Source organism: Phyllobates terribilis, unplaced genomic scaffold (assembly GCF_046119375.1).
Source record: "Phyllobates terribilis strain yellow unplaced genomic scaffold, ASM4611937v1 Scaffold_2__4_contigs__length_985480577, whole genome shotgun sequence".
Lineage (NCBI taxonomy): Eukaryota > Metazoa > Chordata > Amphibia > Anura > Dendrobatidae > Phyllobates > Phyllobates terribilis.
Genome location: NW_027362762.1, coordinates 708,583,774 through 708,727,952, shown reverse-complemented (window position 1 = coordinate 708,727,952; position 144,179 = coordinate 708,583,774). Strand labels below are relative to the sequence as shown.

At 44.0% G+C, this 144,179-nt stretch overlaps 2 protein-coding genes across 6 annotated transcripts; one reads left to right on the top strand and one right to left on the bottom strand.

Annotated features, from left to right (window-relative positions):
• Window positions 1–38,241: 38,241 nt before the first annotated feature.
• On the bottom strand, window positions 38,242–82,072 carry AP4B1 (adaptor related protein complex 4 subunit beta 1). 4 transcript variants are annotated; one of them, XM_073667158.1, is made up of 11 exons: window positions 81,974–82,062; window positions 73,334–73,471; window positions 70,063–70,287; window positions 68,800–68,930; window positions 61,860–62,007; window positions 55,124–55,620; window positions 51,194–51,277; window positions 42,089–42,192; window positions 41,740–41,947; window positions 39,985–40,266; window positions 38,242–39,182 (listed from the first exon to the last, which is right to left on the bottom strand). In XM_073667158.1, the coding sequence occupies exons 2-11, from the start codon at window positions 73,444–73,446 to the stop codon at window positions 38,758–38,760; spliced, it is 2,217 nt and encodes a 738-aa protein (XP_073523259.1). In that variant the 5' UTR covers window positions 73,447–73,471; window positions 81,974–82,062; the 3' UTR covers window positions 38,242–38,757. The 4 variants fall into 4 exon arrangements, with proteins under 4 accessions (XP_073523259.1, XP_073523258.1, XP_073523256.1 ...); XM_073667157.1 differs by lacking the exon at window positions 81,974–82,062 and adding an exon at window positions 81,869–81,953 and having other exon boundaries at window positions 73,334–73,506; XM_073667155.1 differs by lacking the exon at window positions 81,974–82,062 and adding an exon at window positions 81,722–81,831 and having other exon boundaries at window positions 73,334–73,506.
• On the top strand, window positions 81,925–116,988 carry DCLRE1B (DNA cross-link repair 1B). 2 transcript variants are annotated; one of them, XM_073667160.1, is made up of 6 exons: window positions 81,925–82,210; window positions 93,872–93,926; window positions 103,693–103,909; window positions 108,028–108,193; window positions 111,728–111,907; window positions 114,430–116,988. In XM_073667160.1, exons 3-6 carry the CDS (start codon window positions 103,721–103,723, stop codon window positions 115,422–115,424), a joined length of 1,530 nt encoding a protein of 509 aa, XP_073523261.1. In that variant the 5' UTR covers window positions 81,925–82,210; window positions 93,872–93,926; window positions 103,693–103,720; the 3' UTR covers window positions 115,425–116,988. The 2 variants fall into 2 exon arrangements, with proteins under 2 accessions (XP_073523261.1, XP_073523260.1); XM_073667159.1 differs by lacking the exon at window positions 93,872–93,926.
• Window positions 116,989–144,179: the final 27,191 nt, after the last annotated feature.

The following is a 144,179-nucleotide window of genomic DNA, read 5'->3' as shown; positions in this document are numbered from 1 at the left end:
AGTCAGCACGGTAGGCCTACAAACTCCCCCTGACCAGCGGGATTTCCCAGTTGCTCTCAGACTGACCAGGCCTCCATTGTTAACCTGTATTCCGGACGGGTCCTTTAATATCACCAACAGTAAAGACCCTGACTTGCATGACAGTCTCCGTGTGGTTACTGCTGCTCCCGCGCACCATCACCACCAACATCCCTACTTACTGCCCTGAGGCTATACTTCTCCCGTGGGGAGTTATACTACACTCTGCTGCACCCACAACACCAGCCTCAGCGGTCTGCCCTGCAGCGGCGGTTCACTCTGACCGCAATCCACAGGTGGCGTAGTCAGACATTCAGCATATAGACTGCAATTTGAGTTGACCACCTTGAGCCACGGGACCGGGTCCCCGCCACACTAGGACTACAACCCACAGCATCTACAAAAAGGCCCGGTTCCGGGTTCCTCACGCGGCCCAGGGGGCGCGTCAACTTTTGGCGTAGTCGGCAGTATTTCGTGCCCACCACCAACGGGTACTGCGTGCCTGAGGAAAGACTGTAAAACTTACCTTGGTGGAGTTTCCCGCCATCCGTAGCCATTTCACGCCATCCGCAGCCATTTTCCCGCCATCGGGCGCCATCTTCGGGACGCCGCGCGGGAAGAAGAGGGGCGTGGACGATGAAAGCGCGCGAAAACTGGAGCTCCGCCTTACGCACGGACGCTGCGCAAGGTCCTGAAAGGAGCCGAGCGGACGCTGACGTCACCAAGACGCGACGATCGCCTGCGGAGCCGCGGCCTACAGAAGAAAAGCAATGGAACGTAGGCCACGGTTGACTAGGGGGGGGGGGAGGATGACGGAAGCGGAGGGAACTGTCACCGCCAGCGCGGCCGCTGCCACAGTAATGCCGTTCACGATGCCTTACATCCCCGGAGCGGCCTGGTTGCCTCAGTACTCAGGGGAGTCGCATACCCTGAGCGACTTTAAAGAGAGACTATATAGGCTATTTAAAGTATACCCCCTGACGGAGGAACAAAAAGTGACCATACTGATAGGCCAGTTAACCTGCGCGGCCCAACGAGAAGTCAAGTCCTGGTCAGTCAGGGACAAGGGGACCATGAAGGAGATTTTAGCCCGTCTAAAGGACACTTTTGATACCCGCACCTCAGCAGAGATCAAAATGAGATTTTATGGGTGCAAGCAGCGGGCCCAAGACAGTATCAGAGACTATGCTTTGAATTTGCAAGAGGCCCTGAGAGCCATCAAGCAGGCAGACCCTGACAGTGTGAGGAATGCAGATGAACTGCTGACTGAACAATTCATTGAGGGTCTGCTGTCCAGCGCCCACCGAACCCAGTTACGCCTGATGGCCCTGCTGAACCCTGGGTTAGACTTTGCACAGTTTAAGGACAGAGCCATCCGGGTACTCCGAAAACCCGCACCCGGTGGCGTTGCGGCCTCCAGGCGCTCTGCTATCACTCATCACCAAGAGGCGGCGCCCCAGTCTACAGAATCTGCAGGAGCCAACGCACAGAATAGTACCCCGTCTACAGACCTGCACCATCAGGTCCAAGAACTGACTAAAAGCGTTGCCGCACTAACCAGGACTGTGCAGTCGTTACAGGTATCCTCTTCAGGAAAGATCCAGCTGGCTACCAGTCCGGAAGACGTCCCGTGACGCCGACAGAAGAGGATCCCACCGTTCAGAGGGAAGCCAACGGACCGCTACGACCAGGATGGACAGCCCATCTGCAGCCGCTGCAGCCAGCCTGGACATATTGCGAGGTACTGTAATTTAAACGGGCCCAACCTGCGGCAGAGGGCCAACCCCCAGGTGTAAGATCATCAGGCCCATCAAACTGGCATGACAAGTATGTGGGGGGACGACCGGTCTTGCCTGTGGTACTGGATGGCATTCCCATGAGTGCACTGTTGGACACCGGGTCACAGGTAACCACCATCCCCTATGTACTTTTCAAGCGGTACTGGGATGACACGGATATTACCCGCTACCCAGATAATGACTTGAGCATCATCGCCAGCAATGGTCAGCCCGTGCCGCAGGTGGGGTTCAAGGAGGTGACCATCAAGATTAGTAAAGTTGAACTGCCGGCGCAAGGACTAATTATTGTGGACATTGACTGTCGTGAAAGTCACCCTAAAATAATCTTGGGTATTAACGTAATTGAAAATTGTCTTTCAGAGATAATTGTTATATTACAGCAGGTCGCAATGAATGCCAGCTCCAGCCAGCAGCGTGTCTTACAAAAAGAGATCAGAGCCCTGATGAAGCGGCAACAGGTAGAATTGTCTGGTGGTGAGATTGGAAGCGTTAGGATGAGTGACCCATTCCCTATCACCATGCCCCCAAAAAGTGAAATGATGATTTGGTGCCGGTCTGCAATTGGGTTAAGAGGTAGAGACTACCAAGCTATGGTAGAACCCGTTTACTCAGACAGTAGGCCCACCATTTTGACAGCACGGGGGATGGTTGATGTCCGCCATGGGAGGGTACCATTCCGCATCCTAAATATTGGGGAAAGAGAAGTACACTTGCCCCGGTATGCCACTCTAGCCAAATTGTTCACCATTAACCAAAGCTCTGTAAAGGCCGTGGAACCCTTGCCTCCATCTCAACCAGAGGAGGGTAACGGCTCCAAGAAACAAATGGAGGACTGGTGTCAGAAACTGCATGTGGGCACCGACTCCACTCCCTCACACCAAAAACAGGGAGTCTACCGGGTGGTTCAGGAGTACGAAAGAGTCTTTAGTAAACACCCGCTAGACTTTGGGCAAGTAAAGGGGGTAGAACACCAAATCCCCACAGGAGACCATCCACCCATAAAAGAGAGAAACCGGCCTGTACCCCCTGCACACTATCAGAATGCCAAGGGTATGTTACGAGAAATGAAGGAGGCTGGGGTGATCAGGGATAGCTGTAGCCCCTGGGCAGCTCCTCTAGTTCTTGTAAAAAAGAAGGACGGCACGATGAGGATGTGTGTAGATTATAGAAAGGTCAACAGAATAACACACAAAGATGCGTACCTGTTACCTAGGATAGAGGAGTCTTTGGCTGCATTAAAATCTGCTAACTTCTTCTCTACTTTGGACCTCACTAGCGGGTACTGGCAGGTTCCTGTAGCAGAGTCGGACAAGGAGAAGACCGCCTTCACCACCCTGATGGGTTTCAGTTAATTCAACTGTATGCTGTTCGGACTCTGCAATGCACCAGGGACCTTCCAGAGGCTGATGGAGTGCTGTCTGGGGCACAGAAATTTTGAGACGGTCCTACTCTACCTGGACGATGTCATCGTGTATTCCAAGACCTATGAGGACCATCTAAAACACCTGGCAGAGGTGTTCGATGCCCTGGCAGGCTTCGGCCTAAAGGTGAAACCCTCCAAGTGTCATCTACTGAAGCCAAAAGTAAAGTACCTGGGACACGTGGTGAGTGCTGACGGAGTAGCCCCAGACCCTGACAAGGTCACAGTGATTAAGGACTGGCCAAGACCCTCCAGCATAAAGGAAGTGCGGCAGTTCCTCGGGTTGGTAGGCTACTACCAAAGGTTCATCTCTGGGTTCACCAAAATGGCAGCCCATATGCAGGACCTCCTGTTAGGTCAGTCAAAGACTAAAAGTCAGAAGCCGCCCTTTAAGTGGGACAAGCTGGAGGAGGAGTCTTTCCGCCAGCTGAAGATGGCCCTCACGGGGGATGAGATCCTGGCCTACCCTGATAATGGCCAGCCTTTTATCCTCCACACCGACGCCAGTAACGTGGGGCTAGGAGCCGTACTATCCCAGATCCAGCAGGGCAGAGAACGGGTAATTGCTTATGCTAGCAGAAAGCTGAGACCCACAGAGAGAAACCCTGAGAATTATAGCTCCTTCAAGCTAGAGTTCCTGGCAGTGGTGTGGGCAGTCACCGAATGCTTCAAACATTACCTGGCTTCTTCTAAGTTCACTGTGTACATGGACAACAACCCGCTGACACACCTGGACACTGCAAGACTTGGTGCCCTGGAGCAGAGATGGATGGCCCGGCTGTCCAATTATGAATTTACCATCAAATACCGGACAGGGCACGCAAATGCCAACGCAGATGCATTGTCCAGAATGCCTCACTTGCAGGACGGGGGAGAGGATCCAGAAGAACTGGAAGAAATTGAACTCCCTGCATTCCACCGTCATGGAGTCACCCAGTGTCCCCACTGCGTAAAGGAGAGGTGCTCTGCCACCACTACGTTCAATCCCTTACCCCACCACAGCTGGGCCGAGACGCAAGATAGTGACCCCGCAGTCCGCCTGGTGAAAGAGATGCTGACCCAGGCTGATGCCCACCTTGATCCGGATGCTCCGGAAGAGGCCAAACAGCTGTGGAAGGAGAGGAGCAAGCTGTTTCTCTACGAGGGGAGGCTGTGCCACAGAACAGTCAACTCTCAAACACATGAGCTGATCTGGCAGGTAGTGGTCCCAAGGCGTGATGCGGCTATGGTCCTAGAAGCATACCATGACGGATCAGGGCACTTTGGATGGAAGAAGCTGGAGTTCCTGTTGCGTGAGCGGTTCTTCTGGGTAGGCATGAGAGGCGCTATAGAGAGATGGTGCAGAGACTGTGGCCCGTGCAACCTAAGGAGGAAGGATCGCCCCAGCCAGAAGACTCCCCTGCAGCCCACCATCACAAAGCAGCCCCTTGAGCTGGTGGCCCTGGACCACTTAAAGCTGGCTCCAAGCAGATCGGGATACATCTACGCCCTCACAATCGTAGATCACTACTCCCGGTTCCTAGTGGTGGTCCCTGTCAAAAACTTAACAGCTCAGACGGCCGCCAGAGCCTTTCAGCAGCATTTCTGCCGTCCACACAGGTATCCGGAGCAAGTGTTGACTGATCAAGGTCCAGCGTTCGAGGCTGAAGTCTTCCAGGAATTCTGCAACCTGTATGGCTGCAAGAAGATAAGGACAACGCCTTACCACCCCCAAACCAATGGGATGTGTGAGAAAATGAATCAGGTAGTAATAGACCTGCTCAAGACGTTGCCCCTGGAGGAACGCAGCCTGTGGCCTGAGAAACTGCCGGATCTGGTGGACTTGTATAACCATATCCCAGTGGGTTCTACCAACTGCACCCCGGCTTACCTAATGAGGGCAAGACCTGGTAAGCTGCCAATTGACCTGGAGATGGGAGTCCTGACACCCGAGGACACCTCACCAGAAGCAGACTGGGACACAGAACGACAGCAGCAGTACCGGAAAGTACAGGAGAGCGTGGAGCGAAGTCTGTCTCAAGCTAGAGAGAGGCAAGAGAGGGATTACAAACAGCATGCTCCAGCTGCTCTCCTGGCACCTGGAGAGCAGGTCTTGAAGAGGAAGAGACGGCTCCACAAGTTGGATGATGAGTGTGAGAAAGACCCGAACACTGTACTGCCGTCAAGCCATGAGAACCGAAAAGTGTGTGTTATCAGTAAGGATGGAGGAGAGACCACAGCCACTGTCTCTAGAGACCACCTGAAGAAGTGTCCCGAGCAGCTGCAAAGCGCTGATGAAGACCAAGATAGCCCTCAACCTGCAGAGGAAAGGGAAGAAATGGTCAGTACAGTGCTCGGAGACTTTCCCCGGTCCTGGACACAAATCAACAACGCTATAGTGGTACCCATCCTTACCTTTCTCCAGCCAGCCCCTCAAGCGCCTGCAGAAGAGCAAGTAGTGTTGGAAGAGCCAGTGGCCCCGGAGGCAGAAGAGTCCATACCAGCAGCTCAGGAGAATCAACCCTCTGCTAGTAGTGAACCTGCCATGCCCGTGGTGAGCCAAAGAGTATGCAGAAAGCCGCCCAGCCTACCCGTAACATCTGCAAGTACCTCTAGTGCAGCCACTAGCACACCCAGTACACAGGGGGTGGAAACAGGGGACCCAAATAGAGTACCACCAGACAGTGGGTTACGTAGGTCCACCAGGAGCACTAAAGGTCAGGTACCAGCTCGATGGAGAATCTAATATGTCATATTTACCTGTATATTGCCAATGTTGAAAATGTTTAATGTTTGTGTTACCTGGACAGTAATAATGTTTTTCCAGTTTTTCCTAGTTCAATGGACTGACAGGTCATGGACACTGAATGGCCGGAACTGTCTTGCAGATAGTTGCACCTGGTGCCCTCTTTCGAAGATGGCCATGGAAGAAAAACCTGTCCGGAGTGGCCTCCTTGTGGTCCGAAGTAGTTAGCTTTTACCTTGCCGCCACGCCCTAGGCCGTGGAAGACTTCACCTTGTTGGGTGATATGGACACCCGGTCACGGAAGCGCCGTGACCTTAAGGAGAAAATGTACTTGTATATATGTTTATGTTATTGCTTTTACCCAGTATTTGTGTTTCCTAAAAATGTGTTTAGTCCCGGAGTACTAAATTTCACTAGGGAATGTGGCACCCCGAGGTCTGGTTGCCACAGTGGCAGCAATGTCATGTCTGAGAGCAGGTGGGAGGTTCCCTGGTTGGGGACAATTAGCATGCAGCACCTCCTGTCTCAATCCAGGGAGGGGAGAAACCTGCCCTTTATAAACTGGATCTGGGGTGGGGTTAGAGAGACCAGTGAGAGACCAGCCAGAGAACAGTGAGAGTCCAGCCAGAGACAAGTTCCAGACAAGTTGCATAGGGACAGGTCAGCAGCAGGCTGAGGAGTCCCTGTAGGCAAAGGAGGAACACAAGGCCAGGAGGAGAGCTAGAAGAGCTCACCCTGGCTAGAGACTTGTAAAGCCGGACACTGGAGTCCGTGGCTGTGAGGGTTATAAGCCCAGCAGCAGAAAACCACCACTCAGGGGACTTCAAGTCCTTTGGCCCAAGGAAGCCCGGAGGCTCAACCACACGAGAGGGACTACTACTGCCCTGAAGGGGTGAGAAGCACGGAAGGCCCGAGTCGCCAGTCATACAGGTGAGAACAACACGGTACACTCAGAGACGTGGGCTACCACTACACTACAGCAGGATTGCCAAGAAAGAGTGAAGTCAGCACGGTAGGCCTACAAACTCCCCCTGACCAGCGGTATTTCCCATTTGCTCTCAGACTGACCAGGCCTCCATTGTTAACCTGTATTCCAGACGGGTCCTTTAATATCACCAACAGAAAAGACCCTGACTTGCATGACAGACTCTGTGTGGTTACTGCTGCTCCCGCGCACCATCACCACCAACATCCCTACTTACTGCCCTGAGGCTATACTTCTCCCGTGGGGAGTTATACTACACTCAGCTGCACCCACAACCCCAGCCTCAGCGGTCTGCCCTGCAGCGGCGGTTCACTCTGACCGCAATCCACGGGTGGAGTAGTCGGACATTCAGCATATAGACTGCAATTTGAGTTGACCACCCTGAGCCATGGGACCGGGTCCCCGCCACACGAGGACTACAACCCCCAGCATCTACAAAAAGGCCCGGTTCCGGGTTCCTCACGCGACCCAGGGGGCGCATCAAATGCTTAGCTTTAGATGACTCCAGATAAATGCATAAACACGTCCTCAAGCTCCAGAGAGGAAAAGGTACTGCTCTTGCTAAGCCATCACAAGGAATAATGAATATCGCCGGCACCTTCCTCTAGAACACACCAGGTATTTATACACCCAGGCCAGGGAGTTAATTAGCCAGAGGGAGTTAGCTGGGTCCTAGAGACAGCCTCTAAGAAGATGTCTGTAATGCCAAACATAGAGATCTCCTGCAACCAACGGCAGGGCGACTGTCTGTCACCTCTGACACACCCGTGACACACACCAATAAGATATTATCCAAGATTGTTACCTTATAATTTCATATTTCTTGTGTATATTGTATGGCTTAATTATATAATTTGAATGCGTCACTTTAACTGTCAGCAGTTTCTGCACTGCCACTTGACTTTATATGGGTACACATGCAAGGAAGTAATTACAAGGTGCTATTTCAATGGGCATCACAACACATTATTACAATCAGCTTTTATTCCATAATTATTTTTGCCTCCATTGTTATTTAACTCTGTGCTACACATACAGTATGAAGGTGCATCAGAGCAGCACAGTGAGCCCCGGGAGAGCCAGTGCTGACACCACTGGAACAGCTCCGACACTGGAGGTGAGTACAGGTGCTATTATTTTACTTGGAGGAAACATAGTGATTGAGAAGTGGTTGTCTCAGTAGTGGACAACCCTTTTAACATCAATCTACCTCCCTTCTTTGTATGCAGATAATTAATCTACCCTCCTTATAATTTATTTCAAGGTATTTATTAATCACGTTATATAATACAGTAGTGTTCAAAATAATAGCAGTCCAATATGACTAACCAGATTAATTACTGTTTTTGGTATAAATTATATTACTACATGTCAAACAATTTACCAGGTGGTGCAGTAGATTCTAAGAAATCCAACAGACTCAACATTCATGATCTGCATGTTTTTGAGTCTGTATATTTGAATAATTAATTGAAAGGGGGGTGTGTTCAAAATAATAGCAGTGTGGCGTTCAATTAGTGAGGTCAATCATTCTGTGAAGAAACAGGTGTGAATCAGGTGGCCCTTATTTAAGGGTGAAGCCAGCACATGTTGTACATGCATTTCTCCTTGAAAGCCTGATAAATATGGGTCGTTAAAGACATTGTTCAGAAAAACAGCGTACTTTGATTAAAAAGTTGATCGGAGAGGGTAAAATTTATAAAGAAGTGCAGACAATGATAGGCTGTTCAGCTAAAATGATCTCCAATGCTTCAAAATGGAAAGCAAAACCAGAGAGACGTGGAAGAAAATGGAAGACTACCATTCTAATGGATCGAAGAATAGCCGGAATAGCAAAGGCTCAGCCAATGATCAGCTCCAGGATGATCAAAGACAGTCTCAAGTTACCTGTGAGTACTGTGACAGTTAGAAGACACCTGTGTGAAGCTAATCTTTTAGTAAGAAGTCCCAGCAAAGTCCCACTGTTAAAAAAAGACATGTAATGAAGCGGATACAATTTTCAAAAGAACACATCCACTGGCCTAAAGAGAAATGGAGAAACATTTTGTGGACTGATGAAAGTAAAATTGTTCTTTTTGGGACCAAGGTCCGCAGACAGTTCATCAGACAATCCCCAAACTCTGCATTCAAGCCACAGTACACTCTGAAGACAGTGAAGCATGGTGGTGCAAGCATCATGATATGGGCATGTTTCTCTTACTATGGTGCCGGACCTATTTACCGCATACCAGTGATCATGTACAAGTTTGCATATATTAAAAAACTTGAAGAGGTCATGTTGCCTTATGCTGAAGAGGATATGCCCTTGAAATGGGTATTTCAACAAGACAATGACCCTAAACACACCAGTAAATTAGCAAAATCTTGGTTCTACTCCAACAAAATTGAGTTTATGGAGTGGCCAGCCCAATCCCCGGACCTTAATCCGATAGAACACTTGTGGGTAACATAAAAAATGCCATTTCTGAGGCAAAGCCAACAAATGCCAAATAATTGTGAGATGTAGTCAAAGCATCCTGGGCTGGAATAACAGTTGACAGGTGCCAGAAGTTGGTTGACTCTATGCAACATAGATGTGAAGCAGTTCTAAAAAGCTGTGGGTATACAACTAAATATTAGGTTAGTGATTCACAGGAATGCAAAATCCTAAAAAAAAGAGCACATATTATGAGTTTATAAAGACAAATGCAGACACTGCTAATTTTTGAACAGCCCAATATTCATTTTTTGTTATTTTCTGTAAAGAAGTTAAAAATTATATACATTTCTCTTCATGTTTTGAATTAGAAAACAGTGTGCAATGTTCTCAATGTGATGGAAATAAAAACTAGTTTAAAGATTTTGTGGTTAACTCATGTTTTTGAACACACTGCTATTATTTTGAACACCACTGTATATTGATGTTTACTACTTTGCTACCATTTTGGATCACATCATTTTACCTTCTAGGTATATTTTCAACCTTCTATTCACACACATACAATTAATGAGATATCCTTTGGTAATTTCTCACTTAATGACAACATCATTTTTTGATTTCTTAATGTCAGTAATTTTACTCTAATAATCATATGGTATCATCTTTAGTATTTTTTTCACAACGTTTCAGTTGAGGTTTCTTGGGTGTGTTATTCACACTTTATTCACGTTTTATACTTATCCACGATCTCCTTACTTTGATTTTTTATTGTCTGTCTTGGTTCTTTTAAGTTTTACTGTTTTATTTATGTTTGCTTTTGGCTTTGCTCCTTGTATTTCTATTTACGCAGTTTGCCACATTTGCCACATTTGCAGTATATATTACATTGCGTTTAACCCCTTCACCCCAAACCCTGCTTTCACCTTCCTGACAAGTCCATTTTTTTTAATTCTGACCATTGTCATTTTATGAGGTAAGAACTCTGGAAGGCTTCAACGGATCCCAGTGATTTTGAGATTGTTTTATTCGTGACATATTGTACTTCATGATAGTCTGGTTCATCCAAACTTTATAAAAAAGTTTGGTTTGGATACCAGAACAGTACCTGAATTCAATACCAAACCCGGACTCCATTCAAATGATTGGGGGGCCCCAAACATTCAGCGGTTCCCACGCTGTCATCTCTGTGACAGAGCGGGAAACACTGGCTTTTATCAGCGGTAATCTTACTGACGTTACTGCTGGTCACAGTGCTGCGGTTCCCACGCTGTCACACAGGTGACAGCGTGTGAGCCAGCAGCTGTGACTGGCGGTGAAAAGGTTACCGTTGGTCAGGCGTTGACTGATGAGTACTATACTCATCAACGTGCATCTAGTCTTGCTGATAGCAGCGAGAGCAGGCGTACGCTGATGAGAGTATTCACCAGCCAGTGCCTGTGCATGGTAATAAAGATGTCAGTGTGATATATAATTACTGCAATACGTGTTAAGCTTACTGTACATGTATTTAGCTAATAAATACATTTAAAAAATTACGTGGGGTCCCCCTTATTTTTAATACCCAGTTGAGAGAAAGCAGACAACTGGGGGCTGGTGTTATTATTCTGGGAATGGGGCAATAAACATGAATAAACATGGAGCTTCCCAGGCTATTAATATCAGCTCACAGCTTTCTGCATTGCCTTTACTGGTTATTAAAAAGAGGGACCCAAAAAAAAGATAACATGGGGTCCCCCCTATTTTTAATATTCAACAAAGGCTAAACAAACAGCTGTGGGCTGATCTCAATAGCCTGGGAAGGGGCCATGGATACTGGCCTCCTCCCAGACGAATAACACCAGCCCTCAGCCGCTCCAGAAATGACGCATCCAATAGATACGCCAATTCTGGCACTTAGCCTCGCCTCTTCCCACTTGCCCTGGTGCATTGGCAAGCAGGGTAATAGTTTTGGGGTTGATGTCAGCTTTGTAATGTCAGCTAACATCAAGCCCAAGGGTTAATAATGGAGAGGCATCTATAAGACACCCCCATTACTAACCCCATACTCAAAAGTAGAAAAGACACACACAGAAAAAAGTCCTTTAGTTGAGCAAAACACTCCCCGACAATTACCGTCTTTTTCCCATTAATTAACATAAAAATCAAAAATCAAAGCAATCCTCACCTGTCCGCTATTAATCTATAATGAAGATGTCTCATGATGAACACCAACTCTGCTACATCTGTATTGCTGAGTGGTGACATCAATAATGTGACCACTCAGCCAGACAGCCAGGTGACACTGAGCTGAGGGTGAGAACGCAGCTGCGTGTGACCGGCGGCAACCTTAATGACATCACTGCTGGTCACACGCAGCCACGTTCTCATGCTCAAGCTCAGTATGATCTGGCTGCTGGACTGAGCGGTAACATTACTGATATCACCGCTTAGCAATGCAACCAGATGTAGCAGTGTTGGGGATCGTTGTGGGACATCAGCATTATGCATTATTGGCGGACAGGTGAGAATTATTTTTTTTGTTAATAAATGCGAAAAAGAGGGTAATTGTCGGGGATTGTTGTTGATGATACTAGGGTGACCTAGTAACTCCAAGAACCCGTTTTTTTGGGTACCAATTTTCAGCTGTGCTGATTTTTGGAAGGCAGTAAAGTTATTGTCACTTTGACACCCGCTCTGTTGGCTTCTAACCGTGCCAACTAGCAAAGGGTTTCATGTGGGTCCCTACCCTTCCAGGGTTTTAGTAGGTTGCCATAATATATGGGGAAAGGCTTTCCTTTCCCTGGTCGGTGTACTTTACAGTTGACCTCTCCCACCACCCTATAGGGCCCCTGCCACTGAGTAAGGAACTTGCTCTCCCCTGTGGGCACTAACACCTTATCCCTGTCAGTTCTTATGCAGTCTGCACACTGATGAAGGTCTTATATAGACCGAAACGTCTGTTTGTACAATTTTTGGAATGTTTCTTAAAAATACTTGAGTTCATTCTCAAATCGAGTGGCAAGTTTTTTGCTTGTATTTCAGAGAGTGCTTTCACAGCTTGCAGAGCATGCCACAGGATTTTTTCTTCTGTATCCATGCCACAATATTAGATCATTTACCTCCATCCTTCTAACACCCCATTTCAATGTTCATTTAGATACTGCTGAAGCATTTTGAAATCTGAAGACACACTAGAACCAACTTTTCACAAAGTTTAGTGAGACTTGCATGATATCGTTAGAGATTTGTCAACTCATCTTAGAGATCTTCCCTTTTTCATGAAGTCGTCATTAGAGTTGGAAAGTATATTTCAACATCACATTCAAAAAAGGTACATGAAATTAAAATATCAAGGCAAAGTTTGTTTCCTGTATGTGTTGCAGATTATAATGACTTCTGCTAAGGTTGTAATCTTTATGGCTAATCTAGAGATAATGGCCCCTATTCATCATTGCCTTTGCATCTGTTTCTTGCCTAGTTTTGTCCCTTTTTTTGTTTGCACCAAATTCATTCTATTTGTACCTTTTTAGAAGTATATTTTTTGTTTTCCGGTTTGTGGGCAGAGTTTAGTGATTACAGATGTTTTCAGCTGATTCATCAATTGCAACTTTTTAAAAAGTCGCAAAATTTGGCAACTTTCTACTCCAGCCTCTGGAGTAAATTCATGTCTTTCAAAAACTGCATCATTTACGACATTTTGAAAAAAGGTTTACAACTGGTTAATGGACCAGAAAAAGAGCCTGTGTTTGAATGTGCGCCAAAAACAAGAACTACATGTGACATTTTCATGAATTTGGCACAATAAATGTCAGCAAGAAAACTGACATGCAAATGATGAAGCGGGGACTAATCAGTACAGATCTGGCATGGTCCCAGTGGAGAATGTTCAAACACCAATGCTTTAACCGCTTGGTGACTGAGCCAATTTTGACCTTAATGATCAGGCCAAATTTTTGAAATTTGACCAGTGTTACTTTATGCGGTAATAACTCTGGAATGCTTTAACGGATCCCAATGATTCTGAGAATGTTTTTTCGTGACATATGGTACTTCATGATAGTGGTAAAATTTATTTGATATAACTTGTGCTTATTTGTGAAAATATCAGAAATTTGGCAGAAATGTTGCAATTTTCAAACTTTTAATTCTTATGCCCTTAAACCAGAGAGTTGTGTCACACAAAACAGTTAACAAATACAATTTCCCACATGTCTACTTTACATCTGCATCATATTTAAAACATTTTTTTTTTTGTTAGGAAGTTAGAAGGGTTAAAAGTTAATCAGCAATTTCTAATTTTTCCAACAAAATTTACAAAACCATTTTTTTGGGACAAAATCCCATTTTAAGTGACTTTAGGGGGCCTATATGACAGAAAATATGCAAAAGTGACACCATTCTAAAAACTGCCCTCCAAGTGCTCAAAACCACATTCAAGAAGTTTATTAATCCTTTAGGTGCTTCACAGGAACTAAAGCAATGTGGAAGGGAAAAAATTAACATTTTACTTTTTTTCACAAAAATTTTACTTTATCCCTATTTTTTTTATTTTCACAAGGATAACATGAGAAAATAAACCACCAAATTTGTTGTGCAATCTCTGCTGAGTACGCCGATACCCCATATGCGGGGAAAAACCACTGCTTGGGCACATGGCAGGTTTCGGAAGGGAAGGAGCTATGTTTGACTTTTTGAATGCAAAAATGGCTGGAATTGAGCTCATGTCGCCTTTGGAGAGCCTCTTGTAACGGGTCCGGGTGGTGGAACCTCTGTGCCGAGGTGCAAGGAGGGACCCAGAGAGGCGTGACTAAGTATCAACCCGAACCGACCCTGGTTGGACGGCAGCAAACGACACCGTGACCAGGGAGGATCCGGGCTGAGGGACCAGGTGCTACTCTGGGGACGACCTTGTAAGAGAGCAGGTGGCTCCCACGGGTCAGATGGCTGGGACTGACCGGTATGACGGATGGACACGGCAAGCAGGCAGAAGTCTCTGGTAGCTGACAGGTGGTCATGGTACGTGACAGCAGAGCAGGTAGTAGTCTCTAGGTTTACCAGGCAGGTGGTCACAGCAAGTGACGGCAGAGCCTCCAGGCAGGCTGGCAGGAAACAGGCGGGCGCTCCCAGGTGAGCGGGCAGACCGACAAGGCAGGTAACAGGTGGCGCTCCCAGGTGAGCAGGCTGATGGACACAGCAGGTAACAGGCGGGAGCTCCCAGGTGAGCGGTATGACAGACACAGCAGGTAACAGGTGAGCGCTCCCAGGTGAGCGGGCTGACGGACTCTGCAGGTAACAGATGGATGCTCCCAGGTGAGCAGACAGACAGGGCAGGTAACAGGTGAGCGCTCCAGGTGAGCAGGCTGGCAGGCTCGGCAGGTAAAGGGCAGATAACAGGCTGGCAGGCAGGACGAGGAGTCAGGCTAGCAGCGGGACATGAGGGCTGAAGCAGAGATCAGAAACTGTGCAATAACTTTGCTCGGGCACCTCCATTTTGGAGGAGGTGCTTTATATATGGAAGGTCCTCTGGCCATTGGCCGGGGACTGCTTAGGACGGCGCGCGCCCTAAGCACAGAGCCCGGGAAGGAGCGCGCGCCGGCAGCGAGGAGGGGAGCGCAGGAGGACGCCGCGCCAGGAGCGGGAAGGTGAGAGGGACGGCGTCTTTGCCTAGCAGTGAGCAGAGACGCCGATGCTACACCTCTGATGTGCCTAAACAGTGGAAACCCCCGAGTGACCCCATTTTGGAAACTAGACCCCTCAAGGAATGTATGTAGATGTCTGTTGAGCACCTTGAACCCAGGTCCTTCACTGAAGTTTATAACGTAGAGCCGTGAAAATAAAAAAATCTAATTATTCCCACAAAAATACACTTTTAGCCCCAATTTTTTTATTTACTCAAAGGTAACAAGAGAAAATTGACCCCAAAATATGTTGTGCACCCAATTGTTTGGGTGCACAGCAGGGCTTAGAAATGAAGGAGTGATGTTTTGGAAAGCAGACTTTGATGGAATCGTCTGCTGGCATCATGTCACGTTTGGAGAGCAACTGATGTACCTAAACAGTGGAAACCCCCCACAAATTACCCCATTTTGGAAACTACACCCCTCAAGGATATTATCCAGGGGTATAGTGAGCATTTTGAACCCACAGGTACTACAGAATTTGATAACATTAGGTCATCATATTGAAAATTTTCTTTTTTTCACGAAAATGTAGTTTTGCCCCAAATTTGTAAATTTCACAATGGATAATTGGAGAAAAGGGACCCCATAATTTGATATGCAATTTCTACAGAACGCGATGATACTCCATATGTGGTCAAAAACTTCTGTTTGGGTACATGGCAGGACTAGGAAAGGAAAGAATGCTATTTGTGTGGAATAGATTGTGAATGCCTTGTCGCATTTGGAGAGCACCTGACATATGAAAACAGCTGAAAACCCCCACAAGTGACCCCATTTTGGAAACTATTTCCCTCAAGGAATTCATCTAGGGGTGTACTGAGCATTTTTAACCTACAGGTGATTCACAAAACTTTATAACTTCTAGATGTGAGAACAAAAAATTCAATTTTTTCCACTAAAATACTATTTTAGCACAAAATTTATAATTTACACAAGGGGTAACAGGAGAAAATGGACCCCATAATTTGTTATTCAATTTTTACTGAACACAGTGATACACCATACACTGTGTGCCGAATTATTAGGCAAATGAGTATTTTGATCACATGATACTTTTTATACATGTTGTCCTACTCCAAGCTGCATAGGCTTGAGAGCCAACTACCAATTAAGTAAATCTGGTGATGTGCATCTCTGTAATGAGGAGGGGTGTTGACTAATGACATCAACACCCTATATAAGGTGTGCTTGTAACGGGTCTGGGAGGTGGAACCACAGAGCAACTATACAAAGGGGCAGTCCTTGTAAGGAAGCGGGTGACACCCAGGGAAGGCAGGCAGGCAGTCACGGCTAGTGACGGGGACAGTCTCTGGGTAAGAGGGCAGGAGGTCACGGCAAGTGACGGGGACAGTCTCTGGGTAAGAGGGCAGGAGGTCATGGCAAGTGACGGGGACAGTCTCTGGGTAAGAGGGCAGGAGGTCACGGCAAGTGATGGCTAAGCCTCCAGGTAGGCCAGCAGGCAGGTAGCAGGTGGACGCTCCCAGGTGAGCGGGCGAGAGTCTCTGGACAAGCGGGTGGTCACAGCAAGTGACGGCTGAGACTCCAGGTAGGCAAGCAGGCAGGTAGCAGGTGGACGCTCCCAGGTGAGCGGGCGAGAGTCTCTGGACAAGCGGGTGGTCACAGCAAGTGACGGCAGAGCCTCCAGGTAGGCTAACAGGCAGGTAACAGGTGGACGCTCCCAGGTGAGCGGGTTAGAGTCTCTGAACGGGCAGGTGGTCACAGCATGTGATGGCAGAGCCTCCAGATAGGCTAGCAGGCAGGTGGCAGGTGGACGCTCCCAGGTGAGTGGGCAAGATTCTCTGGATGGGCAGGTGGTCACAGCACGTGACGGCAGAGCCTCCAGGTAGGCTAGCAGGCAGGTAGCAGGTGAGCGCTCCCAGGTGAGCGGGCAGACGGATCGATAGACAGACTGGCAGGGCTGGTAGGCAGACTGTCGGACCGCAGGAATAACAGCAGATAGACACGAGTCAGGCAGGTATCAGACAGGAAACTGGCAGGTAGCTGGCAGGTAACTGGAAACGGGACCTGAGGGCTGAAGCAGAATGATGAACTATGCTACAACATTGCTCGGGCACCTCCATTTTGGAGGAGGTGCCTTATATATGGAGAGGTCCTCCGGCCATTGGCCGGGGACTCCTTAGGACGGCGCGTGCGGCCCCCTTAAGAGAGGGGGAGCGCGTGCGCACGCGCGCCCTAAGCACAGTGACCGGGGAGGAGCGCGCGCTGCCAGCAGAGCGGGAGGAAGATGCCGGGCACGGAGCGGTGAGGGGAACAGCGTCCCTGCCTAGCAGGAGGCAGGGACACCGACGCTACAGTACCCCCCCCCTTTAGGCCCCCCCTTTTTTAGGCCACACAGAAATTTACCAAGGATGAGAGGGGCATGGATGTTCTCCCGGGGCTCCCATGTTCTCTCCTCAGGACCAAACCCCTTCCAATCTACTAGAAAAAAGGTCTTTCCTCTTACCCTTTTGGTGGCCAGAATGTTCTCTACCTCAAACTCGTTTTCAGTGGAAACCGGAGCAGGAGGCGTACCTGTAGACTTGGAAAAAGAGTTAAGTACCACGGGTTTGAGGAGAGATACATGGAAGGAATTAGGGATCCGCAAGTTGGCCGGGAGTTTCAATTTATAGGCCACCGGGTTGATCTGTTTGATAACCTCCAGTGGGCCGATGAACCGAGGCCCTAACTTGTAGGAAGGAACCTTGAGCCGGACATACTTAGACGAGAGCCAGACTTTATCTCCAGGACGGAATTGTGGAGGATCCAGGCGTTTTTTGTCAGCGTGTTTTTTCATCCGCTCGGACGACTGAAGGAGTGCGGATCGGGTACTCTCCCAAATGGAGGAAAATTTGCTAACGAGAGATTCCGCAGCCGGATTGTCCACCGAGGTGGAGACGAGAAACGGGATCCGAGGATGCTGACCGAAGACTACAAAAAACGGGGATTTGGAGGAAGATTCGCTCTCGTGATTATTGTAAGAGAATTCGGCCCATGGCAGGAGATCCACCCAGTCTGAATGGTGGGCATTAACGAAGTGCCGAAGGTAACTGGTCAGGATCTGATTGATCCGCTCCACTTGACCATTGGACTGTGGGTGGTAAGCGGAGGAGAAGTCCAGGGTGACGTCTAGCAGCTTACATGTGGCTCTCCAGAAGCGTGAGGTGAACTGAACCCCACGATCCGACACGATGTGGAGGGGCAGGCCATGAAGACGGAAGATGTGGCGGATAAAGTCTTTAGCCAGCTCGGGTGCAGACGGGAGGCCTGGCAAGGGAATGAAATGAGCCATTTTGGAAAAGCGACCAGCGACCACCCAAATGACCGTACAACCGGCAGAGACAGGGAGATCTGTTATGAAGTCCATAGCTATATGCTGCCAGGGGGCAGCAGGTACTGGAAGAGGAAGGAGGCGACCGGCTGGCAGGTGTCTCGGAACCTTGTTGCGGGCGCAGGACACACAGGCAGAAACAAAGTCTATTACGTCCTTGTGCAGGGTAGGCTACCAGTAGTGCCGGGTGATAAGCTGGAGGGTCTTTTTCTGACCGGCGTGGCCAGCTAGCTTAGACGAGTGACCCCAGTGTAGGATCTTCTCCCGATCAGGTACCGTTACGAACGTCTTACCGGGAGGGAGACGATTTAGACTCACGGGGGCCACCTGCATTACTCTGGCGGGATCGATGATGTGTTTAGGTTCCTCCTCAAGATCAGACACCAGGAAGGATCGGGACAAGGCGTCAGCTTTGATGTTCTTGTCAGCTGGGCGAAAATGAAGAACAAAATCAAAGCGAGCAAAAAACAAGGACCACCGGGCTTGGCGCGGGTTAAGTCTCTGGGCACTCTGGAGGTAAGCCAAGTTCTTGTGGTCCGTGTAAATTATTACCGGGTGAAGAGCCCCCTCGAGCAGGTAACGCCACTCCTCCAATGCCAGCTTAATGGCCAATAACTCTCGGTCTCCTATAGAATAGTTGCGCTCAGAAGAGAAGAAGAGGTTGGAGAAGAAGCCGCAAGTTACCATTCTCCCGGAAGACGATTTTTGGGTAAGTACCGCTCCGGCTCCAGAGGAGGAGGCGTCAACTTCCAGGAAGAATTGCTTGTTGCCGTCCGGGCGATGCAGCACCGGGGTGGAAGAGAAAGCCTGTTTTAAGGAAAGAAAGGCTTCCTCTGCTTCGGGCGGCCATTCTCTGGGATTATTGCCCTTACGGGTGAGCGCAGAGATTGGGGCAGTCCGGGAAGAGAAGTGCGGTATGAAGAGGCGGTAGTAGTTGGCGAAGCCCAGGAACCGCTGAATAGCCTTCAACCTCTCTGGTCGAGGCCACTTCTCGATGGCAGACAGTTTCTCAGGATCCATTCATAGGCCGGTCTGAGAAATTATGTAGCCCAAAAACGGAAGCGAGGTCTGCTCAAAGAGGAACTTCTCATATTTAGCGTAGAGGTGGTTCTGCCTGAGCCTGAGCAGGACCTGACGAACGTCCCTCCGGTGAGTCTGGAGATCCGGAGAGAAGACCAAGATGTCGTCCAGGTACCCCACTAATCAGGAGTAGAGAAGGTCCCGGAAGATGTCATTGACCAACTCTTGAAAGACGGCGGGAGCGTTACAGAGACCAAAGGGCATTACCAGATATTCATAGTGGCCGTCCCGGGTGTTGAATGCCGTCTTCCATTCATCCCCCTGACGGATAAGGACCAGGTTATAGGCCCCACGGAGGTCCAGCTTGGTGAAGATTCTAGCCCCCCTCTGACAGTCAAATAATTCCGGAATGAGCGGAAGGGGGTATTTATTCTTCACCGTGATCTGGTTAAGGCCTCTATAGTCTATACAGGGACGGAGAGAGCCGTCCTTCTTTTTAACGAAGAAGAAGCCTGCTCCCGCCGGGGAGGTAGATTTCCGGATAAAACCCCGGGCCAGATTCTCCTCAATATATTCAGACATAGACCGGGTCTCAGCAGCGGACAACGGGTAAATACGCCCACGGGGAGGAGTAGTGCCGGGTAACAGGTCGATTGGGCAGTCGTATGGTCTATGAGGGGGTAATGTCTCTGCCTCCTTTTTATTAAAGACGTCCGCATAAGACCAATAAGGAATCGGAAGTCCAGGTAGATTAGCTGGGGTAGGAGAAGGACGGACAGGATGGACGGGAACTAAACAAGTCTTATGGCAGTCCTGTCCCCAGCGAAGGACTTCTCCGGTCTGCCAATCAAGCACGGGTGCATGTCTCTGAAGCCAAGGTAGGCCTAGCAAGAGGGCGTGAGAGAGTCCAGGCAGAACATGAAAGAAGATGCTCTCAGAGTGCAGCATTCCCACCTGCAGAGTAATGGATTCGGTGATGAGTTGGATGGGACGTGGTAAGAGGCCCCCATCCACGGCAGCGACAGATAAGGGTACAGCCAGAGGTTTGGTGGGAATGCGGTATTTTTCTACCAGGGACTGAGAAATGAGATTCCCGGCAGCTCCAGAGTCAAGTTGGGCTAGTTCAAAATAACGGTTCTCCCCGCAGATGATAGAGACCGACAGCAGCAGAGATGGAGAGGGTTTATTCTTGTCTAGGACGACCTCTCTGAGCGATCCTAGACACAGGCGTTTTCCGACCTCTCCGGGCAGGAACGGATCCGGTGCTCCTTACTGCCACAGTAGAAGCAGCTCCCCTCAGCTCGGCGTAACTCTTGACGGGTTTTGACCATCTTGGTCTGGTCGACCTGCATAGGTTCGGGTGAGTGCGCCTGGGGAGTAGCGGGAGAAGAGACGGGTTTCTGAAAGGTAGGGGCTAGACGTGGAAACCTCCTCTCACGGGTGACCTCTTTGGCGCGCTCCTGGAACCGGATGTCAATCCGGGTGGCAAGAGTTATTAAGTCGTCGAGAGTGGTAGGAATGTCCCGACCGGCGAGTTCATCTTTAATACGGCCGGACAGACCCTCCCAAAAGACAGACACCAGGGCGTCGTTATCACAGGCCAGCTCCGAAGCAAGGGTACGGAACTGTATGGCATATTGGCCCACGGTGAGATTTCCTTGATGGAGGTGTAGCAGAGATGATGCGGATGAGGTCTTCCGTCCGGGTTCATCGAAGACTTTCCGGAAAGCCGTGAGAAAGGCTGGCAGGTCGGACACCAGGGGGTCTCCTCTCTCCCATAGAGGATTTAGCCAAGCCAGTGCCTCCCCCGTGAGATGGGACATAATGAAGGCTACTTTGGCCCGGTCGGAGATAAACTGGTGGGACAGGAGTTCAAAGTGCAGGGTGCACTGGTTTATGAAGCCCCGGGCTTGAGCGGGATCGCCTCCGAAGCGAGGAGGTGCAGAAAGCCGGGGTCCGGGACCAGATACCATGGTATTGGTGGGCAGCGGCGCTGCCGGGTTGCGAGTCATGACACTAGCGGTGGTTGCTGGTGGAGCAGTCAGTGTCCAGGCGAGAGTTGACATTCCGCAGGTGACTCAGGATGGACTCCTGTTGGGACCTCTGCCGGGACAGTTCATGACATAGGTCCGAGAGCGAGGGAGCTTGGGTGGCACCGGGTTCCATGGCCCGAGCAAACTGTAACGGGTCTGGGAGGTGGAACCACAGAGCAACTATACAAACGGGCAGTCCTTGTAAGGAAGCGGGTGACACCCAGGGAAGGCAGGCAGGCAGTCACGGCTAGTGACGGGGACAGTCTCTGGGTAAGAGGGCAGGAGGTCACGGCAAGTGACGGGGACAGTCTCTGGGTAAGAGGGCAGGAGGTCACGGCAAGTGACGGGGACAGTCTCTGGGTAAGAGGGCAGGAGGTCACGGCAAGTGATGGCTAAGCCTCCAGGTAGGCCAGCAGGCAGGTAGCAGGTGGACGCTCCCAGGTGAGCGGGCGAGAGTCTCTGGACAAGCGGGTGGTCACAGCAAGTGACGGCTGAGCCTCCAGGTAGGCAAGCAGGCAGGTAGCAGGTGGACGCTCCCAGGTGAGCGGGCGAGAGTCTCTGGACAAGCGGGTGGTCACAGCAAGTGACGGCAGAGCCTCCAGGTAGGCTAACAGGCAGGTAACAGGTGGACGCTCCCAGGTGAGCGGGTAAGAGTCTCTGGACGGGCAGGTGGTCACAGCACGTGACGGCAGAGCCTCCAGGTAGGCTAGCAGGCAGGTGGCAGGTGGACGCTCCCAGGTGAGCGGGCAAGATTCTCTGGACGGGCAGGTGGTCACAGCACGTGACGGCAGAGCCTTCAGGTAGACTAGCAGGCAGGTAGCAGGTGAGCGCTCCCAGGTGAGCGGGCAGACGGATCCATAGACAGACTGGCAGGGCTGGTAGGCAGACTGTCGGACCGCAGGAATAACAGCAGATAGACACGAGTCAGGCAGGTATCAGACAGGAAACTGGCAGGTAGCTGGCAAGTAACTGGCAGGTAACTGGAAACGGGACCTGAGGGCTGAAGCAGAGTGATAAACTATGCTACAACATTGCTCGGGCACCTCCATTTTGAAGGAGGTGCCTTATATATGGAGAGGTCCTCCGTCCATTGGCCGGGGACTCCTTAGGACGGCGCGCGGCCCCTTTAAGAGAGGGGGAGCGCGTACGCGCGCGCCCTAAGCACAGTGACTGGGGAGGAGCGCGCGCTGCCAGCAGAGCGGGAGGAAGACGCCGGGCACGGAGCGGAGAGGTGAGGGGAACAGCGTCCCTGCCTAGCAGGAGGCAGGGACGCCGACGCTACAGTGCTTAATTATTAGGCAACTTACTTTCCTTTGGCAAAATGGGTCAGAAGAGAGATTTGACGGGCTCTGAAAAGTCCAAAATTGTGAGATGTATTGCAGAGGGATGCAGCAGTCTTGAAATTTCCAAACTTTTGAAGCGTGATCACCGAACAATCAAGCATTTCATGGCAAATAGCCAACAGGGTCGCAAGAAGCGTGTTGGCCAAAAAAGGCGCAAAATAACTGCCCATGAATTGAGGAAAATCAAGCGTGAAGCTGCCAAGATGCCATTCGCGACCAGTTTTGCCATATGTCAGAGCTGCAACGTTACTGGAGTATCAAAAAGCACAAGGTGTGTGATACTCAGGGACATGGCCAAGGTAAGGAAGGCTGAAAAACGACCACCTTTGAACAAGAAATATAAGATAAAACGTCAAGAATGGGCCAAGAAATATCTTAAGACTGATTTTTCAAAGGTTTTATAGACTGATACAATGAGAGTGACTCTTGATGGGCCAGAGGCTGGATCTGTTAAGGGCAGAGAGCTCCACTCCGACTCAGATGCCAGCAAGGTGGAGGTGGGGTACTGGTATGGGCTGGTATCATCAAAGATGAACTTGTGGGACCTTTTCAGGTTGAGGATGGAGTGAAGCTCAACTCCCAGACCTACTGCCAGTTTCTGGAAGACAACTTCTTCAAGCAGTGGTACAGGAAGAAGTCGGTATCGTTCAAGAAAAACATGATTTTCATGCAGGACAATGCTCCATCACATGCATCCAACTACTCCACAGCGTGGCTGGCCAGTAAAGGTCTAAAAGAAGAAAAAATAATGACATGGCCCCCTTGTTCACCTGATCTGAACCCCATAGAGAACCTGTGGTCCATCATAAAATGTGAGTTCTACAGGGAGGGAAAACAGTACACCTCTCGGAACAGTGTCTGGGAGGCTGTGGTGGCTGCTGCACGCAATGTTGATCGAAAACAGATCAAGCAACTGAGAGAATCTATGGATGGAAGGCTGTTGAGTGTCATCATAAAAAAAGGTGGCTATATTGATCACTATTTTTTTTTTTTTTACATGTCAGAAATGTTTATTTCTAAATTTTGTGCACTGATATTGGTTTACCTGGTGAAAATAAGCAAGTGAGATGGGATTATATTTGGTTTTTATTAAGTTGCCTAATAATTCTGCACAGTAACAGTTACCTGCACAAACAGATATCCTCCTAAGATAGCCAAATCTAAAAAAAAAACCACTCCAACTTCCAAAAATATTAAGCTTGGATATTTATGAGTCTTTTGGGTTGATTGAGAACATAGTTGTTGATCAATAATAAAAATAATCCTCTAAAATACAACTTGCCTAATAATTCTGCACACAGTGTATGTGGTTGTACACTATTGTTTGAGCACACAGCAAGGGTTGGATGAGAAGGAGCGCTGCTTGGCTTTTAGAACACAGATTTTGCTTGAATATATTGTGAGCTCCATTAGCTGAGCCCCTGAGGTGCCAGAACAGCAGAACCCCCCCCCAGGTGACGCAATATTGGAAACGCCACTGCCTAAGGAATTCATCTAGGGGTGTAGTGAGTATTTTGAACCCATATGTGACTCATAGAATTTTAAATCATTGAGATGTGAAAATATGACATTATGGGGTAAAAATTTAATTTTTTATTTGCTGCAAACTTGTCAGGTACACAAGAGTTAATAGGTGAAACTGGACCTCATAATTTATTGTGCAATTTCTCTCGAACGCGATGATGCTCCATACGTTCTCAGAAATTACTGTTAGGCTACATTTCAGGGCTGAGAAGGAAGGAGCGTTATTTGGATTCTGGAGCACAGGTTTTGGTAGACTAGTTTGTGGGCAACATTTGCGGAACCCCAGAGGTGCCAGATCAGCAGAAAACCCCAAAAGTAGCCCCATTGTAGAAATTACACTTCTCAATGTACACTATTCATCTACGGTTGCAGTGACCATTTTGTAACATCCACACCAGGCTTTTTTTCTAGAGAATTGAAAATATTTAGTGCCGATACATTGTGCACCTATACATTGTAGTGGCCCCCATACATTGTGCCCAGCTTGTGCTTCTGGAGACACGCACCCTGCAAATTAAGTGCTCTCTCCCCACTACAATAATGCCAAACATTTGGCAGCTTACTGCGGCTTAAGCACAGTGGGGCTCAGAAGCAGGGAGACATTTGGATTAGGGAGCACAGAATTCACTGGATTTTATTACAGGGGGTGGGAGCTATGTCGCTTTTCCAGAGTCTTTGTTCTATCAGTAACGTAGTACCCACTATAGTTCCAGTGACAGATGACGGACCTGACTGGGGGCTAGTTTTGTGCGGGATAAATTAGAGTTTTTATTGGTAACATTTTGAGGTACATATTTTTTGGTTGCTTCCAGAATAAGACTGGGATCAAATTATTGTATTCTACGCTGAGCACTTACGTCTGGGTTGTCGTGTAAATCCCACAAAAATATGATTCAGACGAAACCCCCAATGGAACCACCCATTATAATGAGGCAGATGGAGACACTTTGGGATCCGTTTGGCGTCTGCTCCGGTAGTATCCATCTTTTTAGGCGTGCGCAGATCTGTGGTCACCCAAACTTGTGTGCTATAAATGATGCATAAAATGATGTGACACCGCCGGAACAGAGACCAGTCCAAAGTGACTCCATCTGCCTCATAAGTGAGTTGTTCCGTGGTTTTGCCTGAATCGTGGTTTTGGGGGATTGACACAGAAACCCGACGTAAGCGCACAGTGGAGAGTGCAGGATAAATGTGAGCCGAGCTTTATTCCGATTTTTTGGAGGTAGAATGAACAGACAGCAGTACAAGAAAAGTCCTTATTTTTAATTTTAAGTGGTTCACTGTGTGGTATAAGTCGGTGTTCCCCAATTCCAGCCCTCAAGGCCCACCAACATATCATGTTTTCAGGATTTCCTTAGTATTGCACAGGTGATGGAATAATTGCCTGTACAGGTGATGTAATTATCACCTGTGCAATTCTAAGGAAATCCTGAAAACATGACCTGTTGGTGGCCCTTGAGGACTGGAGTTGGGGAACCCTGGCATAAGTGATAAAGCGGATTTATTCATCAGGTCGGTACGATTACAGCGATACCAGATTTATATTGTGTTTTATTTTAGGTTTTGCTGCTGTTACACAGTAAAAATGCTTTTTTTATAAAAAGTTTTTTTCTTCGCCATATTCTGAGAGCTGTAACTTTTTTATTTTTTGGCGGGATGAGTTGCACTTCCTGTCTCTTGTGACTGTGTTAACTCTTATACACTGTGTTCCAAATTATTTTGCAAATAATATTTTCTCAGATTTTCCCAAATTACCTATATGAATTGCAGTCATTGTAATTTTCCAGTTAAATAACTATTAGAGTACAATTGAAAGGTTTTTGTACAAACTGCCTATGATAACAGTATATTTTTAAAAAAATAAAAAACTCAAACTGCACTCAAAATGCATGTTCCAAATTGTTATGCACAGCAGAGTTTTCAACCTTTTCATTTTAATAAAGAACAAAAAATGGTCATTTTTGAAATTATAAGCATTAGCAGGTAATTACAAACTGAAATCAAACAGTTTTCAACTCAAAACTCTATTCTAGGTGATGTTACATTTGCACATAGGATCGCTTGTTTGAAAGGAGCTTCTGAACTCTCTCGTCCTTTGAATTTGTCAGGTTTTGGATGGTTTCTGCTTCAATTGTTTTGCATGAGGACAGAATACCCTCCCAGAGCTGTTGCTTAGATGTGAACTGCCTCCCGCAATCATAGACACTCCTTTTGATGATGCTCCAGAGGTTCTTAATGGGGTTGAGGTCAGGGGAGCATGGGTGCCACACCATAAGTTTGTCCCCTTTTATGCCCATAGCAGCCAGAGATGCAGATGTGTTATGTGCAGCATGAGACGGGGCATTATCATTTTCTCACGGACGTTCTTGACTACCACCCAGCTTCCCAGGGCCAATTCTGCTCCATAACATTTTCGATCATAGTACTCCTTACTCTTGGTCTGTCCTTGCGTAACCACTTTGGACGCTATGTTGTATGCCTCTGCCATCCGTTCCTTCCATTTCCGAACGTACTCCAGATACGTTCGGTAAGTCTAGGACATCGGAGTATCGAACATGATGTTGATTGGCAGTCTTGGTGATTGTCCATACAATAGGAAGAAGGGTGAGTAACAAGTTGCATTGCTCTTTGTACAGTTATAGGCATGCAGCACTTTTGACAGAGAACTCTTCCAGCCTTTCTTTTGGTCAGCTGTTAAAGTGTGCAACATCGACAAAAATGTCGGGTTAAAACGTTACATTTGTCCATTACACTCCGGGTGATAGGGCATTGTGTGGGATCTCTCAATTCTACAGTACTTTCCTAGCTTGGCAAAGAGCTGGTTCTCAAATTCTCTTCCCTAGTCGTGGTGTAACCTCGTAGGGAACTCAAACCTCAAAGCAAAATCATTGAAGATCTTCTCTGCCGCTGTTCGACCTGCTTTATTGGTGGTGGCATATGCTTGATCAAATCAAGTAAAATGGTCCATCACCACCAATATGTATTCGTAACCACCCTTGCACGTCTCGAGATGTAGAAAGTCTATTGAGACCATCTCAAACGGATACATAGTTTGGATGTTGCCCATAGGTGTCCGGGTTCATGTGTTGGGACATTTATCTTTCGGATACCCACACTCCCTGGTCACGTACCTCTCAATATCTCTCTGCATGTACAGCCAGAAGAAACATTCACGGATCAAGTTGGTTGTCCTTTCCACTCCCAGGGGTCCCATGTTTTTATGGAGTTCTTTGAAGACCAACCTACGGAATACACTGGGTTGTACCAACTGCCGGTTTTGTCCTCCTTTACCATACAGGATACCATCTTCACTGAGGTAGAGCTTCGTCCATTCTTTAACTAAAACAGATACTGCTGGTGACTCATTATCTCCCGTTTACTTGGAAACTGATTTTGGTCCACATAAAGTAGTATTCTACCAATTATCTGATCTTATCGTTGAGCTCTACGGATTTTTCCTTTTGGTAGTTGTTGAATGGACAGTGGGTGATCTTCTTCTCTTGCTTTTATGGTGGTTTCCATGGTCAACAGACACCACAATGGTGTGTCTTCCTCTTGATAAGCTTGTACTGCTTGGGTAGTGCTCTCAATTGAAGTCTGCTAGTTCAGCGACCCATCTCTGACCCATTGCATTCATTTTGGTTGTAGTGAGGACATAGGTCAAAGGGTTGCTGTCAGTGTATACCTCAAACTCTTTGCTGTAGTAGAGATAATCTTTAAATCGTTCAGAAATAGCCCATTTCAATGCCAGGAACTCCAATTTTCCGGAATGTAGATGGTCATTCTTCTTGGGGTCTGTCAACGTCCTAGAACCATAACCGATAACTCTCAATTTTCCATCTTGATGCTGATACAGGACAGCTCCCAGTGCAACCTGAGAACTGTCACCATGAAGAACAAATGGTAAGTTGAAATCAGGATATCCCAAGATGGGTGGTTTTACCAGGTAGTCTACTAGTTCTTCCAATATCTGCTGGAGGTCTGCTGTCCAGAGAATGGGCTGTTGGGACGAAACAGCATTGTTTCTTTTAAGCCCGGTCCTACCTGCATTCTTCTTTTTCTCCGTGGGTGTTGTGAACTCTGTCCCCCCCCCCCCCCCCAAGAGGAGGAATAGTGGGGTGGCAATCCTGGAGAAGTTCCAAACATAAGTGCGATAGTAGGAGAGGAATCCTAAGATCTGCCTCAAATCCCCAACAGTAGAGGGCCGCTTGTCTTTTAAGGCCAGTATCGGAGTGATTTCTGCTGGGTCCATGATATATCCTTTTCCGGACACAATTTTCCCTAGAAATCGGACTTGCCTTTTGAACAGTTCACACTTCTTTGGGGTCAACTTAACTCCGTGTTGTTGATACTACTGTAATATGGTCCTCACGTGTTCAACATGCTCCTAGAAGGTTTTGCTGTGCACCACATTGTCATACAAGTACGGCTGGCAGATTTCATCCCTCAATCCTTCTAAACATGTCTCCATGCTCCTCTGAAATTCTGCAGGAGCTGAACTGAGCCCAAATGGTATGCAGATCCACTCATATAATCCCCGTGGTGTGATGAATGCTGTCGAGGGTTTACTGGACTCTTCAACAAACCCTTGATGGTATGCTTTACCCTGATCGAGGACAGAGAACCAGGTACTTCCTGATAGGCTATCCAGCATATCTTGAATCTTTAGTATCGGGTGCCGATCAGGTATTGACTTTCGGTTTAGTTCCTGGTAATCACAGCAGACTCTAAGCGTACCGTTCTTCTTCCTAACACAGACAATAGGAGAGGAATAAGACGACTTCGACTTTTGGACCCAACCTCTGTTGATTAGGTCTTGTATATACTCTTTCACTCCACGGTGTAATGGTTTCGGCACACACATGTAACTTCTGGTTACTGGTGTCGTGTCTTTCAAATTGATTTTCAACTGCAACGATGGTTGGAGAATGCATTACACTCTTCTCTCAGCATCTGTTTTGCTGCCGCTCGATCTTCAGCACTAGTGTTCCTGGGATACTGGAGGATCCCAGGACCCCAAGGTGGGTCATGCAATTTACTCCCCTTGGCAACTCCTGTTTCTTGGTGGGGAAACTGAATTCACGGCTGGATATACCGTTTTAATGGTTTAGGGGTGACCTAACATAGTCTTTAGATCCAGTCTAATTTTGTGTTTCGTAGTATTCATCACCGGTACTGTCACTCGAGCAAACCCACCAGTAGGAATGGTAAGCACAGTCTCACCTTGAACTAGGCCTTCTGGAAGTTCTGAGGAGACTTTTGGCATGAATAGTCTTTTCTGGACTTTTCTTTCTGGTTCTACATGGACTCCACACCTCACCCCCACCATTTGATTTGCAGGGATGATGGTTGGACACCAGCCTACCTTGACTTCTTTTAGGTCCATTGTATTCTCTGCTTTCTTTACTCTACGAATCACATTTTCCGCCATGGCATTGGGTATGGCAAGCGATGTGGCAACTGCATCCACCACCAGCGTCCCTGACTTGTGTTTCGTGATGACCTCACTGATTACATTATAACCCAGGATAGGATTCTCTGCTACGTTCTGATCACTGGTCATGAGAAAAGGTACCAAAATCTCAATGGTGTTGCTGTTCTTCGTGGCCCTCAGTTGGAAAGTCATTTCCACCCAGCCTATGAAAGGGATTTCGGTCTGGTTGACAGCTTTGCCGTGGATTTCCACTGGTCCTAAGAGTTCTTTTAGCAACCGAAGGCAGGTATGTGGCAGATAGCGCCTTCTCCATGCTTCATTTAAAAGGCTCGCTTGGGCCCCTGTGTCCCAGGGTGCTTTTACAGGAGTCCATCTAGCTGGCACTGTCTAAAGCACCTTTCACAGATTAGGCTGATAAGGCTATCTTTACTGACCTAGGAATCCTCCTCCCAGGAGTACATCGTTTGACCTCCGCACTGGGCATTAAGTAACTGATGCCCCTGTCTCTCAGCACAAGAGACCACACTTGGGGATAGTACTGCAAGTGTTTTACCTCATGCGCCGTTCTGGGGTTTGGTGTGATTTGGATTTGCTTCTGGGGCCTCCTCCGTGCCACGGTTACCTGTCGCCCCGCCCTGTCTTTTAACCCAAACGACCGCGACCATTGGCACTCCTTGGCATAATGTCCTTCCTCACCACATCTTAGACAGTGGACACATACCGTACTCTGATTTGATGAACGGCATGCTTCACAACTAGGTATTCTCAAATTCTCAATAAGTTTGATGTGTCACATGACCCTTTTCCCACTGAAAAAAATAAAATCATCTTCAGCTGTGGCAAGGTCAATTGACTTCATTTCTAGCATACTACGGAGGTTCAGTCCTGGGCAGATCGCTTTCACCACCCCCTCAACGATCTCATCTGGCTGGTAGCCTTTCTGCAACCCTGCATTGATCTGGTGAAACAAGTTAATATATGACACTCTTCAATCTGTCCTAGGATCTTGAATGCTTTTCTTATGGTGATTTGTGGTATTAGAAAGGACTGTCTTCCTGATTCATCTAACCCGAGCAGGTTAAAGATTCTGCCTGAGTCTGTCACCTGTTCAGAGGTTTTGGTCAATTCCTGCAGGGCTGTTGTTAGGGCTTTGAATTGTTCTTGGTAATTGGTGCCGCCCCTCCATCCTCCGACTTCAACCAGGTTAGAAACTGTGTTAGTTCCTGGAGGAACGTCCCCATGATGTTTTCAGCTTCTTCTCCCCCAGCTTATCCATTTTTGCATTAATGGCAGCTAACAGTTGCCTGCGGTTGTATGCTTTAGAAATCTGTTCTTCTGACATCTCTATATATGTTCTGTTACTGTTCTCAATTCTTCACAGGTTAACTAAAGAAGCAGCTCACTAATTCTGTCCATTTGTATTTCCACATCCATTGCTGCTAGTGAGTTTTCTTTAGAGCTGGTCCCCTGTGGCTGGTGCTGCTGTGTTTCCAGACACTTTTCCTTTTCTCCCTCTACACGATAATTCCCGCTCAGGACTACCTGTGCGGGCCACCAATGTTGCACGCATGCCGCTATGTTCAGATAGGGCAAGACGGGTTTCATGAATTCTTTGGAATCCTGGGGGAACCGTTACTCAGGGCGACCATAGGGTGCAGCTTCTTTCAGCCACACGATAAATTCAATTGCTGACCAGAGTCTTCATAAACAATTGAACAGTGGAGTTTAATCAAGTACAGCCAGTACCATTTAACTCTTTGAAGCAACAGGCTTCTCCACAGTACAGTGTATTAAAGCAGGCACAGTAAATTCAGTCTCTTCAGTAGCATAATTCAGCACAGATTAGATCTCTTTGCAGCACACTTCTATGCATACACAACCACAGGTTTTTCCTTCACAAGGACACAATAGTTCACAGCATTGTTTATCCTGCATTGAGATGGAGGGGGGAGGGTTTGATGAGGGAGATGATCCCTGTGACACGATTCCTTCCAGTCTTTGTCTTTCTGCCCGATAATACTCTGCACTGTTAGTTCAGGGAGTCTATCTTACCTGTGCTTAGCTTCCCTCCTGACCTGAAATCTGTTCACTTGCCTTCTTTGAGATACAGATCATACACCACCTTTCTCTTCGGCTCCAGCCAGACTAATCAACAAGTTCGACACAATCCCCCTGGGGCTCTGCTAAACACTCCCTGTCTCCTGTGACAGTTGCTGGATGCTTCTGAAGCACAACACTTCCTGTCTCTTGTGACTGTTAACTCTTATAGTTGCTGGATACTTTTGAAGAAACCACTACTTCTGCATGTCACACTGGGTCTGGACTAAAGGACTGATTTATTGAACACTAGATACCTTTTTTATTAGTGGGAAGCAGCCTATGTAATTTGTAAAATGGAATGGATGTATGGATTAAAAATGCAAAAAAGATTATTGTAATAATGTTCACACAGAATATCAAACCCAATTTGGAGAAAAATGCAATACACAAAAGTATAAAGTATTGTTCTTACCTATCTTCAGACTTTTATAGTAATCATAGTATAGTAATCAGGCCTAACCTTGAACTGGGCTATTGCAGCTGACATACGATGGGTTACGATGTGCTAAACTTAGACTGACTTTATAAATATGTCAGCTATCCTGTTTGTCCCATCTTACCCATATCCTGGTTAACTGAACTGTTTACTTAAGTCTCATACATTTTCATTTTAATAAGTTATAATTTTGTCTAAGAAACATGTTTAACAAATGAATACAAATGTGACTAATGAATACACCTTGACGTGGTTGGATGGCTTTTGCACTCTTTGATCAGCAAAAAGCTAAATACCTTATGTTTTTAACGTCTGCAGTAATATTGGAGTTCATGTATTCATTAGTCATAATGTGCTGACACATCAGGTATGTATATGTCTGTATATTGGCCACATAGTGTATTTGTGCACCTGTACATTCATTTATATAAATAAAAACGTAAATGTTCGTTTGCTCAAAATCTTAAATCTCAGAAAGATCTTCACTGATTGCTTTGAAATTTTGACACAACGTTGCATTCGAATATACGCATGTTTTTATAACCTACTATTTTTTATATATACCATCTGTTGCAAGTAAAAAGGGTTTGGGTCTGTGCCCTTCTGGATGTATTCAGTGGAATGGCAAAAAAGAGGATTGCCACATGCACATACACTAATCTGACTTTATAACAAAATCACTTCAAACGAAATCGGCAATGTATTATGCGCTGAAATACCCGATGCCGACGTCGATAAGGATTTGCATGAAGTTGTGATAAAGAATATGATACATGGACCTTGTGGTACACTGTATCCAAATTCACCATGCATGATAGACGGAAAATGCTCTAGGCGCTATCCTTGAGCATTAGTATCCAACACAGTTACAGAAAACAATGAATATCCTTTATACAGAAGACGATCAGCAGAAGATGGCGGTAAATTAGCAACCATACAAATGCGAAACGGTGTCATCGAAGTAGATAACCGGAGGATTGTTCCATATTCGCCTTTGCTATCAAAAACATACAAAGCGCAAATACACGTGGAATACTGTAACTCCGTTAAATCGATCAAATACATTTGTAAGTACATGTTATTCAGCGACATGGCAGATCATTGCAAGATTTACGTGGAAACATCAGACCATTTGGGAACACATTAATATTGCTTGCAGGAGATTTCAGGCAAACATTACCTGTAATTCCTTCATCGACACCAGCGGACAAAATAAATGCTTGCCTGAAATACTCTACTTTGTGGCGACACGTAAAGACGTTAAAATTAACTACAAATATGCGTGTCCAGCAGCAAAACGATCGATCAGCTGAAAAATTCTCACATCAATTGCTGGAAATTGGGAACAGAAAGGTGCCAGTTGATCTGACCTCAGGACAAATTTCATTGCCTCATAACTTCTGCAATTTAATGACGTCAAATGAACAATTGGTTTAAAAAATAATTCCCAATATTCAAACCAATTATAAGAATCACGATTGGCTGAGTGAATGAGCTATTCTTGTGGCCAAGAACAAAGACGTCTACGAACTTAACAATATTGTTCAGTCTAACATTCAAAGCGAGGCAGTCACATACAAGTCCGTTGACACTGTTGCAGAAGCAGATGAAGTGGTTAATTATCCAATAGAATTTTTGAATTCACTCGATCTGCCAGGGATGCCACTGCACATACTGCAATTGAAAACCGGCATAGCAATTATCATGTTGCGCAATATCAACCAGCCAAAGCTTTGCAACGGCACGCGGCTTGGAGTAAAACAATTAATGAGCAACGTCATTGAAGCAACAATCTTGACAGGACCTTTCAAATGTGAAGATGTCCTCATTGCTCGCATTCCTATGATTTCAACAGATATGCCATTTCAATTTAAGAGACTGCAATTCCCAATTCGATTTGCATTTGCAATCACCATCAACAAAGCTCAGGGACAATCTTTAGAATTGTGCGTTTAAATCTAGACACAGATTCCTTCTCACGTGGACAATTATACAGTACAGACCAAAAGTTTGGACACACCTTCTCATTTAAAGATTTTTCCGTATTTTCATGACTTTGAAAATTGTACATTCACACTGAAGGCATCAAAACTATGAATTAACACATGTGGAATTATATACTTAACAAAAAAGTGTGAAACAACTGAAAATATGTCTTATATTCTAGGTTCTTCAAAGTAGCCACCTTTTGCTTTGATGACTGCTTTGCACACTCTTGGCATTCTCTTGATGAGCTTCAAGAGGTAGTCACCGGAAATGGTTTTCACTTCACAGGTGAGCCCGGTCAGGTTTAATAAGTGGGATTTCTTGCCTTATAAATGGGGTTGGGACCATCAGTTGTGTTGTGCAGAAGTCTGGTGGATACACAGCTGATAGTCCTACTGAATAGACTGTTAGCTGCTTTTTTCTTGCCATAATACAAATTCTAAGTAAAGAAAAACAAGTGGCCATCATTACTTTAAGAAATGAAGGTCAGTCAGTCCGAAAAATTGGGCAAACTTTGAAAGTGTCCCCAAGTGCAGTTGCAAAAACCATCAAGCGCTACAAAGAAACTGGCTCACATGAGGACCGCCCCAGGAAAGGAAGACCAAGAGTCACCTCTGCTTCTGAGGATAAGTTTATCCGAGTCACCAGCCTCAGAAATCGCAGGTTAACAGCAGCTCAGATTAGAGACCAGGTCAATGCCACACAGAGTTCTAGCAGCAGACATATCTCTTCAACAACTGTTAAGAGGAGACTTTGTGCAGCAGGCCTTCATGGTAAAATAGCTGCTAGGAAACCACTGCTAAGGACAGGCAACAAGCAGAAGAGACTTGTTTGGGCTAAAGAACACAAGGAATGGACATTAGACCATTGGAAATCTGTGCTTTGGTCTGATGAGTCCAAATTTCAGATCTTTGGTTCCAACCACCGTGTCTTTGTGAGACGCAGAAAAGGTGAACGGATGGACTCTACATGCCTGGTTCTCACCGTGAAGCATGGAGGAGGAGGTGTGATGGTGTGGGGGTTCTTTGCTGGTGACACTGTTGGGGATTTATTCAAAATTGAAGGCATACTGAACCAGCATGGCTACCACAGCATGTTGCAGCAGCATGCTATTCCATCCGGTTTGCGTTTAGCTGGACCATCATTTATATTTCAACAGGACAATGACCCTAAACACACCTCCAGGCTGTGTTAGGGCTATTTGACCAAGGAGGAGAGTGATGGGGTGCTACGCCAGATGACCTGGCCTCCACAGTCACCAGACCTGAACCCAATCAAAATGGTTTGGGGTGAGCTGGACCTCAGAGTGAAGGCAAAAGGGCCAACAAGTGCTAAGCATCTCTGGGAACTCCTTCAAGATTGTTGGAAGACCATTTCCGGTGACTAGCTCTTGAAGCTCATCAAGAGAATGCCAAGAGTGTGCAAAGCAGTCATCAAAGCAAAAGGTGGCTACTTTGAAGAACCTAGAATATAAGACATATTTTCAGTTGTTTCACACTTTTTTGTTAAGTATATAATTCCACATGTGTTAATTCATAGTTTTGATGCCTTCAATGTGAATGTACAATTTTCATAGTCATGAAAATACAGAAAAATCTTTAAATGAGAAGGTGTGTCCAAACTTTTGGTCTGTACTGTATGTTGCGTGTTCTAGAGTCGGCAAACCAGACAATCTCTATATCTTCTCAAACAATGGAACAACAAAAAATATTGTATACCCACAAACATTGTGAAATTAAATATTTTAGAAATGTGCGCTCTTTTCCATTTAAGCAGACTGAGCCACAGCAACACGTGTCCGGGTACAGCTAGTTTAGTAATAAAAGGTGTGTGGGTCCTATTTTTCTTTTTTGCAGTAGATATCGGGGGGGGGGGGGGGCGGTGGCCCCCTTCAGGGCACAGCACCCTTATGCACCCATCTTTCCCACAAAAGGTTCGAACTGTGAGCGATGCCTGGTATCCTTTTCACTCCCCACTCAGATAAGGTCTGGTCTGGCAGAGAGAGGTAGGACATATAGTGGTTAGGGACCATCCATATTAAAAGTTACACCCTCATGTGGTTGGATGACTTTTGCGCTCTTTGATCAGAAAACGCTAAGTACCTTACGTTTTTAATGTTTGCAGACATATTGGAGTTCATGTATTCATTAGTATCAGTGTGCTAATGCATCGTGTATGTATGTGAAGGCCACGTCATCTGATGAAGCACTTGATCACTGTCCCCATTGGTCTCATAGCCCTTACATAGCCTGAAGGTGTGTTTTAGGTCGTTGTTCCGTTGTAACACAAATGATGGTCCCACTAATTGAAAACCGAATGGGATGGGATGTCGTTGCAGAATGCTGTATTAGCCATGCTGGGTAAGTATGTGTACCTTGAATAAATCACCAATAGCGTCACCAGCAAAGCAGTCACATATCATACCTTCCCTCCATGCTTCATGGTGGTCACCATACATGTAGAGACCATCCGTTCACCTTTTCAGTGTCTCACCAAGGCATGGAGGTTAGAATCAAATATGTAAAATTTTAACTGATTAGACCATAATGCAGATTTCCACCGATTAAATGTCCAGTCCTCGGGCGGCTTCTTCTTGCGTACAGTATTGTAAAGGCTTCTTTGCAGCAATTTGACCATAAAGACCTCTTCTCGCAGTCTCCTCTGCAAAGGTGATTTTGACATGTTTCTACTTTTTGATGTATGTGCATCATTTTCTGAAGGCCGGTGATTTCACATATGAACTCTTGACTAGGCATATCTGTTTACAGGAAGCCATTCCAGGTGACCACCTAATGAAGATGCCCGACAGAATACCAAACGGGTGAAAAGCGGTCAACAGAGTTAAAGGAGGAAGGGGGGGGGTACTTTGAGAAATTAAAGCTTTAACTCATTCTATTTTTTAAGACGTGTTTCCATGTTCATTCGTAGTTTTGTTGAAATCAGTTTGAATCTACAATGTGCACATTCTAATAAGAACAAGTAAACCCATTAAAAGAACAGGCGTGTCTAAATTTTTGAATAGTACAAAAGAAAGCAACTGTGAATTTTGGTGTAATCTTCTTTAAGCCTTATTAATTATTGAGTTCTGCAGATTAGTAAATACCTGGCCTGCTTTACAGCACTCCCTCCTGCTGTGAATAACAAAGTACCTCAGTGAATTTATTTACCCAGTTTTTCCCCTTTCCCTCGCAATAGCTCCACCATTGCAACTGCTTCTGACAAAGAATTACACTTCAGACATCGTGGACATCTCTAGACTATAAGATGTTGACCTTTACATAAACTATAGATTTTGAGTAAAAAATTTCCTTAATTCCTTCAATTTTCTGCTAAGTTTCCAAGTGAGATGAACTTATGGTACAAGTGAGTTTCCTGCTATATCAAGAGACAGATTCTGGACTTGGTTTCTGTTCTCACCAAAGGACATGACAATTACTGGATTTTCCACAGGCAGATTTAAGTTGTACTTATTGAAGAAGCAAGTTTCTTGCTGCATAGAGACAAATTCCAGGCTGGATCTATGTTCTCACCACCAAATTTTCCTCATTTAGACGTGTTCATAGAGCAAGTGATCCATCTTTTCTATCAATCCAAATCCCAAGACCTATTATCATCATCATCATCATCATCATCAGGAACCCAATGAAGACTTTTGGGTATCAAGGTAGCTTACTGGTTAGCACTGTTGCTTTATAGTGCTGGGGTCCAAATCAAAGCAAGAATAACATCTGCAAGGAGTTTGTATGTTCTCCCCGTGTTTGCGTGGTTTTCTCCAAGTACTCTGGTTTACTCACACACTCCAAGGACACACTGATAGGGAATATATGTTGTCCTAACAGAATTCTTACATTTGACACCTTGAATGAAGAGAGAGATCCAAATGACACCATTACATGGACTAGCCAACATTTTTCTTCAATAAAATAATAAAAGCTATGGTAGACAGGAAGCCAAATCTTCTTTATATTGAAATGTGTCTAACTGAGCAGAAATCTGGTTGTAATACCTTGCCTTGTTTTTGCTAACAGTGTGTAATAATTTGTACTTTTCATTTAATACTTGACTATTTAATAATAAATATAACAATTATTAAAGTAAATACGTTACGTTCTGACTTAGTCTGTGGTCTGTTAATACTGCTGATCATGCAGTAACCTGAAGCAGCTCGAAAAGACTGAAGACAAAATACAAACACAGAAAGTCGTTTTTACATTGCAGTGCATGTTAACTGTTTTTAGCATTTTTTAAGCGCTTTTTCAGCCTAATAAAGACACTGTGTGCATATACCTTTAAATTAAACCAAAAAAAATAAGTGAAGTGAACATGGCCATTTTTTGTTTTTAGGAGATTGAGATCCACCACAAGTAAGAGTTAATTGTACTACATATTATTTCCTAAGTTGCACATTAGTTGGTGTATAACAATGTACATGACTCGTTTGGGTCACAGCAAGAGTATAATAATCCATTACCAATACTGCTTCTGATTCAGGTCCTTTGTAATAATCCAGCATCAGAAATACTTCTACCTGGAAAGCTCCAGCACTGCAGAAACTGCATGTTGTAGAAGTGATACAAAGTTATTAAGTGCTACTGCATTATCCTTGTCCTGTTTTACTATGGTTTTTAGGTGAGTTGTTAGGGAATCTGTACACAACATTAATTCAACAAGAAACACATTTTGTTTGCAGTCTTGCCCATATAAATATGACTTCCACGGCTGTGTACCAGCTTTGCTTTTGGCAATGGTGTAAATGTTCAATACATGAAGAGAGGACTGTAGGAGATCTGGGTCAACATCTTTCTTCCATTCGATGTTCCAGCAATAATCTGTGGTTAGAGAGATCCATTTTTCCTCAAACAGCTCTGGAGTCATAGCAATATCACTGACAAGTGTGACTCCATCATGTGGCTCATGAGTCATTTCAGAATCCAACGACGTGGGAAAATCTACAGTACGACAAAAAAAACATGAACATTGAGCACAGCAAATAAACTCGTTGAAACTAGAGAAACTATTCACAAATCAGTTTTTTTAAACTGATCCGTGTGTCCTTTCTGGTAAATTCAGTGTATGTCTTTTGTGACAGAGTCACTGGTATTATATATGAGGGGAGGTATGTGTCATGCAGGTTGCTAGCCTGTGTGAACTGAAATCAATAAACTTTCTGCCAGCATGTTATATGCTGGGGGTTAACTCTTTTAAAGGGTGTGGTTTTATGGGAATGACATAGAGATGGGAGGGAAGTCATTCCCCATACCTCCACCTCAGGGTGTGGCTGAGCAAGGTTTAAATGTTCAGTCCTATTTTTTTTTCTGGGTTGTGGTTTGGAGAGGCAAGGTCTTCAGACTGGGAAAGCTTCAGCTCAGGACAGAGCTGAAGGCTGGGAATACAACCTGTGTGGGCGAATCCCATACTCATATGGACTCTGCTATAGATTATTCTTTTATTTTGTCGTTTTGCTGGAGTACAGAGCTTTATGCTGTTTAATAAAGCCTGCAGAGAAAACCCAGGTTCCTGAGTCTACTTCTGAAAGCGGTCGAGCGAGTCGTCTTACCACACTTTCTATTATCTGTTTTTGAGATCACACTTGGCCATTTTAAATTAAAAGTGAAAGCCATCTTGATCAGTTTTTTTATTGATTTTAAAAATGTATAGGGTTGTATAAATGTGCCCTAAGAAATTATTCTACCCATGGCGCGCTACACTGGTAATAAAAGAAAAAGGACCACTTTAAAAAAACACACTTACCTACGACAAAAGTTTTGGTAGGTGGCTTGCTCCCAACAGGTAGCTCACATTTGCCTGAGCTCGCTGTAATTGATTCCCAAAGCTTTTTATCGTATAAAGGAGCCAATGTATTAAAAACAGGCACCCAGCTATTAACTGGTTTTTCTGTCCTATCAACTAGGACTCCCAAAGACGAGTCTGACTTAGGACCACTGAGCACTCTCTTCACTTGATCAATTCCAGAGGATAAAAGACGATAGTAGAAAAGACCTCGATCACGTACAGCCATGTTTGTTTCTTCTTCTGCGAAGAAATAGTCATTTCACTAATGGGCACTGGAATTTAACTGACAAAATACTGGTACCTAGAAATATTAAAGAGAATCTGTCATTAGAGTTTTGTTACATCATCTGAAAGCAGCATGATCCAGGGGCAGAGACCCCAATTCCAGTGATGTATCACTAAGTTTACTGGGTGCAGCAGTTGTGATAAAATCAGTTATCTCTGCTGCAGATCTGTCAGTGCTCTGAATGCAGAGTACTGTATAACCCCGGCCACCCAACTGATTGGCACTTTTTGTGTACACTGTTTCTCAGAGGGGGATGACTAGACGACACAAGGTAGGTAGTCAAGTAATGATAATCTCCTTCTCATAAAACACTGATTTTATTGAAACAACAGCACACAACCCACATCACTGGAATAAGGGTCTCTGCCCCTACATAATGCAGCTCTCAGATTACATAGCAAAAGGCTGGTGACAGATTCCCTTTACAAAAGATGTTCTTAACAAACACTCCTCAATCTTTAAAAAAAAAATGTGGGGACATAGGTTTTGATCTGTAGAATTTTATAGTATGGCAGATACATCTATTAAATCATCCTAGCTCCGTAAATTACTGTGTTCCTTGTTTATGAAGGGAAGGATTCACTCACCTGAGGCTGGAAACTATTGTCTCATGCCCATTATGGTCTACATAGTGGTGCGCGAAAAACCAGCTAGTGCGCCACAAGTAGTAAGTAGATCATGATAACTTCTCTTTCACAAAATAACCACTGATCATTTGTTATTACTGGTTATTTTCTGCATTTGTTTCTTATGGATTTGAAATGCTGTTCAGGTGTACTTCTTGCACTTTGGTTATCGTTATATTGAGTAATAACATGCTACAAGCATTAAGATCAGAATAGGATGTGAAACAGATTGGCGTCTTAAGATTTTCTCAGTACCTTAAAGGGAATCTGTCACTAGATTTTTGCCACCGAATCTGAGAACTGCACGAAGTAGAAACAGATACCCTGACTCCAGCGATGTGTCACTTACTGAGCTGCTGGCGGTAGTTTTTATAAAATCACTGTTTTATCAGCAGGAGGTTATCACTTGAACCTGCTTGCATGTAGTCCTCTATTATTCATGCGCCCCCACCTCTGATTTGCAGCTTTCTGCCTATGCACAGTGTACACAGAAAGCTGCCAATCCGTATAGTGGACGGGGGTTATACAGAGCTTAGCATTCAGAGAACTGGGAGACCTGCAGCAGATACAACAGTGATTAAAAAAAATGCACATGCAGCCCAGTAAGTGATACATCACTAGAATCAGGGTCTCTGCCCCACATTATCCTGTTCTTATATGAGGTAGCAAAAACCTGGTGCCAAATTCCCTTTAATATGCTGTATAGCATTAAAAAATTTGGCAAAAATGTGCCATATGCTATGAAAAATTATGTGTAGTTCAGAAAAGAACATATATTCTCCTCGTAAATGTTATAATTACCTATACAATAATAAATCAGGCGTCCCAGCATGTCCTGACACTCAGCTGGCCGAGATAGGAAGAGTCGTACAAGAGCAGTGAGGAGCTCCATTTTCACAGTCGGGGAGATCTCGGTTTTAATATTATCAGCATAGTCCTCTAAAATATAGGGTGCATTTGGAATAAGCTCCCCGTGCATCCCAAGGAGCCATATCAATGCCTGCTTTCCCTGAGGACAAGAAGGATATGTTCACAAGCTGTGAAAAAACCACCATAAATGTACACAGAAACCAAATAGGAGACAGTTTATGGTTTTGGTAATGAATTAGGTCAAAATAGATTACTACTAAATAAATGATTAATCTATCACCTCATTATCCTGGATATTCTCCTCACAACCAGGAACCGCCTGGCATACCGACATTGTGCACTGAGGGCAGAGCCAAACGAGATCTCGAAAGGTTTGCATGACGGCTGAAGGGAACAAACAATCGTAAAATGTAGTTATGGCATGTGCATGTTGTCAGCTATAGTTATAAATATGGAATACCAGAGCTTTGGAGTCGGTAAGCGAAACCTCAGACTCCTCAATTTCCCTGACTCCAAAACTCCGACTCCACAGCACTGGAGGAGGAGCCTCACTACTGAGCATGTGCATAAAGTGCAGCACAGATTCATCTCACTGCCTCACTACTGAGCATGTGCATAAAGTGCAGCACAGATTCATCTCACTGCCTCACTACTGAGCATGTACATAAAGTGCAGCACAGATTCATCTCACTGCCTCACTACTGAGCGTGTACATAAAGTGCAGCACAGATTCATCTCACTGCCTCACTACTGAGCGTGTACATAAAGTGCAGCACAGATTCATCTCACTGCCTCACTACTGAGCATGTACATAAAGTGCAGCACAGATTCATCTCACTGCCTCACTACTGAGCATGTACATAAAGTGCAGCACAGATTCATCTCACTGCCTCACTACTGAGCATATACATAAAGTGCAGCACAGATTCATCTCACTACTGAGCGTGTACATAAAGTGCAGCACAGATTCATCTCACTACTGAGCATGTACAAAAAGTGCAGCACAGATTCATCTCACTGCCTCACTACTGAGCGTGTACATAAAGTGCAGCACAGATTCATCTCACTGCCTCACTACTGAGCATGTACATAAAGTGCAGCACAGATTCATCTCACTGCCTCACTACTGAGCGTGTACATAAACTGCAGCACAGATTCATCTCACTACTGAGCATGTACATAAAGTGCAGCACAGATTCATCTCACTGCCTCACTACTGAGCATGTACATAAAGCACAGCACAGATTCATCTCACTACTGAACGTGTACATAAAGTGCAGCACAGATTCATCTCACTACTGAGCATGTACATAAAGTGCAGCACAGATTCATCTCACTGCCTCACTACTGAGCGTGTACATAAAGTGCAGCACAGATTCATCTCACTACTGAGCATGTACATAAAGTGCAGCACAGATTCATCTCACTGCCTCACTACTGAGCATGTACATAAAGTGCAGCACAGATTCATCTCACTGCCTCACTACTGAGCATGTACATAAAGTGCAGCAGAGATTCATCTCACTGCCTCACTACTGAGCATGTACATAAAGTGCAGCACAGATTCATCTCACTGCCTCACTACTGAGCATGTACATAAAGTGCAGCAGAGATTCATCTCACTGCCTCACTACTGAGCATGTACATAAAGTGCAGCACAGATTCATCTCACTGCCTCACTACTGAGCATGTGCATAAAGTGCAGCACAGATTCATCTCACTACTGAGCATGTACATAAAGTGCAGCACAGATTCATCTCACTGCCTCACTACTGACCATGTACATAAAGTGCAGCACAGATTCATCTCACTGCCTCACTACTGAGCATGTACATAAAGTGCAGCAGAGATTCATCTCACTACTGAGCATGTGCATAAAGTGCAGCACAGATTCATCTCACTGCCTCACTACTGAGCATGTACATAAAGTGCAGCAGAGATTCATCTCACTACTGAGCATGTACATAAAGTGCAGCACAGATTCATCTCACTGCCTCACTACTGAGCGTGTACATAAAGTGCAGCACAGATTCATCTCACTGCCTCACTACTGAGCATGTACATAAAGTGCAGCACAGATTCATCTCACTGCCTCACTACTGAGCATGTACATAAAGTGCAGCACAGATTCATCTCACTGCCTCACTACTGAGCATGTGCATAAAGTGCAGCACAGATTCATCTCACTGCCTCACTACTGAGCATGTACATAAAGTGCAGCACAGATTCATCTCACTGCCTCACTACTGAGCGTGTACATAAAGTGCAGCACAGATTCATCTCACTGCCTCACTACTGAGCGTGTACATAAAGTGCAGCACAGATTCATCTCACTGCCTCACTACTGAGCATGTACATAAAGTGCAGCACAGATTCATCTCACTGCCTCACTACTGAGCATGTACATAAAGTGCAGCACAGATTCATCTCACTGCCTCACTACTGAGCATATACATAAAGTGCAGCACAGATTCATCTCACTACTGAACGTGTACATAAAGTGCAGCACAGATTCATCTCACTACTGAGCATGTACATAAAGTGCAGCACAGATTCATCTCACTGCCTCACTACTGAGCATGTACATAAAGCACAGCACAGATTCATCTCACTACTGAACGTGTACATAAAGTGCAGCACAGATTCATCTCACTACTGAGCATGTACATAAAGTGCAGCACAGATTCATCTCACTGCCTCACTACTGAGCGTGTACATAAAGTGCAGCACAGATTCATACTGAGCATGTACATAAAGTGCAGCACAGATTCATCTCACTGCCTCACTACTGAGCATGTACATAAAGTGCAGCACAGATTCATCTCACTGCCTCACTACTGAGCATGTACATAAAGTGCAGCAGAGATTCATCTCACTGCCTCACTACTGAGCATGTACATAAAGTGCAGCACAGATTCATCTCACTGCCTCACTACTGAGCGTGTACATAAAGTGCAGCACAGATTCATCTCACTGCCTCACTACTGAGCGTGTACATAAAGTGCAGCACAGATTCATCTCACTGCCTCACTACTGAGCATGTACATAAAGTGCAGCACAGATTCATCTCACTGCCTCACTACTGAGCATGTACATAAAGCACAGCACAGATTCATCTCACTACTGAACGTGTACATAAAGTGCAGCACAGATTCATCTCACTACTGAGCATGTACATAAAGTGCAGCACAGATTCATCTCACTGCCTCACTACTGAGCATGTACATAAAGTGCAGCACAGATTCATCTCACTGCCTCACTACTGAGCATGTACATAAAGTGCAGCAGAGATTCATCTCACTACTGAGCATGTGCATAAAGTGCAGCACAGATTCATCTCACTGCCTCACTACTAAGCATGTACATAAAGTGCAGCAGAGATTCATCTCACTACTGAGCATGTACATAAAGTGCAGCACAGATTCATCTCACTGCCTCACTACTGAGCGTGTACATAAAGTGCAGCACAGATTCATCTCACTGCCTCACTACTGAGCATGTACATAAAGTGCAGCACAGATTCATCTCAACTAAAAGCCGAGATCCTTAGATCAGGAACACAACAGACATTTATAGGACATTTCATAACTTTCCCAAATTCTTATAAAAACATTTACAGCACATCCTGCATTGAACTACTGTACTAATTTATTATATATGTATATAAAGTGCAGCACAGATTCATCTCAGTGCCTCACTACTGAGCATGTACATAAAGTGCAGCACAGATTCATCTCACTGCCTCACTACTGAGCATGTACATAAAGCACAGCACAGATTCATCTCACTACTGAACGTGTACATAAAGTGCAGCACAGATTCATCTCACTACTGAGCATGTACATAAAGTGCAGCACAGATTCATCACACTGCCTCACTACTGAGCGTGTACATAAAGTGCAGCACAGATTCATCTCACTGCCTCACTACTGAGCGTGTACATAAAGTGCAGCACAGATTCATCTCACTACTGAGCATGTACATAAAGTGCAGCACAGATTCATCTCACTGCCTCACTACTGAGCGAGTATATAAAGTGCAGCACAGATTCATCTCACTACTGAGCGTGTACATAAAGTGCAGCACAGATTCATCTCACTACTGAGCATGTACATAAAGTGCAGCAGTCATCTCACTGCCTCACTACTGAGCGTGTACATAAAGTGCAGCACAGATTCATCTCACTACTGAGCGTGTACATAAAGTGCAGCACAGATTCATCTCACTGCCTCACTACTGAGCATGTACATAAAGTGCAGCACAGATTCATCTCACTGCCTCACTACTGAGCATGTACATAAAAGTGGAGCACAGATTCATCTCACTGCCTCACTACTGAGCGAGTATATAAAGTGCAGCAGAGATTCATCTCAACTAAAAGCCGAGATCCTTAGATCAGGAACACAACAGACATTTATAGGACATTTCATAACTTTCCCAAATTCTTATAAAAACATTTACAGCACATCCTGCATTGAACTACTGTACTAATTTATTATATATTTTAGGAGTCGGTCCATTTTATACCGACTCCACCAAAATGGACACAGACTCCAACTCCACAGCTCTATGGAATACTGTGTAGAACAATCTTATATTACATTAATTTAAAAGAAACGCTTTAATAGCGTTGTGTTATATTAAAGTAAAAAAAGCATCAATAATGCACTGTTACATCATAGTATAAGTGCACTGACCATAAGATGGAGAAAGAACAGTGAATTTAAAAGATGATACGCTTGAAGAACTCTACAATTATTTCTAGGACTGCAAAAATAAAATGTTTAAGTCTCCTAGACCAACGCTATGATTTACAAATATTGGATGATACTTTTAATATTCTTATGTTTAGCCCATATTGTAGAAATCTGATTAATATTTTTTTGTTTATTGGTTATCGCATATTGCAAACTGTTAATAGGGAAAACAGTTTTGTGAATGATAATAAACCCCCTTTATTAACTCCTTCATGACCTTGCAATGTTAAGTTTTTTTGCACTTTCGTTTTTTCCCTCCCCATTTCTGAGCGCAGCAATATCAAATATATGTATTTTTTTATGGTTTTATTTTTAATGTGGCAAAAGTTTTTTTTTTTTTTTTTAAATTTCACACTTTTTACTGACTTTAACCCCTTTACAACCCAAGGTGGTTTGCACGTTAATGACCAGGCCAATTTTTACAATTCTGACCACTTTATGAGGTAATTACTCTGGAACGCTTCAACGGATCCCCCTGATTCTGAGATTGTTTTTTCGTGACATATTGTACTTCATGATTGTGGTAAAATTTCTTCGATATCACTTGCGTTTATTTGTGAAAAAAACGGAAATTTGGCGAAAATTTTGCAATTTTCAAAATTTGAATTTTTATGCCCTTAAATCAGAGAGATATGTCACACAAAAGAGTTAATAAATAACATTTCCCACATGTCTACTTTACATCAGCACAATTTTGGAACCAAAATTTTTTTTGTTATGGAGCTATAAGGGTTAAAAGTTGACCAGCGATTTCTCATTTTTCCAACAAAATTTACAAAACCATTTTTCTAGGGACCACATCACATTTGAAGTCACTTTGAGAGGTCTTTATGACAGAAAATACCCAAAAGTGACACCATTCTAAAAACTGCACCCCTCAAGGTGCTCAAAACCACACTGAAGAACTTTATTAACCCTTCAGGTGCTTCACAGGAATTTTTGGAATGTGGAAGAAAAAAATGAACATTTAACTTTTTTCACAAAAATGTTACTTTAGACCCAATTTTTTTTATTTTCGCAGGGGTAACAGGAAAAAATGGACTCCAAAATTTGTTGTGCAATTTCCCCTGGGCACGCAGATACCCCATATGTGGGGAAAAACCACTGTTTGGGTGCACGGCAGGGCTCGGAAGGGAAGGAGCGCCATTTGAATTTTGGATTGTAAAATTTGCTTGAATAATTAGAAGACGCCATGTTGCGTTTGGAGAGCCCCTGATGTGCCTAAACAGTGGAAACCCCCCACAAGTGACCCCATTTTGGAAACTAGACCCCCCTGGGAACTTATCTAGATGGGTGGTGAGCATTTTGAACCCCCAGGTGCTTCACAAATTAATCCGTAAAAATAAAAAAGTGTTTTTTTTCCCACTTTTTATATTTACGAATCAATTTGTGAAGCACCTGGGGGTTCCAAGTGCTCACTATGCATCTAGATAGGTGCCTTGGGGGGTCTAGTTTCCAAAATGGGGTCACTTGTGGGGGAGCTCCAATGTTTAGGCACACAGGGGCTCTCCAAACGCAATATGGTGTCTGCTAACAATTTGAGCCGATTTTCCATTCAATTTGTTAGCGGACACCATGTCGCGTTTGGAGAGCCCCTGTGTGCCTAAACCGTGGAAACCCCCCACAAGTGACCCCATTTTGGAAACTAGACCCCTCAAGGATTTTATCAAGGGGTATAGTGAACATTTTGAACCCAGAGGTACGACACAGAATTTGATAACATTAGGTCATCATATTGAATAAGTTGTCATTAGTCTTGAGCACAAGTGCTCGCTACTTGAGTTTGCATCGGGTTCTCAGGTATGCACCATGTACTGCATGTGCTCGAGTGACATGCTCGAGTCCCTGCCCCGCATGTTTCACGGTTATTAGACACCCAAAAAAACACATGCGGGGATCGCTCGTGCATGGCAGGCAATACCCGCAACGTTTTTTTGGCCGCGAAGCATATGGGGCGGAGACTCGAGCATGTCACTCAAATACCCACGATACTCAAGGCATACCAGAGCACCCGATGCAAACTCAAGTAGTGAGCACTTGCGCTCAACACTAGTCGCCATATCGTCATCTTTTTTTCTTACTTTTGAAAAAAATCCCAACCCTAACCCCAACCCCAGCCCTAACCCTAGCACAACCGTAACCCGAGAGTTTATTTTTTACGCCATTCCTCGTGTGGTATAAGTGATTAGACGACTTTATTCTTCGGGTCGGTGCGACTACAGTGATACCAGAATCATATGGGGCTTTAATGATTGACAGCTGTCACACACTAAAAGACGCATTTTTTGTAAAATCTAGTTTTTGCATCGCCATATTTTGAGAGCTATAATTTTTCCATATTTTGGCAGACAGAGTCATGTGATGGCTTGTTTTTTTGCGGGATGAGTTGACGTTTTTATTGGTGCCATTTTCAGGCACGTGACACTTTTTGATCGCTTTCTATTCCGATTTTTGGGAGGCAGAATAAACAAAAACCAACAATTCAGGTTTTTGTTTTTTTTTTATTCTGTTCCGCGTGTGGTAAAATTGATAAGGCAGCTTTATTCTTTGGGTCAGTACGTTTACAACGGTACCACATTTATATCGTTTTTCTACGTTTTGGCGCTTTTACACAATAAAAGCTATTTTATAGAAAAAAATATTTTTTTGCATCGCATTATTCTGAGAGCTATAACTTTTTGGTTTTTCGGATGATGGAGCTGTTTGGCAGCTTGTTTTTTGCGGGACAAGATGACGTTTTCAGCGGTACCATTTTTATTTATATTCATCTTTTTGATCGCGTGTTATTCCATTTTTTGTTTGGCGGTATGATGATAAAGCATTGTTTTTTATTTTATTTTTTTACCGTGTTCACTGAAGGGGTTAACTAGTGGGACGTTTTATAGGTCAGGTCGCTCCGGACATGGCGATACCAAATATGTGTACTTTTATGGTTTGTTTGCTTTTTTTCATAATAATATTTATTGATGGGTACATTATATTTTTATTTTTGGTGGATTATTTTTTTTTAAATATTTTTACAATTTTTTTTTTTTTTTTCACTTTCTGACAGTTTTTACACTTTTTTACTTTGTCCCACTCTGGGACTTTAACTTTTTTTATTCTGATCGCCTGCACAGCATAGGGATGGAGCACAATCCCTGTGCCATGCAGGCAGTCAGCGCTGCATAGTGAGAACATTGTTTGGTCGTGCACTGCGCATGACCAAACAATGTTCCTGCTGCCTGGTGACCCGGATGTTGTCATGACGACATCGGGTCGCCATGGCAACACCCGGGAAGCCTCGGCAGACAGCGCTGGAGGCTGGAAGAGGAGGTGAGTATACCGATCACCTCCCCTTGCCACCGCAATGCTGCGATCGACTTCGATCGCAGCATTGCGGGGGTTAATGTGCCGGGAGCGCTCCCTGCACATAGTACCGGGTGTCAGCTGTGACAATCAGCTGACACCCGGCGGCGATCGCGCCCGCACAGCCTGTGTGCGCGTGCGATCGCGATGACGTACTAATACGGGTCAGGCTCTTAAAGCCCAGGGCACAGACGCGTATTAATACGTCATGGGCTGTAAAGGGGTTAATAGTCCCCTCAGGAGACTTGACTTGGGCTTCAGCACTGCTATGTATAGCAGAAATGACAATGTCTTATGAACGCAGGCCACAGGCCGGCGCTCACAGGCGATTCACAATGACAGGCACAGGGGTCATCAGTGGTCCCCCTGTTGTCATGATAACCCATTGGCGCCCCGTGTTCATGTGACAGGAGTGCCAATGGGCGGGATTAATGACGCGCTTCTGGCCGGCGTGTGAGAAATCCCGCTGACAGTGACTGACAGCAGGCTTTAAATAGGTTAGCAGCCGCGGGTGGAGCACGGATGTTAAAGGCACATGATGGCTGATTAAATCAGCCATCAAGTGCAGGGAAATCAAAGGCAGGGAGCAGACCTTTGACATAAATATCGTATAATATCGCAGGGACACGACCTTTGACATAAAAAGGTCGTGAAGAGGTTAATAGAAGAAAAAACAACGAAACGCGTACTACAAGTGTTTCTATTATTAATCCTTCCTATGTATTTTATAGCATATCAATAAAAGATGTTTTTACCATAGATTTATTCTTTGGTGGTAGCAGGATACCTCATCTCCTATACAGTTTTAATATGTTCTGTCAGTAAATATTAATATTTGGAGCACTAGTTATTATTATTTATTATTATAGAGCCATTTATTCCATGGCGCTTTACATGTGAAAGGAGAGTTATATTTACTATTGTTAAAAACTATTTAAAGGGAGTCTGTCAGCACAGAATTACTGATCAAACCAAGCACAGGCACATTTAAGTGCTCTTTTCCACCTACTTGTTTTCCCTCCATCTTCCATAAACCTCCCACCACTTCCTCTTTGATTGACAGCTCTGGCTTTTTAGAGCCAGAGATAAATGGAAAATAAGTAGATGGGAACAGGCAAGGTACTCTTTAATGTTTGGCCACACCATGATGCAATCTGTATTTGATTTTAACAGTCATTCTGTGCTGACACTCTGTTGGGTATCAGAAATAAGTGGCCCACCTCATATCACAAAATCTTGGGGAAGGGTTCAGGATTTTATTTTACAATAAAGAAACTTACCTGAAGTTATATGCTCTTGTTTGTACTCAAGTAACCCAGCTAAGATTTTCACGCATTTTTCACTATAAGTTCTTGCAATGCGGCCTAAAAATAATCAAATAAATATTTTAGAGGGGCCCTATGCACATGCTAGCAGAAATTGTCATTAAACTGAAGTTTTCTTTGGCTAACTCTCTTGCATGTACAGTATTATAAAGTATCCACTGTTCTTTGATAAAGGGATTGCAAGCGCTGCACTGACTTTGGGCCGCTTAGTTGGTGGAGGCAGTGTGCTCCTGAAGACTGACAGTTTGGCCTGAATCGTGCGCTCCCCAATACTGCCAGCAGAGGCAGCTTAGCCAATGAGGTATCAGAGGAGCACAAGAACACTGAAGCTGGCTGGATCCTGTCAGCTTCAGAGCTGCACTTCAAGCTCTATAGCACCACTACTGATCGACTACAGTGGTGGCTGGTAACTATGGCTACTAGCAGTAACCAACAAAATGTAAAAATTAAAAATCCCTCTGTTCGGCTATGTGCCCACGATGCAGAAATGAAGCAGAAAATTTCCGCTTCATTTCTGCATGTCCTTGCCTGGAAAAACGCGTGCGGAATTTCACACGCGTTTTTCGCGCGTTTTGCACATGCGGAATTGCCTTGCGTTTTTCTAAGCATTGAGAAGCCAATTCCGCATGCGTAAACGCACAAATAATGGACATGCTGCGGGATTTTTCCGCATATAAAAAACGCTGCGGCATTGAACTTGTGGCTTGTCATTGGGGACCATGGAGGACGGATTACCAAGCGTTTTGCAAGCGTTTACGCTGCGCAAATTCTGCAGCAAAAACGCATCGTGGGCATGCAGCCTTCTTCTATTTTTAACAAGATGCATATTGAAAAGCTACTTACAAGAAATGAAATAGCGTTTTTTTTAACCTCAGTGCATTTCCGACATTGGAAGTACTCTTTTATAGGGGACTGTGATTTTCTCTCTCTTTATACTGCACTACGGTCGTATAAAAAGAGTAGTCAACCCCTTTTCCTTTCATTAAAATTAAAGTTATAACATACTATATTTAACCCCTTTATGAAGTGTGTCATAAAAGTACGACGCACATCATAACCCCCTGTTTAGTGCGGGCTCCGGCGCTGAGCCCGCACCTTTCCGGGCACGTCAGCTGAACTATACAACTGACATATGCCCTCAACAGCCGAAGGTGGAATAGCGATCCACCCGCGGCTGTTAACCAGTTAAATTCCGCTGTCAATCTCTGACAGCAGCATTCAACTCGCGCTTCCGGGAAGGGTATCATTGGCCCCGACCATCAGCGACCCCGTCACATGATCGAGGGTCGCCGCTGGGTTGGCATGACAACCTGGGGTCTGCAGGAGACCGCTGTGGTTGGCACTGCCAGATTGCTATGAGCGCCGCCAAGCGGACGGTGCTCATAGCAAGTGAGAAAATTGGCTACACACAGGTGATCTGATGATCGCCTGTGTGTAGTACAGAAAATCACACAAGTGCAGCTACCAAGTCTCCCATAGAGACTATTGAAGCAAGCAAAAAGTAAAAAAAAAAAAGTTTTTAATAAATCACCCCCCTTTCGCCCCATTCACAATAAAAGAAAAAAAAATCCACACATACACATATTTGGTGTTTCCGCATTCAGAAACACCCGATCTATCAATATAAAAAAAATGAATCCTATCGATAAACGGCATAACGAGAAAAAAATTAAAAACGCCAGAATTAATTTTTTTTGGTCGCCACAACATTGCAATACAATGCAATAACGGGCGATCAAAACACTGTATCTACCCCAAAATGGTATCATTAAAAACATCAACTTGGCACGCAAAAAAATAAGCCCTCAACTGACCCCAGATCCCAAAAAATGGACGCACTACGGGTCTCGGAAAATGGCACCATTTTTTTTTTAGCAAACTTTGGATTTTTTTTTCACCACTTAAATAAAAAAGAACCGATATACATGTTTGGTATCTACGAACTCGTTATGACCTGGAGAATAATAATGGCTGGTCAGTTTTAGTATTCAGTGAACGTGGTAAAAAAAAAACAAAAAAAACAAACAATTGTGGAATTGCACTTTGTTTGCAATTTCACCACACTTGGAATTTTTTCCCAGTTTTCCAGTACATGATATGGTAAAACCAGTGATGTTGTTTAAAAGTACACGCAGCCAAATTGACTGAAAAATGAAAAAAAGTTATCGCTCTGGGAAGAAGGGGAGCAAAAAAAGAAAATGCAGAAACGGAAAATGGACCGGGCATGGAGGGGTTAAAGAAAAAACACTCAGTAAAAAGCAAAACACCAGAATTGCGGCTTTTTAGAATCACATTTCCAGGTCATTTTTATCGCTAAATAAATGCTTAAAGGGGCTGTCCATTACTATTGATAATGCCCCAATGTATTTTTATGCTGAAAAGAAGTTTCTTTGTAAATACATTGCGCTGCTGTTACTGCCTGTGAGCGGCGCTATAGCTGGCTGCTCATAGGCATCAAGTGACCCCCGGCTGCAGCCAGAGCTGAGATCCGCTGATGTCACGTCAAGTTCTGGCTTCAGCCGGGCGTGGCTCAGTGCTGCGCTCCATGGTGGATACTGGGATGTGGGCGGGGTTACCCTGCGTGTCACACCCAGCATCCACCGCGGGCTCTCCCTCTCCCCATTCATTATGAAAGCGTGGGGGGATGCTGGGTGTGATGCGCGGGGTAACCCCGCCCACAGCCCAGCATCCACTGCGGGGACCTCGTCACTTGACGTGACATCCAGCAGGGGGTCACGGGATACCTGTGAGCGGCCAGTGATACTGCCTGTGAGCGGCGCTAACAGCAGCGCAAGGTATTTACAAAGAAACTTCTTTTCAACATTAAAATACATTGGCTAATTATCAATAGTACTGGACAACCCCTTTAAAGAAATATTTTCATCAAAATTTTTATCCTCTTAATATATTGCAATGATCAAATTATACAGCACTGTGTACTTACAATTGCTCATTTTGCCTTTCTACCCAGATAATTCTTCTCTTTTCTCTGCTCAATGTAGAAACAGGAAGTCTTGTGTCCCTGCACTTATAATTCCCCTCTTCAACTCCTGACCCAGTTGCTCCTTCCTTCCCCTGCCAGGGACTTTTGCAGTGACTCATGATTTGTCCAGAGAAAATTGACCTCCTGTTTCTACATAGAGCTTAGAAGGATTCAACTAGTCAGGTTTTAATCACGTGATGTCATAGACCTAATGGAAAAGAGAAGAATTAACTGGGTAGAAAGGCACAATGAGCAATTGTAAGTACCCACTGCTATATGATATGATGACAGCAATATAATAGGAAAAAAACTTTGATGGCTTCTTCAAAAACACCTCCAGGATAATGATAGTGAAAATAATAATAATATAAAAATTCACGTCTGTGAAGGCCATCAATAAAATGGTTTAAGCATCAGTTAGAATTAATGGAATACTAATTATGAAATATTACCCCTTGAGACCCCTTTACAGTTATTTGAGCTAATCTGCTCTGTGTAACAGTGACCAATTGCATTCTAACTGATGCTTAAAGCATCTTATTGATGGCCTTTTTTTGCAACATGAATTTTTATATTATTATTATTTTCACCATCATTATCACCTTATCACATATTTTGGTGTTAATATACAGGGCTTAATAGGGTCAGGAAGGGAAAACCAACGAGGAACAGGGGCGCCACATCGCAATACTAAAGTGCCAACCTCCGCGGCAAGATAGCGGCAGTACATGAGGCTGGTTTAGGGCATGGTCCCCTCCCCCTGTGACTTTATTATATTCATAAGTACCCCTTTTTATGGTTTTTAAAATGTTGTATATAGTAGGAGGGTCTTTTTTAGTGTAAGTTTGTTGTTAATATTGGGACCTATGTCTATCTAGTTTAGTTTTTTGTTGTGTAATTACCTATTGCAAACACCGCAGTGTGGGCAAGCTGTGTTGATACATCCGTGCAGCAGACACGAAGTTCTTCTAATATGCTGTGCACATTTTCATCGTTGACCAGTTCACAAAGGATGTCTATCTTCTGGTTTTTGATGTAATGAGGATCATTATAAGAACAGAAAAACTTTTTGTAATGGTTACTAAAATGTCCTGGCAAGCTATGGAGGATCTCTCTAATATGACATAATGCAGCAAAGCACATCTCTCGACTTTCCGAAGTACAGGCGGCAAGAAGCGGACCTTTCAGTCGAACAAGGACATCTGACTGTACATGAGGAAACTCTGTAGCTAAAGCCAGGAAGAGTTTGGTGGCTCCCATGACCACACTGATGTAAGTGCTCTTTAGATAGTTGTCCAATATGTTCAGTATATCAAATACCTCCTCTTCACTTCGTGGTTTGTAGCGCAGAATAAATGTTAAAACTTCGCTTTGTCCCCATTGATCCAAATCAGCCATCCTAAAACAACAAAATTCATTTTTCAGTAAGTGAGAAGTACATTGTGATATTAGTAGGTTTGCTGTGTAGAGACGAACGGAACCGGCAAGATTTGAATTCAGCAAGTCATGCAAATTTTAAAGAAATACGATTTGCAGCAAAGTTATTCACTGTGAATTGAATGTTCCTTATTAGGGGTCCCTACAGACCTCAGAGCATAAGAAAAGTAGGATGGCTGAAAAAAAATCTAAATACTCATCTCACTGTCTGTTCTTTCCGCGCCTCTTATTTTCTCTGCTTTCATAGCACACACTCTCTTTCGTCTCTTCATTCCAGGCCGTCTTCGATACACCTAGGCCTCAGATGTCAATGCCTGTCGTAAAATCATGATGTGCGTCGCAATGGCATGGTGCACAGGGATATCAAAGGCTTAGTTATGCTGGAAGTTCTGACCTGGGCTAAAGAGCCAAAGAGTATGCACGTGACGGGAGAAAAGAATAGGTGCTGAGGACGCATAGGCTGCAGGGGGGTTGGAACAGATGAGAGGCAAGTATTTTTATCATTTTTTAACCCTTTGCTTGGCGCTCAACAGTTAAAAAAAATGGCAGCCGCTGCTAGCTGCCATTTTGCTGAATTTGTGTAGTGTGAATCACAAAAAAATCCAGAGGTTCTGATTTCACTCTCTAGCAATCCTACGAGCAGATCTCACTGAAATTTTGCTTGGTCTTCAAGACCTTATCTTGACCTTTATATTGCTTGAAAATTTGCATCACTTGGCCTTTCCTAACGATGATAGTGAACAAGCCATAACCCTAACAGGCTAATTAAGGTCTGAAACCTTGGTCAAAGTTATCTGAGCACACAAATCTCCAAGGGTGCCCAAACTTTGGCATTGGCCCATTTTCCTTTTTGTAATTTTTAACCGGTTCCCGACCGCCCACTGTAGATAAACGTCGGCGCTTGCTGGGCTCTGTGCAGCGCCGACGTTTAAAAACGGTGGGTGGTCTCGCAGCGCTCAGGACCCCCAGGGTCCTGCAAGCGCTGCGATTCCGGTGCAGAGCGTTAGCTCTGACAGGGAACATCATCGGGACCTGATTAGATCAGGTCCCAGTGATGTTAACCCTTAGCTGTCTTCTATATGCTGTGATCTATAGTGATCGCGGCATATAGGAGACAGCAGGAGGAGAGGGGGTCGTCAACTTACCTCTCCGAAGACCTCCGAGTCCTTCCAGGACCTAGGGTTGCTATGGCAGCTGGAGGTCACATGACCGCCTCCAGCTCTGCCATATATGGTGTCCTGTCTGGCTCAGCTGCAGCCAGACAGGAGACTCTGACTGAAACAGTCAGGGAAGATCTCATGTAATGTAATATATGTCTATTACATTACATGAGATCAGAGATCAGAAAAATAAAAATTAATGTCCCATACAGGGACTAAGAAAAAATGTGAAAAAAAGTAAAAAAAAAAGTTTTTAAACTATTAATAAAAAAATCACAAAATAAATAAAAATAAATAAATAAAATATTAAACCAATAAATCCGTATATTTTTACAAAACCAAAAAAAGTACACATATTTGGTATCGCCGCGTCCGAAACAACCCGAGCTATAAAACTGTCACACTAATTAACTCCTTCTGTGCACACCGTAATAAAAATAAATAAAAAACGGAGCAAAAAAATATGCTTTTTCATCATATTGCCAAACAAAAAGTGGAAAAAAATGCGATCAAAAAACAAAATAGAAATAAAAATGGTACCACTGAAAACGTCATCTTGTTACGCAAAAAAAAAGCTGCCATACAGCTCCATCAGCCGAAAAATAAAAAAGTTATAGCGCTCAGAATAAAGCAATGCAAAAAAAATATTTTTTTCTATAAAATAGTTTTATTGTGTAAAAGCGCCAAAACATAAAAAAAATACAGTAAGTGTAGTATCGCTGTAAACGTACTGACCCGAAGAATAACGCTGCCTGATCACTTTTACCACACGCAGAACGGCATAAAAAAAAAACTCAAAAAACAATTCCTGAATTGTTTGTTTTTGTTAATTTTACCTCCCAAAAAACGGAATAGAAAGCGATCAAAAAATGTAACGTCCCCAAAAATGGTACCAATAAAAATGTCAACTCGTCCCGCAAAAAACAAGCCGTCACATGACTCTGTCGGCCGAAATATGGAAAAATTATAGCTCTCAAAATATGGTGATGCAAAAACTAGATTTTGCAAAAAAAGCGTCTTTTAGTGTGTGACAGCTGTCAGTCATAAAAACCCGATATCAATCTGGTATCTCTGTAATCACACCGACCCGAAGAATAAAGTAATCTAATCAGTTATATCACACTAGGAACGGCGTAAAAAATAAATAAAACCAATTCTTCACCTGCTACTGATTTGTTTATTATGTCCCCAAAGATCCCAGTAAGGCTCTGCCCACATTTATCCTGTGCTCTGCGCTGAGCACTTACACCAGAGTTTCCGTGTAAATCTCTGAAATACATGATTCAGCCGGAACCCATGACGGAAGATTCCCTGTAATGAGACAGATATAGGCCACTGTGGATGCCGTCTAGCCTGGGATCCCACGGTGTCATTTGTTTTAGGCGTGCATAAAAGTGCGGTTGGCCACAGTTTTGTGCACTTCTGAAAAAAAGGACACCGCTACACAGAGGCCAGACGGTGTCCAGAGTAACTCTGCTGCCTCATTACAGTGAATGGATCCTGCAGGGGTTTCATCTGAATTACATCACTTGGAAATTTAGATGGAAACCCCGATGTAAGTGCTCAGCCTAGAGCGCCGGATAAATGTTACATAAAATGCTCCCAATAAAAGCTTCAACTCAGTCCTCAAAAAAAGCTAGTCCCCACTCAGGTCCGTCATCTGTTAAAAATATAAGGGACTTCCAAGTTACTGGTAGCAGAAAGGCTCTGGAAAAGCAAAATGACCCTTGCCCCCCAAAAGAAATTCAGAAGATTTTGTGCTCCCAAATCCAAATGCCTATTCTACAATAATTTGTTCTCCAATTGTCAAATAGCGCTCCGTCCCCCCCAGATCTCGCCGTATGGCTAAGTGGTACGATACAGCCACATATGGGGTATTGACACTTTTAGAAGAAATTGTGTGACACATTTCGGCACCATTTTTACCCATTGCCCTGTGTGAAAATGTAAAATCTGAGGGTAAAACATTTTTTTGTGGTAAAAATATAATTATGATTTTTTCACTGCCCAATGGTATAAATTTAAAAATTAAAAAATACTCACTACTTCCCTAGATGAATTCCTTGAGAGGTGTAGTTTACAAAATGGGGTCATTTGTGGAGGTTTCTGCTGTTTTGGCATGTCAGCGACTCTTCAAATGTGACATGGTGTCTGCTGCCTATCCCAGCCAACATAGCGCTCCTTTCTCTTCCGAACCCTGCTGTACACCAAAGCAGTGGTTTTCCCCCACATATGGGGTATCGGCGTACTCAGGAGAAATTGTACAACAAATTTCATGGTGCAATTTCTCCGGTTATCCTTATGATAATGCAAAATTAGGGGATGAAAAACATTTTTTATGGGAAAAATGTGAAAATTTTATTTTCACGGCTCAATATTATAAACTTCTGTGAAGCAGCTGGGGGTGCAAGGTGCTCACCACACATCTAGATAAGTTCCCTAAGGGGTCTAGTTTCCAAAATGGTGGCACTTGTGGGGGGTTTCCACTGTTTAGTCACATTAGGGGCTCCCCAAATGCGACATGGCGTCTGCTAATTATTCAAACAAATTTTACATTCAAAAAGTCAAATGGCGCTCCTTCCCTTTCAAACCCTGCCATGCGCCCAAACAGTAATTTGCCTCCACATATGGGGTATCAGCGTGTTCAGGAGAAATTGCACAACAAATTTCATGGTGCAATTTATCCTATTACCCTTATGATAATGCAAAATTAAGGGATGAAAAACGGTTTTGTGGGAAAAATGTGAAAATTTTATTTTTACGGCTCAATATTATAAACTTCTGTGAAGCAGCTGGGGGTGCGAGGTGCTCACCACACATCTAGATAAGTTCCCTAAGGGGTCTAGTTTCCAAAATGGTGGCACTTGTGGGGGGTTTCCACTGCTTAGTCACATTAGGAGCTCTCCAAACGCAACATGGCGTCTGCTAATTATTCAGACAAATTTTACATTCAAAAAGTCTAATGGCGCTCCTTCCCTTCCGAACCCTGCAGTGCGCCCAAACAGTGGTTTTCCCTCACATATGGGGTATCAGCACGCTCAAGAAAAATTTCACAAAAAAATTTGGGGTCCATTTTTTCCTGTTACCCCTGTGAAAATAAAAAAAATTGGGTCTAAAGTAACATTTTTGTGAAAAAAGTTAAATGTTAATTTTTTTTTTCCACATTCCAAAAATTCCTGTGAAGCACCTGAAGGGTTAATAAAGTTCTTGAATGTGGTTTTGAGCACATTGAGGGGTGCAGTTTTTAGAATGGTGTCACTTTTGGGTATTTTCTGTCATAAAGACCCCTCAAAGTGACTTCAAATATGATGTGGTCCCTAAAAAAATGTTTTTGTAAATTTTGTTGGAAAAATGAGAAATCGCTGGTCAACTTTTAACCCTTATAGCTCCCTAACAAAAAAAATTTTGGTTCCAAAATTGTGCTGATGTAAAGTAGACATGTGGGAAATGTTATTTATTAACTATTTTGTGTGACATATCTCTCTGATTTAAGGGCATGAAAATTCAAAGTTTGAAAATTGCAAAATTTTCTAAATTTTCGCCAAATTTCCGATTTTTTCACAAATAAACGCAAGTTATATGGAAGAAATTTTACCACTATCATGAAGTACAATATGTCATGAAAAAACAGTCTCAGAATCAGGGGAATACGTTGAAGCGTTCCAGAGTAATTACCTCATAAAGTGACAGTGGTCAGAATTGAAAAAATTGGCCCGGTCACGAAGGCAAAAACAGGCTCTGGTGCGAAGTGGTTAAAATGTAAAAAATGACAATATATACATTTTTTTGCCTAAAATACAGAGGAAATGTGTCATATTCAACTTTAGGTCTTTTAGAAATCATTTCATCTTCAACTTGCATAACTTTCACAATAATAGTAAATTTGACCAGGGGTGCCCAAACTATTACATGCCATCGTAGGTACTTTAGTAGTTTATAATCATTCTTCCCTTGCTGTAGTGGAACAGACTTCATGGTGGGCTGGTGTTCTTTAGATACTGTCATTGTAGTCACACATCATAGGTCTAACCTGATGGCGCCAAGCTAAAAATCACTTAATGAGGAAAATAAGTAAGAGGTAAGCCTAAAAGTTCAGACTTGAGTATCATTTAGAGCTCATCGTTGTAAATACTCTACTATGCTGAAACTGCACAAAGATAGGCATTGGCAAGTCAACCAATAAAGCTCCACCTTGTCTCCTGTAATCCCCTTTCCTCTGTCTAACAAGTGTGGCATTGTACAACATGATTTATTGTGCGGTGTTCTTACAATTCCTGTTGTCTGAGTACAATGTGTCTAACACAAGCTTCTCTAGCATTGACCGAGTGTCTTGTGTGGCAGGTACAACCTCTATGTCTACCTTGTAACCACATGTAGAAAATAAAAGGTCACCCAGATAATAAAAGTCAAGCGGTTGATAAGTAACCACACCCTGCATACTAAATTGAGGAAGCTTAGAAAGCTGTCGGCCTAAGGCCTCATTCACAAGTCCATGTTTGCGAAAAAAAATGGTATTGTAATAATAATGATTAGTATAAGAAATGGCATAAAAACACATATGAGAAAAAACGATACCGGTGTCATCAGTGTTTTTGTATTAGTGTGTTATCAAATTTCGTTCCTTATGTCCATTTTTACCATCAGTGTGTCATCAGTGTTTGTCACAGATGAATAAATAAATAAATGACAAAGCTGCTTCCACTGCACTCCTTAACTATAGTGAAGAACACTTATGGATCTGTCAGCAATTTCAAGTTCAGGGGTAGCACATTTTACAAGACGGCCCCTGACCATGACATGCTGACTGTAGCAGTAGTAGTAGGCCACGGCCCCACTATCAGTATTTGGTCAGTATTTTTTCTCAGGAGTGGGAGCCAAAACCAGGAGTGGGTGATAAATGCAGAATTGGTGACTTGTTTCTATTATACCTATTCTCTGATTGTTCCTCACCTGGTTTTGTCTCCCACTCCTGAGAAAAATACTGACCGAATACGGATGGTGGGGCCGTGACCGTAAGAATAAAACTTTAAAAAGCACATACCTATTCAGCAGATGATGAGCAATGGGCTTGTTGATAACAACTCCACCTTCTCCTCTCAAGATTTCTTCCAGAGCTCGTAAACCGTTCACTAACACAATTGGGTCTGGGTCTCGCAGAAGACTGTATAACTCATTCACAATAGCTCCATCTAAAAAAAACAACACAACTCCCACACAGTTCAGAATGTACAGATGGCGTTTTAGGACTTGTGGACTTAGCTTGTGGTCAAGCAAGTTCAGAGTTCATTGTGTGATCGCTGTGAAACATACTTTCCTTCCACCTTCTTTTTTTGAATGCTATTTACATGGCTGTCTAAGCCATGATTTCTGAGAAAATGCATCTCAGAAGTCTGTCACATACCGAGTGTGAATTATACTGAGCCGACCACAGATGCCTCCACTGCGGTCAGGAGCAGACTGACAGAAGCTGCATCAACCTTTACCATACTGGTTTGCATAGAAGCTGTATGCACATCATGGTTGAATCATTACAATCAAACACCTTCTTTTTCCTTTTCACTTTGCAGATATTAGTGACTTGTAAAGTTGCAGTTATTCATTATTCATATAAAAAAGAAAATAAGAAAACAAGTAAATGCTCAACCTCAGTGACAGCTAGAAAAGCCATAATGAAAAAAAACATACTCAAAAGACATGAAGCTTTGACGTTGCTTGCTTCCTATTTTCTTAAAAGAGTTGTCCACTTCTGATGAAATTTTGGAAATGTGAAATGGATGTGTAATGGCATATGAAACACTAAAATGCCTCATTTCTTACCACAAGACACAAATCAGCGCCCTCCTCTGCCCAAATGTACTGTGAGTAAACGCTGCAAAGTCCATAGCTGTTAATATAGTGGTGGCGCTGTGACTACCCCGGTGACTGCCTCTCCAGCCGCCCGCTCTACTGCTATGACAGCTCTCAGCACATGTGCATTACAGGCAGCAGAATGGGGCCACATTTTGTACAGGGGACGTATGAAAAATAAATGTAATAAACGTGTCCAATATCTGTGACGCAAAATTGTGGCAATTTACTGAGAAACCACAAAACATGTTTCAATTGTAGTTTTTGATGTAGTTTTAACACAAGCTTAAGCAGGGGTATAAAATGTGCAATCCACCATGCCATTCTCTGCAGCCCCCAATTATCTGGATACAGAAATGATTGTCTGTATATGGCAGTAGCAGGGTTGGATAAGTACAAATGGTGAACTGGGTCCCCCATATATTGACAGTGTGGTCTCTTAATCCCTGCTTTTCACTCCAGAACAGAGCTAGAGGGGCCATCTATGTGTGGGAGTCGTGAAATGCTGGAATATTAAAGTAATACTCATGAACTTCCATGGAGAAAGTCAAATGCTCGCATGGTCTCCTCCTCTATGAAGGGTGGTTTGGGAAGACAGCAGTTCCTATTCTCCTGACAGAAGGAGCTGAAAGTGGATCCTACGTCCGTTCTGTATTTAAGCTGGTTTACAGCCTATGGGAATGGTTGAGTATGACACTGCAATCCACAGATCATAAAAAGTTGTACACCCCTGCTCAAATGGGATGCAATTAGATTATTAACGGAGTTGTTGGACACTAAACATTGCAGTTGAAATAAGCATTTTTGTACTTGGCATCGGTTTCAAATGATCTTCCAGCGATCTTATTGGTCACCTCCGACTGTCAGTTTTTGAATCCTTCCAATGACGCTCATTTTGGGACCCCCGTAATGCCCATCACAGTCTTCAACAGTACGTTATCAAGTCTGGGAGCCTATGTCTCAGTTATAGTAAAAAAAAAAACAGGCAATGTGAACTGAGGTCTAAGATGGTAGACATGCAAGAAATAGGAGCATGTTCACACTAGCAAAAAAGAAACAAAACCTACAAAAGACAAAAGACAAAAATATATCTCATACCCTACCATCATTATATATAAATGTAAAGCAAAGTTGCATAATAAATATAGGGTACTTAGTGAACTATTTTTGATCAAAAAAAGTATACAAGCCGTCCCACCAGCGACAAGGTGACCCTAAATTGGGACGGTACCTATACTGCCTATATTAAAAACCTTACTGTATATCAAAGTTGAAGTAATGCATATAAAAGGGTAGACAAATAGGACCGGGTCCCAACTCCAGACCACCCAGGCCCGTGGTAAGCTACATATATACCAGTCAGCTCAACAAAGGGGATGCCACACCCTTAAATTGCACAGAATGCAAACAAGACAAAAAAACAGGCAATGTGAACTGAGGTCTAAGATGGTAGACATGCAAGAAATAGGAGCATGTTCACACTAGCAAAAAAGAAACAAAACCTACAAAAGACAAAAATATATCTCATACCCTACCATCATTATATATAAATGTAAAGCAAAGTTGCATAATAAATATAGGGTACTTAGTGAACTATTTTTGATCAAAAAAAGTATACAAGCCGTCCCACCAGCGACAAGGTGACCCTAAATTGGGACGGTACCTATACTGCCTATATTAAAAACCTTACTGTATATCAAAGTTGAAGTAATGCATATAAAAGGGTAGACAAATAGGACCGGGTCCCAACTCCAGACCACCCAGGCCCGTGGTAAGCTACATATATACCAGTCAGCTCAACAAAGGGGATGCCACACCCTTAAATTGCACAGAATGCAAACAAGACAAAAAACCAGGCAATGTGAACTGAGGTCTAAGATGGTAGACATGCAAGAAATAGGAGCATGTTCACACTAGCAAAAAAGAAACAAAACCTACAAAAGACAAAAATATATCTCATACCCTACCATCATTATATATAAATGTAAAGCAAAGTTGCATAATAAATATAGGGTACTTAGTGAACTATTTTTGATCAAAAAAAGTATACAAGCCGTCCCACCAGGCATCCCCTTTGTTGAGCTGACTGGTATATATGTAGCTTACCACGGGCCTGGGTGGTCTGGAGTTGGGACCCGGTCCTATTTGTCTACCCTTTTATATGCATTACTTCAACTTTGATATACAGTAAGGTTTTTAATATAGGCAGTATAGGTACCGTCCCAATTTAGGGTCACCTTGTCGCTGGTGGGACGGCTTGTATACTTTTTTTGATCAAAAATAGTTCACTAAGTACCCTATATTTATTATGCAACTTTGCTTTACATTTATATATAATGATGGTAGGGTATGAGATATATTTTTGTCTTTTGTCTTTTGTAGGTTTTGTTTCTTTTTTGCTAGTGTGAACATGCTCCTATTTCTTGCATGTCTACCATCTTAGACCTCAGTTCACATTGCCTGGTTTTTTGTCTTGTTTGCATTCTGTGCAATTTAAGGGTGTGGCATCCCCTTTGTTGAGCTGACTGGTATATATGTAGCTTACCACGGGCCTGGGTAGTCTGGAGTTGGGACCCGGTCCTATTTGTCTACCCTTTTATATGCATTACTTCAACTTTGATATACAGTAAGGTTTTTAATATAGGCAGTATAGGTACCGTCCCAATTTAGGGTCACCTTGTCGCTGGTGGGACGGCTTGTATACTTTTTTTGATCAAAAATAGTTCACTAAGTACCCTATATTTATTATGCAACTTTGCTTTACATTTATATATAATGATGGTAGGGTATGAGATATATTTTTGTCTTTTGTAGGTTTTGTTTCTTTTTTGCTAGTGTGAACATGCTCCTATTTCTTGCATGTCTACCATCTTAGACCTCAGTTCACATTGCCTGGTTTTTTGTCTTGTTTGCATTCTGTGCAATTTAAGGGTGTGGCATCCCCTTTGTTGAGCTGACTGGTATATATGTAGCTTACCACGGGCCTGGGTGGTCTGGAGTTGGGACCCGGTCCTATTTGTCTACCCTTTTATATGCATTACTTCAACTTTGATATACAGTAAGGTTTTTAATATAGGCAGTATAGGTACCGTCCCAATTTAGGGTCACCTTGTCGCTGGTGGGACGGCTTGTATACTTTTTTTGATCAAAAATAGTTCACTAAGTACCCTATATTTATTATGCAACTTTGCTTTACATTTATATATAATGATGGTAGGGTATGAGATATATTTTTGTCTTTTGTCTTTTGTAGGTTTTGTTTCTTTTTTGCTAGTGTGAACATGCTCCTATTTCTTGCATGTCTACCATCTTAGACCTCAGTTCACATTGCCTGGTTTTTTGTCTTGTTTGCATTCTGTGCAATTTAAGGGTGTGGCATCCCCTTTGTTGAGCTGACTGGTATATATGTAGCTTACCACGGGCCTGGGTGGTCTGGAGTTGGGACCCGGTCCTATTTGTCTACCCTTTTATATGCATTACTTCAACTTTGATATACAGTAAGGTTTTTAATATAGGCAGTATAGGTACCGTCCCAATTTAGGGTCACCTTGTCGCTGGTGGGACGGCTTGTATACTTTTTTTGATCAAAAATAGTTCACTAAGTACCCTATATTTATTATGCAACTTTGCTTTACATTTATATATAATGATGGTAGGGTATGAGATATATTTTTGTCTTTTGTCTTTTGTAGGTTTTGTTTCTTTTTTGCTAGTGTGAACATGCTCCTATTTCTTGCATGTCTACCATCTTAGACCTCAGTTCACATTGCCTGGTTTTTTGTCTTGTTTGCATTCTGTGCAATTTAAGGGTATGGCATCCCCTTTGTTGAGCTGACTGGTATATATGTAGCTTACCACGGGCCTGGGTGGTCTGGAGTTGGGACCCGGTCCTATTTGTCTACCCTTTTATATGCATTACTTCAACTTTGATATACAGTAAGGTTTTTAATATAGGCAGTATAGGTACCGTCCCAATTTAGGGTCACCTTGTCGCTGGTGGGACGGCTTGTATACTTTTTTTGATCAAAAATAGTTCACTAAGTACCCTATATTTATTATGCAACTTTGCTTTACATTTATATATAATGATGGTAGGGTATGAGATATATTTTTGTCTTTTGTAGGTTTTGTTTCTTTTTTGCTAGTGTGAACATGCTCCTATTTCTTGCATGTCTACCATCTTAGACCTCAGTTCACATTGCCTGGTTTTTTGTCTTGTTTGCATTCTGTGCAATTTAAGGGTATGGCATCCCCTTTGTTGAGCTGACTGGTATATATGTAGCTTACCACGGGCCTGGGTGGTCTGGAGTTGGGACCCGGTCCTATTTGTCTACCCTTTTATATGCATTACTTCAACTTTGATATACAGTAAGGTTTTTAATATAGGCAGTATAGGTACCGTCCCAATTTAGGGTCACCTTGTCGCTGGTGGGACGGCTTGTATACTTTTTTTGATCAAAAATAGTTCACTAAGTACCCTATATTTATTATGCAACTTTGCTTTACATTTATATATAATGATGGTAGGGTATGAGATATATTTTTGTCTTTTGTCTTTTGTAGGTTTTGTTTCTTTTTTGCTAGTGTGAACATGCTCCTATTTCTTGCATGTCTACCATCTTAGACCTCAGTTCACATTGCCTGGTTTTTTGTCTTGTTTGCATTCTGTGCAATTTAAGGGTGTGGCATCCCCTTTGTTGAGCTGACTGGTATATATGCAGCTTACCACAGGCCTGGGTGGTCTGGAGTTGGGACCCGGTCCTATTTGTCTACCCTTTTATATGCATTACTTCAACTTTGATATACAGTAAGGTTTTTAATATAGGCAGTATAGGTACCGTCCCAATTTAGGGTCACCTTGTCGCTGGTGGGACGGCTTGTATACTTTTTTTGATCAAAAATAGTTCACTAAGTACCCTATATTTATTATGCAACTTTGCTTTACATTTATATATAATGATGGTAGGGTATGAGATATATTTTTGTCTTTTGTAGGTTTTGTTTCTTTTTTGCTAGTGTGAACATGCTCCTATTTCTTGCATGTCTACCATCTTAGACCTCAGTTCACATTGCCTGGTTTTTTGTCTTGTTTGCATTCTGTGCAATTTAAGGGTGTGGCATCCCCTTTGTTGAGCTGACTGGTATATATGTAGCTTACCACGGGCCTGGGTGGTCTGGAGTTGGGACCTGGTCCTATTTGTCTACCCTTTTATATGCATTACTTCAACTTTGATATACAGTAAGGTTTTTAATATAGGCAGTATAGGTACCGTCCCAATTTAGGGTCACCTTGTCGCTGGTGGGACGGCTTGTATACTTTTTTTGATCAAAAATAGTTCACTAAGTACCCTATATTTATTATGCAACTTTGCTTTACATTTATATATAATGATGGTAGGGTATGAGATATATTTTTGTCTTTTGTCTTTTGTAGGTTTTGTCTCAGTTATAGTAAGTAGTCTCCCATCCTACTAAGCAATATCTCGTGTTACCAGTGCTATCACTATACACTCCATGGTTGACTTATTAACCTCACTGTGCAGGCCATCGGTACATGCTTAAGTCTGGCAGTCAGTCGTGGCAAGCAGTGACTAAACTAAAAGTAGAAATGCAAATTGCCTCTTCAGAGAGAAAGAGGACTTGGACTCTAGTGCCACTATTGGAAGTATCCTAGGATAAAAGCCAAACCAAAGCCAAACCAGGATTGCTTTTATCCTAAGTCGTATGTCAAGGCTCCTTGAAGGGTTGATAGTGACTTTTAGGATTGCTACTTCCAAAAAGCGGCACTAGAGTTCAAGTCTTCTTCCTCTCTGAAAAGGCAAATTGCATATTTCATTTCCCAGAGGAGCATTGCAAGGCTTATAAGCCTCCTCACATTGTCATGCCAGACCTAGAATGTCACTCTCCACACAGAGAAAAATTACCCCTTAGATCCGTTAAAAGTAGAAAATAATCCAGACGAGGATCTCACCAGTACTTACCGATCAATAGTTATGTCACGCTCACAGAGAGCAAACTAATAACAAGTTAAACGACCCATTTTCCAGGTTTAGGAGCACAGATATAGTCGAGTCAGTTGCCAAAACATTACAGCTAAAAACAGTGTTACATTACAATGGTGACAAAATCCTTACCAATCTCCACATCCCACTGCTGCCTGTGCATTTTGGCACACCCCAGCACTGCCACTCTCCTCACATAGGAAGCTTTGTCTCGCAGTCCATTCTGAACAGGCTGCTGGATGTACTCCTGGATCCCTGGCATCCTGAGAGAGAATTAATAGACATTATGGCAAAAAATAAAAAGCCACAAAATGGAAAGGGTTGTCTACTCAGAGACAACCCACTTCAAAATGTAGCCCATGTATGATCAGATGAAAGCCCAGGGTCCTACTCCTGGCAAAAAGCGGATTGTGCCGATGAATGAGTAGCGTGGAATTACATGGTGGGCAGGCAGCTGACAGGACGTCCATGTAATCACAGGACCACTGGAGCCTGTGGGGGACCCGGATCTGTGATGTCCATTTACCCAAATAAAGCAAAGAGGCTTCTTTAACCTTACTAATAAACCTTTTTATGTTTAATGAAGGCTACAGGTGATGTACACTTTAGGGCAGACACTGTGCTTCGGGGTCAGTACAGGTGTAAGAACACTTTCATATACTTTCAGCTTCCTTTGTAACCGCCATAGCAGACCACATAGATGCATCCTGCAGACACACCACTGAGCGATCCAGAAGTTATGTAGAACAGGACACATCCAAGTGGAGGAAAAACTCCTACACATTAACACACACCGCAATGCCTGGCCAACAACAGGTCTCCAGACCCAAACTAACTAGCTTCATATATGTGTATAAATGTAGGTTCAGAAAGCAGTATAACAAATGTTCAGTTTCATCCAGGAAAGTGAGATGATTTCAGTACAGTAATCATTCCTAGTTTCCTATGTTACAGAACTGCAATGTATCCGTAAAAATTGGATGCTATACTGCAGCTCCATATGGCATCAGATTTTATTTTTTGTGCACCCGTAGACATGAAGGGGGCGCCTCATCCGGCTTACGGAAGAAACTAGTGCATGCTGCAATTTTTTTCACACACAGATTCAGTCAGTGAAAAATTATCGCTCATCTGCACTGCCCCATTGAATAACATTGGTCTGACTGCTGTCCATTTTTTTTTCCATGGAAAGCATTCGGACAGAAAATACGTTCGTATGAACGAAACCGAAGGCTGTTGGTGCAGGTGAAGGGACCCATGGATGGGCCGGGTATTGCAGTCAGTGCACGGATTATATAATAGTTATGTGTGACAACATGGAGGATATAGAGAAAAACTCTTACCTGTATGTATTTCAGTGTAAGTAACATAATTAAATCTTCATAAAATACTGACCTGAGGTTGCACATGCTCCGCAGCGCCAATCCTCTCACCATAGGGTTGGGGTCCGAGCAATCCTTACATAGGGTGTTGATTGTTAATAGTGCCAAATCTGGTTTTTGAGCGGCATACGTGCACATGTATAAGTAAACCAGTTTCTTTTGCACAATATCTACAGTAGCACTGGCTTTAACCATCTCCATAAAGACGCTGGATACATCAACTCCAAGAGTCATGTGCCTTTAAAAAAACATTGTACGGTATAATATCAACACTCAGAGTGTGCATCATGAGAATGATGGCAGTGTCACAGTAAGTCTGATAACCTCTTCTATAACAGCTCCCCACTGTTAGGCCTCATTCAGACGTCAGGTTTTTTTTTCCCCTTTTTCGAGTTTCATCATTTTTTTTCTCTGATAAAAGGAAAAAAAAGTTTCTCCAGCTTCTCCTATTTTTCCTTCAGTGAAAAACAGACAGCACACGGATAGCGTCTGAATGCTGTCAGATTTTTTCACTGACTCATAGACTTTAACTGCCGAGTTTGATCTGACAAATTTTGCACGGACCACAAAAAAACACAGACATGTGAACAACTCCTTAGACTGTCATAAGTATGAGTGCTATCTGTGGGAAAAAAGGATAGCACTCGTACGTAAAAAACTGATGTGTGAATACAAATTAGAAAGCTGCCTGTACAGGACGCTTCCGCTTTGTGCCAGTCATTGCACTGGCTGCCCATACATTATAGGATCCAATTTAAATTGCTTGTTCTCATCCACAAACCTTTCCACAGTGCGGCACCCCCCTACATCTCCTTCCTCAATTCTGTTTATCAGCCTACCCGTTCTCTACGCTCCTCCGCAAGCGACTTTTGACTAACATCCGCACTAATCTGTACCTCCCACTCCTGGCTCCAAGACTTCTCCCGAGCTGCACCTATTCTTTGGAATGCTCTACCCCAAGAAATTAGGACGAACCACAACTTACACAGTTTTAGGCGCTCCCTAAAAACACATTTGTTTAGGGTGGTCTTTCACATTCCCTAATCAAAGTCCTTTTATATTTTTATAGCCCATTCATTATTTCTCCAAACATAAGTCTCCACCAAACTCCACTGCACCCAAAAGCTCTACAGATACTGGCTGGTGACTAACTCATGCAGCCTTTATCTCTCCCTCATCCCTTCAAGATGGCTGGACCATCATTGTAAATAAGCCCCTGTACTTTGTGTCACCCCCACCTCATTGTAGATTGGAAGCTCTTACGAGCAGGGTCGTCATTATTTTTGCTTTAATTATCTTTAGCTACAGTTATATGAAAAAGTTTGGGCACCCCTATTAATCTTAAGCTTAATGTTTTTTAAAAATTGGTGTTTTTGCAACAGCTATTTCAGTTTGATATATGTAATAACTGTTGGACACAGTAATGTTTCTGCCTTGAAATGAGGTTTATTGTACTAACAGAAAATGTGCAATCTGCATTCAAACAAAATTTGACAGGTGCATAAGTATGGGCAACTCACCAGAAAAGTGACATTAATATTTAGTAGATCCTCCTTTTGCAAAAATAACAGCCTCTAGTCGCTTCCTGTAGCTTTTAATGAGTTCCTGGATCCTGGATGAAGGTATTTTTGACCATTCCTCTTTACAAAACAATTCCAGTTCAGTTAAGTTTGATGGTCGCCGAGCATGGACAGCCCTCTTCAAATGATCCCACAGATGTTCAATGATATTAAGGTCTGGGGACTGGGATGGCCATTCCAGAACATTGTAATTGTTCCTCTGCATGAATGCCTGAGTAGATTTGGAGCGGTGTTTTGGATCATTGTATTGCTGAAAGATTCATCCCCTGCGTAACTTCAACTTTGTCACTGATTCTTGAACATTATTGTCAAGAATCTGCTGATACTGAGTGGAATCCATGCGTCCCTCAACTTTAACAAGATTCCCGGTGCCGGCATTGGCCACACAGCCCAAAAGCATGATGGAACCGCCACCAAATTTTACTGTGGGTAGCAAGTGTTTTTCTTGGAATGCTGTGTTTTTTTGCTGCCATGCATAACGCCTTTTTGTATGACCAAACAACTCAATCTTGGTTTCATCAGTCCACAGGACTTTCTTCCAAAAAGAAATTGGCTTCTCCAAATGTGCTTTTGCATACCTCAGCCGACTCTGTTTGTGGCGTGCTTGCAGAAACGGCTTCTTTCGCATCACTCTCCCATACAGTTTCTCCTTGTGCAAAGTGCATTGTATAGTTGACCGATGCACAGTGACACCATCTGCAGCAAGTTGATGCTGCAGCTCTCTGGAGGTGGTCCGAGGATTGTCCTTGACTGATCTCACCATTCTTCTTCTCTGCCTTTCTGATGTTTTTCTTGGCCTGCCACTTCTGGCCTTAACAAGAACTGTCCCTGTGTTCTTCCATTTCCTTACTATGTTCCTCACAGTGGATACTGACAGGTTAAATCTCTGAGACAGCTTTTTGTATCCTTCCCCTGAACAACTATGTTGAATAATCTTTGTTTTCAGAACAGTTGTTTTGAGGAGCCCATGATGCCACTCTTCAGAGGAGATTCAAACAGGAGAACAACTTGCAAGTGGCCACTTTAAGTAGCTTTTCTCATGATTGCATACACCAGGCTATGAAGTTCAAAGCTCAATGAGGTTACAAAACCAAAAAAAGTGCTTTAGTAAGTCAGTAAAAAGTAGGTAGGAGTATTTAAAACAAGAAAATGATAAGGGTGCCCATATTTATGCACCTGTCAAATTTTGTTTGAATGCAGATTGCACATTTTCTGTTAGTACAATAAACCTCATTTCAAGGCAGAAATATTACTGTGTCCAACAGTTATTACATATATCAAACTGAAATAGCTGTTGCAAAAGCACCAATTTTTATAAAACATTAAGCTTAAGATTAATAGGGGTGCCCAAACTTTTTCATACAACTGTATGTTACTTATGACTGTTGTATATGAACCTCTGAATTGTAAAGCGCTGCGGAATATGTTGGCGCTATATAAAGAGTATTATTATCTCTTATCTGAAGAGGGGGTGTATGGAAAAGCAGCGCTGGCCTGTACCCTTTAATACGGGTTGTCCTGTATGACCAGCTTTAGAGGGTAAGACACAGCCCTGACACTAAAATATTAGCATTAATTCAGCAATATAGTTTGAATCCGGTTGTCCTTTCTATGCCTAAATATGACTCCAAAAATAGTAATTATACTGCACTAACTTTACTAAAGTACTCTATAATAATTTGCAGTCCGCAGTATCTTTCTTACCGGATCACCTTGTGGATGACATTCCTGTATCGCAATCTGTCTCCTTGGATGTGAGGATTAGACAGTGCTTTCTTCAGCTCCCCCACAGCATCTTCAGACCCCAGGTATGGCATGGTGAACACTCTCCTTGTCCACAATCTAGAGGACAGGACAACACACACAATTTCCTAAAACTGAAAAAATGTAAAGGAGAAGTGTTTTATCACTGAAGAAGTGATAGGAGATTGAAAGAATGGAAGACAATATTCTGTCAAATATCAAACACATTTCCTTTATCTTCTACCACTTTTCCTCATCACACAGTACATTTGGAGGGACAGTTTTCATAGCCATGCTAGTGTTAGGACTGTATAGGTCGCAGTACAACAATGACAGCTTGTAGCAATCTAATGTATCAGCGCTGTGGAGTCAAGCTTTAGAACCGGAGACTGCACGATGGCTGGTAACCTAGGCAACAAGATGTACACAATTCAATCAAAAATTCCTCCGTTCTTGAGACCTTGGAGGATTTTAAATAAAAGATAAATTGTAAAGATGCTTATTTTCACTGATACTTTGCAATTTTACCCTTCAATGAAGATGAGACAATTCCTTTAAGGATAGGTTCACACCATTCAAGAAAAACGGTCCTATTATTCTGATCAGAATCTGATTAGTGTATGATTAGCATCAGTTTCTCAGAGAGAGAAAAAAAGTTTTTATACTTTCTCCATTCTGTTAGTCTCTGAAAATTGAACCATACTCGGATGTCATTCGAGTGCAGACCAATGTTTTTACCGGACCCATAGACTTGCATGACCGATTTCGGTCTGACACTCGGATCAAAATCGGACATACAGGTGCATCTCACTAAATTAGAATATCATCAAAAAGTTTATTTATTTCAGTTCTTCAATACAAAAAGTGAAACTCATATATTATATAGAGTCATTACAGCCAATGAAAACACAAAAGTCAATAACTCAGTAAATCAAAATAATTAACAAAAAACACCTCAAAAGGCTTCCTACGCATATAAAAATGTCCCTTAGTCTGTCTCAGTAGCGTAAGGCAGCGCTATTCATCATGCTGAGGGGCACTCGCCTCACCAGGTCAATTAAAGCACACATGCAACGTCTTTCCGGTATTTCACAATCCAGCAGTTTATTACTTATCATAAAGTCCATCTCAGTGGCTCGCCGACATATTACACATATAATGTGCAAGAGCCTTTCCAGTGACAGATATGTTCACTTGGCTCCAGATACAGCCTTCAGCAAGGTAACAATATCAATGTCCACATCAAGCAGCGTTTTTACCTTTGCCGGGTTTTAGCTGCTTCTCTCATCTCGGTTCTGCCACAGCTGTGGCTTTACGGCTTCCCAGACGTGGTCTCCAGGCCTCGTACCTTCCAAGGCTACTGGGATGTTTACACACATAACATCCAGCCTCTGCCTTCCAGGACTCTTGCCTTCCAAGGATACTGGGATCCCCCACACACCCAGGGATCCAGCCTCTGCCTTTCAGGCTTCACCAGGCCTCACTCTCTCTCTAGCCTCCCCAGGCTAACGGTGTCCCACACACAGGGAACAGGCCTTACGCCTTTTTCACACCCTGTTTCAAAACCACCAGGATTTATATATCCTTCAGTGCACACAGGACCTGTGATGATGTCAGTCATGTGATCAGTCCTTCTGTGCGCACAGGACCTGTGGTGATGTCACAGTCACCTGAGGGGGGGAGGTAAATGGTCAGCTACAGCACACCCCCTGGACATTCTAGCAATGCAGCAACCCACTGCATTACATATCCCCCCCCTCTGTTCAAACTTGTGGGGTTGAACACATAGCATACACAATCATATTATAACCCACGGTTCACACAGAGACCATGTACTTGACAATTGCGCTGCTCAGTCCCTGGAACATTAGTCATCGACATTAGCCCATTCCTTAAGGAACTACCATCTGTCATTGTCACTGAATTCGTTAAGTCACATTTCCGGGTCGTAACCCTGTCAGACCTCCCCCGCTCCCAGCGGTCAATACAGCAGTGTGACTCACATGCCTTTGTATCTAAGGTCCGGTTCGACTCCGTACTGTCCCATACTCTATTGGGTCGTTTGTATGGGCCTCTCAGACCTGAGTTACTGGAGGTCTCACTACCTCTAAACCCACGCCCACTACTCTCAGGACATCTTGAAAGGTCTCTAACTTCAGCTGTAGCTGTTCTGTTATTTAGGAGGCCCTTTCTCTGTCTGGTCTCAATTTCTAGACGGCTGCCACCTTCTGCTGCTCAGGCGATGCTGCCTTTCCATTCGCAGTCTGGCGAGATTCAACTGTTCTACGTCTCGCAGGTAGGTCACTCGGTACTCCATCAGCATTCGTATATATGCAAGATTTTCTTCCTTTCCTACAGCGGAGAATGACACCATGCTGTCTTCATCTGGTATCCAGTCCTGACATTCACGAGGACTGCTTACTATCATCACACCAGACTTCTTTACCATCATTTGCATGGCTCGGCCATTTCTCCCAATGAGCTTTCTTACCAGAGCATGAGGCACCCGGATGACCTCTTCACGCAGACTTTGAGCTTTTCTCATAAGCTCCAGTTGTCTAATGGCTTTTTCCGTCTTCAACCGGACAAACCGCTTTGTGCGAATACATCGCCAGTTCATGTCACTTAGGATGGTCACCCTCTTCACTGTGACTTCAGTTGTGGACAGGACCACCAGCTGTTTAGCTTCTGAGGTCGAGTACACCTTACAGGCTCCCACAGCCTTCTTAAACTCTTCATGCACTGACTCTCTGGTGCATTCTTCTCTCAAATCTTCGGGTACATCTATAAGACACTTGTACCGAGACGTGTGTCTCACCGGTGGTCTCCAAATGATCATCTGGCTCAGGTTTCAGGGACAACTGATTTTCAACTTCTTCACCCTGTATGCTTCCCCTGAGCTGACTCACCGCTACAAATTCAAGAATTTTCGTCTTGACCACTTCCATTTCATACTTATCTTCTGTTAACACTCTCTTAGCTCTCCTCAGGTCCCCCTTCTCATGGTATAAAAGGAGTAAGTGCAACTTGTTTGCCCTTTTCCTTCTCCAAGGAGGCCTCGTTCACTGAGTGATACTTTGCCAGGCGACCTTTGAGCTCGAAAACTTCTTCCTCTAGATCAGCTACTCGCCTCTCAGCAGCCCATCTCTGAAGCTCTTCCTGCTTCAACTGCTCCTTTAACAGTAGAGTTCTCTCAGACCTCTCTGTCTCCAATAAGCCCACTCGGCTCTCGACAGCCAGTCTCTCAAGCTTCACTTGCTTCAAATGGGCTTGTAGCGACTCCTTGATCTCGGCTTTTACATCCACCGAATCACCCAAGCTCGCATCAGCCTTATCCTCCTCTAATTTTTCCTTAACCTTGAGGAGATCCTCATAGTCTCTCTTAATTTGTTGCAGTTCCTTACTGAGTTCACCACACTCCTTCTTGGATTCACACAGCTCCTGGTTGAACTGTTCGCGCAGTCGTTCTAGGTTTTGATCACGTCCAGAAACTTCATCCTGCAGCGCCTCTTTTAGGGCAGACAGCTCCTATCCCTCTGGTGTAGACCCTCATCCAGCTTTTGCTTCACCTGCCTCAGCTCTAACCGTACCAGGGAGAAGCGATGATTCACCTCGCACAACTGATCTTCACACTCCGCTTTGTCAAGCTCCAATTGAGAAACCTCTTTATTTCTCTGGAACATTTCTTTCCATTTGTTGATTTCCTCGCTGCTTTCTTCCAGTACCCGCTGCAAGTTCCTTACAACCTGGTTAATTTTCTGCCGTTCAGACTCCAGGCTCAGCTGGTCTGGGGACCCGTTCTCCAGGTTTTCCCTTAGCTGATGCCCATCACTCTGACACTGCTGCCTGATAGGCTCCAGCTCTTGGTCATGACTGGCCGCCTCCTCTTTCAGGGCTGTCGGATCCTGATCCTTCTGTCTCAGTACTGTATCGGAGGTTGCTACTGGAAACGTCACCTCCTCTTCTGCTTCTAAAGGAGGATCCACACTCGGAATAAAAGCACACAGCATTACATTTTCTTTATTTGCGCTTTCAGCATAGGCTACAGGAGCAACTTTTTTGTGGCCCTTGCACCGTCGACGACGAGAGGGGGACTTTCTCACCTCGTCTAGCTCCTCCTGACTGAAATCTCTTTCTACTTTCGTAGTGTCACCGTCAGTTCTGTGGTCTGTGTCACTCCCCATGGTGTTGTGGACCAACAAGTCACCTCCCACCTTGATGTCAACCCCTTCTACTGGAGCTACCCCGTTATTAACGGTCAAATTGTCATTTTTAGGCGGTACCAACCCACAACCAGTAACCAATTTTGGTTTTCTATACTCCACGCTCTTTTGAAACTCCGCCCCCTTTTGGACACCCACACCTGTAGGGGGATTTTTACAAAAAAAAAAAAATCAGCAATAGTCTTAGGACCCAGTTCACAACATATCTTACCACCTCCCTGGGCACTCTGGGATAGTACCGGCGCCACAGGAGATCTCACAGCATGGTCCTCTGCTGCCTTTCTGTAAAGGGCCAACAGCTCCTGCCCTTCCTGTATCACGACCTGTTGTCGTTTCTCAAATGCCTGCTGCGATTTTAACAAGCACTTTAATCGCTCAATAGCTTCAGTCTCATTTGCTGCTCCCTTCACAGCCATCTTTATCAGCTCCTGCATTTCTTCAGGACACTCCATTTCGCTGCAGACCGTTTGCAGCCGGTCATCTAACCCCTTCTCCATTCCGTCTGGGGATACTGCTCCATTCACAGCCATCGCGGTACACTGTTCACACTAGACAATTCACACCGCTCTCCCCGGAAAATTTTCGTGGCCCCCCCGAGCCACAACAAACCAGGTTTGAGTGCGAGGACAATTTTCGCAACCCCGCCGAGTTACCGCCAGATGCTTTAATCTTCGTGACCCCGCCGAACCACAGCAAGATGCTTGCATCCACACTCGTCGTCCTGTGCCCTTACCTCTAGCAACCAGGCTGCACTTGCCCGCATTCTCCAACCACCTGTAAGGCAGCGCTATTCATCATGCTGAGGGGCACTCGCTTCACTTTCAATTAAAGTACACATGCAACGTCTTTCCGGTATTTCACAATCCAGCAGTTTATTACTTATCATAAACCGCTCATAACATAGTCCATCTCAGCGGCTCGCCGACATATTACACATATAATGTCCAAGAGCCTTTCCAGTGAGATATGTTCACTTGGCTCCAGATACAGCCTTCAGCAAGGTAACAATATCAATGTCCACATCAAGCAGCGTTTTTACCTTTGCCGGGTTTTAGCTGCTTCTCTCAGCTCGGTTCTGCCATCGCTGTGGCTTTACGGCTTCCCGGACGTGGTCTCCAGGCCTCGTACCTTCCAAGGCTACTGGGATGTTTACACACATAACATCCAGCCTCTGCCTTCCAGGACTCTTGCCTTCCAAGGCTACTGGGATCCCCCACACACCCAGGGATCCAGTCTCTGCCTTTCAGGCTTCACCAGGCCTCTCTAGGCCTCACTCTCTCTCTAGCCTCCCCAGGCTAACGGTGTCCCACACACAGGGAACAGGCCTCACGCCTTTTTCACACCCTGTTTCAAAACCACCAGGATTTATATATCCTTCAGTGCACACAGGACCTGTGATGATGTCACAGTCATGTGATCAGTCCTTCTGTGCGCACAGGACCTGTGGTGATGTCACAGTCACATTATCAGTCACCTGAGGGGGAGGTAAATGGTCAGCTAGTGCACACCCCCTGGACATTCTAGCAATGCAGCAACCTGCTGCATTACAGTAGGCTCGACAATCATGAGGAAGACTGCTGACTTGACAGATGTCCAGAAGGCAATCATTGACACACTCCACAAGGTCCCAGAGTTCCAATTTTCATTTGGAAATCAAGGTCCCAGAGTCTGGAGGAAGAGTGGAGAGGCACACAATCCAAGCTGCTTGAGGTCTAGTGTGAAGTTTCCACAATCAGTGATGGTTTGGGGAGCCATGTCATCTGCTGGTGTAGGTCCACTGTGCTTTATCAAGACCAAAGTCAGCGCAGCCGTCTAACAGGAAATTTTAGAGCACTTTATGCTTCCCTCTGCCGACAAGCTTTTTGGAGATGGAAATTTCATTCTCCAGCAGGACTTGGCACCTGTCCACACTGCCGAAAGTACCAATAACTGGTTTAATAACAACAGTATCACTGTGCTTGATTGGCCAGCAAACTCGCCTGACCTTAACCCCATAGAGAATCTATGGGGTATTGTCAAGAGGAAGATGAGAGACACCAGACCCAACAATTCAGACGAGCTGAAGGCTGCTATCAAAGCAACCTGGGCTTCCATAACAACTGAGCGCCTCCATGCCACACCGCACTGATGCAGTAATTGATGCAAAAGGAGCCCCGACCAAGTATTGAGTGCATTTACTGAACATACATTTCAGTAGGCCAACATTTTGGATTTTAAAAACATTTTTAAAGCTGGTGTTATAAACTGAGATAATGACTTTTGTGTTTTCCTTGGCTGTAAGCCATAATCATCAACATTAACAGAAATAAACACTTGAAATAGATCACTCTGTTTGTAATGACTCTATATAATATAGGAGTTTCACTTTTTGTATTGAAGAACTGAAATAAATTAACTTTTTGATGATATTCTAATTTAGTGAGATGCACCTGTACCTCCAATTTTTTCCTCGGATCGCTCGGTCATGTACACAGCCCTATAGATTATCATGGTGCAGGTAATATCTGTGAAAACCATGGACTGCGCTTGTTCGAGATAATCAGTCATGTGACCTAAAGGTGTTTATAAACCTGAATTTAAAAAGAAAAACATGAAATAGAGTCCATTAAAATAACTAAAAAGCATCCTCAGCAACCCAATCTCCCAAAACTCCTCTTCTAGTGCTGTCAGGTCTTTTCCATCTTCTTCAGGTCATAAGGACATACGAATCCTCTGGCATATCACCAAACGCAGCAGGGGTGAAGTGGTGATGTACAGTACCAGCCAGGAGAGGACCTGGGCAGTACTAGGAGAGGAGTGGGGGATCAGTAGGGGAGTCTGCCTTTTATCATCTCTGCTGTATGCTACTTATAGAAACAACAATGGAAAGCCTCTTTAACCCTTCCAGGCCTAATGACCATTTTCCTCTGGTCTTGTGGGCAAGACTTATGTCTTGTTCAGATGAGAGTATATTCGGTCAGAGTGCTGTGCTCCATACTGAACCAATAATACCCCATCTGCCCGTCCACACAAGTGATTTTTTTTTACGGACAGATCACCTGTGTGGAAAAGAAATAAATCTTGGCAGTCTTGATTTAAAGGGGTTGTCCAGGACTTTAACATTGATGTCCTTTTCTTTGGCTAGGTCATCAATGTCTGATTGCTGGGGCTGTGACACCCGGCACCCTTGCCGATCAGCTGTTGCCGGCCAGAACTGCTCAGTTACGCAGCACAGCTCTACTGACTGCTCAACTTCCGTGGTGGATACTGCACATCCGCCCACTATTGATTTGAATAGGGGGGGGCGGATATACCCGGCTACCCTCACTATTCAGTCTGCAGAGCTGTGCAACTCTGGCCACCGCCGACACCAGGAACAGCGGATCAGCGAGGATGCCAGATATCAATGGATAGGCCCTCAATGTTAAAGTCTCGGACAGCCGAAGCAGAACATGTAATAGAAAGCAGCTCCTCAGCATGTCTGCTATGCTGCACACGGAGCCTGTCCGCTTTTTGCAGACTTGACTAGTCGATGGAGTCATGAGGGTATGTGCACACGATCAGTGTTCACTGCGGATTGGACACAGCACAAGTGCACTGCGTGCGATCCACAACAGCCCGATGTTACAGCATAGTGGATGGGATTTATACAAATCCCATGCCCACTATGCGTAAACTGACATGCGGCCCGTCTTTCCAGACCGCGTCATGTCAATTTCCCCTGCGGGTCCGCATGCAGGCGGAAAGTCTGCAGGTGAAAAAAAAAAAGAGGTCGGTGTTCATTTGCATAATGAGCAGCAGTCGGAGGCATCACGTCCACAGCCAGCTCCGGATAGTCTGCACATTCCCTAAGCCAAAGTTAGACATCGGTAAACTATGGTCCACGTGCGGGCTGTCCGCAGGTCTGTCATCCATGAGGCTGTTGAGTTCGCGGCGCAGACCTATGCCCAGGCCATAGATGGACCATGTTTCATGGACGTGTAAATTCAGCCTGACACGATTAAAGGGGATGTCCACTTATTTATTGCTCAGAGGAAATCAAACAAGCTTGACAATCTCTGCCCCGGTGTCCCGCAGGTCACAAGCCGGACTCATCACACACCGCTGACATTGGGGCAAGTGTGAGACCTGTGAAGAGAATATTTACCGGCCAGGTGATCCCCATTACACGTAGGAATGGACACAGATCTCAGCACAGTGACTATGACTGTAAGGCCCGTGTATTACCAGAGCAACTCTGACACTACAAAATACCAAGGTCTACGGTATGAAAAGCGTCAGCTAAAGAGTTAACCATTTTGGCGGGTCCAGCACCCCCGGAAGCTCCGCCTTGTGTGCCCGCTCCCTTAGAGGAATAGAGAGAGGAGAACACGGAAGTGCTGTGTGTATGCGGTCTCACCGAGGATGTGCGCTCCGCCGGCACAACTCCGTGCTTCCGGGATGGAGAGGCAGAAGCAGCAGAACCCTGCAAGCGTTGATCTGGAGCTGAACAGCGCATGCGTGAAGTAGTCTGCGCGCGCGGACGGACTGGACAGAAAAGCAATATGCAAGCAGCACTCAGTACTTTCCAGCAGTTCTGAAGGCAGCTGACCTCATGTTATTAGCTGTGCTGTAAGGACCGCAGCGAATGGCGGAGGTACATCCTAATGTCTTATTACTACTTTTCCTGTGGGTCAGATATCAGCACTCTCCCTTCTAACCAATCAGATCGTGGCTCTAAGGAGATTCAGGGATGTTGAAGCATGAAAGACGTGATGTGATTGGTTGAACAGTTTTGAACTAGTGGAGTGTGTGCAAGTCTACAAGGGGCATTTATGTTCAGCTGTCCTGCTGGGCATCTTATGCAGGCAGTGGAGTGGGCACATGCACTTGAGGCTTTCATTGTGGAAGCTATTACACAATGCTGAAGTTGGTTTCTTATTTGCTAAAAATGTTTTTTTTCTTAAAACAAAAAGAAAAAAAATCACAATAATAATATACAATGGTGCTCATTCCATTCATGGCACCCATTCCATAGTCACAGTCACTATACTACAGTGCTGCGTTTCTCTAATCCTCCATACAGTCCCAGTCCGCTTTTCTGATGAAAGTCCATGTTGGACCGAAATGTCATAGCTATTCATTGGACTGTTTCTGGCAGGGATGTCAAACTAACACACGGGCAAAATGAAAAACAGTATACAGAATAACGGGCCCCACGTAGTCCTCCATGCAGAATAACGGGCCCCACGTAGTCCTCCATGCAGAATAACGGGCCCCACGTAGTCCTCCATGCAGAATAACTAAATAATAAATAAATATATATATATATATATATATATATATATATATATATATATATATAATAAATAAATAAAACCACCCTGCTGGCCAGATTTGACCCACGGGCCACAGTTTGACATGTATGGTTTATGGATTGTAATAAAAACCACTTCAGCTCTCACATCCTTAAGCTGAGTGCCGAGTTTTACTCTCAGCAGTAAAATACACTACGGGGCGGTGCCCTGATGTAAATACAATTAAAAATAGCTACAAAAATTATAATGGCACAAAAATGGGTATCAAAGTGGATAACAAAGAATGTTATTGGAACGGTTAAATGTCTTTATGCGACTGATCTCACATTGCAGACATAGATAGGGATATCTCTCGTCAAATTCAGGTAACTCCAGCCTGTCCTGGGCATCAGAGCTGGTATCAAAGTGGGCAAATAGCAAATTTTCATAGATTTTAATAAATAACTGTGATTATAAGGGGTTAAATGACTTTGAGCCACTGATCTCACACCACCATTGTACAGATGGTGATGCCCCACATCAAATTCAAGTCACGCCAGCCTGTCTCACAGGACTGTGGAGTTGGTATAAAATGGACCGACTCCTAAAATATATAATAAATTGGGTACAGTAGTTCAATGCAGGATGTGCTGAATATTTTTTCATAAGAATTTGGGAAAGTTATGAAATGTCCTATAAATAATGTCTGTTCTGTTTCTGATCTAAGGATCTCCGCTTTTAGTTGAGATGAATCTGTTCTCTACCCTTAAAATAATTTTAGATCAGATTTGAGGTCATCTATAAAGGAGGATCTGATGGAGGTGATACTATTTCTCAGAACAAATTCATAGACTGCACAAATGTTACTCAGTATGTTTTTGTTATAAACTGTTTTTTTCCTACTTTTTGCATAGTGTATTGCATATTTACAATTTATTAAAGTTTTTTGTATTCCAATAAATATATTTTATGTTCTATCATAATGGTGATTAAAAGCATGTTTCCATTTTACTGCAGTAAATTTATCACTTTAACAAGAGGGAGTCGAAGTCAGTGAAATTGAGGAGTCGGACGTTGTGCTTACCGACTCCACAGCCCTGCTGGCTCATAAGGGTTTTCGGGTATCAAAGTGGGGAAACGACCAATTTTCACAGATTTGAATAAGTCGTGTTTCTAACGGGTTAAATGATTTTGAGCCGCATCAAATACAAGTCACTCCAGCTTGGCTCAAACTTGTTCTGGGCATCAATGTGCCAATTTTGGCCATCTGGGCCAGGCTGGAGTAACCCGAATTTGATGAGGCACACCTACGTGTATCTGTAGTCTTTAATCAGTGACTCAAAGCCATTTAACTCTTTCAATAACACTGCCTATTTTTGTGCCACTTTTATAATTTTTGTAGTTGTTTTTAATCACATTTACATCAGGGCTCATCAGTGCATTGCATTTTGTTTTTGTTGTTAAACCTGAAAAAGGAAATATTTGTGAATAAGAAATGAACATCAGCATCGTAGGTAATAGTCTATTTCTAGAATATGTTGCCGCCTCTTGATCGGAGGGATCAGTCCACCAGGAATGTAGTTTTCTACCTCCCCCATGACAGCACCATGGAGAGAGGGGATCCGCCCTTCAAGAACAGGAAACCTACAGATAAAAAGGGTGGTACCTCTCCCCGGATCAGTTGGTTTCCTGTCCTTGACGGGGGACCTGCAGTGTGCGGTACCTGCAAGAAAGAAGATACCTGTAAAGAAGATCCAGGCCTGGCTGGTCCGATCCAGGCAGCGGGGGTTCCCTGCCTTGGCCAGTGCAGTGACCTAAACTCCATCGCTGGGTCCGGCGGGCCTGCAGGGTAAGCGGAGAAGCGCGGTCACAGCATCGCATTCTGGGTGTCTCATATGCGCGTGGACGCGCCACAGGTGCTTCCTCATGATGCGGCCAAGGTGGCGTATCCTGAAGTAGTACCCGGCGCGAAGCCGCGGAAGAAGAAAAAAGAAAAATGATGAAAAAGCTGAATAAAGTAAGAGGCTCCTGCCCTCATAAGGAAGCATTTGCGAGCAGTAAAGTCCTGCACGACAGCTGTGGGGCTGCTCTTCTAGATGGAGGGTGCCATGGAGCAGGTGTTATGATCTGCTACAAGCACTAAGGAAAGACAGGAGATCTGTCCCTACAATAGAACTAAGCTGAATCCCTACGATGTAACGGGGAACCTGATCCTGCGATCAGACCCGCTAAAGTCCTCGGCTAGTCTGAACGAAGACCTATAGATGTGAGGGAAGGGATCCCTACAAGAACTAGGGACTGGGAGAAAGATGGACACCTCCTAGCAGAAATTGTAGCAGAAATAGGAAAAACAAACAAAATAGAACATAGAGGTCCGAAGACCTAGCAAAACTGACAGAGACAGGTAACAGAGTACCAAGCTAGCTCAAGAGTAGAAATTACAATGAAGTCCAGCAAGGCCAGGAGGGCGGAGCCGGATTAAATAGGTAAAAATGGTCATGTGACCAGCAAACTAGAAAAAACCTAACAGGAGAGTTCTAACAGTACCCCCTCTTCTAAGAGGATCCTCCAGATCCCCTAGGCCCGGGCTTATCAGGAAACCTCCTGTGAAACGCTCTGACAAGTCTGGAAGCAGAAACATCATCCGCCCTCACCCACGAGTTATCCTCGGGTCCGAAACCCTTCCAAGCGACGAGATACTGCAAACTCCCTCTATACCGTCTAGAATTTAGGATGCGGGAAATTTCATATTCCCCGTCCTCCACCACCGGAGGAACAGTGGCAGAGGCGTCACCATCCGACACATCAGCTCTTTTCAACAAAGAAACATGAAATACCGGATTAATCTTCCAGGAGGTAGGAACCTCCAACCTAACAGCAGATTGGTTAACTATCTGAAGCACCTTAAAGGGCCCTACGAACTTGGGACCCAATTTTTTAGAAGGAATCCTCAATCGCAGATTCTTAGAGGACAACCAAGCCATGTCACCAACAGCAAACAAAACCTCTTGCCGTTTCCTATCAAAGTACCTCTTAGATTTTTTGTTAGCCTCCTGAAGATTACCACGCACATCCGTCCAAACTCTCTCCAAATCACCGGAAAAGCTCTCCTCCTCAGGCACAGCCGATACCAATTTGGAGAATGACCCAAAAGACGCATGTCTCCCAGAACAACAAAAAAAAGGCGAACACCCAGCAGAAGAGGATGTATGGTTGTTAAGAGCAAATTCAGCAAGTGGCAGAAACTCAGACCACCCCTCTTGATTGTCTGCCACAAAACAACGCAAGAACTGTTCAACATCCTGGTTCTTTCTTTCTGTAATAATTGGCGAAACCCAAAAACCTCTGTATCGATTTCAAACCAATAGGCCTAGGCCATTCCTGCACAGCTTGAACTTTAACCAGATCCATCTCAAAACCTTCACTGGAGATATTGTAGCCCAAAAAACTAATTCTCTGTACAGCGAACTCACATTTCTCTAGCTTAGCAAAAAGCGAATTGTCCATTAATAACTGTAAAACCTCACGTACGCTCCGCCAATGAGACTCCAGATCCGGCGAATAAATCAAAATGTCATCCAACTACACAACCACATTTTTTCCGATCAAAGGTCTAAGGATGTCATTAATAAGATTCTGAAAAAATGCTGGAGCATTGGTAAGACCAAAAGGCATAACCAGATTCTCAAAATGACCCACAGGAGTGTTAAAAGCAGTCTTCCATTCATCACCCTCCTTCATGCGCAACAAATTGTATGCCCCCCGGAGATCAATTTTAGAGAACCACTTGGCCCCCACTAACTGGTTAAACAAATCAGGAATCAATGGCAGTGGGTAAGGATTGCGTTCAGTAATTTTATTAATCTCACGAAAGTCCAGACAAGGACGTAAACCGCCATCTTTTTTTTTTTACAAAAAAAAATCCAACAGCCACAGAAGACTTGGAAGGCCTAATGTGACCGGCGGCCAAGCTTGTCTGTATGTATTCCTCCAAAGCCTTTCTCTCAGGAATAGTAAGATTAAATAAACGACTTTTAGGAAGAGTCGCTCCAGGGACAAATTCAATGGTACAATCATAGTCTCTATGGGGAGGCAAAATTTGCGATTCCTTCTCAGAAAAAACTTTCCAAAAATCCTGAATAGGTACAGGTAATTCCCCTTTATCCACAGCAGCAATGCGCCAGTTACAACACTTGTCATAACACTTAGGGCTCCAGGACTTAATTTCATTGGTAGACCAATCCAGTACAGGATTGTGCAATTTTAACCAGGGTAACCCCAACACTACTGGAGAAGGTAAATTATTTAATACTACCAAATCCAAATTCTCTTGGTGAATACCATTAATAGTGAGGGGAAATTCACAGACCTTGTGAGTAACACTCTTTAAGGGAGAGCCATCGACAGAAACCACAGCAATAGGGGATGACAAAGGTTTGGGTTTTAATTTAAGTTTTTCCAGGAATCCCCCATCAATCACATTCAGAGTAGAACCACAATCCACAAATACCCGAAATTCAATTAATTCTTCCTGAGCAGTGGTAGTAGCAGAAAGAAGTACACCCTTAGTATTTAACCCCTTCCCGACCCGTGTCACACCGTCTGTGACATGGAGGGATCGCGCCCCTGCAGCGCCTGCGAGCGGGGTCGCTCAGGTGTCACAGTTGCTACTGCAACTGGACATCCTGAAGTCGACCCCACGGGGGGTGGATTAACCCCCCCCGTGCCTGGGACCCCTCCGATTGGCTGTTTCATTTTCACTTTTAGTGAAACTGCCAATCGGAATGAATTAAATATTTCACCAATGAAAATTGGTGTAATATTTAAATCTGGGCATGGCCTGATGCTTACAGCATCAGCCATTGGCTGGGGGGAGTGTCACCTCTGTCCCCCCCTCCCCCCAGATCTGATTGGGGGGCTAGCGTCACATGGATATTAGCCCCAATCAGATGTGGAGCGAGTTTTAAATGATGGCCGCAACTGCCCAGCTCCTACCCGTCCATGGATCATGTGGTGCCGTTGTGGACCCTCTGCTGCTGACCCCGTGGATCGCGTCTGCTGCCGCCGCTGATCCGCATCAGGTAGTATTGCCCCCACTCCCCCCCGACCCCCCCCCTTCACCTCCCCCCTCCACTTTTATGATTGCTACTTCCTGTAGGTGGCACTAGAGTTCTAGTCATCTTCCTCTCTAAAGAGACAATTTGCATATTTCCAGCAGGAGCATTGCGGCTTTAAAAGTCTCCTCACCTGATACGCTTAACATGTCACTCTCCGCAAGGAGAAATATTACCCTTAGACACCGGTCTGACGCCTCTCATCCAGCCAAACCAGAACTCACACTTTGCACTGACGAGGGGCAGTACCCCGAAACACAGTGTCTGCAAATTGAGTTTCTGGTTTTGGCTTTTTATCCTAAGTCATGTGATAAGGCTCTTCTAAGGGTCACTATTGACTTTTAGGATTGCTACTTTCTGTAGATGGCACTAGAGTTCTAGTCCTCTTCCTCTCTGAAGAGACAATTTTCATAGTTCCCGCAGGAGCATTGCGGCTTTAAAAGTCTCCTCACCTGATATGCTTAACATGTCACTCTCCGCAAGGTGAAATGTTACTTGTAAATTAACTTGCACAGCCATTAATGTCTAAACCATCGGCAACAAAAGTGAGTACACCCCTAAAGTGAAAATGGCCCAATTAGCCATTTTCCCTCCCCTGTGTCAAGTGACTCATTAGTGTTACAAGGTCTCAGGTGTGAATGGGGAGCAGGTGTGTTACATTTAATGTTATCGCTCTCACACATTCATACTGGTCACTGGAAGTCCAACATAGCACCTTATGGCAAAGAACCCTGAGGATCTGAAAAAAAGAATTGTTGCTCTACATAAAGATGGCCTAGGGTATAAGAAGATTGCCAACACCCTGAAACTGAGCTGCATCACAGTGGCCAAACCATACAGCAGTTTAACAAGACAGGTTCAGGACTGGCCTCGCCATAGTCGACCAAGGAAGTTAAGTGCACATGCTCAGTGTAATATCCAGAGGCTGTCTTTTGAAAATAGATGTATGAGTGCTGCCAGCATTGCTGCAGAGGTTAAAGGAAGGAAGGAAGCTTTTTCGAAAGATGATGCACAACAAAGCCCTCAAACAGTTTGCTGAAGACAAGCAAACTAAGGCCATGGATTACTGGCACCATGTCCTGTGCTCTGATGAGACCAAGATAAACTTATTTGGATCAGACAGTGTCAAGCATGTGTGGCAGCAACCAGGTGAGAAGTACAAAGACAAGTGTGTCTTTCCTACAATCAAGCATGGTGGTGGGATTGTTATGGTTTGGAGATGGACGATTGCTCACGGCTGTGGGGAGCTACAATTCATTGAGGGAACGATGAATGCAAACATGTACTGTGACATACTGAAGCAGAACTTAATCCCCTCCCTTAGGAAACTGGGCAGCAGGGCAGTATTCCAACATGATCCCAAACAAACCTCCAAGGCGACCATTGCCCTGCTAAATAAAATTAAGAGTAAAGGCCCTGGACTGGCAAAGCAGGTCTCCAGACCTAAACCTTATTGAACATCTGTGGGGCATCCTCAAACAAAATGTGGAGGAGCTCAAGGTCTCTAACATCTACTAGCTCCGTGATGTCGTCATGGAGGAGTGGAAGAGGATTCCAGTGCAACCTGTGAAGCTCTAGCGAACTCCTTGCCCAGAGTTAAGGCAGTGCTTGAAAATAACAGTGGCCATACAAAATATTGACACTTTGGGCGCAATTTGGCCATTTTCACTTAGGGGTGTATTCACTTTTGTTGCCAGCGGTTTAGACATTTAATGGCAGTGTGTTGAGTTATTCAATTCAATGGGAGGTGGATGTGCAGTACCCTGCGGCCACTCCAACTAGGCGGCCATGCTCCGCAAGTAAGCACTTCTGGCCGGTGGCCGCTGCCAGCACCGATAACAGCTGATCGGTGGGGGTGCCGGGTGCGGTACCCCGGCCGATCAGGAATTGATGCCCTATACTACGGATGGGGCATCAATGTAAAAGTAGTGGACAACTTCTTTAACCACTTCGCGCCAGAGCCTGTTTTTGCCTTCGTGACCGGGCCAATTTTTTCAATTCTGACCACTGTCACTTTATGAGGTAATTACTCTGGAACGCTTCAACGAATTCCCCTGATTCTGAGATTGTTTTTTCATGACATATTGTACTTCATGATAGTGGTAAAATTTCTTCGATATCACTTGCGTTTATTTGTGAAAAAATCGGAATATTGGTGAAAATTTTGAAAATTTAGCAATTTTCCAACTTTGAATTTTCATGCCCTTAAATCAGACAGATATGTCACACAAAATAGTTAATAAATAACATTTCCCACATGTCTACTTCAAATCAGCACAATTTTGGAACCAAATTTTTTTTTTGTTAGGAAGCTATAAGGGTTAAAAGTTGACCAGCGATTTCTCATTTTTACAACAAAATTGACAAAAACATTTTTTTAGGGACCACATCTTATTTGAAGTGACTTTGAGGGGCCTTTATGACAGAAAATACCCAAAAGTGATACCATTCTAAAAACTTCACCCCTCAAGGTGCTCAAAACCACATTCAAGAAGTTTATTAACCCTTCAGGTGCTTCACAGGAATTTTTGGAATGTGGAAGAAAACAATGAACATTTAACTTTTTTTCACAAAACTGCTACTTTAACCTCAAATTTTTAATTTTCACAAGGGCAGACAGAAAAAATGGACCCCAAAATGTGTTGTGCAATTTCTCCTGAGCACGCTGATACCCCATATGTGGTGCAAAGCCACTGTTTGGGCGCACGGCATGGCTTGGAAGGTAAGGAGCGCCATTTGACTTTTGGAATGGAAATTTGACTGGAATCGATAGCGGACGCCATGTTGCATTTGGAGAGCCCCTGAGGTGCCTAAACAGAGGAAACCCCCAACAAGTGACCCCATTTTGGAAATGACACCCCTCTGGGAATTCATCTATGGGTTTAGTGACCATTTTAACTCAATGGATGATTTCCAGAAACAAGCACACAATGGAAGGTTTAGATTCTGGAGAACCCACCCCCCCCCCTGGAAATTAAGTGAGCTCTACTCGAATGTGTCATTCACTAAATGAGCCAAATGTTTGAATGACAAATTGGGATACATTTTTACAGTTTAAAAACGTGGTTCTGTGTGGAAGATTTTAAAGCAGTCAGTGACGCATAAGGCTGGCAATGATGGGCATTGTGGGCAATATTAGCGGGTATCACGCCTCATTCCTCTCTTAGTACATACACGACATCTTTTCTGGGGGTTCCTTCTTGTTTCCGTTGCTGGAATAAGTGCAATAAAATGTCGCTCAGTGAGTCTTTTCACATCCTCAGATTCTAATGGATGAGCGGGGCTAACACTTTGAAAGACAAGATTTTCAATTACCTTTTCTTGATAATCAAGAAAAGGATCTGAATTTCCTGCTTTTTTGTACAACACAAAAGAATTGTATGTGGCCACCTGAAACAAATAAATAACCAACTTTTTATACCAGGTATAGGACTTTCTTGATACCTGGTATGGCTGTAGAACCTGGTCTGCAAGGTCCACACCCCCCATGTGTTTGTTGTAGTCAATGACGGACACAGGTTTTTGCTTCGGAGTGGTGGATCCTAGTTCTACAATGGCCCTTGTTGCATCTGTGTGGATCGAGCTGAGGACAAAAATATCCCTCTTATCCCTATATTTCAGGGCAAGCAGCTCTCCGTTGCGTACAGCCCCTGACTGCCCCTTTTGGAACTTTTGGTTGACCAATGGCTGTGGAAACCCCTGACGGTTTTTACGAATGGTCCCACAAGCCCCGATGTTGTGTTCAACCAGACTTTTAAATAGGGGTATGCTGGTGTAATAATTGTCCACATATAGATTGTAGCCTTTTTGAAAAAATGGACTTATCAGCTCCCAAACAATTTTTCCAGATGTCCCCAGATAAGTAGGGCATCCTGGTGGGTTTAGTTGGCTATCTTTCCCCTCGTATATGCGAAAAGCGGATGTGTATCCGGTTGAACTTTCGCACATTTTATAGATCTTTATTCCAAACCTTGCCCTTTTAGATGGGATAAATTGCTTGAATTTTACAAGGGACTCATCTATAGAAATATTTTGTGTTGGGGTGTAGAGGCTTAAGAATTTTTCTGACAAATTTTCAATGATGGGTCTAATTTTATATAACCTGTCATGTTCTGGGGCATTTCTGGGCAGGCATTGACTATTGTCGTTAAAATGCCAAAACCGCATGAGCATTTCATAACAGGTCCTAGGCAGAACGACTGAAAACATAGGGGTGGCTTGAACAGGGTGGTTGGACCAGTAGGATCGAATGCTCAGTTTTTTAACAAGCCCCATGGCAAATGTAAGTCCTAAAAAATTTTTTATTTCTGGGACATTAGTTGGTGTCCATAAATTTGCCCTAGCATAGTAAGATCGGGGATTCTGGCTTATGAATTGGGATGCATATAAATTTGTTTGCACGACAATATGCTCTAGCAAGCTGTCTGTAAAAAAACAAATTAAAAAAATGAATTGGTCCAAAATCTTCCACCTCCACATTTATACCAGGAATGGCGTTGAAATCAGGGCTGAATGGAGCAGCCGAATCCGAAGCCTCCCATCTGGGAAATGCTAGATCATGTGGCAAAGCCCCTTGTACACTGGCGTGCGCCAATTCACTAGTAGCAGGGACAGCGCTTGTACTGGGCAGTGTTCCCTGATTTGGAGACGTTTCTCTGACAGGACTGACTGATCTGACAGGACTGACTGATCTGACAGGACTGACTGATCTGACAGGACTGACTGATCTGACAGGACTGACTAACCCTAACTCTTACTTTCTTTATTTTATTTTTTTCACTTTTACAGTGGCAAGGCTGACAGCTCTTGTCACACTGTTTCTCCTCTGCTCTCTCACTGAGATCGGAGGAGAAGCAGTGTTTTATCAGCCAGATCGCCCGGGAAAGTTTGTTGCTAAAACAAACTTCCCTGGTGATCTCTCTGATTGGCTGGTGTGACGCTGACATCATCGAGACCTGAGCCAATCAGAGGTCACAGCACCGGGATCCCCGCCGCTCCTGAGGTATGTGGGGGGTCCCGATCGCCGACCACCGGCTGTCACTATCTTTTAAATGCCGCGATCGCGGCATCTAGAAGATAGGAACAGGTTAACATCATGGGGACCTGATCCAATCAGGTCCCCATGATGCCACATGTCAGAGCTATCGCTCTGAACCGGTACCGCAGCGCTAGCAGGACCCTGGGGGTCCTGAGTGCTGCGGGACCACCCACCGTTTTTAAACGTCGGCGCTGCACAGAGCCCAGGCAGCGCCGACGTTTATGTACAGTGGCCGGTCGGGAACCGGTTAATTCTACTTGTATTCATTATTACTTAATATTGAGCAGAAATAAGTCTCTTGACTGCTTGTTACTGCTAATACATGTTTCAATAGGGCTTATTATAACATATTCTTTGCCTTTAGCAGCGAATCAAACCATATAATTTCCTAATTTTTATAAAATTTATCTAAAGCCATAAATCATACTACTCCTGTTATTCAGCCTTAGTCAAAAAACAAACAGCTCCCAATGCAATATCATGCCACACAGTCCCAATACCAGTATGATGTCCCCACACCAGTATGATGTCCCCACAAAGCCCCTAGCACAGTGCGCACGGTGTGAGAATTCACAAGTCCGGCAGGCACTTAGAGTGACTACACCTTTAAAGTAATATATACCAACCTCTATGTGGGTGTGACTATATATTCCCACCCTCCCTTTTCTGGGATTTCCTTTCATCAGACATATTATCATGATTAAGAGCGTTTGCTCGAAACGCTAGAACCGATGTCTGGCCATCCATTCCTATGAGTTTCTTTTTCCAATTTTTAATGCAATATGGAATTAAAAATGAAGTTTTAAACGTTTTTCCTTGATATAGCAGTTGCTGGACAAATACCCTTTTTTCTTACATATTCAACCCAGGAACCGTCTGGAGCTATCCGTGCACCGCGCCCTATCTGGCTTCCTTCCTCCTCTGGTGAGCTGATAAGTTCCCTTTTTCCCCTTCGTTTTCCTACACTTATTTTTGATTGTACTTTTAAAGAGGACCTATTTACTAACTTGTTATGAGTTAATGAATATTTACTAGAACAAACATAGCTGACAGATTCTCTTTAACCCCTTCATGACTGGACAATTTTTTCTTTTTTCTCAATATAGACATATCCAGGTTGGTTTTCATGCTAGAGGACTTGCAGTTTTTTTCCATACAATGTACTGGAAAACTTTAGCTAAATTACAACTGAGGTGAAATGGTTTTAAAAAAATAAATAAAAATAGAAAAATTCTGGGTATTGTTTTTACAGATTTGTTGTGAGGTTAAAATGAGCTGGCAACATGATTCTTTAGGTCGGTACTATTACGGCGATAGTGTGTGTATGCTTGTGTATGCACTGCTCAAAAAAAATAAAGGGATCGCTTATGTAACTCGAAGTCAATCACACTTTTGTGAAATCAACCTGACCAGTTATAAAGCAACACTGATTGTGAATCAATTTCTCCTGTTGTGCAAATGGAACAGACAGCAAGTAGAAATGATAGGCAATTAGCAAGATACCCCCTATAAAGGAGTGGTTCTGCAGGTGGTGACCACAGACCATTTCTCTGTTCTCTTTTTTGGCTGTTGTTTTGGTCACATTTATAAAGGCCGGGTCTGCTCACCACATTATCCGGCCTGTATGAATGCCGGACCGGACGCAGCTGGAGTGAGGGGCAGAATTGGACTGCTCACCCTGCTAAAAAGCCTCTTTGTGTACTCTGCATGTGTCTCAGTGGGAGTACAGTGGCAAAAAGCTGCTGTGTCTACTCTGCACCCATATTTGTGGGGAGTACTGTGCATTTAAGCCTCTGTGTGTACTCTGCACCACGGCCTGTGGGAGTACTGTTCCAAAAAGCCTCTGTGTACTCTGCAGTTATGTCTGTACAAGTGGTGTGCCTAAAAAATAAATTTTATTCTGCTGTCATCTCTGTGCAAGTAGTGTGCCAAAAAACCACTTCCAAAAATGAGAAAAGCATCAAATAGGGGACATGACCGTGGTGGAGCTGCTGGTGGTGCTGCTGCAGGGAGAGAGTGTGGTTGTTCTGTGCCTGCTATGTGCCCAAATACAACACCTTCCTCTGGTGCACGCAGGCGGCAGAATGCTATGCATCCTTTCGTAGGGCTGAGTATCGCTGCACGAATGGTGAGGCCTCAATATTTTGAAAAGGTGTTAGGTTGGATAGCTGAGTGCTTCTAGTTCCTTTGTATTAACTTCCACCCGGTCCACAGCAGGAAGTGCATAGTTGGCACCTGAGGACCATGGTCATCCGACTTCCACCTCACCCCATTGCAAATCAGCTAAGCAGTTGGAGCACCAAGTCCTACAGCAGTCTCTTCTGCTTTTTGATGACTCCGTTGGCTGGGATTCCTATGGCCCATCCACCTGGCCCTGCCTCAAAAGTGGAAGAGACATGAGTGCACTGATGCCCAACCACTTGTTACATAGTAACGTAGGTTGAATAAAAACCTAGGTCCATCGAGTTCAACTTTTCTCACCCAATTGTACTCCCTACACTAACTTGCTGGGACTAGGCCTCACAAATGTATTATTACCATTATTACCTCCACACATGGAGGTAGCCTCCCCATCCTAATTAGGGACAGGAAAACAAGAGGTTAAATAGCCCCTCCCTGCTACAATCCCCAGTGTTTTCCTGTCCCTATGGGATGAAGAGGTTACCTGGGGTGCCTGCGGCTGGCAAGCAGGGCCCTATTAAGTTTACCTGCTGGGCTGCAGGTAGTGATCGCCTCCGGCCTTCCTTCCTTGGCATCTCCCGTGTCTCCTTGAGAGTGGGACCCCCTCACTCGCCTGCGGGTAAAGCTGAGTAGGTTCTTGGGGGCTGGGGGCCTCCTGTAGCTCCCCGGCCGGAGTCTCCTCTGTCCTCCATGGCGGCGTTCAGTCAGGCTTTCGGCCTGCGGGACGTCACTTCCGGTGTGTTCCACCATGGAACGCATGGGGGCCGCGGCGGGAAATTCAAATGGAGAAGCCGCTGTTTGCCCCGAAAATGAGGATCCTTCACCGGATAGGTGAAAATTTGGAGCTGGATCTCGGTTTTCCCTACAAAAGACCCAGATGAGAAGATCCATTAAGGTAGGACAGAATATTCTGCTACTATGAAGGGTGCTGTTCCAAAGCCTGCGTCTGCAGAGCCCAGCGCTAACCCGCCCCCAGTAAGTACTAGGTCCTAGGTTATTCCCCACTCTCTTTTGAGCAGGATCCTAAATATATTTTAAATCTCACTCTTTTTATTTTTAATTTAGGGAGACAAGGATCCTGCACCGAGAGTGGGAGAAAGCACTACAGTTCGCAAATGTGCCATCTGTAGTAAAAAGCTTGCTTCAGGGCATAAGAAACCCATATGCCGGAAATGCACTGACAACATTGTGAAGGAAGAAGTCAGGGGAATGGTTCGGCAGGAAATACAATCTTCCCTAGCCTCCTTCTCACAGACCTTTTCACAAGCCAGAGCTGAAGGTCCATCTCCCCCCAAAAGTAGAAAATATACGGTTAGGGAGACCTCTGATTCAGAATGTGCATGACAACATTCGGAGTCTTATTTTGGATGAATGGGAGTCACCTGAGAAAAGGCTTAGTATGGCAGGAGGATAGATTCCCCCTTGATGAAAAGGCGGCTAAGCTTTGGATGGAAGTCCCGAAGGTTGATGTACAGGTGGCAAGGGTTGCGAAGAAAACAACCCTTGCCTTTGAAGACGCGTCACAGCTCAAAGATCCTATGGATAGGAAGATGGACAGTCTGCTAAGGAAGGCATGGGAAACATCGGCGGCTTCACTGAAGACTAATGTTGCTTCAACTTGTGCAGCTCGTTCCATGTTCCTCTGGCTCCAACAACTAGAGGAACATCTTTGGAAAGGTACTCCTAGAGAAGATCTCCTAGCATCTCTTCCTTTGCTGCAAAAGGCCACTGGATTCCTAGCTGATGCCTCAGCGGAGTCGATCAAGATTGCAGCAAGATCGGCAGCATTATCGAATTCTACGAGAAGAGCCCTGTGGTTGAAGATGTGGAGTGGGGACAACGCATCAAAATCTAAGCTTTGTTCCATTCCATTTAAAGGAGAGTATATGTTTGGGGCGGTCCTAGACGAGTTGTTGGAGAAAGCATCCGACAAGAAGAAGTCTCTCCCAGAGCCAAAGAACCCAAGAAGTTTCAGAAAGAGACCATTTCTCCCCCCTCAACAACAACAGCAGCAAACATTTCAGTACCGAGGCAAGGGTAAAACTGGTCGCTGAAGTTACCCAAAAGGGGGAAGAGGAAGGAATATCTTTCAGGGTTCTAGGCAGGACAGACAATGACGCCAAGAAGGTAGGAGGCAGAATTACAAGCTTCCTTCCTCAATGACAGCTGATATCTTCAGACAGGAAGATACTGGACAGGGTGACGGTAGGAGCAGAAATAGACTTTACCATCTACCCTCCAAGCGTGATAGAGGTAACATCCTTACCATCAACAAGATTACACAGGCTCCTAATATTAGGTCTTCAGAAGCTTCAAAACTCTGGAGTCATTTCACCAGTGCCTCGCATGGAACAAGGAGAGGGACACTATTCTTGGGTGTTTCTGCTAAGGAAGGTCTCAGGTTCTTACAGGATAATACTCAATCTGAAACATCTCAACCAATATGTGAAATACAGAAGGTTCAAGATGGAGTCGATAAAGTCCACGATTCCGTTGATTGGGAAAGGAATTATCATGGCAACAGTAGACTTGCAAGAGGCTTACTACCACATGCCAATCCATCCGGATTACAGATAATTTCTCAGATTTGCTGTAACTCAGAACCGAGAGGTACTTCACTTTCAATTCAATGTACTCTCCTTCGGCATTTCGTCAGCACCCCGCCTATTTACAAAGATCATGGCAGAAGTAGTAGCTTATCTAAGGAAACGGAATATCTGCATCGTCCCATATTTATACGATTTTTTTGGTGATGGCTCCCACGGTTTCAAGTTTGGAAAGAGACCTTCAGATGACCCTCCAGATCCTGGAATCTTTGGGATGGTTGATAAACTACAAAAAGTCAGATCTGATTCCCTCCACCAGGAAGACCTTGGGAATTGTCCTGGATTCTCAGCAGCAAGCCTCTTTTTTGCCAAAAGAGAAGCAGATTCAGTTGAGGTCGAAAGTCTATGCACTAAAGAACCGCAGCGGAGTGTCATTAAGATTCGCCATGTCCGTCCTCGGGTCCATGACCTCATCTATTCAGGTGGTACCTTGGGCTCAGGCACATTCAAGGGTCCTTCAAAACTACATCCTTTCCTGTTGGGACAGATCTCCAAGTTCCCTCTCCAACAGAATTCATCTGCCAGAGAAGGTGAAAGCATCTTTAAATTGGTGGCTCTATCCAGGAAATCTGGAGAAAGGTTCAGCTTGGATTCAACTTCCCTTGTTATCCGTCAAAACAGACGCAAGCAAAAGGGGATGGGGAGCAGTAGTCTCCCATGTGGCCTTCCAAGGGGTCTGGTTTCAAGAAATAGCAGAGCAGTCCTCGACTTAAGAGAACTGAAAGCGGTGGAAGAAACCCTATGGGCAGCCAATTCATTGCTTCAGGGGTCGCATGTCAGTCTACTCGGACAATATGACAACTGTAGCCTACTTGAGATATCAGGGAAGTACAAGAAACAGGAGGTTACAGATGATCTCAGAAAGAATCTTCCACTGGTTGGAGCAGCCTCTACTGTCCTTATAGGCAACTATCATGCAGATCTTCTGAGCAGAAAACACATTCATCCAGGGGAGTGGAGTCTGAACTCAATGATATTTTCATATGATTGTTCAAAAGTGGGGATATCCAGATGTGGACCTGTTTGCAAACCAGAAGAACGCAAAAGTAAGAGCCTTTTACTCTTTGGACCCCGAGGATTCAGCAACAGGGATAGATGCATTCGCTCACCCTTGGAAAGTCGGGCTCACTTATGCTTTTCCCCCGATTCCGATAATACCAAGGACTTTACAAAAAATCAGGTCGGAAGGGGTCAAGACTATCCTAATCGCTCCAATGTGGCCAAAAAGAGCATGGTTCGGAACATTAAGTAGTCTAAGAATGGAGGATCCATTGATGCTTCCTCGAATCCACGATCTACTGTATCAGGGCCCGATTTTCCATCCGGCACCTCAGAATTTGTCTCTAGCAGCTTGGCTTCTGAGACCGCCCTCTTAAAAGCCAGAGGCTTCTCAGTACAGGTGATCCATACACTGCAGAAATGCTGAAAACCGGTCACGAATTCCATCGATGGAAAAATCTGGAAAGCTTTCAAGCTGTGGTATGAGCCTCGTCCATTAGATCCTTTTCGGCCTGACGTGGCCAGAATATTGGATTTCCTACAGGACGGTCTGTCTAAAGGATTAAGACCAAACACACTGAAGGTCCAAGTCCCAGCTTTAAGTTCCTATTTTGATGCTGATTTGGCCCAAAACAGATGGATTAAGAGGTTCATGATAGCTGCTTCTCGGATTAATCCAACAAGAGCTAAAATAGTTCCACCTTGGGATCTCAACGTAGTTCTTAGAGGCCTAACTATGCATCCTTTCGAGCCAATAGCGGAGGCACACATAGACAAATTGTCTTGGAAAGCGGCATTGCTTATAGCTCTGACTACAGCCAGAAGAGTGAGTGAAATCCAAGCCCTGTCTATCAGAGAGCCTTATTGTCGTATTTTGGAGGACAGGATCATCCTCCAGTTGGATCCTTCTTTTCTACCCAAAGTGTCGTCTAATTTTCATGTCTCAGCCCATAATTCTTCCGTCATTCTGTCAAGATCCATCAAATAGCAAGGAAGAAGTATTCCACACGTTGGATGTAAGAAGGACTATAATCTGCTATTTGAGGGAGACAGGTTCTGATCCTTCCTCCAGGTTTAAATTTGTCCAATATGGAGGCCCAAATAAAGGAAAGAAAATTGCAAAAAATACGCTAGCAAATTGGATTACGAAAGCAATTTATGAAGCATACATAGTTCAAAATTTGCCTCCTCCGGAATCCTTGAAAGCTCATTCTACTAGAGCTATGTCGGTCTCCTGGGCGGAAAAAGCTAGTGCATCCATCGAGCAGATTTGCAGGGCAGCTACACGGTCGTCTGTCCATACCTTTGCTAAACATTATAGACTAGATGTAATATCTAATAGAGCCTTGGCATTTGGAAGGAAAGTCCTTCAGACTGTTGTCCCTCCCTAAAATTCATTCTTTGGTATTACTCCAGGTGTGCTGTCGTGGAGGGATTGGAGAAAATAGAATTAGACTTACCGGTAATTCGGTTTCTAAGACCCTCCACGACAGCATGGGTAATTCCCGCCCTTTCCTTATTTGATTGGAAAAATCCTTAGTGTTAATAAATATTTAGAGCATTCATACTGTGTGGTCCTTTGAAAACACTGGGGATTGTAGCGGGGAGGGGCTATTTAACCTCTTGTTTTCCTGTCCCTAATTAGGATGGGGAGGCTACCTCCAGGTGTGCTGTCGTGGAGGGTCATAGAAACCGAATTACCGGTAAGTCTAATTCTATTTTTATTACTGCATTATTACAATTACAAATGAACCAGTTTTGTAATTTTTTAATTAGTTTTATTTTTGTATTACTCTTATGATTCTAATAATGGTATTAGTAAAATCCCTATACCTAAATCTGTTGATCCAGAAGAAGCCAAAAACCCAAGGACACATTCAGGCAATTTGTATCATGGGGAAAAATTCCTTCTTGACCCCGAGAAAAGGCGATCAGTAGAAGAACCCTGGATCAAATGTGCTACTGTAGGTGTAACATTTTGCCTAATTTAACTGTAACCCACAATGTTACCTGTATCGAGGAAATCATCCGGCCCTTTTTTGAAAGCTTTTATAGTGTCTGCCATTACTACCTTTTGTGGTAGGGCATTCCACAGTCCGACTGCTCTGACTGTAAAGAACCTTTTCCTGTTTAGGTGTCGCAATCGCCTTTCTTCCACCCGTAATGAGTATTAGGTTGGAGAATGAGTATGTGGGAGGGCTAATGCACAGTCGGTGAACTACCACAGCATATGTCAGAGGATGACGAGACAGTTGCCAACTGCAGCATCTTTCTGTAGTGTGCAGACCGGCAAGGACGGCAGGGGTGAGGAGTGAGTGGAAGATGATGCAAGGAATGATGAGGTGCTAGAACTTACGTCGGGCGGAGGCCATCCTAGTGACATGCGCAGTTTGAAGGAAGAGGAGGTGTCCATGTTGACCCAACAGCACAGCAAAAGTGGGAGCAGGATGCAAAGGCGCAGCACGCCCTAGCCAGTAAGTCAGCTGCTACTACCCACCGCGCTGCTGAAATCACACCACAGACTGCTCAAAAGGGAATGTGCTGGTAACATGCGTGGTTTGCACGCTGTGTCATGAGAGCCTGAAGTGAGGCATAAATCTTCTAAACATGAGCACGACCTGTTAGAGAGAGAGAGAGATATCAAGATCTGCAGCGGAGACTAGCGTGACATGTTGCAAGTGAGTTTGGGTATGTGTGCCTACGAACAGGCTCCCTCTCCAGATTCAAACCCTAACTCACTGTAATCCAAGGACACCAGCCTGCAATGAAGCCCATACGGCACGGGTTGGTGGTTGGAAGGAGATAGACAACACGCCTTGCATGCCGAGGGTGAAGGTGAAAGGGCTCCAGAGGAAACCATGGCCACCCTGCCTCATCAACCAACATAATGCACAAGAATGCTCAGGATAGGGTGTGGGGGCCTATGCGACGCCTCTGTCAGGTTTTCCATGCATTCCTTTACCGGTTCATAATGTTACGACAATCTGTAGCCAGAAAATTAAAAAATATAATCTAAATTGACTGACTGATTTATTGACCTTTTGCAGTTTCACTGTATCATCTGTGTGTACATATCCACTGTGGTACAGGGCTTCATCTTCAAAAAATTATTTAATCCAATCCACTTCACAAACGTAATAGATTCATCCCAAAATGTGTCCTTTTTTGGGAATTCTGTTATTTTAAATTTCCCTATCTAAATTTGTTTGCAGGGCACTTGTCCTGCTCTTACCCCCATTTAGCTTCCTTTTGTAGCCCCCTAGCCCTTACTATGACCATTTTACAGCCATTTTAAAGCACCAAAGTTTGGTCGCCATTGACTTCTATGGGTTTCGGGGTCCCGTTCGGATACCGAATTTTTAGCTCTAGTTCAGACTAACCCGAACATCCTCGGGTCCGCTCATCCCTAATCAGCATACCACCATCACTGGGTGATAACGGAATAGTCATATTATTATGCAGTCAGAGGTTTCTAGCTAGCTACAGCAGTTATGGATGCCTCCAACGGAGGAGGAAGCCAGGAGATGGAATGAGAACACCGTATGGAAGAGCTGCATCTGTCCAGGAGTAGAGTATTGTTTTTTATAATGCTTGCTCCATCCTGGACCCATTAATAATATCTTTCGTAGTAGTGCACAACTCCTTTTAGAAAACTTGCCATATCCCAGAGAGACTGAGCTGATTTACCATACTTTGTTTTATTTTACTTGCTCTGTATCTTAAAGGGGATTCCCATCTTCTAAAGTTTAGGATATGCCATCACTTTAGGATTGGTGGATGTCAACACCTAAGATCCTAATGATTTTGAGAATGAAGGGGACGTTCTGCTTCACGACTGCATTACCTTATAAAAATTCTCTACCAACTAGCTGTACAGGGAACTTCAACCGGCCTCTTTCACTTGTATCTTGGCCCATTCGTAAGCTATTTCTTATCCTAGTGATGCTGAACTTAAAAAAGGATTGCCCAAAAGCATGCCACCCTGGTGTTTAGCTCATGTGCCGTGTGAGGCTGTGGGACGTACAGGTAATATAAAGTGCGGTCACACGGAGTTTGCCAGAGTGACCCCCGTTCCAGTGGATCTTTTCGCTAGCTAATGGGGGTCTGTTGTAGATCAAAACTTTGATCCCAGCCAGGAATAGACTTGACGCTGACTCAGACCTCATTCAGACTTCACAAAGAGTAAAACTGACTCATTATTTTGATCAAAGTTTGATCTGAGTGTTAGTTTTTCCTCATATGTGCAGGAAAAACAAAATTTTTCCACCTCCTTTCTGACAGTCTGAAAATCGGACCGCTCTTTGATGTCATCAGAGTACAGTTTGACTTCTCTTTTTTCACTGACCCATAGACTTGCATTGTCAATTTTGATCTGACCCTTGGATCAAAATCTGACATGTCTCTCCGGTTTTCCACGGAAATCTTGGTTCTCAAAAAATCACGGTCGTGTGAATGGTCCCATAGACTATCACAGGAATGCAAAGGAATTCTCCAACGTGGATACAATTAAATTCTTTATTTAATCCAAAGTTAAAAAGTGTATAAATCCAAGAAGACAGGTAGCACCACCATATGTTGACTCCAGTATGGAATTACACCAGTCAAATCGACGCGTTTGACTCAAAAGAGTCTTATTCATGATCTCAGACTATCACAGGTACAAGTGCCATCCATGAAAATCTGACGTCTGAATGAGGCTTTGTTTGTATTCTAAACTAAGCATTTGCCTCATCTTTCTATTTCAACTGCTCTGTGACCTCCTATTCCGGTATTTTGACAGTGGCTCCACTGGGGAGCACCTCTATATGAGAGATCGCGAAACTGCATATTGGAGAGGTTTATCAGCATTCCAATGAAGCTAAAATCCTTAATATTATGTTTATTTTGTTCTTTCTCTCTTGCAGACATTTGATAACTACCTGGAGGTTGATAATGAATGGGACAACTCTTCCCAACACACCCATCGCTGTGGATTTCTGGCAGATCCGAAAATGCAGTCACATCCGGCTCTTTTTTCTCTCTCACATGCACAGTGACCATACGGTAGGCTTGTCTTCCACATGGAAAAATCCACTCTACTGTTCTCCAGTCACAGCCAAGATCCTTAAACATAAGTTACAGGTTTGTATGACTTTTATAATGGCCGAGCCTCCATAACTGGGCTACTTTCACACTACTGCAGTTTGTTACAATGTGTCACTGTAGACCAGTGTCCTCATGGCCTCCAACTCATCACATTTTCAGGATTTCCATAGTATTTCACCGGTGATTGAAGTATTATTAAGGCATCAGAAACTGCCACAGCTTCTGTCACCTGTGCAACACTAAGGAAATCCTAAAACATAACGTGTTGGGGCGCTGTGAGGATGGGGTTTGGGATACACTGCTATAGACAAACAGGGGTCTCCACCAGCCGATTTCTGATCAGTCAATGACCTAACAAGTTAGTTGGCGTTCATTTAAAGAGGAGAGTTTACCAGGTCAAAAGTGGGTAGTTTTCATTCTCGCTTATCCCGAGTACTCAGTTTTTAATTAAATTTTTTTTTTTATGCCCCAGAGATATGGAACTTTATACTTAGAGCAAATTTTTATGGCATGGTTCACAGCATAATTATGCGGAGCAGCCTAAATACACTCGTGACTATTTTAGAGGGTCGAACCAGTAGGCTGAAATGAATTCTCAATATTAATAACATACCGTATGTTTTGGACTATAAGATGCATATTTTAGCAACAGAACGTCTTCCTAAAAAGTGCCTGCGTCCTCTAGTCCGGCGGTAGCTCTCCCCACCCTGCACTGTTAGACCTACCCCGCTGTGTGTGCAGGAATCTGGGAGTGGTCTCAGAGAGGCTCCTCCCCCCGATCACTGAATGCAGAGCACTGCGACATACATGGCGGTACAATGCTTTCTCCCTGTGCGGAGCACAGCGAAGGAGATAAAGCAAATCGTTCCGTCTAGGTAACACTCCTCTGCCCTGTTGATGAGCACAAGTACAAGTAGATTTTTTTACTCACCGTAAAATTTGTTTCTTGTAGTCTTCATTGGGGGACACAGAACCATAGATAGTCTGCTGACACTATTATTGCATTTAAATAAAATTGTCTCCTCGCCTGCTGGAGCAGGCTTCCTCAGTTTTGTGAAAAAGCAGTAGGAGAAAATAATTAAAGGGAACCTGTGACGTCCTAGCTACTATCTACACTGCCCCCATAGTGTTTAGTGATGCAATGTGCATCACTAACAAGCTTTCTTCATTAAAATTGTTGGTATTATAATGATTTTATAACATTTGATATACTTTATCATACTTTCAGTCATAGGGGTGTGATCCTCGTATTCAGTCATGGGTGAGCGATGCTTTCAGTCACTGCTGGTACCGCCCATCTATTTGAATACTGCTCCCGGCAAGCGCTATTATTGTTGGGCGCATGCGCATTTGTGCATGTCCGGCTGCTGGTCCCGCGTCTGCACAGTGAGGCTATGTGGTTACCAGCTTCACTATGCATGCTCGGGGAACATAGCACGTGGGCAGTGAAGTTGGTAACCACACAGACCAGCAGCTGGATATGTACAAATGCTCATGCGCCCAACAATAATAGCGCTTGCCGGGAGCAGTATTCAAATGTCATGGGCGGTACCAGCACTGACTGAATGCATCGCTCACCCATGACTGAATCTGAGAATCACACCCCTATGACTGAAAACGAGCCGGTAGGACAAAGTGTATATTATGTTATAAAATCATTATACTACCACCGATTTTAATGAAGAAAGCTTGTTAGTGATGCGCATTGCATCACTAACAAAGCAATGGAGGCAGTGTAGATAGTAGCTAGGACATGACTGGCTCCCATTAAGGCAAGAAGAAAAATAACTGTACGCCCAACCAGGCAACTATGGGAGGGAGCTGGGTCCCCCAATGAAGACTACTAGAAACAGATTTTACTGTGAGTAAAAAATCTACTTTTCTCGTTTGTCTTATTGGGGGACACAGAACCATGGGACGTCCTAAAGCTGTCCCTACGGTGGGAATGTATTAAACATCATCCTAACCTTACCACCTAGTCTTCTGCCGTAACTCAAGCAGAAGCCTGGGTTACTGCTGCTTACAGTATCTTCCTACCCAAACTTGCATCTGCCGAGGCAAAAGAGTGCACCCTGTAAAATGTAGAAAATGTATGCACCAATGCCCAAGTAGCTGCATTACAGAGCTGCAAAGCCGATGCCTGATAGTGAACCGCCCGGGAAGTTTCCCGCCTGCGTAGAGTGCGCCCTAATCTTAAGACAGGTCTGAGACAGACCTTGCCTCCAACTGACACTACACAAAACTGAGGGAGTCTGCTCCAGCCGGTGAGGTATAGTCTGCTGGGGAGGAGCCAATTTTATTTAAATGCAATAATAGTATCAGCCTACCGGTGGCAGCAGACTATTCCATGGTTCTGTGTCCCCCAATGAGACTAACAAGAAATATATATACTGTGTCAAGCTGTCCCTCCTTTATCCTCTCCTCCTCCCCCTTTGTCAGTGGAGGCTGCTGCATAGACTAGTCCTAGTATTTCCTGATCCAACTGTTGTGGCACATCACTATAACTATTACTGTATGTAACATGTCTTTGTGATGCAAATTAAGTATTGTCACCTGGAGCTAATGCAGTCACATTAACCCCTGCACTTACTTTTTAACCGTCATTCATATATTGCAATTTGAAATGCAAAACTGTCTTAACCCCTTCACACCCAGGCAATTTTCCGTTTTTTGGTTTTCATTTTTTCCTCCTCTTCTTCCAAAAGCCATAACTTTTTTTTATTTTTCCATCCACATTGCCATATGACGGCTTGTTTTTTGCGGGACAAGATGGACTGTTTTGGATGACCTCATTCATTTTCTCATGTGATACATTGGAAAGCGGGTAAAAAAAAAATCTAAGTCCGTTGAAATTGCAAAAGTGCAATTTCACAATTGTGGGGGAGGGTTTCCTGTTTACCATGTTCACTATACAGTAAAACTGACCTGGCAATATGATTCTCCAGGACAGTACAATTATACAGATGCCAAACATGCAGAGCTTTACTTTTTATTTAAGTGGCAGGAAAAAAAAATAAAAAAAAAAACGGAAATTTGTAAAACAAAAAAAAATAACTTTACGTGTGTTTGCCATTTTCCAAGACCTGTAATGCTTTCAATTTTCGGGATACAGAGCTGTGTGAGGGTGGTTTTTTTTGTGCTCTGAGCTTCCTTTTTTACGGATACCATTTTCGGGCGGATCTGATGTTTTTTCCGCCTTTAATTGCAATGTCGCGGCGGCCAAAAAAAATTGTAATGCTGGTGTTTTGGGGTTTTATTGTCGTTGCCGATCAGATTATTTACTTTTATATTTTGATAGATCAAACTTTTATGACCAAATTTGTTTTGTTTTCTATTTTATTTTTAATAGGGCAAATGCTGGGCGCGATTTAATCTTTTGTGGGAGAAGTGGGTTCGTATTTTAAAAAAAAGAAAGTTTTTGATAGTCCCCTTAGGGGACTTGAAGCTGTGATAATCTGATCATTTATGCTACACATAGCCATGCATAGTGGCTTTCAAAGGAGAATCGTCATGACCAGCACGAAGGTCTTCAGCAGACTCCCGGCTGTCATGGTAAATCATTGGCGCCTCCGTGATCACATCCATTGGACATGTGGAATGACGCGCACCTCTGCCTGCGCGTGTTAAATGCTGCTGTCAGAGATTGACAGATTTAACAGGTTATCAGCTGCGGGCGGACCTCCTCCTGAGCAAGCTCAAGATACTCGGTATTTGCCTGAGCATACTCGCTGTAAGGGTTAACAGAACATACTCTCTCATCACTAACTTTTATCACAACACAGTGAGCAGGGCCGTAATTAGCTCCCAGCACTTTGGTTGACAGCCTGCTCTGCATGTGTGCAGCTTGTCTGTGCAGCGCATGCTGTCAGTCAAAGGACTGCTTACTGTAGTCGCTCCGTGCACACCCCTATGACTGAAAGAGAGTAGCTCCCTTGAGGATATAAGTGCATTCCCTTCTGATAGCCACACTTGCTGTAGGATGGCCAGGCAACATAGTAATGCATTTACTTGCAGATTAATCTTATATCTGTAGGTAAATAATGTTTTTTGCACGTTACAGGTTCCGTTTAAGTATCACAATATATGACCATGCCATTGTATAAAGGACACTCGTGCATTTGTAGACCTCGCCAATAATTTGTATTAACTCTTAGGTAAAGAGCACGTGGATCAATCCATTGGAAGTTGGAGACTGTCACATGCTGCCTTTAGATGATTGTGGGATTGAGACTGTATCTGTGACCCTTATAGATGCCAACCATTGCCCTGGCTCTGTTATGTTCTTGTTTGAGGGGTATTTTGGCACAGTCTTGTACACAGGTAAATGGATTTCTTATTTATAATAAATAACTTGGAACCTACCTAACCCTTCTTAGAGGTATACACTGTGACTGGGTGTGTGACACAGCAGGCAGGGGCAGCAGACCCGTGCACAATCCAAAAGACCTTTATTGGGAGTGGAAGAATGTTCCACCGAACAGCGATATGATTCCTTCAAGTCTGCAATGTGGCCGCAACAAAAGTTACAAGTGCGGGGGCGCCACCTGGCAATCCGACTCCAAGGAAAATGCTACAACAATCCTTAGATTAGTTCCTCAAATCCAACAGGGTGGGCAAGACCTCACAATACCGTGTGCTCAATGATCCCCAATCTCTAATAGTCCATTCACTGGCACCGTGACCTGGCCACAGCAGCAGATCCTAGCCCTTCCAAGACACAGCCCCAACAACCTTCAAACATGTCTTTCATTTTCTACTTTAGGATGAGCCCCCTGGTTGGGTACAGATACTCACACCCCACCTCCTTAACCATCGGGTACATTTAATTGAAAGAAGGTCTGAGAAGCCCTGTTTCCAGCTAGTCTGAAAAGTTTGGTATCAGCAAGGCCCCCTGCAGAGAGAAACAAAGACACAAATCCCCCCCACCCAATGCAGGACAAGGAATTCTAATGGAGACCTAACTACAGTATGGTCCATGGAGGCCGCCTGGGTGTGACACCCTGTTACATACACCTTTGCTTATATCTGGAAACCTATTTCCTAAAGTCCATTAACGATCATATTATCCCTCTAGGACCACAATTAAAAGGTTTGTGGGTTGTTGTGGTTTTTTTTTTTTTTTTTTATAGAAATGGTGCCAGTTTTGCCAATGGGCGATGTTTGTATTTATTTGAATGTCCGTTGGCTGCATTACCAATGTAGCCCATGGGCAGGGGCTGTGCTAATGACCGGGCCATTTTACTTTTTTTTTTTTGTATCTTCTTTTTCCACTCCCCTTTTTCCAAGAGCCATAACTTTTTTTAATTTTCCATTAACATAGTCAATTGAGGTCTTGCTTTTTCCATCATTTGTTTCTGCTTTTCTGTTTTCTTTTCTTTGTGGGTTTTGTTTTAGTGACATTCATTGTTCAATAAGTGACCTTACAACATTATTTTCCAGGTCGGTACAATTCCAACAATTGAAAAAAAAACAAAAAAAAACATTTATTTTGGTGGCTTTAACAAATTCATCTTCCAAGACCTTGTGTGTGCTATTTGAGAGGTGTTGTAGTTTGTTTGGTGCTAAGCTATAGTTTTTAATGGGTACCTTTTTTGAAGTTTTAATCACTTTTTGCTGGAGGTATGATGACTTCAACAATGGCAATTTTGTCATGTGTTTTTTTTATTTTTTATTGCTTTTACGGTGTTTATTTTATGAATTAAATAATTTTATACTACGGTTGGAATTTACAGGCACAGCAGTGCTGAATATGCATTATTGTGTTTTTACATTTGGTAAAAAGGTGTTTTTTGTTTTTATTTTTTTAACTACACTTTATAATGAAAATTACCATCTCCAATGAAGCCTGGCCTGAATACCAAGGTGATGGTAATGGGTGCCTTCAGCAGGCCCCAGCTGCCCTGTGTGGAACCCGCACAGCTCCTGAATTCACCCCATATAACTGTACTTTCTCCTATTACATACTGGGGAGGGTAAGGTCTTAATGGGGTTGTCCACTACAAGGACAACCCCTTCTCACTCTCTTTGTTTGCCCCCATGATAATGAAAACATGTATTTTTACCTCTCGTGCCAGCACCATTCCAGCGGTGTCTGCACTCCCGTTCCCGGGGCTCACATGAGGTGGTCACGTCACACGAGCCCTGCGCCCAGTCAGCACTGGTGACGCGCCCCCTGGGCCATGTTCAGCGGATACCCGGAGCCGGATCTGTATGGGGGTAGTAGTCCTTGTGGCGGTGACCCGGTCCGTGCCCAGGGTGTCAAACTAAGTGTGTGGCAGTCTTTGTAGATGTTGTTAAGTGTCGACTACGCCACCCGTTGAGTGCGGCTTTGAAGCCGCCGCTGCAGAGCAGTCCGCTGAGGCCGGTGGTATATGTGCAGCAGTGATGGTATAACCCCCAACGGGAGGGGTATGGCCTCAGGGCAGCAGGTGTGGATGATGGGGGTTGTGATGGTGCAGTAAGAAGACTCAGAGTCGGGAGATGCAGTTCAGGGTTTTTACTTACTGGTGTCCTTTTAGTCACTCTGGCCTTGAGTGACCACCCGAGCCGTGCTGCGTCCACCAGGTCCTGGACTCGGCCAACCCCCAGGCAATTCCGGAGCGTGGTCCTGAGCTCCTTTCTGACTCTCCCTTCTTCTGGCCGTTCCCACCAGGGATCCACTTTTGGCCGGCTCCCTCGGGTCTCTTGGTGGTCAAGCCTCCTCTGGGCTCCCTGACCCTATACTTGGTATGCCTTTCTAGTGGATTTGGTGAGGGTCGTGGCAGATCCTGACCACGACCTCCGGTTCCTGGCTAAGGTTTGTTTTGGCCTCTGCCAGCTTGGGATCCGGTACCCTTGTCCGCCAACCCTTCACCCTTCTGTCCTTATTCTGGGATCTTGGGGTTCTCTTCTTGTTTCCTCTCTGGGTCCTTCTGACTCCTCTCTCTCTCTCTGCAGGCCTTGCTCTGGAGCTGGGCCCAGCCGGAGCCACAGCTCCCTGTCAGCCCTCCTGGCTGAGCTCCTCTGCTCTGCTTCTCCTCAGGCTCTCTGACCCTGATCTAAGATGGTGCCCACCTTATATACTCCCTCTATGTGTGAGCCCAGGTGACCAGCACCCAATGAGCTCCTAGCTTTACCCAGACTGCTCCCCCTATCTGCCCCTACACTACTGGGATGTTCCACCCCCCTCCCACTCCAGCCAGGGACAGACGCTGTCGTACCTGCACATATACTGGTGGGAGTACCGTAGTTCTGTCCCCCGGAAATGGGATGTATGTAGTGCATGCAGCCTACTAAGCTCAGTTCCACACTCCATCCTTACCCGGGAGTGGAATACCACACCTCTGGGTTGAGGTGCAATACCCCTGTAGCAGCCGAATCCTCAGGGTGCTACACTGGCATCACTGTCGCCTCGTTTGGACGTATAAGTAATCAGGAGTAAGTCAGAGTAGCTGCTCACTTCTTCTTGATTATTATTCATGTGTCATACCCTCACGTGCTGGGAACGTGAGTCCCTACACCACTGGAACGGCGCTGGCATGGGAGGCCAGTATAGGTATTTTAATGGGGGCAAACATTGAGTGAGAGAGGATTGTCCTATCCACAAAATCTATGGTCACGAGAGGACACACTACTAGGATCCCCATTATTTCCAGAACGGGGTTTATATGGACCAGCAGTCAGACATTCTTTGATAAGAGGGAAATTGTGGGAAAACTATCTCTGAATTCACTTTGTGAAATCAGTGATGATTTTCGCAAAAAAACTGAAGCTCAAATGTACCAATCTGAATGGGGAAGTTGAAAAGTGAGATTGTATGAGTAGACCACAGTGAACACTTCTCCTTTTTTTTTTTTTTTTTTTTTTTTTTTGTAGGTGACTTTCGATATGACCCCATTATGCTAGCATATCCTCCACTAAGAAACCTAAAGATTGATGTTCTGTATTTGGACAACACAAATTGTGATCCTGACCAAAGGCTACCCTCTCGTCAAAAAGCCACTGAACAAATCAAAGAATTAATTGAAAAGCACCCATCCCATGACATCGTGATTGGTAAGCTGGTTGACCACTAAATAGGAAGGCTCAAGGGTGTTATTGTTTGTCTTTGCAGATCTACAGTAGACTCATATTTGTGTTTTTGTTTTTTCATGATTTTTAAAGTTTGGGCTAAGTTTATGTCTATTCTTTTATGGAGCACACTTGTATTGTGACATTAATGGAGTCTGCCCCTATGCCATGCTACTGCTTTGTGTCATTTTGATAAAATCCCTGTTTTAATTGATCTAGCAGTTATCTCAGGGGTGGCCAATTAATTTGTATCACTTAATATTGATCGTAATTAAATATGCCGACATCCCTCTATATAACGTATGAGCCCGCACACAGTCTGCTATATACAGTGTGAGCCCCCACATAGCCTCCTATGTACGGCGTGAGCCCCCACATAGCCTCCTGTGTATGTACGGCGTGAGCCCCCACATAGCCTCCTGTGTATGTACGGCGTGAGCCCCCACATAGCCTCCTGTGTATGTACGGCGTGAGCCCCCACATAGCCTCCTGTGTATGTACGGCGTGAGCCCCCACATAGCCTCCTGTGTATGTACGGCGTGAGCCCCCACATAGCCTCCTGTGTATGTACGGCGTGAGCCCCCACATAGCCTCCTGTGTATGTACGGCGTGAGCCCCCACATAGCCTCCTGTGTATGTACGGCGTGAGCCCCCACATAGCCTCCTGTGTATGTACGGCGTGAGCCCCACTTTGCCCAGGTCTGAGTTATCTGAATGCTGGGCTCTGTATAACCCCACCCACGCCAATGATTGGCAACTTTTGGCCCATGAGGAGCATAAAGTTGCCAATCATTGGTGGGGGTGAAGTTATACCGAGCTCTTTATGTGCTTGACTACCTGGCAGCAGGTTTACTAGTCCTCTAGTGATAATCTTGTGCTGATAAAACAGTGATTTTATTACTTCTAAACTAAGCAGATCAATAAGTGACACATCGTTGGAATCAGGATCTCTGCTACTCCGTTTATCTGCTCTCAGGTTAGCAGGCAAAAACCTGGTGACATATTCTCTTTAAGTGCAGCAGTTACTTTTCTATTTTGTATGAATAAATTATTTGCGCTATGGCCAATACAAAGATAGAAATGGATTGCTAAAAGATGATTATTCGTTTATTGGTGGTTAGCTTAAAATACTGGCTAAAAGGCTGGCTAGTGGTAACACATAGCAGCGAGATGACAGTGACAATAAGGGTGGGATGTATCTTGTTCAGACGGCGGATCCTTCTTCCGCATGTAGGCACTTCATTCAGGAGGATACCGAGTAAATTAGCAATGTCCCGGCCGGCGGCATACACTCTTTGCAGCTCCGCTGATCCACAGCGTGCATACACTGGAAGCAGATAGAACCTGCGTGACGTTAGACATCTGCTTCCAGCGTATGCACGCTAGTACTATTAGCACCAGCACTTTATCCACCAGGGGTGCCCCACTAATTGACTCTACAGCTATCCCCCCCCTTATTGTAACTTTCATCTCGCAGCATTGCACTGTGTTACCACTAACCAGCCTTTTAGGCAGTCTTTTTGGCTACCAAACAATAAACAATTGTCTTTTAGCGGTCCTTTTTTCTATCTTTGTATTGGCCATAGCGCAAATAATGAATTCATACAGTAGTTCCTAATTTGTGAATTTTTGTGATTGTGTTATTTGCAGCAGGCCCATTTCATACGCCCTCACGCCACTTGCTTATTTTTATACTTTTATATTTTTCTTTTATTCTTTATAACGCTCTAAGCCATAATTGCTTCATTTTTATGGAGATCATTCTTGATCAGCCTAACCTCATGTAGTGGTCTGGAATGCAGTCTGTTTCCATTAACCCCCTAACCACTGAGTGATTATTATTTTTATTTTTTTTTACCTTTTCTGATTACTTTAATATTTCAATCAAACTTTTATGGACACAGCGGTACCAAATATGTTTGGATTTATTTATCTTTAAATTGTGAGAAATGGAGTGATAAAAATTTTAATTTAAAATTATTTTTTTTTTAGGGAAAGTTTAAAATTGCAATCCTTTGATCACTTATGTACTGCAATATTGTATATAGTGTGAATGGTGGTCTCCTGTTAAGCTAAGTTTACAGTAGTGCTTCACAGGACTCCGCTTGCCATGATAAGCCAATCAGAGATTGCTTCGCAAGGGGTCCAACAGGAGATGGTGCAAACTCTCAGCTGTGATCACACCATTTAAATGCAGCAGTCAGTGATTGATAACAGTGTCTAAATGGTTAAATAGCAGTGATCAGAGCTTGCTCCGGTTACTGCTGTTACAGATAGTTACCTGCTGTGTAACACATCTGCTTAATTTGGATGGGCTTAGCTCCACACATGCGGATCCCACATAGTCATGCAGATGCACGAGGGGTTAATGGGTTACTTATCACATTAAGTCTAGCTGAAGGTGTAGACACGTACCCTTTTGTGTGCTATATTCGCGGTTCCTTTTTATGATTTTGTGTTCCTTTTACATGTCTTCCCACTTACCAAGCTTCACCTGTATATTGCAGGCCTCTACAGTATAGGAAAAGAATCCCTTTTGGTGGACTTGGCAATAACATTTCAGTCTAGGATTGTCGTAAGCCCCCAGAGACTGGAATTACTCAATCTTTTAGAAATCGAAGATGTCTTTACGGCATGTAGCGGAGATGGAAGAATTCGGGTGGTGGATCAGTCTGAAGTGAAGTACTCTAACATGTTGAAATGGAATTCTGTCTGTCCAACCATTGCCATCATTCCAACCAGTCGGAAAATAAAGGTGTGGCACAAAGATATCCACGTGCTTCCATATTCTGACCACTCTTCGTATGACGAACTAATTGCATTTATTTCTGGATTGAAATTCTTGTCCATTATCCCTGTTGTTAAAACAAAGCAATGTTTATCTGTCTTCAGGCCGTACTTGAGTTCAGAGAAGGCAACCCCCAGCATAAAAATCCCAGACTCCGTTAAGTCCTATATGAAATGTCAGGTACAGTCAAGTAAAGTGCACACTCCTAAAGTTCGAATTAGGAACAGTCCTCGAGGGGTTGAATTTGAGCCCATTGAAACAAATGTACAAACTATTGCAGGTCTTAATGGGACTGGTGAAAATTTGGAGAAGATACACAAGTCATTACAGCAGATGATTCACACAAGAGAGGCTTACGACACTGACCCTTGTAACCCAAGTCTAAGTTATGGAAGAGCACCAGTACCACTTACAGAGTCTACTGCTCTTGTGTCTGATGATCTGTTGTCCTCTCCAACTTCTAATATCTGTGAACTCTCTAAGAACGAGTTTGAGATGGCTTCAGCAATCTCATCCCCCAAAGACATGAATCTGACTATCATATCTGATTCCTCTGCTTTATGTGAGGATACAAGTCAGATTTTTAGTCTCAGTGGGAATGCTTCCTTAAGCCTTCCTAGACTTTCAATTTTGCCCTGCAATAAGCGAAAAAAACTTGGTTCAAGAAACTTTCATCGCCAAGTAGAAAGATATTTCAAAAGATTTCCACTTTAAAGGATCTCTCATATTTATTTATTTCCATTACAATTTATAAGCCTGAGCTTATATAGTGTAGCTGCTTTTTTTTAATCATGTCCTCCTAGTCAAAACATTGCTGCATTTCTTTGATGCCAAGAATGGCCTGCCATCACTAGTCAGCGACCCCACTCTCTGTTCTGCATTAGAGAGTCTCTGGCTGGTTACATTTGCCATCCTGTCTTTCCAGGAGGCGCAGTACAAGAGAAGGAAGCAGATAAGTAAAGACTGTGCTATTGCAGGGGACACCTCACTTAGACACAAAATAGGCAATAAATATATTATGGTTGGGTGCCCCACCACTGGCATCCCTACAAGAATTAGACTGGGGGTCCTATTGGCATACTTTTTCCACAAACAACCATGAGAAGGAGGATTTTGATGGGAGAAGCAGCTGAATGTGTATTGTCACTTTATAGGCTGGTGTAAGCATTTGACTATGATCCGATGTTAGAGGTTGTCCACTACTTTTACATTGATGATCTATCCTTATCCGGCACCCGCACCGATCAGACGTTATCAGAGGTGGCCGTCGGCCGGAAGTACTAACTTACCAAACTGCTCAGTCTTCCGGTAGTGGCCAGGGCTTGGTACACCAATTCAAATCAATAGGTGTCAGATGTGTAGTACCCTGCAACAGCCAACAATGCCATACAGTGGTGTGAACTGTTAATCTTCAGGAGCACAGTGCCTCTCCCCAGCAGTTAGGAAGCTTATGTGCTCCTGAAGAAAGCAGATCGCACATGTCTAAAGCTGTCTGGATTGTAGGCAGTGGAGAAGAGCCATGAAAAGATGTTTCAGGAAAACATCAGCTGAAGCACTTTTTCTTTATTTTTTTTTTTTTTTTTTACATTTTTTCAGATGTCTCCTGCGGCAGCTTTTCCTTCGGCTTCATATGCACACCATGTCGCTTTTGTGTTACTTTTTGGTGTTTTTTGCTTTCTGACAGGTTCCAGACAGAATCTGCCTGAAAGACGTTTTGTGCACATACCCTTAGTGGTTATTACTCAGGAGCATATTTTATCATTTTGGTCTTTGTGAAGACCAAAGCTTCCAATTTTACAAGTTATACACACTGAAAACACAACTGTTTTGACCGTGCACTTCCAGTACAGTTGAGCAGGCATGATCCATTTGTAAAAAGATGAATTATGTTTTTTTTTATATTCTGGACTTGGCATATTTGCACATTTTGATATAAATGTATTTTTTATCTATGTGGTTTGTGTAATATATAATATTTTTCTACTGCGCATTTTGGCACTGGTAATTGTCAGTAATGCAGGAGAGGCCATGAGATATGCTCTAAATCTGACATCATCTCAAATGCCATTTCTTGATGAGATCCCGCATGTCTTGGTAAATATGGTGCTCAGAAGTGCATTAGTAAGTTTCTATACTTTCCCTTTTTTTCTTTTCCATACTGTTTAGCATTACAGTTTTATATAACTACAGTCTATCAAATTCCTCTATATTTGATTTTATATGTGTTCACAATGCATTTGCTTTTTTTATCATATAAAATAAAGATTTATACTTCCTTGTTCCCGTTTTCTTCTTTCAAAAGATGACATATACATTAATATGTATAGTACACTAGATCTGTGTATATTATCTTATGTAAGCCTGATCAACTATACACCTATTCTGCCTGCCTCCATGTTTATAGATATATATTATTTTGCACATATGTATATATTATACATTATCAGTGATATTTAATATTCCTAAAATAATGGGGTAAAAATAAGTTGAACCCAAGGTCCATGACGATTAGCTCTACTGCATTTTTTTGGGTCATTCCTGAGTCATGGTACATGGTAAAATCGCAGCAAAGCCGTGTCCTCAAACCTGTAGCCATTGTATTTCAGGTCCCAGGGGATCTCAAACATGTTATACATTCTCATATTTTACCAAACTGGAGAAAAGGGTAACTTGGAAAAGTTCAGTTTAAATAATTATCATTAAAAATTTACGCACGTGTCGGAGTTGCATTGTAGCGCTTAGGGTGGGTTCACACCAATTAGAAAAAATCGGTCAGTTTGTTGCAGAAAGTGGGACGATTTTTTTCCTCACTTGTCATCGTGAGCAGGCAGTACATATACAATCTGTTTTTTTACTTAGCATTTACAGTTTGTGACAGAATTGCATGTATCTGTAATAATCGGATGCTAGACTGTATCTCTTTATGGCATCTGATGTTCTTTCCGCACCCAGCTAATTCTTCTCTTTTCTCTGCTCTATGTAGAAACATTAAGTCTCTCTTCCCTGCTAGGGACTTTTGCAGTGACTTATGACTCATAGAGGGAAAATAAATTTCCTGTTTCTACATAGAGCTTAGAAGGATTCAGCTAGTCAGTTTTTAATCACGTGATGTTATAGACCTAATGGAAAAGAGAAGAATTATCTGGGTAGAAAGGCAAAATGAGCAATTGTAAGTACACAGTGCTATATAATATGATGACTGCAATATATTAAGAGGGTACAAATTTTGATGGGAGGAGTGCTTCTTTAAGGACACCCTGCATCAACTCTGGAACCTGTGCCTATGAGCTAATTAGAGCTAGTGTTTTGTGTTTTTCATTGTGTATTTTGGCTCAAATTTGAGTGAGAGAGAAATTAGTTTAATCACTGGGGAATAAGGTTTCACAAGCAAAATGTGCCACAAATCTGCGCCAAAGCATGTGCTTATAGGGTGTGCAATAATTCATTGTTTTCAGGGTGTCACTACTTTTATATGTAAGAATATATGTGCAAAACCAAGGAAATGAGCTGGAGCATACAGTGGGTACGGAAAGTATTCAGACCCCTTTAAATTTTTCATTCTTTGTTTCATTGCAGCCATTTGGTAAATTCTAAAAATTTCATCTTTTTTTCTCATTAAAGTACATTCTGCACCCCATCTTGACTGAAAAAAAACAGAAATGTAGAGAAAATGTCAAACCCTTTGCTCAGACACTCATATTTAAGTCACATGCTGTCCATTTCCTTGTGATCCTCCTTGAGATGGTTCTACTCCTTCATTAGAGTTCAGCTGTGTTTAAACTGATAGAACTTGATTTGGAAATTGTAAAAAAAAAAATTTGTAAAAATTTCTACATTAGTTTTTTTTATTTTTTTCAGTCAAGATGGGGTGCAGAGTGTACTTTAATGAGAAAAAAAGATGAAATTTTTAGAATTTACCAAATGGCTGCAATGAAACAGAGTGAAAAATGTAAAGGGGTCTGAATACTTTCCGTACCCACTGTAAGTTGGCATACGTGCTATGTGTAGGAGCACGTTCACACTGTGGTCATTTCATAGAAGAAAAAAACAAAATGATATGATATAAATGATATACCCTATAGTAAGTAAATAGTATGTAAATAACATAGGGTACTTAGTACAGAGGCATCACCCACCACTTTGAGCTAGCCATTTCATCTATATAACTTCTGCTGAACAGTCGGCCTGTGTCCTGCTCTGTCCTTATTCACATTGAGGTCGGCTGAAACAAGATTTTGATACTAGACAGGATAGGACCGTCCCGATTGGGTATAGCCTGTCTCAGTGGGAAGTATTATACGCTTTTTGATCAAGTACCTGATGTTACTTACATATATTATTACTATTTACTTACTACAGGGTATATGCTCGTTTTGTTTTTCTTGTGTTTTGTCTAAGAATATTTGTCAAAGAACAAATCTGATCAGCGGCTCCAGACAGACTAATACAAATGAGAACCGGTGCAAGCTGCTGTGACTACATTTTTTTTATTAGAAAAAAGAGAGGGGTCGCTCACTGGTCTATTCGGGTGCTCTGAAGAAAAGAGTAATCTCAATTGCAAAAAGAACTTCGGCACTCCATACATGAATATATAAGAAATATTATTACGCTAGTGGTAGCGTAGCGTAGTTTCCCATCATATGAAGGTGACCTTGTCGTGGTTGATGGACACACATAAATTGGCCAAATTATGCGCAAAAAACCTTCATTTTTCAAAGTGACATTAGTCTAGATACAATATTTCTTATATATTCATGTATGGAGTGCCGAAGTTCTTTTTGCAATTTACATTTTTTTTTATTGATTTTTTTTTTATTTAATTTTTTTTTTTTTCAGGCATTTTCTGAAAAAAAAAACAACCTTTTGTGCGCACATAACCTAAATGTGCAAGTTGATTTTGCATCAATATTTTTGCACCTTTTGTTCCTCCCTCATATGGTATTGAGCCTTACTTATGCCAAGTAATCATTTTGTATATCTGCATAGAATCTAACCATGTACCGCGTGTACTTAATGTTTCTTGTGTGGATTCTCTACTGCTGTACTTGTCAGTACTAGAAATGGTCACAAGATGGCAGTATTTACAACATTGCTTCACTTCAATTGGATCTACATGCATTGGCGCTCAATCAGCATTTATGATGGTGATGTAGTGGTCATATTCAGCATTGTCAATATCCCTGATAGAGATGTGCAAACACCTATTTGTTGGTTCTTAACAGCCTGGTATAATTATGCTTTAGTTAGGACTAAGTTATGTGATAAATGTAGGAAAGGAGAACTTAGAACAGTTACATTAGCAACATTATGGGATAGGATTCTCTAAAAAGATGTAGTTTAGGGCATACTTTGAACTTTAGACACTTGAAATTAATTTCTTAGGGTAGTGCATTACAGAGAAATGATGCAGCATAGGAGAAATTTTGAATCCTACAAAACAATGGAATAGGAAAACCAGTAACAATACATTACATAAAAATTAGTAGATCAATGGTGAGGACATAAACATACAGGATGTCACCATGAACAGTATTATGTGCAAGCAAAAGTACGTAGGGATAGTTAACAATACCTCTATTGGTTAGTAGAAGAATTGTATATGTATCGCTTCCCTTGCAGATTGTGAGCTCTCGCGGGCAGGGTCCTTTCTCTGCCTGTGCCAGTCGCTGCCTCGATTTTGTTCAAAGTGTACTTGTTGTTTCCTATGTATACCCCTTTTAAATATGTAAAGCGCCATGGAATTAATGGCGCTATAATAATAATAATGAATAACAAAACCTGATACAGAGAAAGGCAGTGCTATGTAGTAATAAGTTATGGCCACAAGATGGAACCAGAGTACGAAACCAGTATTGCCAAACATCAGAGTCAGGATGTACGCTGCTCAAAAAAAATGAAGGGAATGCTTAAACAACAGAATATAACACCAAGTGAATCAAACTTCTGTGAAATCAAACTGTCCACTTAGGAAGCAACACTGATTGACAATCAGTTTCACATGCTGTTGTGCAAATGGAATAGACAATAGATGGAAATTATTGGCAATTATCAAGACGCACTCAATAAAGGAGTGGTTCTGCCGGTGGGGACCACAGGCCACATCTCAGTACCAATGCTTTCTAGCTGATGTTTTGGTCACTTTTGAATGTTGGTTGTGCTTTCACACTCGTGGTAGCATGAGACGGACTCTACAACCCACAGAAGTTGCTCAGGTAGTGCAGCTCATCCAGGATGGCACATCAATGCGAGCTATGGCAAGAAGGTTTGCTGTGTCTGTCAGCATAGTGTCTAGAGGCTGGAGGCACTACCAGGAGACGTAGAGGGGGGCCGTAGGAGGACAACAACACCGCAGCAGGACCGCTACCTCCGCCTTTGTGCAAGGAGGAACAGGAGGAGTACTGTCGGAGCCCTGCAAAATGACCTCCAGCAGGCCACATATGTGCATGTGTCTGCACAAATGGTTAGAAACCGACTCCATGAGGGCCCTGACGTCCACAGATGGGGGTTGTGCTCACAGCCCAACACCTTGCAGGACGCTTGGCATTTGCCACAGAACTCCAGGATTGGCAAATTTGCCACTTGTGCCCTGTGCTCTACACAGATGAAAGCAGGTTCACACTGAGCACATGTGACAGAAGTGACAGTCTGGAGACGCCGTGGAGAGCGATCTGCTGCCTGCGACATCCTTCAGCATGACTGGTTTGGCAGTGGGGTGGCATTTCTTTGGAGGGCCGCACAACCCTCCATGTGCTCGCCTGACTGCCATTAGGTACTGAGATGAGATCCTCAGACCCCTTGTGAGACCATATGCTGGTGCGGTTGGCCCTGGGTTCCTCCTAATGCAGGACAATGCCAGACCTCATGTGGCTGGAGTGCATCAGCAGTTTCTGCAAGATGAAGGCATTGAAGCTATGGACTGGCCCTCCCGTTCCCCAGACCTGAATCCGATTGAGCACATCTGGGACATCATGTCTCGCTCCATCCACCAATGTCACGTTGCACCACAGACTGTCCAGGAGTTGGCGGATGCTTTAGTCCAGGTCTGGGAGGAGATCCCACAGGAGACCATGCGCAACCTCATCAGGAGTATGCCCAGGCATTCTAGGGAGGTCATACAGGCACGTGGAGGCCACACGCAATACTGAGCCTCATGTTGACTTGTTTTAAGGCCATTACATCAAAGTTGGATCAGCCTGTAGTGTGTTTTTCCACTTTAATTTTGGGGGTGACTCCAAATCCAGGCCTCCATTGGTTAATAAATTTGATTTCCATTGATGATTTGTGTGATTTTGTTGTCAGCACATTCAACTTTGTACAGAACAAAGTATTCAATGAGAATATGTCATTCATTCAGATCTAGGATGTGTTATTTGAGTGTTCCCTTTATTTTTTTGAGCAGTGTATATATGTATATATATAAATACGTTTTATCTTTTTGAGAAATAAAATGTATACTTTTTTATAAAGTCTACAATGATTAATATTTTATTGCTCATTTCTGGGGATTATCACTCCATTGTTTTGTAGGATTCAATTATTTGGGAGTTGCCCCCTCCATGTTGGGATTATGATCCCTGTAGACATCCATAGTTTTGGTGCTTTTCAATGTCATAAGAGCAGTTTTGTAGATGGGAATGGGAGGCTCAGGTTATGTAGGATCACCTAGTCTAGTTATGACCTAGTGTACTAATGTTAGTCTTCGCAGAACAGAGAGCATGGGTAGGGTGGTAGATAGAGATGATGTAGAGTGGAGAGCTTTGTGGGTGATTATGGTAAGTTTGTTACATTCTGCACCGGCTGGGCGACCAGTGCAATGACTGGCCCAGGCTGGAGGCATCATTATAGTGGCAGAAATATGAGCCTGGCTTCTAAATTTACTTTGGTAAAGAGTAGTGTTGAGCCACACCCGTAGTGTTCGAGTTCGGTTCGGTTCGTCGAACACCCGTGTGTTCGCCGAACTGTTCGTCGAACACCTTCGAACACCGTTAAAACCAATGGCAGGCAAACAAAAACACATAGAAACACATAGAAAACACCTTCAAAGGTGTCCAAAAGCTGACAAACTGCTCAGAAGACACAACTAACACATGGAAAAGTGACAAGTACATATAGTCATGCGAAAAGAAAAGAGGTGGAGGAGTAAAAGGAGGGGGAGACACAGATATAGGCATGTCATGCCCTTCTAAAATCCAAAAAGTGAGAAGCCGACACGGCCAGTCCGCTCCTGCCCGTGCCACCTCCGTGTCGCCGGGTTTGTGCCAGAGCCGCGGTGAACCCTGACGGCCAGCCCCCCTCTCCCAATACTGGTGCCTGTCCGCTGGTGGGTCGAGAGAGCCCCCCTGTGGTGGAGGCAGCTCTAAGCTTTTTAATTTAAATTGTCCCTCTAATTTGAATGAATACACTTTAAATCCATTTACAAGGATCTATTGGAGGGCAAGTCTCATGCCAGCAGCCGCGTAATTCCAGCTCCAGTAGCGTCCACTAAAGCTGCTGCAGTTAAAAAGCTTTTATAAGGATCGAGCTCGGCTGTCCACCGCAAGGCATCCTACTGCCAGTCCCAGCCCCTATGCCTTGGGGTGCCTCCTGATGCTCTTCACTAAGTATCCCGTGGTCCCGAAGCATTTCCTTTGAAAAAATTAAGTGTCCAAACTACAGGTGGTGTAGCTTGCTTAACAGCCGGGATAATCCGCTGACTAGCAGACACTGCTACTAGGCACAAAGTATTTCCTGGGCTAGATGCAGTTAAAAATTTGTAAGTAGATACTCTCGTTGGATGCTGAGAAAGCATTCCATAGAGTCTCCTGGCACGCCATATATGATTCTCTTAAAAAGCTTGGGGTAGGGGTCTAGGGGACCCTTTTATAGCCAAAATCACGGCCCTGTATCACAATACGTCACCTAGGCTGAAGATAAATGGAACTGTAGCACCGAGGGCTCGGTTGCTACAGACGTATTGCACCTCACCCAGAGGTGTGATATCTCACTCTCAGATAAGGATGGAGTGTGGATCAGGACCCGACACCTGCATGCATTACACCACATTGCCGTGGGGCAGGGCGACCAATATGCCCCTGAGATGGGCACGACAGTCCCTGTCCCTGGCTGGAGTGGGGGGAGGGAACACTGAGGAAGGGGAACCCTGCAGTGCAGGAGCAGGGAGGAAGCAGTTCCTGGGTGCATTGAGAAGGGAGTATAAAAGGTGGGCACCATCTTAGTTCAGTGCAGAGAAGTCTGAGCAGAAGTGGCAGGGAGCAGGGGCTCTGCATGAGCTCTGCTCCGGAGGCGGGCCTAGTAACAGAGGCCCAGGCCTGCAAGAGGGAGAAGGAAGGAAGAGGAGCGGAGAAGGCTCCAGGAACGAGGAATGAAGGGATCCCAGGGGTGCGGACGGGCGAGTCGCCACCGCACGCCCGAATCCACCTGCGTGGAGGGGTCAGGCCAAAGGGGGAGACCGGTCCCCGAACTAGTGGAGGCAGGAAACGACCCTCAGCTAGAAACCGGAGGCTCTGACATTTTATGTGGCGCAGCCCCTTGCTCCACCCGCTAGGAAGGCACCACATAGGGTCAGGGAAACTGGCGCCAAGTTTACCAAGAGGAGGCCCGAGGCAGCCGAACAGAAGTGTTGGTAAGAAAGGCCAGACAAAGGACACACAAAGGGGGTCCTGTGAAGCGCTCCAAAGTTATCTGGGAGTTGTCTGAGCCCCTCACCTGGTGAGCACAGTACGACGTGGGCAGCCGTTACCTGCAGACGTGGTCTGGATAATAAGAACTGTGAGTAAAGGCCCTGAACTGCATCACTGACTCCGTGTCGTTACTGCTGCTGCCCTGCACCATCACCCCCATCCTCCGCATACACTGCCCTGAGGCTATACTCCTCCCGTGGGGAGTTATGCTACGCTCTGCTGCACCCACAACACCAGCCTTAGCGGTCTGCCCTGTAGCGGCGGTTCATTCTGACCGCAATCCACGGGTGGCGTAGTCGGACATTTAAACATCAAAACCACATAAATAGTTCCGCCACTGGTTTGACCGCCCTGAGCCACGGAACCGGATCGCCGCCACGAAGACTACAACCACCAGCATCCACCAAAAAGGGTCCGGCTCCGGGTGTCCCAAGGCCCAGGGGGTGCGTCAGAACATTTTCATCACCTTTCACAATCACCAATGGGACAAGGCAGGGATGTCCTCTGTCCCCTCTCTTATACATCCTAGTGACGGAGCACCTGCTCTCATCAATTCGCCATAACCCCAATATTAGGTGGATTGAGGTGGGAGGCACCGAGTACAAGTGCTCTCTATTTGCTGATGATGTCCTAGTATATATCACTCAATCACATATATCCATCCCTGCTGTTATGGCTGAAATAGATCACTTTGTTACATGGTAAAATTTTAAAATCAATGCAGCGAAGTCTGAGGCCCTCGATGTCTCCCTCCCTAAATCCATATAGGATTCCATCCAGTCCAACTTTCCCTTTGCCTGGCCCTCACAGGGTATCAAATACTTAGGAATTCCTATTCATAGAGACCTCTCCCATCTATGTTATCTTAATTTTGGGCCCTTTATTGAACAATTCCATACAGACCACGGTTGGCAAGTTGGAACTGTGAGATTCACTACGTGCACCACTGGTATTTTGTGGAAAAGCACATGTAAGATTCTGCAACAGTCTCTGCTGATACTCCTGCATGCGTGCATCCCTTTCTATGGCAGGAATAATTTCTGCAAATTTACTTTTGTACCGGGGATCTAACAGTGTGGCAACCCAGTAGTCAGGATTATTTCTAATTCTCACAATTCGAGGGTCATGTTGCAGGTAGTGCAGCAAGAAGGCACTCATGTGTGTTGCGCATCCAGGAGCACCAAGTCCCTGTTGTGTTGGTGGCGAGGTAACAATCATGCTTCCTTCCTCTGTCCTCTCCCCCCAACCTCGCACAACAGAAATGTGATCAAGGTCTCCCTCATCTGATGAGTCTTCCATCAGTTCGTCCTCCACTTCTTCCTGGGCTCCTGCACCTTCCTCACTAGTTTGGCTGCTACCATGCGCCCTGGTAAAATCATCTCCCCCACCCTCACATGCCTGCCGCCCTGGTGCTGCCGACCGTCTGGACCTTGCAGATGTTAGCCCTTCCGCATACAACTCCTCCTCCTCTACTTCCTCCACCTCCTCTTGTGCCACCACCTGACTCCGAATTCTGTTTAACATGTGCTCCAGCATGTAAATCACCGGAATAGTCATGCTGATAATGGCATCGTCAGCACTAAACATCTTCGTCGCCATTTCAAAACTGTGCAGAAGGGTGCATAGGTCCCTGATCTGAGACCACTCCTCCAGCGTGATTTGCCCCACCTCTGAATCTCGTTGGCCCAGGCTATACGTCAGAACGTATTGCACCAGGGCTTGTCGGTGCTGCCACAGTCGCTGCAACATGTGCAGAGTTGAATTCCACCGGGTAGGCACATCGCATTTTAGCCGGTGAAGTGGCAGGCCCAACGACTTCTGTAGAGATGTAAGTCGCTGAGCTGCGCGATGCGAACGGCGGAAGTGAGCACACAGCGACCGTGCCCTCTGCAGAAGGCCATCTAGTCTGGGATAGTGGGCTAAAAATTGCTGGACAACCAGGTTCAACACGTGAGCCATACAAGGCACGTGTGTGACATTGCCCCGGCGAAGGGCCGCACCCAGGTTTGCAGCATTGTCGCACACGGCCTTCCCTGGTTTCAGGTCCAGTGGAGACAACCATTCATGAAATTGGTTCTCCAGAGCTGACCACAACTCCTCAGCTGTGTGACTCACATTTCCCAGACATTTCAATGTAAAAACCGCCTGATGACGTTGAGCCCTACTGCCAGCATAGTAAGGAGGTGTGCAGGATCCCTTCTGCGCAGTTAGAAAGCTTGTGGCATGACCAGACAGGCTTTGGGTGCAGGTGGAAGACCGAGAGGAGGTTGAGGAGGCAGAAGCAGTGGAGGAAAAATGACATAAAGAGGATTGACACACAACTCGTGGGGACGGCAAGACTTGGACAGCAGCCCCTTGTCCTGCTGTCACCATAGTTACCCAGTGCCCAGTCAGCGACATGTAACGCCCCTGTCCATGCCTACTCGTCCAAGTGTCTGTGGTGAAATGCACCCTGTCACACACAGAGTTTCTCAAAGAAGCGGTGATGTTGTGTGCGACATGCTGGTGGAGCGCAGGCACACCTTTCTTTGAGAAGTAGTGCCGACTGGGCATCTGGTACTGGGGCACTGCGACGGACATAAGGTCTCGAAAATCCTCTGTGTCCACCAGGCGGAAAGGCAGCATTTCTGTAGCCAAGAGCTTGCAGATGGTGAAATTCAACCTCTTAGCTTTCTCATGGCTAGGAGGAAATGGTCTTTTACTTGTCCACATCTGAGGGACCGAGGGCTGGCTATTGTGCTTAGACGGGGTTGATAAGGGTGTCCCCGGCAAACTGCCGGTCTGTGAGGAAGATGCAGGCGGACATGTTAGGTTGCCTTGATCCAAAGGTGGTGCTATCGATGTCGGACAGCGCTCAAGACCAGCTGGTGTTACCACCTCCAAAGAAAATGATGACCTGCCAATCACGCTGGCTGTTGCGGGTAAAGAGGTGGCAGGTCTGCGCCCCAAAACAGGTGTGACTGCTGTCCCCCCAGTCACAGAGGATGAAGAGGCCGCGGATGCACAAGATATGGCAGACGGTGGTTGGCCCGGCCGGCTAGACCGCATTGTAGCACACTGAGCTTCCCACTGCAACTTATGCTTCATGTCCATGTGCCGGTTCATGCATGAAGTACTCAAACTATGTATTTTTTGGCCTCTACTTAGCTTTTGTTGACAAATGTTACAGATAACACGAGTTGGGTCATCTTTATCGATCTGAAAAAATGCCCAGGCTATGCAAGGCTTAGCACCCATGCGACCTGAAGAGCCACCACGACTTGTGGTGAGAGGCAGAGTTGTGTTTGAGGATGCAGTTGTTGACGTGCTTCCAGTACTACGTCTCTGTCCAGGAAGGCGCAACCTGACCTCGTCGTCACTAGCATCTTCCTCCACCTCCTCTGCTGACCTCATCTCTTGGCTGACTGTGGGTTGACAGTAAGTGGGATCTCCGACCTCATCATCATCACCCTGTGCGTTATCACACCCGTCGTCCTCAGAGCCAACCTGTTCCTGCCCTGACAAAAAACTAAAGTTGTCGCTCCAATCAGGTATTTGAGTCTTATCATCGTCTTCCTCATTGTCTCCACCAACAGGAGTTACAGTTTGGGAATGAGGGTCTACATTATGGTCAGAACCTTCTGCGTCTGGTCCTGGATCCGACTCATAAAGATTCTGGGCATCAGTGCAGATCATTTCCTCGTCTGGATTCACAGAAGCGCTGGAGTCGACCTCTGATTCCCAGGCTATAGTATGAGTAAACAGCTCTGCAGACTCAACCATCTGTTCTACCTCATACTCAGACGGGCAGCTGGAGATTTGGGAGCTGTGAGGAAGCAAGTGCGATTTGGGTGACACCTTTGAGGACTGGAGTATTTGTGATGTTGAAGTTGATGTGGAGGAGAGCCCACTTAAAGGAGCACTTGATATCCGTTGAAGCACCTGCTGTTTTTGTGCCTCATCTGGAATTTGTAGCGATTGGCGTGGCCGTAAGAAAGGGATCTTATCACATTGTCCGCTAAAAGAAGTAGACATTTTAGTTTGGCTGGAAGATGGTCTTTCTTCTGCACCTACCCCACGGACACAACCTTTTTTCCCCTTCCCAACACGCCTATTCCCCTTTCCACCAGCAGCAGGCCTTTTTCCACTCATTTTGGTGGTTAACTAATTCACAACTCTGGAGTTGTTTGCACAAAAAAACAATGGATGGTAACCGAGCAGAGCTGAGTGGCCAAACTGTGGTATTAGGCCAAAACTATTGGCTGGGTTAGATGCAGAAAAAAATTATTTTTAATTTGCAACCTGATGGAGGTCAGTATAGATGGACTAATAGACCAAGTCCCACACACCGCTAGAAGCCCAAATATTTTTTCAGAGCTAGATGCAGAAATTTTTTTTATTCAATTTGCAACCTGATGGAGGTCAGTATAGATGGACTAATAGACCAAGTCCCACACACTGCTAGAAGCCCAAATATTTTTTCAGAGCTAGATGCAGAAAAAAATTATTTTTAATTTGCAACCTGATGGAGGTCAGTATAGATGGACTAATAGACCAAGTCCCACACACCGCTAGAAGCCCAAATATTTTTTCAGAGCTAGATGCAGAAAAAAATTATATTCAATTTGCAACCTGCTGGAGGTCAGTATAGAAGGACTAATAGAACAAGTCCCACACACTGCTAGAAGCCCAAATATTTTTTCAGAGCTAAATGAAGAAAAAAATTATTTTTAATTTGCAACCTGATGGAGGTCAGTATAGATGGACTAATAGACCAAGTCCCACACACTGCTAGAAGCCCAAATATTTTTTCAGAGCTAGATGCAGAAAATTTTTTTATTCAATTTGCAACCTGATGGAGGTCAGTATAGATGGACTAATAGACCAAGTCCCACACACTGCTAGAAGCCCAAATATTTTTTCAGAGCTAGATGCAGAAAAAAATTATTTTTAATTTGCAACCTGATGGAGGTCAGTATAGATGGACTAATAGAGAAAGTCCCACACACTGCTAGAAGCCCAAATATTTTTTCAGAGCTAGATGCAGAAAAAAATTATTTTTAATTTGCAACCTGATGGAGGTCAGTATAGATGGACTAATAGAACAAGTCCCACACGCTGCTAGAAGCCCAAATATTTTTTCAGAGATAAATGAAGAAAAAAATTATTTTTAATTTGCAACCTGATGGAGGTCAGTATAGATGGACTAATAGACCAAGTCCCACACACTGCTAGAAGCCCAAATATTTTTTCAGAGCTAAATGAAGAAAAAAATTATTTTTAATTTGCAACCTGATGGAGGTCAGTATAGATGGACTAATAGACCAAGTCCCACACACTGCTAGAAGCCCAAATATTTTTTCAGAGCTAGATGCAGAAAAAAATTATATTCAGTTTGCAACCTGATGGAGGTCAGTATAGATGGACTAATAGAATGATGCTATGCCCAAAAGATTTTACTTCACTAGGTGCAGTAAAAAAATTGGTATTCTATACACAGGTGGTATATCTTGCAACACAGATAGGCTACTCCACTGACTAACACACTCTGCAATAGGCCAAAAAGGATTAGCTTTGCTAGATTCAGCCAAATGCTGTGAAAAAAACTTGCACAGCACTGGCACAGACCTGCCTGGCAAAAACTGATAGGAACTGATGTAACCTAGTCCTGAAAAGGACTCCAATTACAATTAGTCTTTACTCCCACAATCTATCTATTTAAGAGCACAGACCTGCCTGATAAAAGTCGTAGGAAATGCTGTAACCTAGTCCTTAAAAGGACTGCAATCACAACTATTCCCTACTCCCAAGCTATCTGTATATTTGTGCGAAAATTGGCTTGAAATTAACAAGGTATAGCGCACACAGTGGTGCCGTCTAACACGCAGCTGCAGCAGTGAGAAAATGGTGGCGACGGGGAAAATGGCTTGGTCTTATAGGGCAAGGACATGTGACATACACTGCCAATGACACATGCCCTTGCTTGTGTGAAAAAAAGCACTTCGCTCCGTGTGTGCGCTGCTGATAGGCTGACAGATTGCACCTCCCCACTGCAAATGCGGGAAAGAGAAAAAAAATGGAGATCTTCATTGTTCCTGCAGAGATCCATCCCCTGCCCCTCCCCCCGCCCCGCTGTACACTCAAACTGCGTATTAACATTAATTTTCATCATTACTGAGAAAAAATCCAGTTATGATTTTGGTGCACGAACAGTTATCGAACATAACCTCGAACAGCCGAATTTTTATCAAATTGTTCGTGTTCGCCGAACGGCTCGAACACCGCCCAAAACAGCTCGAATTTGAGATTGGCGAACAGTTCGAGTAGAACAACGCTCATCTCTAGTAAAGAGTTACAGCACTCTAGACAAGAATGAATAACTGAGAGTTTCTGCAGTTTCAAAGGTAATAAAATGGCAGAGCAAGTGAGATAGATATAGGGAGTGAAGGGAACATGGGAGTCAAATATAAGTCATGGACAGAGCAGAGAACCCGACGAATAATTTGTTTTAGTATGATTACTTTTTTTTCTTCTTTAAATCCTGATGAAGGGCTGGTTGAGCCCTGAAATATGTTGGTGACTATCCTGAGAAAACGTTCTTTTATCCTTCTACCTCTGTGAAAAAAAAAAATTTAACAGCATATTCGTTCTGGTCTCTCCATGACTTCTGTAAATTCTGTATAAACTGAGGTTCATTGTTGCATGCACGGGACAGACATCAGCAGCTGTGACTGATAACCTATATACCCCAACAGGTGTGTTCTTAACATAACAGGAGAAGGGAGGCAGACTGTGAATATGAGCCACAGTACGCCACACTCTTTAGCTGATTAAAACCTGCTGTACACGGTGTTGTCATATGAGCGAGGTCCCCCCTATATATTTTATTCAGTCTCCTACCAGCGAAAGCATTTAATGAAAAAACAGTCATATGGCAAAGAGCGAGCCTTGGTGATTGTGACCATAATGGCAACGCCTTGAAAGAATGATCATTGCCATCTTTTTTGATGAAGGAAATCTGTTAACAGGGATTTTCTACCCCATCTGAGAACAGCATGATGTAGGAGCAGAGACCTTGATTCCAGTGATGTCAGTTACTGGGCTGCTTGCAGCTGTTTTGATAAAATCACTATTTCATCTGCTGCAGATCTAGCAGTTCTCTGAATGCTGAGCTCTGTATAACCACGCCACCCCACTGATTGGCAGTTTCCTGTGTACACTATGTATAGGCAGAAATCTGCCAATCAGTGGTGGGGTCGGGGTTATACAGAGCTCATGAATACGGGGGACTACATGGCAGCAGGTTTCCTAATTCTCTAGTGAACATCTCCATCTTATAAACAGTGATTTTATCAATACTACGGCAAGTAGCCTAGTAAGTGGCACATTACTGGAATCAGGGTCTCTGTTTAGAGTTTAATTATTCAGGCTGTGGTTACTTTTATCTTTTGGCATCTAGTCAATTGTAATATGCTTCAGTTGTTATGTGAAACATCTGCAATACTTAATTCTTATGGAAACTACTGTAGTATTGAATACTATCTTAGGATTTCATTAGGATTTAGAAAACATTTTAAAATTATATACTAGTAGCAGTACTTCAATAACTGCATCTGCAATTATATAGTCATTTTTTAATGTCTGATCTTACTGTAAACACAGTACATATCATCCATGCAACCTAAAGGCAAGAGGATCACTAAAAATATGTGGATTCTAGGTATCCATGTTATCTTAATTATGTAGGTGGGACAAAATACACATTTGGTAAAATTAGAGAGTATGGATTATTTTTCTTTCATAAATGTGTCTGTTTAAGCTATTTACATGAATTTAAAAAAGGAAGTTTGTAGATCAGGAGCATTACGATATCAATCTAAGTTGACAATTAAAGAATCCTGCTCCAAAGGAAGTAGATTTGAAAAACAACTCAACATTGTCTTAAAGGGGTATTCTCAAGTTGTCTCTTGAGCAGCTCAGAGCTATGCAGTCTCCTTAATTTCCTCACTTCCTGGTTTCCAGCAGGACGGACATTCATTCTTGAGTGACCATTCTGGTGAGTAGTAGAGCAGTTTTAGTAGAGCTATAAATCGCAGCACAAATTCTGCTATAACATAGCGATCAGTGGTTTGTCTTGGAGTCTACACTGTTATCACTGTATCTGCATATAGAAATAACCTGGCATGAGAACAAGTACACAGTTGCAGTCTGTGAGAGCCATGATTATGTGCGTGTTTTGAAAGCTGCCTATGCTGGTTGCTTGTGATTTTGTAAGATTTATAACAGCAGCTAGTCAGGAGCAGAGAGGGAGCGAGGTGTAACTGCTGTATAGAAATCAATAGGCTGGAGAGAGCTGACTTGGAGATTCAGAGTTAAAGGGAACCTGTCAGGTCCTCCATGCCCTCCAACCCAACAGCATTCACCTATGTATGAATAAATTCCCTGCCCAACCAACCCTGTATAACATAATTGAGGTAAATTAAGGTTGTAAAAAAGCATTTATAATGTCCCCATTTCCTATGCTAATTAGGGCTTTGACTAGTCGATGGGGTGTTAATTTCCCCAGACTGGTCAGCCCTCTTTCCATGTTATCACGCCCCTGTGGACGTGATAACATAATTTGCCGGCCTCATCATCAGCTCATGCACATCTCGCGCATGTGCGCCGCTCATTTTGGCTGCGGCACTATGCTTCTGTAGCCGGGTGTATGCTTCTTGACTTCAGAGGCTCACTTTGCATGACCAGAAGTTCAGAAGGTGGCTTCCGGTCATGCGCAGTTTATCACTAGATCTTTGAATAAAAATAAGTCCCATAATTGGATGTGTTAAAAAAATAAAACATTTTCCTGTGCTGACATAACCTTATGCATGTGCCTCTGCTGTGTAATGGCTGTGTCTGATCGTGCAAGAACCTGGTCTGAACATACCACATCTCATGGACAGGGGAGGAAGCAAAAGAGTATACAGACATCACAGCATGGGATCACAGTTCATTTCTTTCTGTGTGGTAAAACACAAAGTGCCTTCTGCCTGTGTACAGCTTCTATATACAGTAAGGGAAACTAAGCAATATAAATCCATATGTAACAAGCTCCCTGTTGTGGTAGTGGAGATGTTGTCTACTTCAAAACTCTCCATGGCAATATGTGAGAGAAGACAAGTAGTTGTAGGGTTCTTACATACTTCTGCAGTTATGCATTTCAAAAATTCCTCCAAAATTGGCAAAATTTTCATAAAAGGTATCGTGTAAGGCTTCCTCCTGTGTTGAAGCCACCGTTTAGAGACTTCATTAAAATGATGAACAAGCTAGCTAATTTTTCTGTTAATATGACATACAACCTGCCTGCCATAGAATCCCTTTTTAAAGAAAGACGAAAGACTTTTTTTTGCCTGTATTTTTAAAAACATAACTAAGAGTATGCTGAATTACACTGGCCAGTAGAATTGCTCTGAATTTATTTGCATATGCCATTCCATCATCAATTACAATGGTCTATAGCTGCTGGAATAGGAGAGGGTATATCGCCTCTTACAGTAGTGTTCAAAATAATAGCAGTCCAATATGACTAACCAGATTAATCATTGTTTCCAGGACATCCCTCCTGACGGCACTATGGAGGTCGTCCTTCCTAGCCTTACAGGGACAGGAAACGCAAGAGGTTAAAAGCCATCTCCCACCCACATCCCTCAGTGTTTTTCCTGTCCCTGTAAGGACAGGCGCGAGAGAAGCAGGAGCAGAAGATTCGGAGAGTTACCTGACCGTCTCAGGGGGATTGGGGAGTTCCGTCCTCTTCTCCCTAGCAAGAGGTCCGGGGCCCGACACCCCGCCATGTCCCAGTCAAGCGGAGGAGCTCCTGGGGTCTCGAACCGCTTCACCCAGAGGGGGGGGCTCTCGGCTTACGCGCCGGCCGGGGAGACGCCGCTCGCCCATGGAGAGAAGGCGGCAGAAGTCCAGTGCACTTCCGGTGACGTCATGAGAAGGTGTGTGCAACACTCCCTTCCGGTACCGGCGTGCGTTCCAGACTGGAACACAAGGCGATAAGGAGACATGAGGAAAAGGTAGGATAAAAGCTGCATTTTGTCCGTGTATGGGGTATCCCTGTCAGCTGCACCATGAAGGACACGGCTAGATCTGAGGCCCCAAAGGATCAGTCCCTGGTACCTGTGAGTAACACAGTGTAGGGAGGGGGTGCTGGAGGGTTTAGGGTCCTAATACATATATGCACTATATTGACATTAGGACAAAATGGTTCCTACCTCAGGCAGCAGAGAGAAACCAAGAGGTGCGCTATATACAACAAAAAGCTGAGCGACTCCAGCATTAAACACCTATGTGTGGGTTGCACCTCGAAGATCATTAAAGAGGAAAGGTCTACCCTTTTATCTGATATGAGATCTATGATAAGAGAAGAGGTGCAGGCTTCCATATCTAATCTTGTCCTGGCATCAACAATCCAACCCGATCCCCATGCCAAGAGACCCAGATGGGAAATGGAAGCAAGCTCTGAAGAAGAGAGGCAGTCCCTTTACTTGGATCAGAAGGAAGAAGGAGAGATGGTGTCCGACACCCCAGATATGGGCAAAAGATACCTCTTCTCGTCCGAGAACACCAACAGGCTCCTAAGAGCGGTAAGGAGAACCATGCAGGTGGAAGAGACGCAAAAATGGCAATCGATCCAGGATGAGGTGTTCGGAGGCTTGCGGACCCAGAGACACAGAGTCTTTCCCATAAACAATCATATCCGGGCTATGATTTTAAAAGAGTGGGAAGAGGCGGAGAAGAGGCTGGTAGTACCCCGTGACTTTAGACTCCGGCTTCCCTTTGAACCCGAAGACCTAAAGGTATGGGACGAAATTCCAAAAATCGACGTTCCAGTGGCCCAGGTGGCCAAGAAGACATCCATCCCCTTTGAGGACTCCTCTAGCCTAAAGGACCCCATGGACAGGAAAGCCGATGGCTTATTGAAGAGAGCATGGGAAGCTTCGACAGTAACTATGAAGACAAACATAGCCCCCACTTCAGTGGCAAGGTCCATGCATTTATGGATTGACCAGTTGGAAGAACACATAAAGAACAAGACGCCTAGAGAGGACATCATAGAATCTCTCCCTTTATTAAAATTGGCCACGGGTTTCATGGCTGATGCCTCCGCCGAATTGGTTAGGTTCACAGCCTGGAACAACTCTTTGTCCAATCCAGCCCAACGGGCTATTTGGATGAAGACGTGGTCGGGAGATATCCAATCCAAAAATAAATTGTGTGCTATCCCTTTCTCAGGGAGTGTTCGGGCCGGTCTTAGATGATATTCTAGAGAAGGCCTCTGATGAGAAAAAGGGGTTTCCCAAGGAAAAGCCAAAGAAATTCCAGCCCCTTCAGAGATCCCGTCCTTTGCAAAGACAGGAGTATTGGGGGAAGGGAAAGTCGGGTAGATGGAGCTGAGGGTGGTAGAGGTAGAGCTCCGCTATTCGGAGCCAGTACAGATTCAAAAAGGCAATGATGCCATGGGCTTGATGGGCTTGGGGGGGGGGCGTCTCAGACACTTTGCCAAAAGTTGTGAGACGGTAACTCGGGACCCATGGGTATTAAACATTATTTCTCAGGGATATATTCTGGAGTTTGTCCATCTTCAGTCCGAAAGGTTCAGGCTAACAGATCCCCACTCCCAGGCAATAAGTTGTCCCATGCAGACAGAGATGCAAGACCTTCTGATATTGGGGATGAAAGCACAGGTCCCACTGCAAGAAGTGGGCTGTGTCACTATTCGACACTCTTTACAAAAAAAAAAACCCTCGGGCGAGTCACGCACCATAATAAACCTAAAGCCCCTAAATTATTGGATAAAATACAAACGATTCAGGATGGAATCTATAAGGATCTATAATCTATTCCCCTGATAGACAAAAATGCTTTCATGTGCACAATAGATCTAAAAAATGCATACTATCACGTCCCTATTCACCCCAACTTGCAAAAATATCTCCGGTTTTCAATAAAAATTGAGGGAGAGATCTGCCACTTTCAGTATCAGTGTCTTCCCTTTGGTCTAGCATCAGCACTGAGGGTTTTCACCAAATTAATTTCAGAGATTGTCGCTTACATGAGGAAGAAAGACATCATCATTGTGCCTTATCTGGACGACTTCCTACTGATAGTCAACTCAGAGGAAGAACTACAGAACCACCTAAGAATATCAGTTGCAACCCTGGAAGATTTGGGGTGGATTATCAACCTGGAGAAGTCAGACCTGGCTCATGGGACCAGAAAGATATTTCTGGGAGTGCTTCTGGATTCCAAGACGAGGATATCTGTTGTACCAGAGGAAATAAAGAAGATGGTAAGAGACAGGATCCTGTTTTTTCTAAAAAACCAAAACGCCATCAGAATGGCAATGAAGATTTTAGGCACCTTAACGTCCCTGTGTCCGATGGAGTCAGTTCCACTCAAGGAATCTTCAGAGAGCGGTTCTATCCGCATGGGAAAGAAGACAGATAACCCTAGACAAAGAGATATGCTTATCCCCAAGGGTAAGAAGATTATTGATGCAGTGGTTGAACCCAGAAAATCTAAGTCTGGGGATCCCATGGATAACATCTCCTTGTGTTACCATTACCACCAAGCAGGTCAGGATGGGGAGAGCACATCTAGATGGAAAGTTTCTTCAAGGTGTTTGGCCATCAGAGATCCAGGCACAGTCTTCCAACTACAGAGAGCTATGCGCGGTATGGGAAACTTTAAAACGCACCCGCCTCGTTTGAATAATCAGCACCTGAAGACACTGTAGGACAACAGTCTCCTTCTTACGTCACCAAGGGGGGCCAAGATACCTGGCACTGCAGAATCTGGCAGTAAAAATATTCTCCTGGGCGGAAAAAGCAGTCCAGTCTATATCGGCAGTCCATCTGGAAGAAACCCAAAACAGGGTTATGGATTACCTAAGCAGACGGAAGATCTTGGCTTCGGAATGGGAACTGAACAATGAGGTGCTGCAACAACTATGTCACCTCTGGGGATTTCCTCAGGTAGACCTTTTCGCAACAAGGCAAAATGCAAAGGTCAGAAGATTCTTTTCGCTAAATCCCTCAGACAGACCAGAGGGGATCGATGCCCTGAATCAGAACTGGGAGGCGACTCTAGCTTATGCTTTTCCTCCAATAACCTTAATTTTACGAATCCTCAGGAAGATTCAGGAGGAACAAGCAAAAGTTCTATCGATAGTACCTCAAGTACTCATTGGACGAGGAGAAGTTGTTTCCCCCTGTTAAGGAAGATGGCACTGGAGGAGCCCGTTCTGCTACCCTTAAGAGAAGACCTTCTCTATCAGGGCCCGGTTTTTCACCACGACCTGAAAAGACTCCAGTTGTCACACTGGATCCTGAAAGGGAGATCCTGGAGGCTCGGTGTCTTTTTGATCAGGTAATATCTACAATGCAGGCAAGTAGGAAACCAGTCACCTCCGCCATATATAACAAAATCTGGAAAAGGTTCTGTTCTGAGAGTGGCTGTTTGGGGGTAGATACATCTTGCCCTAATATTCCTAAAGTGTTAGATTTCCTTCAGGCCGGATTCAATAGAGAATTGAGGCTTAGCACGCTGAAGGTTCAAATTTCGGCTTTGAGCGTCTTTTTCGACTTTCCCCTAGCCTCTCATTCATGGGTAACTAGGTTTTCAAAAGATATTCAGAGACTGAGGCCCAGAATTAGAAAACCTTTGGCTCCCTGTGACCTAAACCTGGTCCTTAATGTCCTGTGTAAACACCCATACGAACCTGAAGGCGATATTAATATTGCAAATTTTTCCCTAAAGACAGCATTCCTGGTGGCGATAACATCGGCTAAAAGAATAGGGGAAATACAGGCCCTTTCAATACAGGACCCTTATCTACGAATTCTTGATGAACGCATAATACTTAAATTTAATCCAGCATTTATGCCAAAAGCTGTCTCCACTCAGAACCTAAATTAGGAAGTGGTTTTACCCTCATTCTGCCAAAACCCAAAAAAACAGAGCAATTCCTAAATTCATGAAATGTAAGACAATCGGTCATAAATTATCTCCAGGCCACTAGTGATTAGAGACAGGATTCAAACCTATTTGTCCAGTATGGAGGTAAAAATAGAGGAAAGAAAGCTTTGAAGCAGACTATAGCTAGGTGGATTACATCCGCAATAAAGACTGCCTATACTTCAGAAAATATGACTCCCCCTATGGGGTTAAAGACCCATTGTACCAGAGCAGTCTCCACCTCCTGGGCAGAGAGAGCAGGGGCTTCAGTTGAACAGATCTGTTGGGCAGCCACGTGGTCTAGTATAAATATCTTTTGTAAGTATTATATGTTAGATGTTTTCTCGGGGCATCAGCTAGCCTTTAGTAAAAAGGTTCTACAGGCAGTGGTCCCGCCCTAGGATATGCCATGCTTTGGTATTCTTTATAGTGCCATCAGGAGGGACGTCCTGGAAAGCCAGAATTAGACTTACCGGTAATTATGTTTCCAGGAGTCCATCCTGACGGCTGAAGTAGCTCCCTTTCGTATTGATTTCTAATGCTTTGTGAAGTAACAAGTGTATGGAGACTCAATAAATGGTAAACTTGCATCCATCCTGGTGTGATACTTGAAAAAACACTGAGGGATGTGGGTGGGAGGATGCTTTTAACCTCTCGCGTTTCCTATCCCTGTAAGGATAGGAAGGACGTCAGCATGGACTCCTGGAAACATAATTACCGGTAAGTCTAATTCCGGCTTTATCGTACAAATTATATTACCACATGTCAAACAATTTACCAGTAGGTGCAGTAGATTCTAAGAAAACCAACAGACTCAGCATTCATGATCTGCATGTTTTTGAGTCTGTGTACTTGAATAATTATTTGAAAGGGGATGTGTTCAAAATAATAGCAGTGTGGAGTTCAATTAGTGAGATCAATCATTCTGTGAAGAAACAGGTGTGAATCAGGTGGCCCTTATTTAAGGGTGAAGACAGCACATGTTGTACATGCATTTCTCCTTGAAAGCCTGAGAAATATGGGTCATTCGAGACATTGTTCAGAAGAACAGCGTACTTTTATTGAAAAGTTGATTGAAGAGGGTAAAACTTATAAAGAAGGTAGTGCAGACAATGATAGGCTGTTCAGCTAAAATGATCTCGAATGCTTCAAAATGGAAAGCAAAACCAGAGAGATGTGGAAGAAAACATACAAAACTACCATTCGAATGGATCGAAGAATAGCTAGAATGGCAAAGACTCAGCCAATGATCAGCTCCAGGATGATCAAAGACAGTCTCAAGTTACCTGTGAGTATTGTGACAGTTAAAAGATGCCTGTGTGAAACTAATCTCTTAGCAAGAAGTCCCCACAAAGTCCCACTGTAAAAAAAAAAGACATGTACTGAAGGGGATACAATTTGCCAAAGAACACATCAACTGGCCTAAAGATAAATGGAGAAACATTTTGTGGACAGATGAAAGTAAAATTGTTCTTTTTGGGTCCAAGGGCTGCAGACAGTTCGTCATACGACCCCCAAACTCTGCATTCAAGCCACAGTACACTCTGAGGACAGTGAAGCATGGTGGAGCAAGCATCATGATATGGGCATGTTTCTCTTACTATGGTGCCAGACCTATTTACCGCATACCAGGGATCACAGACTAGTTTGCATATATTAAAATACTTGAAGAGGTCATGTTGTCTTACTCTGAAGAGGATATGCCCTTGAAATGGGTGTTTCAACAAGACAACAACCCTAAACACACCAGTAAACTAGCAAAATCTTGGTTCCAGTCCAACAAAATTGAGGTTATGGAATGGCCAGCCACATCCCCGGACCTTAATCCGATAGAACACTTGTGGGGTGACATCAAAAATGCCATTTCTGTCCAAAGTCAACAAATGCCAAATGATTGTGGGATGTAGTCAAAGCATCCTGGGCTGGAATAACAGGTGGCAGAAGTTGGCTGACTATGCAACATAGATGTGAAGCAGTTCTAAAAAACTGTGGGTATACAACTAAATATTAGGTTAGTGATTCATAGGAATGCTAAATTCTCAAAAAAAAGAGTACATACCGTGAGTTTGTAAAGACAAATGCAGACACTGCTATTTTTTAGAACAGCCCAATGTTAATTTTTTGCTATTTTCTGGAAAGTAGTTAAAAATTATATACATTTCTCTTCATGTTTTGAATTAGAAAACAGTGTGCAATGTTCCCATTGCATGGAAATAAAACTAGTATAAAGATTTTGTGCGTTACTCATGTTTTTGAACACACTGCTATTATTTTGAACACTACTGTACCTGACGGCATCCACAGCTCCTCTTTTGATTAGATGGACTGGTGTGACTTTATCATTGGGATGTGACATTGCGCCAGGTCAGCTAATCAAGAGAAGAGCCGTGGACACCATCAGATGAGAGGCGAAACTCCCTCTCTCATCCCAGCAACCACAGACTACTGCCGTGGTCTATGGAATTGGATGTGCGAATCAATTCGCACTATTCTACCTACCACGCTTATGCCAGAAGTGTACATTTTTGGTACATGTCTGGGTCCATAGAAGTCTATGGACACATTTGCTGTACGCTTAAAAGGTTTGTTCCCTTTCAGAAAAAACAAACCATGCTTTGGTCACCATCCCTGGGCTTAGCGCAGAGTCTCTTGCGCTGCTCCCAGTGTCCGGTATCAGCTGTGGCGCTGACATTACATTGACAGCCAATCAGTGAGCTAAGTGTCTATGGACGTTTAGATGGAACATCCCGCTGATATCGGCTGAGCTCACTCATTGGCTATCGACATGATGTTAGTGAAGCAGCCAATAACGGACACCGGAGAGCAGTGCCAAAGACTCAGCGCTGGATCTGGGGACTGTGAATAAAGCTTGCTTTGTTTTTTATAACAATCTTTGCCTGGGGACAAAGATATTCTGGAAAGGGACAAACTCTTTAAGGCATACGCATCAAATGGTATGAACTTAACCTTATTATGTTGGAAAATGTAAACAAATTGCATTTTTTACAATTAATATAGAGCATATTTACCAACCCTTCTCATCTCAAGCCTTGTGTAGAAACACCTTGTTTCTCCCCACCTAAGTGAGCAGAGAATTGGCAGGTACAGGCATCATTATGATGATTGAGAGGTGGGGTACCCAGGATTACAGCAGCCTATATTGTATTAACCTGCTCACTTATAAGTAATGACTCGGAAAGGATTATACTGGATCCTAGCATGTAAAGCTGTGTAACAACCTGTAAAATATGTCAGCGGTGACTGATGTCTGAACATTATCATTGTGACATGAGTAGCTTGGTGGGCTGTGCCCATTACTGTACTGACAGGCGCTGTCTTGTATTGTTCAGCATGTATAACATACACAATAATGACGTGTTGCTTCCCAAGGCTAATCGTGATACATAAACCTGAAGCTGGCTCTAGTAATCTTACATCTTTGGTCTTCTTACAGCCTGAATTTCAAATATCCTCGCCACTCAATCTAATATACGAGATAACGAGCATTAGACAAAATATTCTCAGTCTGCAGCGATTATAAAAAAGTCGAAATGGCCCTATACAATTTTGGAGGCACTGCCCAACTACTTTCACAGTTAATTTCAAGAGAAAAGTATTAAGCATGCTGAATTACCATATATACTCCGCTCTCACCATCGAGAATACATGCAGACACGGCTAAGAAACATAATCTTGAGTTCTCGGAAAGAAAGATAAAATAAAGATATTGGTAAGATGAAAGACAAATAAAAATAGCAGAAAGAACTTACATACTGAAATTACTTCTGCTTGTAGGTTTTTGTTCTCGTATAATATTCGTAAAAAAAATATGTATGTTTTGCGTTATAGGAATTTTTTTCCAAAGGAATCCTTAAATGGGTTGTCCAATAGTAAAATCTATACTTTTTCATGTATAGATTGTTTGAAAATAACAAATTAAGGCATATTGACCTTTCAGCACCTCCAAGGTTCTGGGGCAGGCGGCCCCTGAAGCGATGTCTGTTCCGTTTTGCAGTCACGGCACCACTGCAGCCTGTGATTGGTAGCAGAGGATGCTTCTCCGAAGATGCGCTTTTCTAGTCACCTGACCACTGTAGCCAGTGACGAGCTCCAGCAATTCCGTGACTTCCAAATGGCGCATACACTGCTTCCAAAGCCGCCATAGACCTTCAGAGTGGCCTGTGCCCACCTTGCCGTATCCGAGGTCATGTGAGCCTTTGCAGGCTGATGCCATCTTCTGCAATGTGTAAAATGATGGTTGCCAATTCTAATGACCATACACTTGAGCTGTTAGTTGAATGCTCGGTCGACCGACAGCTACTCCTACCTAATCCACCATAAAGATGAAAGATGATGCATGCATGCAGTTTCCTTCAGTATGGGAAGAGAAATAATGCCAGACCTCACATGGTAGCCCCTGAGCATGGAACTGCTGCACAGTGGTCACGGACAATTGTTGGGGGCACCGCTATGCATAAGAAAACTATGAAGTGCGGCACTACGCCAGCACTGCGGCCCATTCCATCCCACAATTGGTATGAGGCTCAGCACCAACATCGTAAATTAATGCCAAAGCCATCACTATCTGAGAGAATAACAAAGCTGACTGGATGACATTACATTGTTGTTGCATGTTGTGACCTACTGGAGGGCTATCCACCTCAATGTAATATTTATACTCTCCGATAACCTGGCTCTTCTGTTCTCAGGACCTAGTTTCATCAAAGAGTTTTGACTATCCCTGCCTGCTACAAATCCTGTTGCATCTGTCTTTATATTATCAAACTGATATAGTACCATTCATGGATGTTTTAGGCTATGTGTATGTGTTTCTTTAGGACACCAAAAATGTCCAGTTTTCTAGTGGAAATCGCTTCTGGAAATGCTCCATCTTTGGAGATTTTATGGAGGAGTTTTTCAATTCGTGAAGTGTTTTCTGAAGAGGTATTGAAGAGTTTTTCAAACATTTTCAGAGAATTTTGTTCCTAAAGCATCTTTTTCAGCCTTTCGATAGAACAGTACCTAGTTTGGAGAAATTTCCATTAGGAGATGCTTAAAAGAAGTTGCATACACTTCTTTTTCTCCCGCTATATTTCCAATCTAGAAGCGGAAGAAAAACTTTCAAAAGACTGAACATATCAACATCAAAGTACAAAGAATTGAATACGAAGAGGCTTTGAAGCATTTGTTGATTGTTTTGACAGGTGTCTTTTGGAGCGGACCCCCTACAAAAGACTTCTCAAAAAACTCAGCGTTCCCACTCCCATAGCAAACAAAATTCAATGTGAATTTTAGTTGACATGATTTAATCAATAAGTGCTTTATTTCCTTTTTTTTTGCGTCCTTCTGACTTCATTGTCAAGTTTCATGTATATTCCACAAGAAATCCACGTAAAAGAAATGATGTGCCACTTCTTTTTTCTTTCCACATCGTGGTTTTTGAATCGGAGAATTTTGCTGTATGAACAACATTATTGTTTTACTATTTAAATCAAATGGAGGCTTATTCAAAGAGTATTTGTAGAATTTTAAGGTGAATTTCGGATTAGTATCTGCTCCAAAATTCACATAAAAAACACTGTGAATATACTCATAAGTCACGTACACACAGTTTTTTTGATGCTTTCTTTGAGTAGTTTTTGGAGGGATTTTTTCCAAATAATTTTTTTGCAGCCATTTAATTGAACAGTGCCTACTTTGGAGCGGATTCCATCAGGAGAAACTTCATAGAAGTAACATGCATTTTCTTTATAAGTTGTACATACCCTAAACCCTTAGGCCACGTGCACACGTTCAGTAGTATTTGATC

Excerpts from the sequence above, each read along its gene's own strand:
- AP4B1 (XM_073667154.1), bottom strand. The coding sequence starts at position 73,446 with ATGCCATACCTGGGGTCTGAAGATGCTGTGGGGGAGCTGAAGAAAGCA. Across the intron at positions 70,288-73,333 it reads GTCATCCACAAGGTGATCCG|GCACATGACTCTTGGAGTTG; the intron begins GTAAGAAAGATA and ends GTTTTTTTAAAG. Across the intron at positions 68,931-70,062 it reads CGGAGCATGTGCAACCTCAG|GATGCCAGGGATCCAGGAGT; the intron begins GTCAGTATTTTA and ends ATTCTCTCTCAG.
- DCLRE1B (XM_073667159.1), top strand. The coding sequence starts at position 103,721 with ATGAATGGGACAACTCTTCCCAACACACCCATCGCTGTGGATTTCTGG. Across the intron at positions 103,910-108,027 it reads TCCTTAAACATAAGTTACAG|GTAAAGAGCACGTGGATCAA; the intron begins GTTTGTATGACT and ends ATTAACTCTTAG. Across the intron at positions 111,908-114,429 it reads ATCCCATGACATCGTGATTG|GCCTCTACAGTATAGGAAAA; the intron begins GTAAGCTGGTTG and ends TGTATATTGCAG.